Consider the following 144,179-nt stretch of genomic DNA (forward strand, 5'->3'; position numbering starts at 1 on the left):
TTGTATCATATGCCCACTAATTTCACTTGAATTACAAGGAAGTTATTCTTACCACTTACTTAATGATTTTATATACTGAAAATGTACTGGAGTATGGTGTAGTTTCCACTTATGCTCAGCAAGAAAGACCACTTTATGTTAAAGTTGTGGCCCCCTTCACATGTATACGATCAGCAATGCAACAGCCACTTCCCATATGGCTGGTGAGCATGTGCAAATTAAATCAACCATGTGTGCCAATCCAATCAGTCATTTCCACCCAATCAACATCCACTGGGAAGATGGGAAAAGCCTACATGATTGACCCCCAGTCACTCACATGGTTGCTTGATATGTATATACTGTCCATCGTGGGACACACTATGGGAAAACAGCCCCCATGCTGTTGCATATATGTATATGCATGTGTGTGTGTGCATATGTGTGATGTATAATAAACACACAGGGCCATAGGCATATGTAAGGCTAGCATACATGCACATGTATGCACACACACAAGCAGCGAGACCAAGAGCTTTGTGAGAAGGTATGCCCAGTTCATAAACATGTCAAAAACTGTACTACAGTTTAGATCTGTAATAATTATTTGCCTGGCCTCTTTCCAGATGGAAACATTCCTTGCAAAGGTTAACTTGATTTTGTGTGAGTACTGTGCAGCTTCTTTCCTTTGCTAGTGCAAAGGGAATCCCGTCCCTGTTAGATTATTGTATTGTGCCATTTGCCTCTGGAACTAGGTTCACTGTTTTGCTTTGAAAGGTACAGGAAGCAAAACTGACATTTGTCAAAGACACTCAACTGTACCAATTCCAATTACAGGCCTCAAGGAGTCCGGCATTATTGTTTGAGTCAGGGCTACACTACCTAGGGAATTGTCTGCATGCCCATGGCCTTGCTTTGCTGTGGTTGCCATTTTTCAAGGTTTCTAGAAAAGGTCTTTGGAAACAGATCCCAGACAAGTAAAATGTTACAGACATTGAAATAAACCAATTCATCGATGCCCAAACCAGGGGGTGGTCAATGAAGGCTTCTGTTTTGCACTGCCCGTATGTGTTTTGAACCTGTACTCCAGGGGTGGGCAACTTGTGGCCCTCCATCTGTTGGGGGGGCAACTACCATCAGTCCTAGCCAGCATAGCCAATGGTGAGGGATGATGGAAGTTGCAGTCCAACAACATCTGGAGGGTCACATGTTGCCCACCCCTGCGGTACTCTATTGCCCTTGTCAAGGGGAAGGAGCAGCAAGGGTGATGCAAACATCTCCCTGACAACTGCCCATGCTCTTACTCAGCAGGCCTACCAAAGGTAAAATCAGGATCAGACTAACATGGTCCTTTTGCCTAATTGAAGATTAGGAATAATAAATATGCATTCAATACAAATACACCCAGTATTATCCCAGTTGTGCTGGGCCCAATTCGGTAGTTTACCTCAGGCTACTGAGTCAATTTATGAGTGAGACAACATTTGAACCCAGGACTTCCTGGTTCACAACTCAATCTCACAGTCATCCTCTCTCTCTCTCTCTCTCTCTCTCTCTCATGTAAAACACATTCAGACTCTCTTGCGGTGTTTTCCAATTTAGCTATCAAGGGATTAAAGGCAGATGTGGAAAAAAAATCGTTCTTTTGCAGGAGCAGCAGTTACTGTCTGAACTTGTAGAGAAACTATCAGTTTGATTCAATATGTACTTCAAAAGCAAGTTCCCCGTTGTCCAAGTTGTAAACACACACACAGATTTTTCTTAGTTATAACCACTTCTCCCTTTATCATTATAAAAGAGAGAGAGAGAGAGAGAGAGAGAGACTGAGCTTACATTAGGACTCTGTACAATAGACTTCACATTCTCCATTACACTTGCCTAGTTATTCATACAAAACAGAATAGACATTTCAATTACATTTGGTTTTTTCCCTCCCCTTTAAAAAAAATGAAACTAAACATTTTGGATACAATGGAAAAACATATATCAAAACACAGGTTGGCTACACCAGGATTAGTGTATGCTGAGCTGGTACCAATAGTAGTTTGGGTATGGAAGAAAGAGAAGTTGAATTATGTCACTGGTTGCTCTTGCCTGTGAAAACCAAGTGATAAACCATATGCACCCTTTAATGGTAAAAATTAGTGCAAATCCACTGAACTTAATAAAGTTGTGCCAGTTTCCTACATCATTAAGCATCTGTATTTCCAAGCTGAAAAAACATAACAAAAACATCATCATATCCAAAACTAGACATTTCCAGAGGTATATCTTAAACCTGTTATAAACTACTCAGTACAGCTTTCTGAGGTCACATTGATAATGATAGACAGCAGTGTAAAATCTGCTGAATTCTTTCTTTAGTGTAGATGGTGCATCAAAGCCCACAAACTCTTCTGAGACCATCCAAATGACACATTTCGCTACTGATTTAGTAAGGGCGGGGGGGGGGGGACTAGTAACTTTTTGCCCTGGCTAATTAGTGCACAGTGCTATAGGAGAATAATGTAAAAATTGCATAAGGTTAAGAGAGAAAAAATACAGCACAATTAAAGACTTTGAAATTATTTTAAACAGAATGTTCTTTGTGAATCTCTAACAAAACTCTTCTCTACATTTGCTTTTAAAACAACCAATTCTTAGCATCCTAACACTTTTGCAAAGTTGTCCCTTCCACAAACCACCCCAATTCTGACCCAGTGCTATTAAGTAATGACGGCAAACAAGTTTTTCCACCAATACTTTTAAGAGAGCAAACTGTCTTACAAAAGTGTGATTCCATCCATAAGTCAGTCTTTAAAGTACAAATAATATCAAACCAGTTCAACCTTGAACCTCTGTGGTTACTCCAGAAGCCTACAGGGTTTGTTTTTAGAACACTTTGGTTAACAGCTATTCAGTCTTAATGATGTTCTTTTTAAAAAAGCAGTAAGATATATTCATTTTTACCATTGTCACTAGAGATGCATTTCCTTGGCATGTTGTAGCAATCCATGTCTTAATTGGATGAGCACTGCAGCAATTCAGGGAAGAATAGTTGAACTGTACTAAGATTTTAATAACTAGGGTAGCAACCAGACCAGGCTCACATTCGTGATTAAAAAGAAGAAAGGAAGAAACTGCCTTTTAATCCTTAGAGCTGAGCCACCTGCAGTCACTTGCAGTACACACACCATTGCTTCATGATGCCTCCTCTTTTCTTCTTTCTTGGTCAGGATTGCAGCCGAGGGTTTTTGCTGAGTGTTACACAGTCTCCACATCCAGTAGGTTGCACAGCATCACAGCATTGTAGCAAATGAAGTGCCACCGGGCCTCGTTAAAATGCAGCGATTGCTTCTGCTTGGGTCATGCAGATTTCAGGTCAGCAGCGACCTCTGAATCGCTCATGCCTGGTCGCTTTCTCCAGAGGAATGAATTCCTCACCACCCTTGGACAGGCAGAAAAAAAGCTACATCTTGTGATCTCTCCCCCACCCCACCCCTTCTCAAAGCTCTCTCTCCAACTCCAGTGAATCTGGTATGGAAACACTGGGGAAAGGGCAAGCTTCTCCAGGGGAGAAAAATAAAATAAAAAGCATAACCACTAAATAACTCTGTAGGTAATGCAGAACTATTTGACTGGTTGACCGGGGCAGGGGGGCCGGGGAGAGAAAAAGGCGCTTAGGCAAATATCCTGAACAAATCACAATCCAGGCAGTAAACTCAGTGAGTCAATAGCTTCAGCCTTGTGATCCAGCTGACAAGCAGCGAGGGTTCTGTGGAGGAGGATTTCGTTGAGGAGGTCACAGGTGGCTTTTTGGCGCCATCCTCCTGGAAAGGGATGGTCGCACTGTTGTGAAGATCCACGTTGACAAAACACCTGCTTCCCCTGATGTAGTCTGCACCCCTCACCAACTGCCTTTCCATCACAGGCCTAGAAAACTGATGCTGCAGTGGAGAGCTTTCTTCAACGATAGGTGGGATCCTCTCGTTGCTGAAGTACCGGCAGAGGACGTTTTCGCCTGTAGCAAAAGAAGAAAAAGGGAAAGATTTATAAAATGTCACATTTATAATGCCTTGCAGAAGCTGAGGTGCAGGAGGTGGGGAAGAGAGTGTCAACATTACGCTCGCCACGGGTTGTGTGGTGCAAGTCTGCGCGTAAGGTGGATGTCACCCGATTTCCTCCACCTTCACTTCTCTCTAATGCAGGGGTGCAGGCCCTCTTCCAGCCTGAGGGTTGAATTCCATTTCGGAGAAGCTGTCAGGGGACACATCCCAGGGGTGCGCAGGGCTGAAGGCAAAAGGGGGCTGGGCAAAAGTGGTGAGGCCAAAAATACCGGGATATTGTAGCTCTAAGCTCTTCCTGCCAGTAGCTAAGCTACAGGAGAGGCAGTTCAACCTTTTAGAAAGGGGGGGGGAGGGGGATCTGCACAAAAGCCAGAAAACCACCAAACGATGCCCTCTGTCAGGGGATAGGAGGCATAGCCATCTGGAAACCCTAAAGGGATGGATTGGGACCCCAAGAGAGCCAGATTTAGCCCCTGAGCCTTCTGCCCCTCTGCTCTCACAACATGTAGCCTATTCTTATCCTCCATTTTAGAGCGGTTAAGAGAGAGCACCTTCCCCCTTACCAACCTGTCTGGTCACTGAGGTCATTGGAGGGATTGTTCCTGGGGGTTCCACATGGACCAGTCCACCAGGAGGAGAGCCTTCAGTGCGGTGGCCCCCTTTCTTTGGAATTCCCTGCCCCTGGAAGTCAGGCAGGCACCAACACTGTGATGTTTCCAGCACCTCCTGAAAACAGCACTGTTCCAGGAGGCATTCCTTAACTGACCAGTTGCAGTTTTTATTGGCACTGTGTTTTTAAACAAGTGTAATTGTAATGCGGTGTTTTAATCTTTTTATGCACTTACTGTTTTATCTTTTGTGTTCACTGCTCTGAAATCTGTTCTAGATATGGAGCAGTATATAAATGATGTAAATAAATAAATAAATTTTAGTCACAGCTGGGAAGGCTAAGGATTTTTGTTCTGCTTTCTGTTTGTATTAAAATCCTATGGCTGCTTCTCCGGGGGGGGGGGGGGGGGACACATGTCTGGGAAACGGCAATTTAGAGCAGAGAAGTGGTGGGGCTTTAGGGATGTTTAATTTTTCACCTCCACTTCTGCCCTGGAATATCCACCAGCTGCTTTCTAGATGTGTTTCTCTCACAAATAAATCTCTGAAACCCCAAGGGAGACAAAGCAGTGTGTATATCTGGAGGAGTGGAGGGGCAGCAAAACAGTAGCCAACAGAGATTAAGTTTTCCCCTCCTATCATCACTTCTCCACTCAAAATCGCCCCTGCCCAAGGCTGCCTATCCCTAGACATTGAAGTCACTGGCCTTTTTAATGCATATTTTAGGGTATTAGACCAATGGGGGGAAGCGACAAGCATGAAGGGGGTGGGGAGCCGAAAGCAGCTGGCAACTGCAAGAGAAGGAGCTTTTGGGGTGAGTGTATTTGGTAGAACCTGAAGCAGCTTTTTTAAAAAAGGTGTTTACTAGCAAGGCAAGCAAGGAAATGAAGAATGAAATTGACAAGGACGTTGACAAGAGGGGGACGCTGGTATGCTGAGCTAAATAGCAGACAGGCGGTCTTGCGCTCTTGCAAAAGACACCCCCCCCCTTCCATTTGGCGATCTGATGCGGGGGGTGAGGAGTTTCCCAGCAACCCCAGCAAACCAACTGCAGAATGGGTGCTGACATAGGGAACGTGGCAATGAGGAGTTCTGCCGCAAAGGCGCTTGGGATACATGCCGAGAGCCGGCGGGAGGACTTGGCCATGACGTGTGAAGTGGGTCTTTCTCTCAAGTCACAACTTAGCTATGTGTTTAAGTTATGCAGGATTGTGCTTCAAAAGCAACTCTCTCTTTCCTTTCAGTTCATGGGTAGAGCAAACCAGGTCTCAATTGTTGCCATGGTCAGTTGACCAGTTGTTTTTAAAAACATGGTGGAATGGATCGGAAGAAATTGGGGCCAAAAGTATACGGGACTTCGGTGTTGTACTTTAGCTTCAGATGATTAATCTTTGGTCCGGGAGAGCTTGGTAGTCCCGATCAAAGGTTGAGACCCGTTATCCATCATACACTTAGGAACAATTTGGTGTCCCAACTCCCAGCACCCACCTTGGAGTTCAGTACTACACTACTGCAGGGGTAGGCAGCCTGGTGCCCTCCAGAAGCTTTGAACTACAACTCCCATCAGGCCCAGCTAGCATGGCCAATTATCAGGAATAATGGGAACTGTAGTCCAACACATTTGAAGGGCACCACTTGCCTACCCCTTCGCTCATGCCAGGGTACAAGGACACCATAACCAGAAGCATTTCATTTCATTCATTCATTATATTTCTATACCGCCCCATAGCCGAAGCTCTCTGGGCAGTTCACAAATACTTATACCAGCCCACCCCAATATGAACTGACTCAGTTGGCACTTGCTGAAATAACAACAAGCCTACAGACCCCAAGTGGACCAAAGCTGTGCATTTCAACACCCAGGATCCCCATCTCCACTTTCCAGGTACCCAGGCATGGCAAACACACAGGTGGATGTTCAGATTCAGCAAGGCTAACTGCAAAGTGGCTTGTTCACAATGAGCAGGGTTCCACATTGAGAAAAGTGCACTGCAGAAAGCGCCTTCCCTCTGATGCAGTTTCCTTACCTTTTCTCCCCATTGCCCGGGGCTTAGAGAAAGGCTCTACAGCTCCCAGCCAGTTTCCATCTGCAGGCATAGACAAGGGACGAGGCTTTCCTAAAGGGGTCCAAGAATACAAGGTTAATGTCAGGGGAGAATGCCGCGTTAACATTCAAATTAGCTGATCTCCATAATGGCAGTTACCATGAGAGGAATGTACACAAGAATAGAAGGAGGCTAATTAAGACGATGACTTACAAAAAGAAGGCTGTGTTGCTGGATCAGGCCAAAAGCTTGTCGAGTCCAGCATTTTGTTTTCAGCAGCTGCCAGAAGATGCTTCTGGGTGCTCACAAGCAGGGCATGGAGCTGATGCCCTTCCCCCGTTGTGTGCCCTTGTATTTAGAGGTAGACTGCTTTTGTACATAGTGGTTCAATTTAGCTATCACAGCTAATAGACACTGGTGTACTAGGACAGGAGCCATAGCTCAATGGCAGAGCACCTGCTTTGCATGCCGAAGGTCCCTGATTCAATCCCCAGGGCATCTCCAGGTAGCGCTTGGAAAAATCATGCCTGAAACCCCAGAGAGCTGCTGCCACTCAGCATCAACATCTATGTTCCTACGTCATTGGGTACCCCTAGACTTACAATTATGAAGGAGAGAATGGCACTAATCCTTGCTTAAACTCCACTAACAATGCAATCTTCTGCAAGCTTACTGAGAAATAAGTTCTATTAATTTCAGTGGGACTTACTCCCACGTTAGTGTGTATAGGATTGAAGTCTAAATGTTACAACTCACAGGCACACGCGCGCACGCAGCACGCACACACAGGCCTAATTTTTAAGCCGTTTATTTTTAGTGCTTTTCATTAGAGGTTTCATCACTTACAGACTTTTGGCATCTAATCTGAGCCAAAAGGGTTTTTTTTAATGTAAATCATTAAAAAGTGGTGACTCAACAGGCTTTCACTTTGGCAAATGCTAAGTGGTTTCAGACATAAATTTTCATTGAAAGCCAAGTTTCTTCATCATCCAAATTTGAATACATAGACTTTAAGAGTAAAACTTTTTTAAAAGAGAGCAGTTTAAAGCTCTGAATGACAGCAATGACTTTCTTACCATAAGACCGGGTCTTTTCCCTCATCTTTGCTGGTAGAATATTTGCCTCCATGGGACAGCCAGGCAACGGATCCGAATCGGTAAGAGTAAACCTTCGCCTCCTGCATTCCTGATCCAGGAAAGAATTAGGAGATTCTGCACCTTTGGAACCAGGGAGGGGTTGCCTAGGTTTATTGCCTCCTCCATAAACAAAGCTCCCCTTCTCATCCCTGAAAAGATATCAGATTTGGTTAGCAACATAAAAGCATGGTACTGGAATGCTGCACTCCTGAGCAATCTTTATTCGAATTTGGATGCCATGGCACTTTTCAGCTCTCAACAAGACTGGAAGAAAATGTAAAAGAAAGAGAAAGGCAGCATCAGGACTGTACATATTTTAGACCCAGCACAGAGTTCATCTTTTCTTGGTGTCAGATTATATGTGCTACAGATATTTCTTTTACAACAAAGAACACACAGTCCATAAAAAGCAAAAACCAGTTATTCCACCTCTTCTTCTTCCCACACCAGAGTCTACCCCATTTGGCAGGGTCCCCAGACCCTCTGTGTAACATTCTGGGGGTCTGGAGGGGCTGCCGGGGGGAGGAGGGGGTGGGAATGACCTGTTGCCAAGTCCTTTTGCACCTTCCTAAATCTAGAACCAGCCCCCTGAGGCCTACTGGCATGACTAGGTTGGCACTTCTATCAGATGAAGACCAATCCTGACTATCATTGGACTAGTAACTCCTACAGGCTTTAGATGAACGGATGGGTGAAAATATCAGTACTGAGGGATCTCTTTTCCCCAGGGCAAAAGAGATCCCTTGTACAGGCATTTCCACCCTTCCCGCCCTGGAATGCCCCTTTTTGGCCGCACCGCACTCCTTTTGCAAGCACAGAGGATGGCACTGTTCCATGCTGCCTCTGAGGCAACACGGAAGTGGGGGGAGGTCGGTTCTCCAGGAACCTACCTTGCAGAGCGGTCTCTGAGGTCAGTTCCCAAAAAACCAGATATCATATGGCCATCTAGCTGCTGTCTAGCAGCCATAGGATTGCACCCTAAAAGAAAAAAAAAATCTGTTCCCACTAGCAAGTACAATTAGGCCAGTTCAGATGCTTCTGTAATTTGAGCCTTGACAAGACAGCTTAACTCTGTCAGGATCAAGCCCTGACAGCAGATGCTGAGAAATACACCAGCACCAAAGCTCATCACTTTGTTTCTGACTAACGAAAGCTCTGGATTTTACCGTCATCTGAGGACAAAAAAAGGTCAAGTCAGTGTACTGGCTAGACTTGATTTTACTACACACACATGGAATTACCATTTTTCATCAGCAGCTACTTTCAAAGCAGGGTTCCTTTTTCTATCATGTGGCAAATTCTAAGCTAGTAACACCAGCAAGGAAGGGGGGAAATACATAGCACAAAGAGTTTAAAGGTTACTATTTTTGCCACGCCCTTTCCCTGTCAAAAGATATTCCTCAGTTAGTGGCTTTCTGGAGACATTATGGTATTTGTAGCACACAGCACATCCTTCCATGGTATGAGACGTTTCCCCCCGCAACAGCCAATAATATTGTTATACACTTAGTGGCTCAAACACATTAGGCTGAAAGTAAATCTGCAGTTTTGTCAAGCTAAATCACACAAAGATGGCAAGTGAACAAGCCCAGAGAAGTCCAAAATAATACAGGAAGGTTTTTTGTTTTGTTTCCTTAAAGTAATACGTAGCTATGGGCATACCGAGGGGCGTACGGAATAGCTGGTGGTGGAGGTATGTAAAGGTCTAGAATGGCAGGTTTCTCTTTCTTCAACGAAGTCTCCATAGTGCTTTCCAGTGATTGGGTTGTAGTGGGGGGTGGGCTGGCCTGCAGTGAGATACAGCAGATAATTCTGTAAGTAACTTAGAAGTGCATCGTGCAACCAGCCCTTTCCATCTGCTGTATGACAACGTTTTCACCTCTAGCCCAAACCCCTGGAAACAAACCCTGATCATTTGTTTTACATCTCTTATTTTATGATTAGTTATTTTGTCGTTTGGATTTTATTATGCATTAGCTGCCTAGTTGTTGAAAATAAGGCAACATGTAACATTTAGTATAAGCATTTGGCAGTGTCTTCCACATTTTGAGTCTGTCCCCTGACCCCCATTTGAATCTGGACTTGGCCAAAGCATTCAAACCAAGCAGAAGCACAGGAGCGTTTCTGTGAACTGCTGTTTTATGCAGCTTTTCTAAAACAAAACGTTTAGACCAGCAATGCTAGGTGGTTGAATCTCAGCCAGATGTTCACACTTGCTAGATGGAACTTGTGAACAGTTCAGGGAGGGGCTGTAGCTCAGTGGCAGAGCACATGCTTTGCATGCAGAAGGCCCAGCTTCAGTCCCCAGGAGCTCCAGGTAAGGTGAGGAAAGACTCCTGCCAGAAACCCTGGAGAGCTGCTGTCGGTGTCGATAATACAGGGCTAGATGGACCAATGGTCGGACTCAGTACAAGACAGCTTCCTATGTCCTGGCCCGCTCTTCTGCCTTTCCCTTCCTCACACACAGTGGTGTGGAAGCCAATTCCCCACAGTGCGATCCCACATCACTGGGGCATGTGCGTGAATATTCTAACCATGTGGGACAGTCCGACCGCATGGGTCTTTCCTGCACAAGTGGCTCACACCCTGCCAAGAGCTCCAAGGCATGTGTATATCTGAAGGGGGCCTCAGACTCCATCCTGCAATAGCATGGCTTAGAATTACAGAAGAAAACTGGGTACCGTATTTGAACCCATCCATGGCCCGCTGGTGTGGCTTCTATGCATAACTCCATGAAGAATTGGCCGGGCAGTGTGCTGTTACAGAGCAGCTTCAGACGTGCTGGCTCTGGATGCCTATATTGTGTGCTAGCTAGGTGGCATCATCCTAACACCTTGGCCCAAGAATCCAGGTTGGATCTGGAAGAAGCAGCATGAAAAGCTGTCAGGAACGTCAGCAAGCTCTGGGCAGCCCCAGAGAGGAGCCAGTGTGCCCGAACTTCCTCCACTGATTAGATTAAAGGGAGCTATTATAACTACAGAAATATGCAAATGCTGCCTGACTGCCACGCTGATGGACCCACAAGGCAGTGGAGGCTGGTGGCTCCAATTTCAGTGGGGCGGTGGATCTGCTCCAGGTTTCAGTCAAAACTCTAAAAGTGCTATCCAAGGTGCGGAAGCACTTTAGATAGCTCCTTTAGAGTTCTGAGTGGTTCTGACTGAAACCTGGAGTGGATTCACTGCCTCACTGACATTGGAGCCACCAGCCTCCACTGCCACAAGGGTACCTTCAAATTGGCCAATCCAGAGCCTTGGCAGGAAAACTGGCCCACTCCTGAAGTGTCCCCACTCCTAGAGAGGTCAACAGATTCAAATACCACCTCGATGGCCCTGATGATACTTTTTTTTTTTGTATACCTGTAGTTAATCATCTTCTACTGTACTGCTATGCCCCTGTATAGCCAAGCTAGATGTCCGTCATTCAAGGGGCAAGGAACCTTCCTGAACGTACCATTCAATTCCTGGAACCAAACCTATTGTTCTGGGTCCAGCCTCTGAGTCCTTTGTCCCCTTTGTTTTGAACCCTATCTCTGCCCTGGAGTTCGGGCAACACCTGTTCTTTCTTTCTGTTTGGGCATCCTTCACGCTTGTGGGTCGCAACTCTAAGAAAAAGCCGGGCTTCAGTTGGCTCCTAATGTCATTCCTCATTCCTAGCATGATTCTTCGCTCCACTCTGGCACCTGCCCCATGTTTCCAGGGCTCTCACCTTCCTGTTGTACCTCTTGTTGTCTCGTTTGCCTTACACAGTTCTGTTTGCTTTGCATCCTGGAGAGAAACCTCCATGGTAAAGTGTGCATTGAGTCCAAAGCTGAGCTCCACACACAACACAGCCAGGTACTCTGAAGCCAGGTAATTATAAGCACTTATATTTCATTTCTGTTCCTCCCCTCCTAAATCTATCAATTTCCACCCCCACCCCACAGCCCACCACTATCACCAGCACCCGAGTTCCCTTGGTCGCATGGCCTCCCAATCCCAATAGCACCACCTTCCACTCCTCATTTGGCAAATGCTAATTTACCCAGTCTTGCTCTTTTCAAGTTAGACGTGTTAGAATCAGAACATCAGCATGTGCTAGGGGATGGGGTATGCTAACCAAGCCCCTTTCCTCTTCTGTAATTTTATTTATTTACAATATTTATATACCACATCAGAAGATCTTGGAGCGGTGAACAACAAAGGTAAAAGAATAGAACACCAGGTTAAAACAGTTAAAACATTTTTTAAAAAGACAAATTCCAATAAGGGTGAATTTAATAAACGTGCGTGTTCAGAACAAAAATCTGCAAAAATAAAGTCTTTGCTTTTGGACTTTAATGAGTCTGTGTGTTCACTTCCCCCACATTGTAAGTAGCTGCTCCCATTGTGTTAGAGCATAGTGAATAAACCTACTCTGTGTGCACTACACCTCTGGTGAACATCCCCTTAGACCCATGTTCATCGTTGCACACCACACATAACAAGTTCACATGTGAGTGAGGACTTGCAGAAACAATTCTCATCACAGCCTCTACAGCTGTTGCAATTTTTTCCCCCCTATGGCACCACTCTTCATTATAAAGTCAAACATATAAGCCCGTCCAGCTATTCATTTATACACTGTGCAGAGAAATGACCTCACAAGCACCTGTTAGCATCTTTTTGCAGAGCAACAGCTGAAAACTACACAGAAAGAAGTGGTGAGAACTATACCTGTGCTTATAAGCAATTCGTTTATTAGTCAACTTCCTGCAGGAGTCAAACTACTCCCCCTCCCTTGCCATTACCTGTTTGGCCTCAGAATTGCTCTTTGAAAAGCTATTAATCCTCATTTTTCCTCTCTCTCTCTCTCTCTCTCTCTCTCTCTCTCTCTCTCCCCTTCAGGTTTCACAACATCCCCAATTCTGCTGATGCTGGCAATTGGCAAATGCGGACACCCCACCTTAAAACAAAGCCTAAAAAAACAAAAATCACGATTCAGCTAGGCTATAAACTCTGGATAACTCTGCTCTGGTTAGAAAATATAATCTCTCATTGTCAGTTTGCTAACCCAGCAAGTATTTACTGCTTACTTCCAGAATTACTGTCCAGAAAATTTTAAGTAATTCAGCCCCAAATGGCCTCACTCTAAGATATCTGTCCCGCTCAACAGTGTCCCTTAGGGATTAAAGAAAAAAACATCATTCCATCCCCAACTCCCTGTTCTTTTGGTAAATTGAAAAGGGAAGACTATTTTATGGAAAAGGAGATTTCACAAATTCTTCCTAAACATGTGTCCTTTTTATTCTTCATGGTAATGACTGCAAAACTATTTTATTAAATTCACTGTTGATGCAAAATTATGAGAATACATTACCTTTGAAATTTGAGCTTCAGTGTTTTTGCAAGAGCAATACATACATACATACAAGCACATTACACCAGAACTCCAGCACAAACACTGGCTCCCTATTCCAGACTTAATTAAAGGTCTGATATGACCTAATAAAGCCCTACATTAGATGAGCCCAAGAGACAATTTCCATTCTACATCCTATTACAATCTTTAAGATTTACCTTCTTAAGTTTGCCACCCATGCACCAAGTTTAGACTGCAAGGGCACACGAGAAGCTGCTCCACAGTTGTGGACTTCCCTTTCTTAGAGACTCACCAAAGTCAGAGCATCTTCAAAAAGGGGTTAAAACATGCAGAAAAGGCATGGTACAGTAGTCCTTCCTGGTCTAAACCAGTTCAGACTGCAAGGGTGTGTATGTATATAAGAACTCTCTATGTTAAAAAAAAATACTCCTGCCAATGAGAAAATAGCATGCAGGGACCAGGTTAGACTAAACCCCTGTTTCCTGACATGCTAGTTTACCATGTGCCGGAAAGTCTGCATCTTCGTGCTGGCTAAAGCTTCACTTGTTGGTTTCCACACATCATGAAGCTCTTGAAGGATTAATACTTGGTCCTCCTTTATAGAATTTTTGCAGCTGACAAAAGCCCACTGACATTGGCCACCAGCGTCCACCTCAATGAACTGAATTTCTTCTCTTTTTCTTTCTTTCTTTCTTTCTTTCTTTCTTTCTTTCTTTCCTTCCTTCCTTCCTTCCTTCCTTCCTTCCTTTTTCAGGGTTCCCACAGACAGGCCCTCTTCTGATTAAAAGGTCTGGTCCCCCTATGGTTCTGAGTTCTAGTCACAGTCCCCCATTTCTGTGGTGACTTCCAACTTGGGAGCACTGCTCCTGGCAGGCTGCAGCTGGCTTTTCATGTGAAGGCTGCTTCTGAGCAACAATCCCTCATCCCCTCAGTAAGTGATTTCTGCAAGGAAACGAAGGTGAAGGGGCCCACACCAGAGTAGCAATTTCAGCTCAGGAGCTCACCTCAAGTAGCAACATAACTAAAGCAACATCAGCAACAGCAGCAACTTCCGTCACCTCATCAGTCCAAGTTTATTTTTAAGTGGGAGATCATTAAAACATGCAACCCCCCCCCCCCACACACACACTTGAAGTCTGCCATGATAAAAGTCCAAGAATTACTGTACAATGTGCTTGTTTTGCATGTTTAATTGAGCCACTCATTTGAGGCGCCTTTTTTATGGCCAGGAAGAGGGCAATACGGAGTGGAGTTTGATGTTTTCTAAGTTTGGGGTGAGAGGTTTTTTTAATATATAGGTACATTTTTAACATTCTTTTAACCATCCTCAGCCACAGAGATGAGAAAGAACATATATCCGATAAATAAGTAAATGAAAAAGGTTGGGGATAAAGGCAAGAAATAGCTTTGCATTACTATGTTACCTGAACGAGTGGTGGTTTCCACCTTAGGTTTTTAAGTGGAGCAGGAGTAAAATTAAAAGATCCCATATGCCGTTTCTTCACTAATAGAGTAACTCCAGAGGCGTTCTCACGGAGCTTCTTCACAAGATTCTTCAACTGCCATCCCACCTTCAAAATAAACAAAATTAAATAAATGACAGGGTGTCTGCACTACGACAGACGCAAATCAAAGTGGATAGGATCCAATAGTGTCACAAGCACTAGCACTAATGACGTTGCGCCAGCATAAACCAAAGCTTGAGCAGCATGACTAGTGCAATGGGAAGAAGTAGCTGTTTGCTGCCAAACTTCGATGGCAAATCATCCCTTTCCCTGTCGCATTAGTTATGCTGCACGTGCTTTGGTTTACGCTAGTGCAACATCAATGGCACTAGTGGGAGTGTACCCTTGGATCCTTCTTACTATCTCCCATATATTCCCATTGCAGAAATAACCTTCCACCCCAAATTCACGAGAGCCACATCTGAGCACCTTCTAGAAGCCATACAAAACTTCTGTATTTTGGTAGGCTCTTAGTCATCAGGGATAAAAGCGAAGAGTTTACATGGATGCTGCCGTTAGCCTTTAAGAGGGGGCAGGTATGTACAAATAGGACATCACTCACACCAGGTAAATGGCCCCAATGAGCCATCTTGGAACACAAATGGCTTGTTGTAAGAGATGGCCTCGCAGGCTCTATGTATAGCTAAACCACGGTAGAATAAGCTGTCTTCTATTTCTGTACAATACTCCCACACAAGTGTGGATACAGGGAGGGGGAAGGGACTTATTTGTTATCTCTACCAATACGAGAAACCCTCTAGTCCTGCTGAAAAATATTTGGGAATCCAACTGATCGCCCACACCGTGCTTCACCTCAGGAGGCCCTTATCTAATAACTCTGTGGTACTCTTAAGCCACCTGGACTTTCCCAGAAGCAAGAACTATTACGGACAAGGGAAAAGCAATTGCTAAATGGAATTCTGCTATGTTTTTAAACACTGGTGGTATTTTTCTTTCTTTCTGCTTTTAGTAGAGACTGTTTTTATGCTTGCTACGTGCTGTATGCTGCCTTAAAAACAGTGGCTAAAAGGCAGGATGCAAATATCTAAATAAACAGACTATAGAAGAATTCCTCCTGCCCCAAAGCAAAGCCCTTGCACTAGATTGTGGGGGTGGGGGATGGCCCACACTGCCCAACTCAGCATCAGTGTTTGTGGATCAGTGGAAATCTTCAATTGGCACTGAGTCACCCATATCCCGAGCCCCTCTCGAGCCCTCTCCACCAATGTCTCTGTGCTTGGAAAGTGTAATACGCACAGGAAACAGCTGTCAGCAGTCCAGCCATCCTAGGACATCCAGTGCTGAAAAGACATGCAGGGCTGGGTGCTGGTGCTGTGTGAATGTTCAGCCCAGAATTTCCCAGGCTAGTCAGCTGGCAGAGACAACAAGGCCTGCTCCCACAGAGGCATGTGGTGGGAAGGTGGAGGGAAATGCGAAGGGAAGGAATGAGACCCTTTTCTACCAGGCAGAGGTAGAAATCCCATCGCCTGCAGCCTCATCCTTCCAACTGGAGAGGCTAGGGATTAAACCTGGTGCCACATACGGAAATTTCTAGTATGTTCAACAAACACACACATACACATGCTCTCACGCACGCACTTCTCCTTCAGTAGTAAATTCTTCACTTGGATAATCCTATAGAGGCACAAACCTCGGCACGTTGAGACAGAAAGAAGTCCTACAACTCCCAGCATTCCTCAGCACCATGGCTGGCTGGGGAACGCTGGGAGATGTAGGACTTTTTATGTCTGAACATACCTAGGATGGCTCCCTAAAATATCTAATCATCCTTAAATACTCTCAGTATTCACTATTCTCAATCTGAATAATATTTCTCTTCTTCTATATTGGTGGCTTCTCGTTTACTCATCTAGATCTGTTCACTAAGTCAAAACTGGACAACAGGTTCACACATGCTGTGTAGAAGTGTTTACGTGGCCCACTCAGGGATTTCTGGATTAACTGTTGCAAAATAAAGCACTGGTCTTTGTATTTCTCATACACTCATGAGAAATATTCTTTCTCATGTGCGTTTTTAAATGAAAAGCTTGGATGAGAATCAGCTGCTCAAACCTGCCTTTTCCTTAATCAAAACGAATGATGACCAACTTTTGACCCATATTTCAGCTGTCTTTAAAACAGGACTCCCTGTTGTGGTGATGGACACATAAATGGGTAAGCAATGCTCTGATACTAAACCCAAGCATTTAACTGACAGGGTCAATCCCCGTAAATCAAGCTAAAATCTGTTTTGTGAGCTACTTGCCCCCTGCTTGGCTAAAAATCAAGGAAAGGGCAACAAGAAACGCCCTTCACTTACCACAGTCTGACGATTCACCTGGATCACTTCATCACCAGCATGAATTTTCTGAGACCGATCAGCAGGAGACTACAGAGGACAGAAAGATAAAGGCAAGTTTGCATTACTTTGCCATTTAAAAAACTACCAAACAGCCACTTCCTTTTTTGAAACAGGATAACTTTGACAGAAAAGCGACATAAATAGGCATGCTTGTGCTGTTCCTGTGTGAGTTACAGCTGCCACCTCTATCACTAGAAAGCACAACTATTAATTAAATAATGAGCAAAACACCTGTCATTGTGAAAAGCAAAGTATGTGGGTAGGAAGGGCTTGTCTGTTACGTGGAAACCCCACTGGGGGGCAGGGGGGACACACAATTGTGGACCAGGTCACCCAGCATTTGGGATGGAGAGCAGGTTTTGCCATCAGTGCAAGAAATGTCTCCTACTGCCACTCTTTGCCATTCACTGCTATAGGGAAAAGTAGCCACTCAGTTACAAGGGCGATCGTCATTGGTACGTTGCCACTGGTGACCCCAGTCACTGAGATGAAGGCAGCTCCTATCTGCACAGCCCATATCTGGATAGCCGTACTCTGGATTCTGTTTGAAGCATTACATTACAGTGCAACTGAACTTTAGGCACTGGTATGTTTTTTATATCTATATATATAAAAGTCAAAAATTGTGTGTGGGTTTGTGTGTTTGTGGCTGGCTGCAGGGCCGTCTGTAAGACAGGGAATAATGGGGAGCTGCCCTGGGTGTAATCACTCTGTAGGGGCCCACTGAGCCTGTCATTTGGGCCCTACAGTTGCTGCCCCTTTTACTTCACATTCTCACTTGCCAGAGTGTATGACAGGAGTCGCTGGGTTACATTATTACTTCGTTTATACTTTCCCTCAGTTACAAGTACACCCCCTCAATCATGGTACAGGCCAGGTTTCTGATTTCAGCTATGAGTCATCCTATTGGCCATCTTTCACTCTATTGGTCTCTCTCCCATTCACTCTGACTTCCTTCACCTTGGATTGGCTGGCTGCCGCTTGTTCCCTCCCCTTTACTCATGGTTTCTTTTCTGACGGCGCAGAGCATTTCGTTTCTCTCCCCTGTTCCTGCAATATCCAGCGAGCAAGCAAGCTAGTGTTAAATATCTTTACCCCTTTCAATGCCAGATGTATCTGTTAGTATTAACACTAATGTGAAATGTGGTGCGGTGTGTGCTCACCTGTCTGAGTGGCTGGGATGACACAGTGGGAGTGGAGACCTAGGGCTTTACTCATAAAAGAGTGAACTGGGGGGAATTGAGAAGGCAATTGCAAAATGAAGGGTAAAATAGCAGAGTTTTATGTGTAGATGAATTGAGGATTTTTGGGTTTGTGTGTTTGTGGCTGGCTGCAGGGCCGTCTGTAAGACAGGGCATAAGGGGGAGCGGCCCTGGGCCTAATCACACTGCAGGGGCCACTGAACCCGCCATTTGGGCCCTAGAGTGGCTGCCGCTTTTAGTTCACATTCTCACTTGCCAGAGTGTATGACAGGAGTCGCTGGGTTACATTATTACTTTGTTTATACTTTCCCTCAGTAACAAGTACACCCCCTCAATCATGGTACAGGCCAGGTTTCTGATTTCAGCTACCAGTCATCCTGTGGAGAGCATTTAGTTTCTCTCCCCTGTTCCTGCAATATCCACCAAGGAAGCCTCTGTTGAACGTTTTAATAGTGGTATGAGATTCAGTGTGGATTATACTGTAGTAGTGGTTACGGATTCAATCTCTTGCATTTTTAGTAGTGTTTTTTATTCAATCTACTCATTATAATTGTTGTGCTTTTTTAATCAAGTCTGGTGGATTCAACTTTTCACCTTTCTTATGGAGCCTTTCCAAGAAGCGTAAACCTACCTTAATGTGTTTCTAACAGATAGTGCCTATGACAAAATTACATCCCGGGCAATGCCGGGTATATCAGCTAGTAAAAAAATAAAAATAACAGCAAGTCCCCAAAAGTATGATTGAGGGCTTTGGGGTTCTAGACACTCAGACTCTCCTGTGCGTATCGGCTACCACAGGGATCTCGAACCTCTTTCAGCCCAAGCACAGAATTCACGTTTGGAGAAGCTCTTGGAGGCCACATCCCAGTGGCAGGTGGGGCTGAAGGCAAAAGGGGGCTGGGCAAAAGTGGTGAGGCCAAAAATACCAGCATATTTTCGCTTAAAGTTCCTACTGCCATAACTAAGCCTTAGGAGATGCATTTCAACGTTTTAGAATAAGGGTAAAACATGCAAATGCGAAGAGAAAACTCCCTGGAAAAGACCCTGATGCTGGGAAAGACTGAAGGCAAAAGGAGAAGGGGACGGCAGAGGATGAGATGGCTAGATCATTGATGCAATGAATATGAACTTGAGCACGCTCCGGGAGAGAGCGGAGGACAGGAAGGCCTGGCGTGCTATGGTCCGTGGGGTCACGAAGAGTCGGACATGACTTAACAACAAAAAAACATGCAAAAGCTGGGAAACCGCCAAACAATTGGCAGTTGGGGGAAAGGGCGTGGTCATCTGGGGACCCCCAGACTGGGACCCAAGAATTTGGCCCACGGGCCTGAGGCGCCCCTGTGTTACCACAATCAAATGACAACCCTTGTGCCAACCTTCTTGCCTGATGTGAGGAATGAAGCAGTACTCCAGCAGGAGCAGTTTTTGTACTGCCACAAGGATGGACAATGCACCATTTACAGGACTGCTCCCCATCACACAGATATTAAAAGGGACAAGAGTCAGAGGAAAGGAACATAGGAAGCTGCCTTAGTTATACCCCTGCAGGCTACTTGTCCACCTCGCACAATACTGTCCGCTCTGACTGACAGGGCTCTCCAGGTCTTTCTCATCATACGTTGCCTGGTCCTTTTAACTGGAGCTGCCAGGGATTGAACCTAGGATTTTCTGCATGCAAAGCAGGGGCTCTGCCACTGAGCCATGGCCATGGAGTCCCTTTTTATCAAGAGCTGACAGATACACTCAGACTGCCAGAAGCTAGTGCCATTTTTGGTAGAAAGGCAGGGTACAAATCAAATCAATCAATCAATCAATCAGTCAATCAAATAAGCTTGGAATTAAGATACACACACACTGAAACTCCCCCAAATTGAACAGACCATTCCTTCTTAGGGCTTTTCTTCCAATTTGGGCTTACTTCCGAAACAAAAGGGCACAGAGGGAGGCGGAATTGGTGGAAGAAGCTATTTCAGCAGGCAAAGCATGGCCCCAGGAAGGATTCCACTCTCTTCCCCTGCCACAAACACACACACACACACACACACACACACACACACAGTGCTTTAGAGGGAATTAACAGTTACCCAATTCTGATGCGTGGTCTACTGCTGCTTTGTCTAATCTGGCCTTACAAAGCAAAACCACAATACACACCAAGCCTGCTAGGAGTGTTAGCAGGAAAAAAAACACTCTTTATGCCCTCTAGATATGTTGGACTGCACAATGGAATTAAAGGAGTTGCAGTCCAACACATTTGGAGGGCACTAGGTTGGGAAAGGCTGCTTTAAAATGATTTAGAATAGCAAATTTTAGCAAACATAATTTTAGGTACTCTCCACCTGAACACCACATTATTAGAAAATAAAACTGAGTAGAGTACACATGAGCCATTTCAGTTTGCATGTCCTTGACTGCTTACACATCTAATAAAGAGCTGCAAATCTACCTAGACATCTCTAATATAGTTCTTGAAGCCATTGGTCTGAATCCCAGGGAACACACTACCTGTTCACTTACATCTACTGAAATAGAGAGGGGTTAAAAAACCTTTACAGTAGGATATCCTAACAAGATGGATGATATGCTTAGCTACCTCTCAGCAGGCAGCAGTTTGGCACTGAAATATTCACTCTGATCTATCTGACACAGGTCACGCTATTGCAGCCATTGTTTAAAATGTCGCTGCTACCAAAAGACCCCACCATGTCCAACAGAGCTCTGACAACGGATGTCAGAAAGAGAGGACATGTGACTCATACAATTGGAACAAATGCCTCATTTCCCTTGTTCCCTCATCGAGTTCAAGGGAAGATGGGGTAATCCCCTTGGGCTACCTGTGAACTGAAAGTCCTGTTAGGAAAGACTCCCTCGCCCGTCGCCATCTAACTGATCTGACACATTCCTATTGTACAAAGTCAAAATCCAAAAACCTTCGTAAAAGGTATGGGGAAAGTGAGGAAAGATGCTGGGAAAGACAGGGAGTCTCCAGCAGCAGTGAGCCACTCCCTTTCGTCAGCATAGAAATATCTGTTCATCAAAGAATCCAGCTGATTACACCATGTCCAAAATGTGTGTTGCTCATATCAAGGAATCTCCTTCAGGATTGAGCATCTCTTTGCTAAAGCTCACTAATCTTTTATTAAAAAAAAAACATACAGCCCATCAAGCTGCCATCACGAGTGTTGGAAGATGACCGGAAATTTTGTTTGGGCCAGAGCATTCCCACAAAAAGCAGGAAATCACAAGTCGTTAAAAACAACTTGGAAATCCTGTCACCTGACTGGAATCAGACACGTCTCACTCCTCTTGAATAACTCAAGAGCTTTAATAACTGCCATGTCAGGCTTTGCTTTTCGGATGCTATTAGACAGATAGCGAATGAGAAGTGGCAACAAGGAGTCAAGGGTCTACTCCCTACAACTCAAAAACAGCAGTGCTACTAACTGCAAAGAATGGAAGATCTACTTGCAACATGTAGATCTCTCACTCGTCTGTAGAGGTAATGGACTCCCCAAGAACGGAAGCTAGGATTTTCTCAACAGAGATAAAGGAGATCCAAAGCTTTATGACTGCTAATTTATGTCAGTGGCACTGTCTTACTTTAAAGAAAAATAACCCTAAATCTGACACCAAGCCATTTTGCCTGGTTAAAAAAACCCTGAAACTTACGCCAAGCGTGGAGTCATCCTCTGAATTGTACTCAAAGGCAGTTCTCGGATATTCCAATAGATTTAAACATGTGCACGTGTAAAAGATTTGAAACTCTCATGATCAGCAGCAAATCCATATTTTCCTATCAATTCTGCCAGATACAGAAGAGAGCCACTGTCTTGCAATTCAGAAGGAAAATGACCTTCACTGAGATTATGATTCTTTTCCACACCAATCAGCATAGCCTTACGGACTTTCCTTTTTTCCTCACAAAACTCTTTGCAATTAAAAATATCTGTTCCTGTTATCTTAAAAAAAATCCCTTTCTTCCAGGAAGTATATGGAATCTTACATTCTATTACCAGTCTAAACATCCTGCTGTTGCTTTTATAAGGGACACAGCCCATTATGGAAGTACATATTTGCTCAGCCAGCATTTACTAAATCAAACACCATAAATGCTGTTGCAAAACAATAGTTCTGGTAATTCCAGTTAGTTCAAACCCCAATGGCATTTTGAAACATTCTTGTCCATTTGCATGCTGCACACTGAACGAATGGGTTGATATTAGACAGGCAGATACAGCCAGACACACACACGCTTAATTATTGCAGGCAAGCAGAAGTTAATGATAATGTTGCGAAACCCAAATAAATAAAAATGTGACAAGTTCAGATTCTGCTTTTAGTCAAGCTGGTGCCTTGAGTTCCGTCTTATCTAAAATAGCTTGTGTTAATTTTGTTTTGAAAAGTCATTAAAAATACTTACATTTTCTGTTGTTCCAGTAACAACATGCAATCCATCGTAAGTAGATTTTATGTACATTCCCTAAGTTGGATAGTTGAAAAGATAATGTAAGCGCAACAGTAATTACAGTTCACCCTCAATTATATAAAGGCTGTACAGACAATTATTTCTCAAGAGCAACTTTCCCCATAACCTTGGCACCAGCCCCAATCCAGCATTTTTTAGCAGTATAGATGAAGGACTGGAGAGAAGTTTCACTATGGAGAAGGAAAAAGCCCTTCAATCCCTAACATACTTATTAAATGCTTACTTGAGGCTGGTACAACTCAACAGAGTGGTAAAATTGACCCAACCAGACTGCAAGCAGGTTCTGGTCTAAACAATTTCTGTCCTGGGAGAATTGGGGAAAAACAGAAAATTCTTGAATGGCAAGGCTGAACAGAGGGCATGCTTTTGGAAGGGTTTTTTTTTTTTCTCCTTGTGGTCCTTTAAAAAGAGCTGTGTGTGAAGATGGGGCAGGGGAGAGAATGCATCTTTTTGTGTACTTAAATATATATACATACATACAATGGGTAGCATCCAATTGGGCTATTCCATATCTACTGATTCCACCTCCATGGGACCCAGTGCTTGCACAGCAGGGAAGCAACGCTTCTTGAAGTAAGCCCAGACACAAGCAGAAACACTCATTTCCAGAGCTGGGCTGGTCCACAGAGCTCCCTTCTGCGAGCTCCACTAATCTGCACCCTTTCGGAAACTAGTGTTTTGGCTAGTTTCTGATTGCTTTGGGAACCACTAGGTTCCCATTGCACATGTGGGAGGTCCCACTAGTGGGACAGCAGTATTGGATATTACCCAATCTCAGTCTCTCTCTCTCTCTCTCTCCCCGACCGTCAAAACCAGTCTGACCAAAGACTATGGTGGAGGACACAAAATGAACATGTGTAGCTTGTAACGTCTCCTGAAAAGCTAGACTGAACACAGCCCAAGCAACCATTCATAAGCAAGATATCATGCTGTAGAATTCAGCTCTTCATGGTGCAGAACATTTTCAATGTAGAGAACAACCCCCACCCCTGAAGCTTCCAGAGTCATGGAACCTACTGCCGCTGTAAGAGGAATTCCTTTATTTCCATCTATGTATTGCCTACTCCTGCCATTACTGAATTAAATATGATAGTTCTCTGGTCAATAGGCATCTTGATATTTCCAGGTCTTGACATTAGTGGGAATGGGCATCTATACAGAAGTGTCGATGCTGGTACTGAGCACACCACTGTAACAGCATCTCCATCCTCTTGTATGTGCAGATGGCCACTCCATGGGAGAATTCCCTATTTCCCTTTGTAGTAGAGCATGGACACTCCTGCGCACATGGAGCTATGGACTGCGTACTTTGGACTGCCAGTCCAAGCTGCTTGAACACAGAGTGCACACTCTCACACCACACATTAGCATCACAAAGACTAGGACACTTCAAATAAGCTTGAAAGGGGATGGCAGGCAGCAGTCCAGAAGAGCAACAGGAAAGTATTCTTACCAGGCCTTCCCCTGGTTTGATGTTGGTTAAATGAACCTCCTCAAGACACGCACCCTGGCTCATCAACGGATCAGTTGTTGATCGGATAGTCTTATCACAAATTCCATTCAAAACCTTGGACTAAAAGAAACCAAGAACATGAGCTACAGTATTACTTTTGTAACTGTTTTGTCTTGCACATAAACCCTGTGTCCTCTCTGAACAAAGGAGGGAAACAAGATTTAAATAATTAACTCTGGATTTACTATGTTTGTTATTTGTTGTTACCCAGATTTATAGGGTGCAGCAGCTGCCCGGAGTACCTTTTATCAACCCCATCTGGTAAGAAAGCTGTGGTTCTTTGTGTCATATTCAAATCCTGTGGCCATAATTCGGGCCTTTGAAATGTGAAGCAAGACCGCTAATTAGCTCTACAAAGGCCTACACTTGTTTACAGTTCAGAAGCTTTGGGTAGAGAAGAGCACAACAGCCTCCTCCTAAAGGGAGAGGATCATTGGGAGCACGTCACACCATAGCACTGGCTTCTTGTTCCAATTGTGTATAACCTTTAAACAGGGCTGGCCCAAGATATTTTGCTGCTATAAGGCAAAGGACAAAATGGCGTGTGCACACACACACACACACCATTCCACGTGCAGAATCTGACTGGACTGGCAGTTGAATCTTAACACTGGTGATGGGGCCACATCCTCCACTGTGCCTGAGGACTTGATTAGGGAGTGTAGGCCAGACTAACTCAGGGAGATCAGGGAGGATGGTTGGAGGCTGCTGCCTTGGCATGTGCCATCTGAAGCAGCTGCCTCACTCTGCCGAATCACAGGGCTGGCCCTGCCTAACAGCCTCAGTTCTTATGAGAGTCTCCCTCCCATGTACTCTTTCACCATCACTGGTCAAGAACTCTGTCTTGAGTTCATCACCTACTCACCAAATCCCACCCTGACCCCCAAAAGGGAGTATATTATATGTTCTTAGGGGCCGCTTCTCAACTGTTGAGTTTTCCTGCTGGAAACTCAACAAAGGCCCACATTCAGCATTTTTCATATGTATTTAAACCCTTTCTGTTTGGGATGGCTTTTGGGCCTGAGGTCTAAATTGGTCTACACCGGTGAAATTTTTATTATATAAGGACCATTATTTCATTTTTAGTTGATCACTGTTAGGGGAGCTGCCTTGAATTCAGAGTACAGATGTATGGTTGGAATAAAAAAATGAAAGTGTATTTATTATTATTTATTTATTATAATTACATTTATATTGTGCCTTTCTTTCCCTTGCAAAAAACCCAAGGTTGCTTACATAGCCCTCCTCCTCTCCATTTTATCCTCATAACAACCCTGTGAGGTAAGTAAGCCCCAAACTTATGGGATAGCACAAGCTGCAAACTGGAAAACAGAGAAAAAGACTGAAATTTTGGGGACCGCCCCCCTGAAGATTTGTATTAATGTGGTTTCGCTAAATTATGACTGCCCAATAAACAAGATTACCTTGTTTTGAATAAGAGCTGGAATGGATTATATGTTTGCTACAGGATTGTCTATCAGATGTCTGCTTTTTAAAAAAGAAGTAAGTAGCTGAGGGGGGCAGGGGGGCTAATTCGGATCAGGGATGCAGGGAGGGGAGTCTGGTTCGTTCCATGCTGCAATTTTCTTGCCAACTCCGCCTCTTCAAGGGCAAATGGCAGCTGGGGGGCAGGGGCATTTTCAGTGGCAAAATTACAGTACAGGAGAACACATTCAGAACCCCCATCCCTGCAATCTCAACTGAAGCCACTATTTGTATCTCTAAAACACAGAGACCAGTTCACACATAATGTGCCAGTTCCTGAGTTGATTAACCCAGGAATTGATAGGAAGGGCAGCGGTGCAGGAGCGAGTGAACATGCCGCTCACCACTTCCACTTTCAATCAGCTTTCAGAAACAACAAATCATAGACAATTTCTGTGTTAACTCCAGGTTCTTTACCTGTACACAACCCAGAGTTTCTGGGTTTGGATGTCATGAAAAAAACAACAACCCAGGAACAGGGTGTTCCTTGGTTGTTTTCAAAAGCTGACTGAAAGCGGAAATAGCAAGCAACACACTTGCTTGCTCCTGCACCCGCCCCCCACCAATTCCTGGGTTAAATAATCCAGGAATTGGTGTGTTACATGAGAACCAGGTCACAGACGTGCCTGGGATCACACGGCAAACATATTGCCTATTCCAGGTCTAAGACTAATCTAAATCTGAAGATTTCTCCTGCTTTTGAAACAAGATTTTTTTCTGTCTTGGCTCCAGTTCAAACAAGATGCTGCTTGGGGTAATATGTTCTTTGCATGCTCAAGGCCAGGACCAGACCTCAGTGATATTCATGCCTGGGACCAAGTACTGCATGAGCCAGGCGATCACGTGCACAGAGTTGGGTGTGATTTGCCCAATAAACATGATCCTCCTGCCCATTTGGAATCGCTCACTCTGTAAGAATCGCCTGGCTCACACAAAACGTTACTCACAAAGTGCTCAGCATGTTCTGAAGGCCCAGTCCCTGCATCGACCATATGAAGAATGTTACCACAGACCCAAATATCTGAATGGACATATTTTAGCAAGTCATACACAGGAAGCATTGTGGGAAAGGAAAACTCTGAGAGCTACATCTAAGGCTCACTGAAATCAGCAGGACTTTAACATGCTTGGAATCATGTCAAAGATTCTTAGCTCCTGAACTTTGAGGACAAAATACCCCAATGGGAGAAAGAGCTGTTGTATAGGTTAGCAGCGGAGCACACATTCTGCATGTACATGACCCCTGGCAAAATTTTTGGCACCTCTTGTTTAAAAGGATGGCAAGCAGGAGGGCTATGAAAAAGAATTTCGCCTGGCCCCAAGACCTTTGAAAGCCACTGCCACACACAAAAAGTAGGCAACGCTGGGATGGATGAGACCAGTAGCCCGGCCCAATGGCCTTGTTCAGATGATCAAATCCTGGCTTTAAACCATGGTTTAAAGTTGGCTTCTGAATCCTGGCTTATTTGGAAACCATTAACTATAGTTCCAAGTTTGGATGTAATGGAAAGCAATGGTTAGCTGCGGCTTCTTGGTTTGTTCTGGCACTGGCTCAGAGGACAGTGAAATGAATGCACAAAGCTCATGCATGGTCAGGTTTATTAGACCAGGATCTGATCATCTGAATGCAGCTCTAATATTTAGGACAGCTAACACACACACTCACATACCATTGTTGACAATGTAACAATAATAATTTTAAATAACTCAAAACATCAGCAAAAATAAAAGCATAAAAAGCAACCACAATGCATAAATAGAAGGGAGTATGGAAAAATGAAAAACCAAACCAAACCCAAGAGTACTCTTTAATTGTTCTATGTTCGATTGAGGTGTGTATATTTTTAGCTATTGTGAATTCCTAAGCATCTATCAGCAGGCGGAAGGCCTTATCAAAGAACACAGCCTGATTCATGTCAAAAGCAGGAAGCGATGATTAACTGTTACAAAATATTAAAAGCATGCCACTGCATCCCTCTTCCAGTCACAAGACGGCTGCAAAAATATTTGGAAAACTCCCCTTTCAAACCAAGTGTAATTAGAAACAGAATGTTTTTATACCACCATAAGCAGTGAAGGTCTTTTCTAAGAACAAGGTGTATTTGTTGCCAGGTTGATAGCTTTATTGTTCTTATTGTGGGAGTATATGTCTGTTAATATTTCACATGGTGCAAATTTCGCTTCCCAACTTACAGTGAGAATTCAAAGATGTGCCTACACAATAAAATGTGAGGAAGAAAGAGAAACTCCTTAGGCAAGCAAAACAAAATCCATGATGTTGATGTTATTAGTTATAAAAAGACCAATGTTTCATTTATATTGTACTGCACAGAACTGAAGCTACAGCAAAAAAAAAACACCCTTTCTTCACTTGCGCTGTGCATCACGCTACAAGTGGGACCAGATGTCTTGCCTTTCCCGTTTCCCTCAGGTCCCTAGCCCTGTGCAGGCATTCAGACTGCTCACATGAGGGCTAAAGGTGGGGAGGGGACACAGGTGTGAATGCAAGCCCACCCCCAATATAGAATCCCCTCAGTCTTCAACATTCCCACATTGAGGTCTGAAGGGGGCAGGGGGTTACCACTCGGATTTGCTTGAATGCGAATAGAAGTTCCCACTTGACTGGAAACCCCAATAAAGCAGGGTGCCCAAGCGCACAGAGGACAGTATCCAATACTGCTGTGGCACCTCTGCTAGTACTGTTGCGCCCACCGCTAGCACAACAGGAACTAGCGTTTCATAAAGAAACCCTGGAAACGAGCGAGAATGCTTGTTTCCAGAACAGGGCACATCAGCGGAGTTCCCTTTTGCGAGCTCCACTGAACTGCCCCGTTCCAGCTACTTCAGGAACCGCTAGCATGCCGCTGTGCTAGCAGTGGGTCCCACTAGCATGCAGGCAGCACTGGATACTGCCTGGAGACTTCTACTTATGTTCAAGTGGACATGAGTAGAAGCCCCCTTCAGACCTTCCCCCTCAAGATGAGAAGGTCAGGGACCGAGTGGATGGGGACACTGGGGGCGGGGCTTGCATGCATGCCCATGTCCCCCCACCCTTTTAGCCCTCACACAAGCAGGGAAAACCGAATCCAGGGTTTGGGTATCATCCAATAGGGAGCTTGTTCATCTCACAACTATAGGGGAAACGCAGAAGTTCTATCGGAGGCTATTTGAGAAGCACAGGAAACAGGGCAGCCCAAGGTTCTGGTGCCTGCCAATCCTCTTGAGCCTCGTATGATGCAAAGCTGCTTTCAATCTGTGTGTGTGTGTGTGTGTGTGTGTGTAAAAGAGCAGTTTCAAACAGAAAGGAATTCAAAGAATGAGTTTAACACCAACTTTTATACTTACCACACTGAGAACTTTATCTTCCATTTCAGCTACAGGACAATCCTTTAAAAGAAAAAGAAAGAAAAAAGAAAGCAGATGTTCTATTATTGGAAGCTCCTTCTGTAGCGGAAAATCAACACTTGTACTTTAAGTAAAATATGTGCGGAATACAGATGACATTGAGCTGCCTTTGACAATGAGCCAGAGAAGCTTGTTGCCTGTGCAGAAACAGACTTGCTCACACGGAGCGACTACTCCCCTCATGCAAGCAGATTGCACGGGAATCTTGTACAAGTTTTTTTTTAAATGTGTACATTATCACATTTATGTTCGGCCTTTTTTCCTCATGCGAAAAGGCTTACGTAGCTCTCCTCCTCTCCATTTTATTCTCACAACAACAACAACCCTGTGAGGTAGGTTAGGCTGAGAGTCAGTGACTCGCCCAGTCACCCAGTGAGTTTCATGGCCGAATGGGGACTTGAACCCATGTCTCCCAATCCCCAGTCCAACACTCTAACCACTACACCACATGTTCCAGAATTGCTTGTGCTAAGGAGAAGTACAAGTGGTATACCATCCTGGATGTGTGGCCCTCTCAATCACGGCCTTAACTCACAAGACATCAAACGGTTTGCTAAAAACACACACAAGAAGCTGCCGTATACAGAGTCAACTGTTGGTCCGTATATCATTGCTAACACTGGCTGGTGGTAGCTGTCCAGGGTTTCAGACAGGAATCTGTCCCAGCCCTACCTGGAGATGCTGGGGAGTGAGCCATGGATTAGATCAGGACCTTTGGCATGCAAAGCATGTGCTGTACCCCTGAACCACGGTCCTTCCTCTTCAAACACACACTTTTCAAATACTTGACCTAAAAAACAATAGCTTGGATCTAGAGAGCCCCTTGCATCAGCAGAAGACATTTCTGCTCACATGGGGCGGGAGGGGCGGATTTGTGGAATACAGATGACATTGATATGCCTTTAGCAATTTATGCCAGTTCTCCCATCCAACAGCAGCCCCCAACTTTGCATCGCACTCTGTTGTGGATGGTGGGCTCAGGACTCTAAAACAGGAAGCAAAGGGTGGGAAAGCCCTATTGTGCTAGAAGAACTCCACATGTAATTCTCTGGATCTCATCCCCTATTAATTCTATGTCCTTTTGCGCAAGACTAGCCACTGGTTTGATTCAGAATGAATTCAGACATTAAAGTGGGGTGGGCAACTGGTGGTCCTCCAGATCTCTGGCCTACAATTCCCATCATCCCTCGCCACTGGCTATGCTGGCTAAGGGTGATGGGAGTTACCGGCGAAAACAACCAGAGGGCCACAAGTTGCCAACCCCTGCGTTGAAGCAATTGTTTTTTAAAATACTATCTGGAGTTCTACAAATACTCTACTGAAAGAATTCAAGTCAGCAAAGTACAAAAGTAAACAAAATGCTATTTACTCAGCAAAAGACTTTGAACTAAAAGAAGCCCATTTAGAAGATTACACCTTTTACTATATTTTTCAAGAAGTGTCTAAGGAAAAATTACAAAACTGACACGCTAGCGTAAATGTACACAAGACATTAAGGGTTGTGTCCGATTGGTGTCACTCCACTGGCAGAAGGCTGTTTAATCCAGTGGAGTCTTCAGCCACCAGAATGAGGAGGAATATGATTTGTGGCTATTCCCATGCAGCCCCTCACACTATCTCCCACTCCTGGAGCAGATGTGTGGGGAGGCTGCAAGGAAAAGGGGCAATCACCAAAAATAGTCTCTCTCCTTGTTCTGCTGATGGAAGCCTCTGCTGGATCAGAGGGCTTTCTGTCAGCAAAATGACACCAATTGGATACAACCCAAAATATTTATTTTGAACCAAGTTGGGAAAGAGGATGACCATGCTATTAAATTTTGGGCAACAGAAATGTTGCAATGCCAGAAAAATGGTTACAGCTGAAAATAACTCACATATAAATTAATATGAGTAGTTACTCGTGATAAGAATTGCCTTGTTCAAGGCATCCTTCACACCATACCAGTATATAAGTGTGTGTGTGTGTGTGTGTGTGTGTGTGTGTATGAATAAAATTCAAATAAAGGAATTGTTATGAACAAAGTGCTAGGGAAGATTAACAATAATTGAATGTGGCAAATGTTTCCATAGAATCTGGCCCATTACCACGCCATGCAAGCCTACAGAGTCACTGGGTGACTGCCAGGTGTGGAGTGTTACAATTCAAAGTTGACTAATAGACTTCTAAATTAATAGACTGGCTAGCTGACCAATTCCAAAACACAACACTGAAAAATCGTAAAATAAAAACGGTATCAGCTGTGGGAGAGCAAAGCAACAAAACCTGGCAACCGCCTGCACACACCTGCTTGCTCCAATGATTTTCAAGAATCCCCAAGACTCCCATGTGTTGCTGTTACCAACCTACATATAAAAGTATATTACTGTTACTTCCATACACCCAACTGTTTGCCTTCTTTCTGGAAATGTGGAAGGAGTAAGGGGGGAAAGGGACATGCGCACACACACACAAGCTTGACTGACCTTCTGAACGGTGGTGGTGAGATCCAAGCACAGTTGAATTATTTTGTTCTTCGTCATGGAAAAGTCGGCAATCCCAGTAAAGGGAGTCCTGTGGTAAGACAAGAACACGCCTTTAAGGAAAAAAAAGAGGCCACACAATAGTAGTCACTGCCACAAGCTTAGCATACATAATCACAGGCCTACTATTTGCTCCTATGCTTGTCTTAAAAAAAAAAAAAAAACCTTTTAGTTGGGTCTTAACTCTTTTCCTAGCTGCTTACAGTGACCACACTGATGTCCTAACCAGGGATTCAAACGTTTTGACTTGGCTTACTAGACAGCCATTATAATATGGCTGCCAATAAGCCCTCCCTCTTGCCCAACTTCTCTGGCCATGGGGAAAGGCAGGGTCTGCCTCACTTGATGCCATGCTTGGCCAAACAAAGTATCATCTGCAGAAGCCCCAAGCAACTGACTCCCGGGTGGGACAGGGTCATTTCTCTTGCTGGGCAATGGAGAAGGAGAGAAAGGGCACAAGTCTCTCTTGACACTGCTCCTTCTCTGATGCTTCCACAGGCATTAGGCAAGGCAGAAACAGCCAGAGGGACCTGGACTGCTTCTTTCCTTGCCCAAACCCCTCATGGAGTCCTCCAAATACAGCAGAGGCCTCAAGAGGTGGCAAGAGCTGTTTCACTCTACACAGGCCTTCTGTAGTAGACAAGAGTCTTTCTTGTACATTTTGCCTCTGACAAAGCCAGTGCAGAGTGAGAGACAAACCCCTTTCCAGGTTCTCTACAATTCACACAGAATTGTATGGTGTGTGTGTGTGTGTGTGTGTGTGTGTGTAGGAGTGATAGTCACCACTGGCAAACTGGTGAATGGATTTGTGGAACCCTTGTCCTAGCAGCTACGAGGCATGAAAGACCATTTATATAACCAAATGCACAAAGATGGAAAAGCAAATGGAACACCTCCTGTGGTAAGCTTTTGGAAGATGTTCAGTTAATATTGATAAAACCTTAAATTAAACTACCACCAGTGTTATTTTACAGGTAGTCTTAATACTTGGAATCTACAGAAGATATTAGCACCTATGGAAGCAGAAAATAAAACCTCTTGGCATGGTTAACACAAGTTATCATATGCAGTATGTAATAGGGCAGGGGTTCCCAAACCTTCTAGACCCATGGGTACATTTGGGAATTTTAGAAACTGCTGTGGGCACCACCACAAAATGACTCCTATGGAGGATGTGGCTAGTCACATAATGGCTGCTGTGAGTGCCTGGCTAGTCAAAAGTGAGCTAAAGAGGGGTGGGAGAGAGAAACAGTGAGGCTAGAGGCTGGGAGAGGGAATAGCAAGGCAAAGGGGGGGAGGGGAAAGAAAGAACAAGGCTAGAAAGGGGGAGAAAGAAGATTGCCCCAACATTTTCCAATGTTTTCCTTAAAACAATTTTTTTGAAGGGGGCAGGCAGGGAAGAGCTCTGTGGGTACTGTTGGAGGTCCCTGTGGGCACCATGGTGCCTGTGGATGCCGTGTTGGGGACCCCTGTAATACAGTGTTTTGAGAAGCTGTGACCTTTCACGTGGGAGCAAGCCCCTGCAAATGTCCCTTGCCCCTAGGTACTGCTCAGGGGGGAAACTACTGCAGCACCCAGAAAACCTTCAATACATTTGTAACATCAGAACTTCCACATCCATCTAAGGAACATAAGAAGCTGCGTTATGTCAGCCTATTTGTCCATTTAGCCCAGTATTGTCTACTCAGATGGGCAGTGGCTTTCCAGGGTCTCAGGCTGAGGTCTTTCCCACAACCTGGTCCTTTTCGCTGGAGGTTCCAGGAACTGAACTTGGACCCTCCTGCATGCATTGCCCTGGGGTCCTTCCCCAACGTCATCTGATCTCATGCCTATCTGCATGCACCTGCAGTGTGCTCTACACTGTCACATCAAAATCAGCTCACTCTAATGAAAGAAGCACCATTCTTAATAGGACTGGAAATAAAGGAAGAACGTGGCCATCTGGAGATGACCAAGAACCATCACAGCAACTGAGTGGCAGGATAGGATTTGGAAGCGGGGCCGCTTTCTCCAGAGCCTTGGGCAAGCCAAAAATAAATGAAACAAAAAAGCGACCAAGGTGTTTTGCGTGATACAAGGAGTCCCATTTTTCTAAGCCATGTTGCCATACAAGTCCACATTGGTGGGCATCTTTCTAACAAAGGGAGATGGGCTGTAGTTCAGTGGTAGAGCAGGAGGTCCCAGGAAGGGATGGGAAAGACTCCTGTATGAGTCCCTGGAGAGACACTGCCAGTCAGCTTAGACACTACTGAACTAGATGGACCAGTGGTCAGTCTTGGTATAAGGAAACGTCCAAAGTTCCCACCTGGATGGGTTCCAGCAAAACTAAAATCGAATGGAAAAAGTGAAGTGGGCAGGGGGGTCCGGAAAGAGGCAGCAGATAGAGGCCAAGGGAAGGTGAGAGAGAGAAAACTTGGTGGAAGACAACCTTTCCCAACCTGGTACCCTTAAGATGTTTTGTCTGACAACCCCCATCATCCCTGACCAATGGGAGTTGTAGTCCAAAACATCTGGAGGAAACAGCTTGGGGAGGCTGATGTAACGAAAGGAAAAATTGGGAGAAAGCCAGCTGAGAACAGTGAAGAGAAACAGCATCAAGCATATGCCTGTCTTCTCAGCTATAGCCATCTTTATGGCCTTCTAGTGGGCACCTTGCTCGTCACGTTTAATAACTAATTCAGTATGTTCCATCAATCATGATGGATTTATGGTGTGATGCCCTCTCCTCTGCTGTAGAGGACTTGAATATAACTGCAAGCCTAGCATGGCTGCACCCTGCAGGGCAGCAGGGGACAATTCCTCTCCCTAGCAGGGCCCTTTAATGTTCTCATTCACTTTGGGAGCACAGGGGATGCCAGGAGACATTCATTTCTATGGAACAAAGTAAAGGGAAGTAGCATCTGAATCTGGCCCACATCTGATGTTGCTGGTGCCAGCATCAGGGGTAAGAAGCACATTTGTTTTCATCTCCACAGCATCACTGGCAGCAGCGCAGTTAACTCTCTCACATAAGAGCAAATGGCTTTGGCTGACTTGTGGGAGAAAGTAAACAATGATGAGCAACTTTGCTAGTCTAGAGACAAAAACAACACTTATCTCTTGGCACAGAAATAAAGGGATAAAACGTAATGTACACAAAGATCCACAGTGTTTGCTTGGCCAAAATGTCATCTCTGATGGCCATTTATAGACAGCCCACAGAGTAACAAAACCCTACATTAAATACTGAACAGTAAAGAACGGCATTAGCAAGATTTTAGTACAGTATAAAATAAGCTCTGTAACATTATTCTAGAGTAGAATTGGATTGGCCAACCTTAATGCAAAACAAAAATGTTTAGGGAACCAGTACCCCTGTATCAGACTTCGCCAAGCTGGTGCCCTCCATATGTTTTGGACTACAAGTCCCATAAACCCTGCCCACTGGCCATGCTGGTTGGGGGTTGATGGGAGTTGTAGTCCAAAACATATGGAGGGTGCCAGCTTGGGGAAGGCTGTCTTATAAAGTTGTTACTCTCATGAAGAGGCAACACAGGTACAAAGGGGCTATGGGCAGTCTGCACAGGTAGAGCAGGCATAGAGATGTGAAGGTGGGGGGGGGGAATGGAAAAATTTGGGGAAAACCCAGGTCTTTCCCTCCCCCCCGCCCCCAAGGACTGTTTTTGTTTTTTTCCGTAAAATGGGAAAAATTGAACATCTTTAGATTATGACACATTTTCTTTTAGAAATTAAGGCATGGTGTTTATACATTATTACCCAGCCTTTACCCCTCATAAAATGATTTCTAAAAACCTACGTAATAAGAACACTTTTATAGAAAGACTAGAGATATCAAATGTCTGGAAATGATGAAGCTATGGGGAAAATGTTTTTTTAATCCTCTCTGTAAGATTCCCAGCACAGTCATTCCTTATTTCCATTCCAAAACTAAGAATTGTGTATTTTCCCATTTTCCCCCAAATTCCATTTTTTACTGAAAAAAAACAGTTTTTTCCATGGCTTCAAAATTTCCAGAAATTTTGCATCTCTAAGCAGGCACCCCACTAACAACATTTGCCCTGAACCAAGGGGTGGCTGGAAAGAGGCACATAGTAACAGGTGTGGGGCTAACGGGGTGGCTCCATGGTCCCTTTGTATTCACATTGCCCCTTCATGACTGGATTGTGCCATGGTGATATAATGGTTAGAGGGTTGGACTAGGACTGTGGAGGCCCAAGTTCAACACTCACTTGGCTATGAATCTCGCTGGGTGGCTTGGGCAAGTCACCCTCTCTCAGCCTAACCTACCTCACAGGGTTGACATACAGCTACAATGGGGGGGGGGGGAATAGAACCATGCATGCCCCCTTGAGCTCATTGGAGGAAAGGTGAGAAATAAATGTAATAGATTAATAAAAACATTTAAGAATGTTTCCCAATTCCCATATGAAGTCCTCTAGTAAAAGCTAAGTGCTCTGTCATGATTTACTTTTGTCCAACATAGGGAAACCTAGTTTGCGAAAGCAAAAACAAGCTTACCTGAATGTTTAAAAAGATAATTACAGCCTTCTTTAAAAGGCAGCTGCTTTTGGTCCCTGCCTACCAATTTTAGAGGGACAGATACTTGGAAAGACACACTAGAATGAGCCACAGCATACAATGGTCTTGAAAATGAGTCACTGGTCCAACTGATTTTTAACTGCACACATAAAAATGATGGGAGGAGGAAGAAAGAAAGCAGCAAACTGCCAAGCGACAGATTCAACCACAAAGCCTGTTTCAGGGACCCAACTTTATCCTGGCGTTTCCACAATCTCTCTCTCGTCATGTCTCCAATGGAGTTCCTGTCTCACAAGCAGAGTTCGTAGAATGGCTGGCAGGATGCAAGAGGTTTTGTGTCTATCTCTGAACCTCAAACTGCAGCATTATCCACTCAGACACTTGTCATCTGACACTGCAGCTGTCACTACAGAGTAATTGACAACATCAGCCAGAAAACGAAGGCACATTTCTTGCCTCACAGTTCTTTGTTCCTCTGGCCCCCTATCCCCAATTTCCTTTTATCATACAATGGGAAAACAGGAAAATGTAGGCTGCAATCCTATATCCACTTACATGGGAGTAAGCCCCACTGACTTCAGCGGGGTGTACTTCTGACTAGAGATGTACAGGACTGCACAGTCAGTCACAAATTAACCATATTTTCATTTGTTTAAGTAATTTGGATGAATAATGGATGTACAAAGTGGCGTACCTCCATGTAATCTATCCTTTGGGTAGCATATGGGAATGCACTTTAAAGCAGGAGATATGTATTGTAAGAAAAGAGTCCCAAAGAGGTGAACACAGTGTGTGTGTGTGTGTGTGTGTGTACACACACAGATTTCCCTCTAAAGTCTGACTTGGCAAGGAGAGGGGAGAGGGGAGAAATCATACCACTAAGCCAGATACAAATCCTAAAACGTATGGATTACCTTCTTGTTGTGTTTAAACATATACAGGATATCATACCTGTCCAGCCACGTCAGCAAGGCCTTAGCAGCACCAATGAGCTCTACCACTGAGGTAAGGAATTCATTAGGAGGTTTGCGTGAGGTATTTCCATCATACTTTGAACTTTTCCTCCGGCTGCCGATGTAGTTTTGCAGATTGTTGGAAGACGCTCGTAACTTTAGAACCAAGTTCTTCATGTTGTCCGTTTCAAGGCCATAGTTCTATAGAAAAGATTTGTATTTATTTTTTCCTATTTTTAAAGTCTTTCTTCTCAAAGCAGTTCTCAAAGCACGAGACAGGCCACCATAAAGGGGTGCTGGTAGCTGTCAGGGACCACATATGTTCCTTCGTCATCCAGCATAAAAATTATATGAGCACATTCATGGGGCCAGTTGGCTGTGTGCCCATCATTGGCATTTTCACAGACTGTGCTTGAAATCCAAAGGGCAAATTCCAATATTCTGTAAGTTTTTCTGTAAAACTTTACTGTCTTAATTTTGACTTCATTACATTGAGGAAGGCTCAAAGAGTAGACCTTGGGGGAATCATTACCATAAAGTCAGACCATTCTTCATCTAAAATTATTACACAACTAAGGCAATACACCAAGGTGTCTTCAATGAACACTCAGTAAAAGTGATGCAGTAAAATCAATTCTACTCTCTGCTGGATGGCTAAAGACCCCAAGGTGTCAAACTAAACCCCAGCAAAAGTACTCAAAACAAAGTGTTTCACAAGCAGATGGTCAAGTTCACATTCATTTGATTTCATTTAAGTTCAGGGTGGATTGATAAGACACTTAAAATCAGAAATCTAAAACCAAGAAAAAAAGAGCATTTAAATAACTGTTTTAAAATCGCATTCTCATTTTGTAATATATGCCTTTTCTAAACAACAGCACATGCTTGATGGTTGCTACAAACAACCAAAACATATCAGGTTCTACTTAAATAAAGCTTGTATATTACCCACATACATTGTGCACTAAACAATGACATCTGCTTAGAGATATAAGCATGAAACTTTCCATGTGAAACATTATGTGAAGTGTGCAACTGTGAACATTTCTATGTTCGCATGCACAGCCACTTACTTGAAGACGAGGGTCACAATCCAGTTCAACTTTAGGTGTGCTAGATTGTGGCCAAGTGTCCAGGACTATTCAGAAGGAAAGGTGGTAATTACTGGGCAAAAGTGTCTGTCCATGAGATAGAAAGTGTCCCCACTGTTGGGTTGATAGTCAAACATAGGTTTTCATAAATTTGCCACAAAAATAGAATGAATCACATAATTTTTTTTATAATTCTTGCCTCACAAATTAAAATACCTTTCCCTTTAAAAAACAACAACATAGAAATTTATGTCAGGTCATGAATAGAATTTTAAGAGATGAGTACAGAATTTAACCTGTATGTTTGCACTACATTCGGATTTCATCTTAAATCAAGCTATTTTTAAAAAGTGATACTTAATATAACTGATTTTTTAAAGTTGTTTTGCTTAAGAAATCGTGTTGGTATTTGTTGTTGTTCAGTCGTTAAGTCGTGTTTGTCTCTTCGTGACCCCATGGACCATAGCATGCCAGGCCTTCCTGTCCTCCGCTCTCTCCCAGAGTGTGCTCAAGTTCATATTCATTACATCGATGATGCTATCTAGCCAACTCATCCTCTTCTGTCCCCTTCTCCTTTTGCCTTCAATCTTTCCCAGCGTCAGGGTCTTTTCCAGTTACTTTTCTCTTTGGCATTAGGTGGCCAAAATATTTGAGCTTCAGCTTCAGTATCTGTCCTTCCAATGAGCACTCAGGGTTGATTTCCTTTAGGATTGACTGATTTGACCAGGTCATAATTTAGCTGGAATTAAGGGCGTAATCCTATGCAGATAGGCGCCCACCTCTGAACTCGGAGGCGACCATCTATCCAATGCAGAGCAGGAGAAACACGGAGGGGATCATTCCCTCTGCACTTCTCCTGCCCTGAATTTTTGGCTAGACAGGCAACTGTGGCTGTCTAGCCGCAGGAGGGAAGAGCAGGGGAGGAGGCTGCCATATGACACACTGGATGTGTTGTATGGGCATTTCCACCCTCTCCGCTCCGAAACACCCCCCCCCCCGGGAATGCCCCATTTTGGCTGCTCTATGCTCCTCTTGCCCACGAAGTCGGGAAAAGTCAGTTCTCCAGGAACCAACCTTGGAGCGTGGGCTCCGAGGTCGGTTCCCAGAAAACCAGATATCCTATGGCCGTCTAGCTGCTAGACTACCGACCATAGGATTGCACCCTCCAATGCTATAATGCATATGATATATATTTACTGACAACCACAACAAACAAGTGATAGAGGATATAATGGGTGGCGTGGGGGGAGCTGTGTGCATGCCCTTTAAGTTTCTGCTCTGGATAGTCTAAGCAGAATTACATTCATTGGATATCATCTCTTATTTAGCACTAAGAAAGATTTGTCCTAAAGATTAGTGTCTCAAAGTACAACACAAGTCTCCCTGAATAACAAAACAAAGCACACAGAAGAAAAAGTTACTGAATGGAGACTTTGCTGCAAGAAGGTAGCAGCCTTGCACTTTTCTTTAAGTGTTATATTTGCATAAATGTACATATTCAAGTACAAAACATTTTTTTTAAAGCAGTGTAAACACAGCTCCAAAGGTTTGTCATGCCATCATCTCCAGAGACTTTCTGCTTTTCATTGAAAGTTTTAGGGAGTACCACTCAGTCTTAGAAATCTATTTCTATAGTTGTTGTTTTTCAATCAACATGCCCTGAATCACTTTAAATAATTTATTCTCTTTGGCATAAATGCTGTTGTGCCCAGCTCACAAATAAGAACATCTGAGATGGAGCAAAATGGGAAGTGAAACTGGATTAAGTGAGTCATGGACAGCTTCCCAGCTGAGTTCAGTGTCAACTTTGTTTGTTTGTTTGTTTGTTTATTTATTTATTTCATTTATATCCCACTTTAACCCAAGGCGGCATACATAATCCTCCTCCTCTCCATTTTATCCTCACAACAACCCTGTGAGGTAGGTTGGGCTGAGAGTCTGTTACTGGCCAAAGTCACCCAGTGAGCTTCCATGGCCAAGTGGGGACCAGAACCCAGATGTCCCAACTCCCAGTCCAATACTCTAGCCACTATACCACACTGGCTTAGAACTAGGGAGTTCCCACCACTCTCTCCAACGACTCTCTATCTGAATCCGCCTAGGTTCCCAACCTAGTGCCCTCCAGATGTGTTGGACTACGACTCCTATCATCTGGAAGGCACCAGGATGGAGAAGGCCGATTGATATTATAAGGGGAAATGAATACTCCCAACTGAATTCCCAAGCAACTATGGCAAATAATGTTAAAACAAAGATGTTTTCAGAAATGGTTGAGTGTTTTTTTTCATATTTGCATAGGCCATCGTACAAGGCATCTCAGAAGCCCCTTTTCAGCTCAACACACCCTTTTGCCACACACAGAAGAGAAACAAATGCACACATCACTGGGAACACACTAAGGTCAAACATTCCTGTCTTGTTAATCATTAATCTGAGTCACTGTAGATCAAGTTGTCTTTGAGAAGGTTTCCTAAAAGCTTATTATAGTTTACACAGACATAATGCTAAGCGAAGTAACCCAGTGCATCCCACAATGAGAGCCAGGACAGGAGAGAGGAAAGTTTGTACTGTCCCTGTGTCTTAAACTGTGGCATCAGAGTAGCAAATCTTAAAAATAAAAATAAAGAGCTACACACAACAGAATTATTATTTTTTACCACCTACGCAAGCAATACTTAGCCATTTTTCTTGCACTGATCTTTGCAGCAGTCAGTCAGTGACATATAGGACCATCAGGCAAGTTCATGGGTAAGTAGGGATTAACTAGGTACAGCTCCAATCCTCTTAGGGTCCAATCCTAGGCATGTTTAGACAGAAAAAAGTCCTACAACTCCCAACATTCCCCAGTGACCATGGCTGTCTGGGGAATGCTGGGAGTTGTAGGACTTTTTCTGCCTAAACATGCCTAGGATTGCACCCTTACATTTCCTGGAGTGATACTTTGAAGACGGAATCAGGGATGGAGGGTAATGTGGCCATAGCTTCTACACGCACACAAACACTTGGCGTGGCCTGCATGTCAGTCCTGATGCTACTCGCTCCACATCCCTCTTCTGCTCTTGGTTTGGGAATTGGGGTGGTACCCCTAAGGAAGCAGGTTTAACCTAAGTGTTTGCAACTGCTGACCCCCCCCCCCCAAACTCTAGTCACTGAACCAAATGGGATTGGCTTGCTTTATCATTTCACGCACCAACCAGACAACAACCAGAATTTACCTGCATATGACACCCCAGTTATGGAATGCTCTTCTCGGGGAGATCTGCCTGGCACTAGGCCTGTTGTCTTTTTATCCTCATGTTAAGACATTTGTATTTGCCCAGGCCTTTTAGAGCTTGGTTTCACCCTATTTTTATACAGAGGCTGTTTTTGCACAGCTGTTCTTTTCATAACTTTTGCTTGGGTGTAATTGTTACATCTTTAATCTTGACAGCTGCTCTGAAAAAGACTTTTTGACGGAAGAAAGGGGTATAAAACATTGTAACAAACACCGGGCTGGTTCAGATACAAGGCTAAACCATCATTTAAAATTACAAGAATAAGTCTATCCTCTCCGCAAACTTCCATGCACCCCTTCCTCTTCTGGCATGGCTGTGAGGAGTTCACTTCCATGTTAGATTAGCTGTAGTGTCCCATATTGTCCAAACCCAGAGAAACTGTAGTTAATCTTATCTATGGCTAGTGACAAGCAAATTTAAACCATCGTTTATGATTCAACTATTGGACTACTGTTTAGTGTTACATCTGAATGCAGCTATTGTATGCCTTCACCCTTTCTAACACTCCCCAATGGAGCAGTGAGATGATGGTGAAGGACAGAGGGCAAGGCATTCAATTTATCTCCTCCACCCTACCTCCAACAGAAGGTGGGGTGACATTTCAGCTAAACCATAGGAACTTTCTGCCTTGTGTTGAGAAAGATTTGTTTCCAAGGTCAACACTTGCATTTATGAAGAAAATTAGAAGGAAATTGAAGAAAATAGAACACAGATTTTTGTTCTGGCAGACATCCAGCTCTGTCCATTAAAAAAAAAAAAAAAAGTAGAACAGAAGATTGCCTTCAGGTGACTGCTGTATCCATTATTCCAAGCAAAAGAGTATCCAGTAATCTCACCATTTTTCCAGATGCATTCTGCTTCCACGATATTATAACCCAGCACAGAAGATTACATTCACAGTTGCTTAGTTAAAATAGGTTAACATTTGATGTTTACAACTGTATAATTCCAAAGCTTGGGGTGCATTTAGACAGTTGTTTCAAACACAAGACATTTGTTAGAGGTCATCTCAATTACTCCTTCCCTTCCCTAGTTTATCAAGCACAATTTTTCCTCCTGTTCCATCCTTCTGAAACAAGAGCACATTTTCTACCAGGAGTCAAAGGCTCTGCCCATTTTAAGAAGAATACACTCAGATACAAGAAGTGTTACATAATGAACGGAATGTAGCCAAGTAAGGGCAAAGAGTAACAGAAAATTCTTTCCCACCATTCTCACTGATGAAACTGTATATGCTTTTGGCACAGGTTCATAGAACGTGAACAAGAACATAGCCCAAGTATATCCCTATCAAAAAGTAAACGGTATCCAACACAATACCACTAATGCAAGAGGAATTAAAGAAAGGGGCACAAAGAGAGAATATCCTAGTGGATTATGAAACAACCTGCAACACCATTCTGCATACAGGAAAAAGAGGGAGCCACCTGTGTTATGAAAGGTTGGCTTTTCAGTTATGTTGCTCTGTCATAAGAGCTACATGGCTCCTAAACCTGTTAGGATTAGGGAGAGGAAAGCTGCTCTTCTGAATACTCAATTCACATTCCCACCTAAATACTCCCCAGCGAAGTACTCCAAACCTCAAAAATACACTTGCTTATTTTAAAACCAATCTACATTCCATTCCTGAAGAAACTTGACAATATAAAATTTAAGACAGTGGTGGATAATCTTTTTGACAAGGTTGAAACAAGTCAATTCTAAAATATGAGAGACAGGGCCATTCTTAACATGCAATTCCTGTAAAGTGACTCTGTATCTTGGGATGGTGCACGCTTACTCTCCTGAGACAGGGAACAGGCACTAATCTAATTCTATGCCATGCCCACTTCCACAGGTCCCTCCTGCTCCTGTCCAGGTAAGCTACCAGTTCCCACTGCCAATGCCACTATCTGGCCACCTGCAACTTAGGTCATCTTTTGGAACAGAGAGTTCTCCAATGTTGTCATGCTGAGGCCTCTTCCAGACAAGTAAGAAGGGCAGGGGAGGGGGGAGAATTCAGAATCTTCTCAACATTCTCCTCCTAGACCTCACAAGCTGCAGCCATAACTCATCTTTCATTTAAAAAAGAAATCCAGAGAGTTGCTGGTTCTGGTGACTACAACAATGGCCTTAAAAGTGTTAGGGCAATCTTGGAATGCAGAAAAGGGGCTAAGGGGATTTCTAATCACCAAGGGATACAGCTTCAGCCTTCGTGGGAGGTGCTTCTAGTCATGCAAGTCTGAGCATTCAGTTTTGGCTCTTCTCCCTTCACCATCTTAAGCCCCTCCCCCATCTCCTCTAAAAAGCTGCTCCTGAGGATTGGGGGACACCCTGGAACAGAATCTGATCTGGTGTGGAGGGCTGCACTAGGTAGGGGGGTTCACAAAAAATGGGGTGCCCCAACTTGTGTGAGCAGAAGCACTTTCCACCAAGATAAAGACACCATTACATTTCAGCCCATCGGCCCTTCTGTCATTCCTTGGTCGTCACGATGCAAAATAACCAAGGTTGTTTAGTTTTCAATGTTTAGACAGGTAATAGAATACACCTTTTCTAAGCTCAGATGTTGGGTTTCCATGCAGAAGATTCTTTTTCGAGGCAGAGTACACCCATCCCTGCTCATAAGCCTAGAACCATACAGAGCACAGAACACTGATTTGACCATTTCAACTCAATCAGCATGTGAACCATTATCAACAGTCACTCCAGTGGGTCTTCTTTTTTTTGTTTTTGGTTACTCAAATATTTCTGTGCCACATTCTGTACTATTCACACAGCACCTGAAGCAGCTTACAAAAATTAACAGAACCTATCGAACACCCTCACACACACACAAAACCCCAAACCCATGACACATCTACAATGGACCAGCAATGTAACAGGCAGATAAAACGTCACACAGTGCAACCTTTCTGAAAACACAAATCAGCTTGTAGGAAAAGATTTCTGAAAAAAAGCAGATCTTTACCAGAAAACGCATCAGCGAAGAGGCCTGACGAGGGAGAGTTACAGTATGTTGATGCCACCAGAGAAAAGGCCCAACCTCTGCCCTCACAGGTCTCACCTTTGCAAGACGGGACATGGAATGAAGGCACCCCCACAAGCCCAAGGGTAAGGGAAGGAGGCATTCCTTAAAGTATATAGGCCCTTGATAGCTTAGGGCTTAAAAGGTCATTACCAGCTCTTTGACTTGAACGTGGAAGCATACCAGCACAGATGAGCGAAGACCAGGATAGCGTACCTTGCATTCCACCCTCCACCCCCCAGCTCCGCCCCCATACAACATCGAGTTCCAGCATCCTGCACTAACTGCGGCTTTCCAATTGTCTCTTTAGGCATCTGATATAAAGTGTTTGGAAGCAGATTAAAACAGAAGGTTGCCAAAGCATAGATGGCGGAGGCTAAAACTTGTCTGGGAGGATTGGCTACAGCCAGCTACACTGATGCAAGATAGTCCTAGGCACTGCGAATGCCAGAGGAGCCAGCAGGAGACAGGATCCAAAAGCACCTTGAGCTTCCAAAACTTGCCCTTCAGGTGGGGTGGGGGGTGGAATGACCCCAGCAAGGACCAATGTCCCACCAGATACTATTTGAGCTGCATCTTCAGCCTATCACGTGGTGGTGAAGGCAGCAAAAAAGGAATATTATGCTGCCTTTATCGTGTCCACAGAGTGCTGTCCCAGCAGGCTGTTCCAAGTGGTCCGGAGCCTGGTCGGTCCTGTGGCTCCAGAACTGCTGGAGCATTCTAAGGCCTCCTGTGAGGCCTTGGCAAGGCACTTCGTGGATAAAATTGATCGGATCAGGAGTGTTATTCTGTGCGCCGTGGATACAGTTAGCGAGCGAGAGGCGGCCTGTGGCAAACCAGTTTTGTGGGATCAGTTCCAGCTTCTTCCTCCTGATGAAGTGGACAAGGTGCTTTCATTTGTAAGGTCGACCACCTGCTTACTTGATCCTTGCCCATCTTGGCTCATTATGGGCTGCAGAGAGAGATTAGGTGAGGGGATCAGGGCGGTGGTGAACGCCTCCCTTGAGGAGGGAGTGATGCCATCAGCCCTCAAGGAGGCAGTGATAAGACTGCTCTTAAAGAAGCCCTCCTTGGATCCTCAAGTTCTGAACAACTTTCACCCAGTCTCAAATCTGCCATTTTGGGGCAAGGTGATTGAGTGGGTCATGGCAAATGCAGGTGAAGGCACCCTTGGAAGAAACCAATTATCTAGATCCATTTCGGTCGGGCTTCAGGCCTGGGCATGGGACAGAAATGGCCTTGGTCGCCTTGGTGGATGATATGAGGAGGGCTCTGGATAGGGGTGAATGCTCCTTCCTTGTTCTCCTTGAACAGCTTTTGATACCGTTGACCACGGTATCCTCCTAGACCACCTGGAGGGGTTGGACATTGGAGACACTGTATTGCGATGGTTCTGGTCCTTCCTCTCCGGCAGGTACCAGCAGGTAGGAGAGGAGGTTTCGGACCCATGGCCGCTCACTTGTAGGGTGCCTCAGGGTTCCATCCTCTCCCCGATGCTATTTAACACCTATGTGAAGCCGCTGGGGGCTATCATCAGGAGGTTTGGGGTGTGGTGTCATCAATATGCAGATGACACGCAGCTCTAACTCTCGTTCAAATCTTCACCAAGGTTGGCTGTAGAATCCCTGTCCAAATGTCTGGAGATGGTGAGTGGCTGGATGGGGAGGTATAAACTGAACCCTGACAAGACCGAGGTACTTTTGGTGGGAGACAAGAGGAGGCTGGGGGATGTTGACCTGGTGTTGAATGGGGTACGGCTACCCTTGAAAGACCAGGTCCGCAGCCTGGGGGTCATTCTGAGCTCCCAGCTGTCCATGGAGGCTCAGGTGTCAGCTGTGAGCCAGACAGCGCTGTACCAACTCCATCTGATACGGCAGCTGCGCCCCTACCTTCCCGACCATCTGCTCCCATCAGTAGTACATGCCCTGGTCTCCTCTCGTTTAGGCTACTGTAATGCGCTCTACGTGGGGTTACCCTTGAAGATGGTTTGGAGGCTGCAGCTGATACAGAATGCAGTGGCTCACCTGATTAAAGGCATCCGCCGGCAAGGTCACATCACTCCAGTGCTGAAGGAGTTGCACTGGGTACTAGTTGTTTTCCGGGCCAAATTCAAGGTGTTGGTTTTGACCTTTAAAACCCTATATGGTTCCGGGCCAGCCTACCTCAAGGAGCACCTCCAGCAACACCAGACAGGCCGCTCAAGAAGATCAGCCTCGGATGGCCTTCTCTCTGTCCCATCAGCCAGGACAGCTAGGCTGGTGAGGACGAGGGAGAGGGCCTTCTGTGTGGTGGCCCCCACTCTGTGGAACTCCCTCCCTAGGGAACTCTGCCATGCCCCCTCTTTAATGAGCTTCTCCCATGCATTAAAAACATGGTTGTTCAGGCAAGCATTTGGGTTAGGGTATTTTTAGAAATATGATGTTTTTAATGTAGTATGTTATTGTTTTAAACTGTTCTTTTGTTGTACAACACCCAGAGTGGCTGGGTGACCAGCCAGATGGACGATTAATAAATAAATAAAATAGATAGATAGATAGATAGATAGATAGATAGATAGATAGATAGATAGATAATTTTCACCATTTCCATCTTGTCATGATTAAACTTCCAACTTAACCCCCATCCATCCCATAACCATGTTCAGGCGTTCACTTTGGAAGTCCATTACAAACTTAACTTGTCTGAAATGTTCCCGCTGTAACAAGAGCAGCAGCGTGGCTTTAAATTAGGGTCCCACTTGAACATTTGCCCCTGGCGTAACTGCACACTGCCTTACATATCAACTTCATTTCCCTTCTGGTTAAACAGACTTGTAACCGGGAGAATAGCCTGCATTACTATGCCACTTTGCCTAGATATAATCTGCCAACGGAGCCCAGGGACAGAGCAATTCCCTTTTGAGAAATTATTCCATTAGTCAAGGTGAGAAAGATGAGGGAGGATTTCCACTTCATGCCTATAATTCATTCTATCCACTGACCAGTGCACAGAGGAGATCCACGGCCTCTAAAACGAGTTCCTGGTGTCCAATCCGAGTGATACCCAACTCTTCAAGATCCTGGTGGGAAATCTGTAACAGCTGAGCACCATTTATCTTCTCTCGTTCAATTTTTGGGACATACTGCTGCAGGCAATCATCCAACCCTAAATAAGAAAGAAAGCCATTGTAACTGTATTTGTATTTTTTCCACTAATAAAAAAAAAACCAACAACCCAAAACATCCAGCACACCTATTCTCTGGCTTATTGTTGCTTAAATAAGAAGCTGAAAAATATATTCCCTCATCCCACACACCACTCATCCACTATTATAAACATTATAAAAATAAAAGCAAAAGAGGACAGGAAAATAATGAGAACAGGAAAGGACATGACCTTAAAAGAATCCCACTACGTATGATTTTTATACTTGACTAAGGCTGCAATCTTATACACACTTACAAGGAAGTAAGTTTCTCTGAACGTAATAGGGCTTACTTCTGAGTAAAACTGAACAGGATAGCACTATAATGTGACTTCTAGTGCATCTCATTAGGCCCATCTATGATTACACAGAGTAGCATCAATGGACCTCCACTAATAGCCCTGCGCCCCTTTCTCCATCCTCCAATTTAAATCATGCCTGTAAACTCCTCCACCACCACCAGCCTCACCTCCACCTCTCAATGCCATTCTCTGATATGACAATAGATAAGGCGTGTTGTTGTGACCTCTCTGGCTATCACTGGATTCAGTGCTATGATGTCATGGAGAGTCTGGGTAACAGGAAATAAAGGGGACTGAAAAAACACTTAACATCTGAATGCTAAAGCTCATAAAAACTAAGCTCAACTACTTCACCAACACTGCCAGAATGATATAAGCTTTCAAGATCCCTACCGTCAATACCAAAAGTTAAGGACACCCAGACTTCCTTGCCATCATAAGGTTGTCCCTCATCCTGTGATTACACTATTCCCACACATAATGCAGCCACAGATTCTATGCAGCATGGCTAAATGCAAGTCTTCGGTCCAGGTTTTAATTGCCTAAGTTAAGGAGTTGCTGGGGGGTTCTAATTCCTATGCTGCATGTAATGTATTACTAGATTTGCATGAGGTTTGTAAAAATATTTTAATGTTGTTGCAGATCACGAGTTCTTAGGATGACAAGAACTAGAACTCCAGTTAACTGAGGCACATTCCGTGAGATGTGGCCTTTCATATAGGAAAACCAATACTAAGGCAAAGCACCAGTGAAGTAAAAGGGAAGTGTACTCCGAAATGTTACCATAGAGCTGCCTTTTTCAGCCTGGTGCCCTCCAGATGTTTTACGCTTCAGTTCCCATCAATCATGGCCAATGGTCAGGAATGCTGGGAGTTGTAGCCAAAACATCCAGAGAGCACCAGGTTGGGGAAGCAACATCTTCCTTCTTCTACCAAAGCTGGGATTAGGGTTTCTTTCACCTTTTCTGCCCATCACATAGCTGTTAAGACACAGGAGTTTGGGAGTGGGGGGTGACTGGGAGTTGGCAATCCTAATTTGAAATACAACCACATGGATGTTCATCATTGAGAACTACCACTGCATTTCACTTGCCATTGCATTCCTAAAAGACCAGCTAACATTTTCAAGAAAAGGTAGGTAGGTTAGGATGCATCATTAAATTCCTACAAGATGTCACACAGACATCGTGCAAAAGCGAGGGAAGGGCTGTAAGAACAGTGGTGGAGTGCATGATTTGCATCCCTGGCAGGGTTCAATCCCTGGCATCCCCAAACAGGGCCGAGAAAGACCCAGTCTGAAACTCTGAAAAGCCACTGTCAGTCATAAATACTGAGCTAGATGGAGCAACGGCCTGACCCGGTATAAGGCAGCTTCCTATGTAACCTGTTTTGGGCAAGTAAGAGAAGTCTGCAACCAGCCCCTGAAATGGCCTAGATTCTCCTGCATTAAATAAGTCCTTTATTAACCCACAAAACAGGCTACAGGTCAGCTGGCAATGACACCCACACAAGAACATTATAATGGTTAAGTGTACTAATCAACCCTGGGAACAGACATCAGAATCTAATGATTAGATCATAGGAACAAAGGAAGCCGCCTTATACCAGGTCAGGCTATGGGCAGTGTCCAATGGTAGTTCTACCCAGACTAAGCCCATTCACTTCAGTGCACCTACTCTGTGTAGTAGTACCACTGGATACTGCCCTATGTCTCCATGTAGCCCAGGACTGTCTGCTCTGGCCAAGATTCTGTAGCACCACTGTCAGTCAAAGGCCTTTACCATCATCTGCTATCTGATCTTTTTACCAGGGCCGCATCTATATGGCACTGCTTTGACCCCCCACCCCGTCGCAACTGCGCAGCAATGCGGCTTCGAGTCACCATGCCCTGTGATACACTCGCAGTGTACTGCGTGCTTCCCTTACAGACTCGCCATGCCCCCCCCTTACTGAAATGCGCAGCTGTGCAGTCCCATGAGCATGGGGGTGCAACATTTCAGTGGCTGTTTTGTATTTGAGGGGCTCTGCTGTGTCTTTCGTTCCTTTTTAGGTAAAAAGTTAGTGTTCTGTGCTCCTTCATTTCCACACCATCAGTTTGCCAGTTCCCCAGCTGGAGACTCTCATGACGGTTCGCACTCACAAGCATGAGCACTACGTGCCTAGCCATTGCTCCAAAATGGTGGCCGGAGCAATGTTGTTCCACCCCAAGACCACCACCCCCCCCCCGGCCCTTGGGTACTGAGTCCAGAAGCAACCATTGCAAAGATACAAAGCTGCAAAAATGTGCAAAAGTGTGATGAAATAGATGAAAACGCCCCTCTGTGCCTCCGTAACTGCGCAGCTGCGAAGGGATGGGGGGAGTAAAGGGCCGCAGGGTGATGCAGGCACTACACATGCCTACAACACACCCACTGTAAAATGTGAAGTCGGTTTGGGGAAGGAACAGACAGTCCGCAACTGCAGGGGAACCCGCAGCAACCCCCCAAAAACGTAATAAAACGACTCCTTGGAACTCCTCATTTTCTGGGTGAAAACCAAAGATGGCTACGAAGTTGCGACTGTGTGATCTATCACGAGGGACCTCAACTCGCACCTGCCCCAGAGTAAAAGCCCAGTGTAGATGGGCCCCTGGAGATACTGGAGACCTTCTGCATGCAAAGCATTTTGCTCTACTGCTGAGCTATCGTCTTTCCCTTTTCATGCCAGTTTTCAGTCTCAGTAGAGCCATCACCTCCCAGTAAGACTAAGCATCAACTTTTTAAAAAAGCAGTAATATCATGCAGTACCAAGAGATAATCGAGGGGTCCTCCAGATGTGTTGGACTGCAACTCCCATCATTGCCAGCCAGCTTGGCCAGCTGTAATCCAGCAGATCTGAAGGGCACCAGTTTAGGGAAGGCTGCACCAGGGTGACGGGAGTCAAAGGAGGGCAGGGCTCCTGCACCTTTAATAGGAGGTATAGTTTGTCATGCAAGCTACACCTACTGAAATGACCTCTTCTGTACAAAAGGTGCAGGAGCCCTAGTGATATCACAGAATAGGGAATACATTGAAACACTGGAATGCTAAGGAAAATAATGCAAGTGTTATTAATCCACTAGTTCAATGTGAGGAGAAAAAAGTGTCTTTGTTTGGGTAAATTCCTCTGCAGGAGGACAATCAGGTAATCAAATTGGGACACCTGACAAAGACACTCATAAAAGATCAGCTTAGCAGAAATAAAGTATCCCACCTTAATTCAGCATTAAAATCCAAAGAGACTGTTGTGCTTCAATATTAGGGTGCACCTACTCCTTTACAGCTTCACCCAACAGATGCTTTACACTTGGGGGTGGGAGAGGGATATCCTATGTCCTGCCAAGTGCTATCCATTTCCTTGTCACTCCAATTAAAACACTGCATGCTACAGAAAGTCAGTTTTCAAATATCTAAGAATGCAGCATTCCTGACTCAGTACTGGGTCAAAGACACAACAGAATGCTAAAGTTCTCCATGAATAAGTAACGTAACCATTTCTTGGCCGCTTTAAAGAAAATTGCATCTCTCCCTCTTCCCAAAACAAAAGCAGACTTTCCCAGCCACCCACAAGATTACACCCTTGCACTCTAGATTAATTAACCAACACAGCATACTACTGTTTCCAGGCTTATACTTAGTCACTAAACCGGATTAGAACCACTACTTTCCATATAAATATACATCAAAGAAGTAGAGAGAAAAAACCATTTTTAATCACTCTTAATTACTGCTTTACATAAGCAATCAAATTAAGTTAGGGAGTAACTCAATCATGTCCCACTCATTACGTGTCCTGAGAGACACCAATGCACGCACAGAGACACTTTGCTTCCCAAAAAATCCCTCGCCTTTTATTTCAGTGCATTCCTTTGTGCACACCAATCGGATTCCTCCAACTGGATCCAAGCTGGGACTACCACACATGAAATCCACATGCACATCTGAATCTCCTGAACTCCTTTAAGGCTGCAATCCTAGACCCACTTACCTAAGAGTAAGCCCCACTGACTCCACTGGACTTACTTCACAGTAGATATGCTTAGGACTGCAATGTAAAAACTGAAACAATAAAACCAGAGCAGATTCAATGAGAAAGAAAAACAGGACCCAAGAGAAACACAGGAAGCTGCCTTTAACTGAGTCAGACCCTGGGTCCATCTAGCCCAGTATTGTCGGCACTGACCGGCAGCAGCTCTCCAGGGTTTCCAGCAGGATTCTTTCCTAGCCCTACCTGGAGATGCCAGGGATCGAACCTGGGACCTTCTACATACAAAGCAGGTGCTCTGCCACTGAGCCACAGAGGTTCCTGGCCAGCTGTAGAAAAAGGCCAACAGAAACTTAGTACAGAGCTGCTACTGCAGGTGGAAGGAGGAACAAGACAGTGCCAGCCCAAGAAATTTTGCTTCCTGAAGTGGAGCCCGCATGTCCCCTCCCTGTCATCTAGCTATGGCCAACACTTTGAAAAGTCTTGCTGCACCATTTAAACACCAATTCCTGCCTTCATCTCTCTGTCCCTCATGAGGCTGCCTCAAGCAGCTTTCAGGGCCAGCACTGGAGAAAAAAGAAGAAAAGGTGGCACATCCAAAAGGCAAAATGAAACATAGACCAGCTAGAGCAGGGATGCACAACTTTTTTGGCCCCAAGGGACCTGGTATCTGATGGGGTGCCAGAGGCCACATACGTGTGCGCACAGGCACACAGGCACATACTCTAATTCTCACTTTCACATGCTCATTCACGCACTCAGACACATGCTCATTCCCATTTCACCCACAGACCCTCTGCCACCCGCCCACCTCCACAGACACACACTCTCCCCCCCACCCCAACTCAGACAGGCCTCACCCTTGCTACCACTATCAAGGGAAATAATTCCATTAGCTCTGATCTCTCAGGGTAGAGAAGAGTTTCCCTTGCTAGCACCTTGAAAGGAAATCCCAGGGTTTTCCCAGGTAATACTAGTGAGGGAAACAGTTCTCTTATCTCCTATCTTATGAGAGACTAGAGATAAGAGAAGGGCCTCCCCTGCTAGCGGAGTGCCTTAGCATCTAAGGCACTTGCAATGGCACATTTTGGCATGGGTGGTGGTGGTGACCACCATGATCCAACTGCATCTGCAAGACCAACAGCACATTTCTGGTAGCAGCCACAATGGGGATTCCAACTCTGGAAAAATGCCTTCAATTTTGAAGGTCATATACCATTAAGGAAACAGAAAGAACATGCAGTTCCATAACAGAATTATGCTGCTGTTTCCCCAGCAGGGGACGATGGCTCAATATTTCATCCAAGCCGCCTCTCATGGATAGGTAGGTGAGATAGCACAGCAGAGGTAGGAAACGGTTGGTGGCAGCATCCTCCATCAAAAAACAGAAGCGGAGAGAGAGAGGATGCTTCCCTTCAGCTTTCATGGACCCAGCACTCTGCAAATGCCACTTCCACCTCCTAGGGCGGAATTACCATTCAACAACGCTAGGTACTTCAGGTCATGAAAATTATATTGTGAGACACACTGGGGTAAATTTCACACCTTTTCACTTAGATTGCCACCCAGATTGGGAAACAAGAAGGGAGTAGAAATGTATCCTCTGATTCACTGATTGAGAGAGGAATTAACTTTTATTATTTAATTAAATATATATATAACCCACCTTCCAGCTGAAACGATGGCTAGCTAGTTTTCACCTGCAAGCCCCAAATAAGTACGGGCTAACAGCAGTGCCAGAGCAACCTTATGCATATTTACTCAGAAGCAAGTCCCTTTGTGATCAGTGGGGCTTATTCCCTACTAAGTGTATTTAAGACTGCAACCTTAGAGTATAACTATGAACAGGAATCTATGCATCACATAAGCTTGAGGGCTTGTGGCCCATTCTCAGAAGAGGCCTTGCTATACATCAAAACCAAGAAGAAAGGAGAGGAGAGGTAGAGAGATAATGGTGACAGCACCTTACAGGAAGGTTCCCTCGAATTACCTTCAGCTGGAGTCACTACATTGGTTCCATTACTCTCTACAGAGCTGGGATCTCCAATATGGTGCTCATGAGCCCCAATGTGCCCATGTATTCCTCTCTTGGCACTGCAAGGCTCTCTGCCCCTCTTGATTTTTATTTTATTTCTTAAGATTTTTATTTCACTTTTTTATAAAACTGGGAGACTGGCACACTGCAAAGCGAAATGCTGTCTCCCAGCACCATCTTTATGTGGGTTCAAAAGTATAGATTTGTCTTTTGGAGCTCAGCCCCCATCTCTACCTTGCACTTAAGCTCTTGGGCAGGATACTTTTCTTTTAGTGTCATGAGTTTGCTCACTGTAGAGATTCTATGAATGGAATGGGCCCCATGGTGGCCATTTTGTGAGGGTGCTCACAACACTCCAACATTCCAGATGTGCCCACCAACCCATGCTAAAGCATGTCCTATTCACTTTGGCCTATGTATTAAATTGTATAATTACAAGTAATTACAAGTAAGATCATTGGGGGAAAAAATGGGAAGATATATTGGCATTTGAGTATGAGCTATGGATCTGAAGAGTATTGGCTACAACGCTACAGCCAGAACCTACATGGGCAATCTAGCAAAAGGTGAGAAAGTTTGTTTCTTTGTTCAAGGGTGAAAGATCTACACGAGAAAGCCCGGCCCTGCTGGGACTGTAACATCTATATTGAAACATGTTCCTAAGACCTCTTTTTCTTAAAAAGTGGTATATAAATACTCTAGATAAATGAATAAATGCAGAGAGCTACTATAGGCGGGTTCAAGGTTTTGCCTGTCATAACAGAACTTCTTTGGAAAAGCAGCCTCTTGTATAACAAACTGCTTTGGAAACACCCCTGAGTTTCAAACATTTGAGCTGTTGAATTTAAAGGGGAGGGAGGGGCACTATTTAAAAAGAAAAACATAAATCCAAAGTAAATCTGGCCACACAAAGCTGGTTCCACCACTGTCTGCACTGTGGCCTTCAACCAGTCATTATGTAGGATGAGAGCTGGTCATGAAATTATTCTTGATTTAAAACATTCAAAGCACCAACAATAAAATGACACTTTCCTAAATATAATCCTGCCAAGTCTGAAATGAAGCTTGACAAATTTTCAGGACATAGTTGCATATTCAAGATTTGAGTGAATGCATACTGAGCTATCTTAAAGTTCTTCACAATCAAGAATCCACAAACGAATACTCCTGTTCTCTTCTAACAGCACAGAAATCTCCCCATGCTAGCTGGGGAATGCTGGGAGTTGTAGGACTTTTTTCTGTGTAAACATGCATAGGAGTGTGCCCTAAGGCAGCCTTCTTCAACCTCATGCCCTCCAGATGAGCTGAACTGCAACTTCTATCATCCACAACAAATATGGTCATTGGCCAAGCTGTCTGGGAATGATAAGCGCTGTAGTCCAATTCACCTGAAGGGCACCAGGCAGGGGAAGGCTGATTTAAGGCATCACTTCAAACTGGCTCTTTTCTACTGTTTTTACAGAAGCAGAAGATGGTTCATAACATAGCACAGTGAGGGAGAAGAGAAATGCACCGTGGGCAAACTTATGTTCGTTTAACAACTTATGCCCTGCTTTATCGTATAAGTATCAAACTCAAAGCAGCCAACACAAATTGTTAAAATAATAAAGCACCAAGGGACACAAAAAGAGGCACAGCAAAAAGCAACCACATTAAACAGAAAACTTTTAACAACAGGAATGTAAAATAGCACCTAGCAAATCAACAGCCAACACAAACCTGACTCAATGAAGCCCAAGGCCTTTTTTTAAAAGCCAGCTTCTGAAGGTACAAAGCAGTGGTTTCCAACCTTTGGACCCCAGATGTTGCTGGACTACAAGTCCCATCATCCTTAGCCAGCGTTTTTTAAAACATTTTTTGAATTTGCAATTATAACAAAAAAGAAAAGAAAAAAGGGGGCTTGTTGTTCAGTCATTCAGTCGTGTCCAACTCTTCGTGACCTCATGGACCATAGCACGCCAGGCCTTCCTGTCCTGCGCTCTCTCCCGGAGTGTGCTCAGGTTCATATTCATTGCATCGGTGATGCTATCTAGCCATCTCATCCTCTGTCGTCCCCTTCTCCTTTTGCCTTCAGTCTTTCCCAGCATCAGGGTCTTTTCCAGAGAGTTTTCTCTTCGCATTAGGTGGCCAAAATATTTGAGCTTCAGCTTCAGTATCTGTCCTTCCAATGAGCACTCAGGGTTGATTTCCTTTAGGACTGACTGATTTGACCTCCTTGCAGTCCAGGGGACTCGTAAGAGTCTTCTCCAGCACCACAGTTCGAAAGCATCAATTCTTCGGCGCTCAGCCTTCCTTATAGTCCAGCTCTCACAGCCATACATTACTACTGGGAAAACCATAGCTTTGATTAGACGGACCTTTGTCAGCAAGGTGATGTCTCTGCTTCTTACTATGCTGTCTAGGTTTGCCATAGCTTTCCTCCCAAGGAGCAAGCGTCTTTTAATTTCATGGCTACAGTCACCGTCTGCAGTGATCTTGGAGCCCAAGAAAGTAAAATCTGTCACTGCTTCCATTTCTTCCCCCTGCCAGGAAGTGATGGGGCCAGATGCCATGATCTTAGTTTTTTTAATGTTGAGTTTCAAACCAGCTTTTGCACTCTCCTCTTTCACCCTCAACAACAGGCTCTTTAGATCCTCTTCACTTTCTGCCATTAGGGTGGTATCGTCTGCATATCGGAGGTTGGTGATAATTCTGCCGGCAATCTTAATTCCGACCTGTGAGTCATCCAACCCGGCGTTTCTCATGATGTACTCTGCATATAAGTTAAATAAGCAGGGTGACAATATGCAGCCTTGTCGTACCCCTTTCCCAATTTTGAACCACTCGGTTGTTCCATGTCTGGTTCTTACTGTTGCTTCTTGACCCTCATACAGGTTTCTCAGGAGACAGGTAAGGTGGTCTGGTACTCCCATCACTTTAAGAATTTGCCACAGTTTGTTGTGATCCACACAATCAAAGGCTTTAGCGTAGTCAATGAAGCAGAAATAGACGTTTTTCTGGAATTCTCTTGCTTTCTCCATGATCCAGCGAACGTTGGCGATTTGATCTCTAGTTCCTCTGCCTCTTCGAAACCCAGCTTGTACTTCTGGTAGTTCTCGGTTCGCATACTGCTGAAGCCTAGCTTGTAGGATTTTGAGCATAACCTTGCTGGCATGTGAAATGAGCGCAATTGTGCGGTAGTTTGAACACTCTTTGGCGTTGCCCTTCTTTGGAATTGGAATGTAAACTGACCTTTTCCAGTCTTGTGGCCACTGTTGAGTGTTCCAAATTTGTTGGCATATTGAATGCAGCACTTTAACAGCATCATCTTTTAGGATTTTAAATAGCTCAGCTGGAATACTGTCATCTCCGCTAGCTTTGTTGTTACTAATGCTTCCTAAGGCCCACTTGACTTCACTCTCGAGGATGTCCGGCTCAAGTTCAGTGACTGCACTATCATGGCTATCAGGGACATTCAGATCTTTCCTGTATAGTTCTTCTGTGTATTCTTGCCACCTCTTCTTAATCTCATCTGCTTCTGTTAGGTCCCTGCCTTCTTTGTCCTTTATCATGCCCATCTTTGCACAAAACGTTCCCTTGAGATCTCTGATTTTCTTGAAGAGATCTCTAGTCTTTCCCATTCTGTTGTTTTCCTCGATTTCTTTGCATTGTTCATTTAAGAAGGCCTTCTTGTCTCTCCTTGCTATTCTCTGGAACTCTGCATTCAGTTGGATATATCTTCCCCTTTCTCCCTTGCTTTTCGCTTCCCTTCTTTCCTCAGCTACTTGTAAAGCCTCATCAGACAGCCACTTGGCTTTCTTGCATTTCTTTTTCTTTGGGACGGATTTCGTTGCTGCCTCCTGAACAATGTTATGGACCTCCGTCCATAGTTCCTCAGGCACTCTGTCTATCAGATCTAATCCCTGAAATCTATTCCTCACCTCCACTGTATATTCATAAGGGATATGATTTAGATCATACCTGAATGGTTTAGTGGTTTTCCTTACGTTCTTCAATTTAAGCTGAAATTTTGCAACAAGAAGCTCATGATCTGAGCCACAGTCAGCTCCAGGTCTTGTTTTTACTGACTGTATAGAGCTTCTTGCGAAGAGAAAACTCCCTGGAAAAGACCCTGATGCTGGGAAAGACTGAAGGCAAAAGGAGAAGGGGACGGCAGAGGATGAGATGGCTAGATAGCATCACGGATGCAATGAATATGAACTTGAGCACGCTCCGGGAGAGAGCGCAGGACAGGAAGGCCTGGCGTGCTATGGTCCATGGGGTCACGAAGAGTCGGACACGACTGAACGACTGAACAACAACAACAATAGAGCTTCTCCATCTTTGACTGCAAAGGACATAATCAATCTGATTTCGATATTGACCATCTGGTGATGTCCATGTGCAGAGTCGCCTCTTGTGCTGTTGGAAAAGAGTGTTTGCTATGATCAGCGTGTTCTCTTGGCAAAACTCTATTAGCTTTTGTCCTGCTTCATTTTGTACACCAAGGCCATGCCTGCCTGTTATCCCGGTGATTTCTTGACTTCCTACTTTAGCATTCCAATCCCCTATGATGAAGAGGACATCTTTTTTGGGTGTTAGTTCTAGAAGGTGTTGTAGGTCTTCATAGAACCGATCAACCTCAGCTTCTTCGGCATCAGTGGTTGGGGCATAGACCTGAATCACTGTGATGTTGAATGGCCTGCCCTGGATTCATACTGAGATCATTCTATCGTTTTTAAGATTGTACCCCAGTACTGGTTTTCCCACCCTTTTGTTGACTATGAGTGCTACTCCATTTCTTCTAAGGGATTCTTGCCCACAGTAGTAGATACAATGGTCACCTGAAGTAAATTCGCCCATGCCTGTCCATTTTAGTTGGCTGATTCCCAAGATGTCGATGTTCAATCTTGCCATCTCATGTTTGACCACCTCTAGCTTCATTGATCTGACATTCCAGGTTCCTAAGCAATATTGTTCTTTACAGCATCGGATTTTCTTTTCACCACCAGACACATCCACAGCTGAGTGTCCTTTCGGCTTTGGCCCAGCCGCTTCACTCTTTCTGGCGCTACTTGGAAATTCCCTCTGCTCTTCCCCAGTAGTATATTGGACACCTTCCGACCCGAGGGGCTCATGTTCCAGTGTCATATCTTTTAGCCTTGTGATACGTTCCATGGGGTTTTCTTGGCAAGAATACTGGAGTGGGTTGCCATTTCCTTCTCCAGTGGATCACATTTTGTCAGAACTCTCTGCCATGACCTGTCCGTCTTGGGTGGCCCTGCACGGCATAGCTTATGGCTTCACTGAGTTACGCAAGCCCCTTCGCCACAACAAGGCAGTGATCCACAACAGAAAAAAAAAAATGATGAAAAAATACCCGATTACAATAATCATTCACAACATTGTTAATAAAAAGAAGAAAGGAGAAGAAAGGAGAGGAATAAAAGGATTTTAAGTACATACGTTAATATCATACATTATACTAATACATGATATTACTTTCCAGCCAGCATGGGCAATGGTTAGGGATGATGGGAGTTGTAGTTCAGCAATATCTGGTTGGAAACTGCTGGTACACAGTGTTGAGGCTTGGTGGAAGGGTATTCTAGAAAGTTCAAGCCACCACTGAGAAGGCCCTGCTCCTAATAGAACTCTGTCATATTTGTTTTGCAGGACCTCTGATGTTGAATGGAGCATACAAAGAGGCACACACAGTAGCAGCTGGTCCTTAAGAAAAGAGGTCTACATGATTCCTCTCTCTTCCGCAGCATCATAGTACTCAATTCAAGTCCCCTTTGTTATAAACTCAGTGATATCATCTTTATAAACCAAGAGCAGAAAAATATAACTGTAAACACACACACACACACACACACACACACACAGAAATAAAGAGTGTAATTCATTCCATAATTAAGAGCTTATGTCCTATTGATTTCAATGGAGCTAAGGAATTCTGAACTGTGTCTTGGGTTGTACTCAAATACTACAATTTAAAGTTCACTTCCACCAGGATTGCCCACTGAATTCCATCACTGTTTTTTATCAGTATAGGAACGGTAGGTCTAATTTTCAACACATATTTGACCACGGTCCAGAGAGTTCTCACGTCTGCACAGAATCTGCACAAGCACATTTTGCCCCAACAGGATTACAAATGATCGATACTATGATCAGCACAGTCCCTGGAAGATTACTGGATGCTGACCATCTGTCTGTGTGCGCTTCACGCTTCCAGAAAGAGAGTTTCAGATAGAGGTGTATGAAAGCTACTCACCAGTCTGCTGAGGGGGTTCGCGGGGGGGGAGGGAGGCGATCCGTCCCTCCCCCCCGAATCCTCCTTGGCCAGCTCCACTCCGCGGCGAGTCCACAGAGCCGCTGGCCAGGCCCATCCGCAGCCGGACTTCCAGCTGCTGCCACGCAAATGGCATCTGGCGTAGCGGACACCATCTGTGCCCCTGCCTTTTGCCGCGATAGGCTACAGGATTCGCAAGGGGGGGCAATCTGTCCCTCCCCCCAGAATCCTCCTTGGCCGGCTCCGCTCCGCGGCGAGTCCACAGAGCCACCGGCCAGGCCCATCCACAGCCGGACTTCCGGCCGCTGCCACGCAAATGGCGTCTGGGGTAGTGGACGCCATCTGCGTCCCTGTCTTTTGCTGTGATAGGCTATGTAAATCTTTACGTAGCCTATCATGGCAAAGAGATGGGATGTAAATGGCATCCACTATGCTGGATGCCATTTGCTTCCACAGGACGGCAGTGGACAGACTGGACCCAGCTGGTGGCAGGTAGGATCCATTCCGGGGAAACTTTGCGGGGTGGCAGAGGTGTGTGGTCTGTTCCGCCATGGACTCCGAGGGGCCGGATGCTAAAGAATCCGGCCTCACTGGAGTCCATGGCAGAATTCTCTAACATCCCAAGTTTCAGAAGGACTGTGCCCATCCAAACGCTCTGGTCACTTTTCATTTCACTTCTTCCCAACTGCTCAGGAAACAGTGATACTCATATATACACAAGAGGTTTGTGGGACTGTGAAGTAGCTGCATTTGTAGCTTCAGCTGAAAATGAAATTAGCAAAGCACATCCTCGCTGACCCGTATGCTTAGAATTGCATCACCACCACCACCACCACCACCACCACCGGGAACACCTGTGTGATAACACCTCTTACTTCTTCTACATTCCTCTTCTAAACCCACACATTCTGCAAAGCCTTCGACGCAACCCCCTAGTTTCCATCCCCAACTGTTGTCCTCCAGATGTTTTGGGCTTTAACTCCCATCAGCCACATTCAGCAAGGCCAATAGTCAGGAATGCTGGGAATTGTCATCCAAAACATCTGGAGGGCAAATTTGCTTGTCAGCCCGTCAGAATGAAAGCCCCTGTAGAGCCCCGGGCCTGGATCTGGGTTCATATACCCAACTCTCCAGTGGTATCACTGGGTGGTGTCAGAGAAGCCACTGTTTCAGCCTTCGTTCTCTATCTGTACCAGTCGATTACTATAAAGGGATGTGAGGAGGAGGAGAGACATATAAGCACTTTATACAAAGAAGGGGAAACAGAGAACTCATAATTACTATACCCCTATTCAGGTGTTCTGTATAGACTAAACGCTTGAGGAGAGGGAGTGCTCTAGCCCTGCCCCCTCCTCATGCATTTCTATCATCCTCTACTCAAGGATGATGACTTTCTGAAGAGGAGAGCCTCCCATATCCGTGGAGGATCTCCACACAATTGACAACGTTCTCAATCACATGGAGAGCTTCCACGGATGCAAGAGGCTCTCCTGTTCAAAAAGTCTCCCTCCTAGAGAATAGGGTGATGGAAATGCACATGGAGGGATGGCGCTAGAGCGCTCCTCCCTCCTCACACATTTGCTGTACACAAAAACAGAATGCCTGAATAGGGCTTATGTTGTTGGTACCATTTCAAACTCAATACTAGTTCAACAACCTGCAAAATGGGAGCATGGTGGGAAAGAAAAGGTGGGGACAGAGGACAGTTTGCCGGCACGCTAACAATGAATACCTCCACATCTGACTTCATATGATGAGCTTTAGGAGTTCAATAGGCAACACAAATTTTAGGAGCATTTCACTAACCCCGCCACATTTGTCTGAAATGTACTCTTTCAACACATTAGCCGATGCTATCAACCAGACTTGAACAAACAAACTGGAAACAAAAGTGTGTTCACAGATTTGCTGCAGACAGCTGGCATTTCAAGTTTCAACAAAACCAGTTACAAAGACTGGCTTCTTTCAACAACTGGAGGTGGTATCAGTTGAACTAAAGAAACACCTGACCCAGAGAGGCAAGCCTAGGCAGTTCTAGTGCCACCACCTTGAGAGGTATTACTGAGGGACGCGATCTATTTAAAGCTGAATGCTGGGTGATTATAACAACCCAGTCTGGTAGCCTGCATGTTTTTATGCTTCTTTTAAATACTTCAGATCTGTGATTCTGTGTTGTTGAGTGAGAATCAAGGGTTTAATTTTGGCTCTTGTAATTTTGTTTTAAAGATTTTCATTGTAATTTATTTTTGCAAGAAGAGCAGAAGAGGTCACAGGCAGCACCTTCTAATACTGGCAACCTATACCCTTTCGCCATTTAAAATTTACATTTTGTGTAAATATGCTACAAAAAAATCCTCATTCAGCACTTCTGGGAGACTTACTCCTTATCCCCAGATGTGCTGACCAAGTTTACCCAGAGAATGCACTCTGCACATGCTCAAGATAGGTACTCTCTGAATATTAATTTCAGCACACACAAGCACTGGTCAGGGACACCAAGGCTGCAATCCTATACACATTTATCTGGGAGTGAGCACCACTGGACTTACTTCTGAGTAGACATGTATAGGACTGTGCTGCAAAAACAAACCAGTGGGCCTTCCTGATGACATCAGACCACACTTCCCATCATCTCACTGGTCATGCTGGCTGAGGCTGATGGGAGTTGGAGTCCAACCACTTCTGAAAGGCCACAAGTTCCCCACCCCTGCTATAAAGTAAGTCAGAATTATCATCCCATGTATTGCAGGTGGGAGGGCCCGAGTCAAGACAGAGTGGCTTTCCTAAAGCCACCTCATGAGTTCATGGCAGAAGCGAAATTCAAACCAGGGACTGCCTGACTCCTACTCAGTCCCTTAGCCACTTCAGTGCCAATCTCAGGCCAGATGTGTCATATCGTTACGATCCCATCATGGTAACGCTATATCCCCCTTGCTCATTTATACCTCGCAGGACACACAATGGCTTTTGTTGCGGCATTTTGGATAATGTGGAATAAAAAGCAGGAAATAACACTACAAAAGCGGTATATCAAATCTATAATGTGCCCCAACAGTTATCAGTGCACTTCAATGCTGCTATAAAGCAGTAGTGTCCTGCCACCATCTGTACCATCCACATTATAAAAATATTTACGTTTTTGCAGACGGGGCCAAGAGCGGGAATAAATTCCATTCCAGCATTTATAAATGGGCACTAGACCCATAAGAAGACAATTATATGAAAAAGCAGAGTTCAGTTAATAGAGTCCAATGGATTTTCAAATGCATTTTATTTACTTATACGTTTATTACCTGCTTTTCAGCCCATATAGGGACTTACAAATTCATATGTATGGATGTTCAGGTGGAAAAAATAATAGACCAATATAGCTGAGGATTGTTCATATGTGCTTGAGACGGTTTCCTTGAATAAACAAACAGTTTGAGGTAAGTTGAGCTATTACTACCATGAAGTGACCAATGAGGAAATTAATGTTTATTTTAAGCCTTTTAAATACAGTTGTTTCCTCCTCTCTTTTTTGTGTTACCTCCTCTTAAAGGCTATCCTCATCATTTGTTTGGTTTTGTATGTTGCCTTGCTTAAGGCTTTCTTTGCCCCACACTTCTGAATTCAGATTTTCCTAATACAGATGGCGTTATCTCGTTATATGGCCTTCTACTCCTCCATATTCCACCTGCCCTTTGGGCTGGTTCACAGAGAGAACTGAGCCTGTTTGGATGGCCAGACAGCATGTACCACGTGCGTACAACTGTATTTGTCATGCTCTCTTTCGGTTAAACCCAAATATAGCAATTTAGAAGTCAACTAGTCCACAAAACTGTATGCCATTAAAAAAATGCTAATCTTTAAGGTAACACAAGGGTCTGTTGTTTTTGCCGTAACTGAGCTACCTTTCTGGAAGTTATGACAATATATGGCACTTTGCAAATTCTTTCAAAATCTGGATTTTTTTGGTGTGGAATACAATAATTAAGAGAAAAATTAAAGCAGAATATGCAAGCAATTTTCAAAGCATTTTTAGAACACAGTTAACACAGTACAAAACTGGAAAATTTACATGTAAAAAGCAGAAGGCCAGTAACTCCCTTTGAACTTTTGTTTAATTTCCTTAGTTGCCTACTAATAAGTTTCACTTGTACCACCTAGTGAAACCAAGTTAACACCTTTCCAGGAAGAGTCCTATTTATACATTTTTGAGCAAGTGAAAATATTTATTTTGGAGGTCAACAAATGCCCCAAGTTTAAGTTGGTCAAGTTTATTTAAGTTTTAGAAGCAACAGTATACACTGCAAGCCCTGTTTATACTTCTCATGCAGGAGGGCCTGTGTGCCAGGATAACGTGTTCTGCTTAACCCTGTATGGTCACACCCGGTATTCCAAGACCTTCGTGTGCAGTCTGCAACTGAGAGTGTGCGTTGTTTCAACCTTTATGGATTTTTGTGTGGTTACAGGACTTGTTTGTGAGTCACAAGGGCTCCTTTGGTTGAACTCTAATAATTAATACTTGGAGGCTTATTCCCACAGTGAAAACAGGAAGCCATGTTGCAACCTTGGCTCTCAGCTCCTAGGAAAACATGGACCAACACCTGGGTTGGGCTGGAATACCTCCCACTGCCATGTGGCATTGTTTTGGAAGATTGCAATAAAAGTCATTGCTCACATCATCATCACCTTCCCCTATTTAGATGCGCTCCCAGATTAATAATGCACATAATAATGCACATATATGCAAGGACCCATAGTGCCTGCTGTTACGCCCATAGGCTAGTCAGAAGACAGTGTGTGGTAAGAGCACATTTTCATGCCATTGATGAGCTTCAAGGTAGCTAGCTACAGCCTGCCATGAAGTAGTCATTCCTTGACCTGCAATCTAGCTGCCATGATCTAGCTTGTGAACATCCTACCTGAGAAAAAGACACCATCCCTAGCACTTGCACACAATGGCTTGGCTTTTTGGCAAGAGAATTTCAACTAGACAAAGCCAGCTAGAAACCCTTCTTAGGATATATCCCCCATTAGACACAATACACTGAAGATTTGCAGTCTGCAGTGTCCTGATTGAGATCACATCTAAGCTGCAGACCCCATGGCCACAATCTCTGGCCTAATCTTCGTACTCTTGTGTTTCCCTACCGCCACCACAGATTTTTTTGTACCACCTAACCTGAAGAAGAGTTCTGGAAAACCTGAATGCTTGCAACACTCTTTTCTGGCATTCTGGTGAGTCCTAATGAAGGTATTGCCCAAGGGCAGATTATGGATTTACATTCAAGAATATACGTTTTCTTCATCATCCCTTACAGAACAAATGGGCAGATGCTTGCAACTGTGGGAGAATCCATAAAAAGTAGGCTTGGTTGGGCACCTGCTGAGGGCCCACACCACAACAGGGGCCCACTGACAAGAGCCCCCTGGAGTTGCACCTCCTCTTTATTACTGCAACCGACTTCTTCACCGGCCTCTCGGTCTGGACCCGTCAGAGGTGGTGGTAGTGATGGTGGTGAGGAGGATGAGGAGCAGCAGATGCCACCACCTGCTTGCTCCCTGGCTCTCTGCCTGCCAAGCAACCAAGTGGTAGCATTGATGAGGATGAAGAGCAAGAGCAGCTGGCGATAATGGTGGTGAGAAGGTAGATTCACTGAGAGATGGGGGGGCACTGAGGGTGTCTTGCCCAAGGGCCTTCAAAAACCTGGAGCCGGCACTGCCAGTTAGGATTGCCTCCCAATCCGTCAGACCTCAAGCCACCACTGACCATTTCTGGACAGTGGTGACCCTCCTGGGATTCTGGCCCCACCCCACCATGGCTGCCAGCTAAAGCAAGGATCACCATTGCCTTGCTTTTGCTCCCCCTTATGGCACATTAGCATGCCCCAGTTTGAGGAATCGATGTTCTAACCTATTTTGCAGCAGCAATCCAAGGTCTCAGCCAGAGGTCTTTACTAGCCCCATTACTCAAGCACCTTTTAAACTGGGCGTGGCCACTTCCAACAATATAGCAACAGCTACACGAATTGGTATATAGATTTCCCTGTACTTTCTCTCTTGTACTTTCACCAGTAAATAGCATTTAATGGTGCCTGCTTCGCTGGTTAGTATTGTCACCCAATAAAGTAAATATTCATTAAACCATTTAAATGTGCATATGAATAAGAGAATTCTAAGGGGGATTCTCTTTGTTGTTATATTGCAAGCACATGTTGCAGCAGACACAATCCTAGAAAAAGTGTTTTCTGCACGTGAGGAAGAAACAGGAATGCCTCTTTGAATACGGTGCATGTCCACTGCATTCTGTAAAATATTTGCATTCAAAACCACTGGGCAGCATCCAACTGTGTAATTCTGCAAATAATGCTAGCAGAGCTCCACCAAATCTTTCTTTTGCACAAACAGTTGAACGAACAGTTGCGCAACCGCTTGCACAAATGCTTGCACAACCAGTTGTGCAACCTCTTGCACAAATGTAACTTTAGTTGGATTCTCCTCTTGCGCATAGTTCAGAACCTAGTTTCCGCTAGCAGAATGACACAGTGGGATTCTGCCCAATAACCCCTGGTGGTGTTGGGTATTATTTTGTTTTTAACATCTGCTCTTTGATCAATTGAGGGGCACATCTTTTTAAAATTAATGTCACAGAAGTTAAATCAACTAAATGTTGCAGCCCTATCACATGGCTTTGCTTAGAAGAACGTTAAAAGTACCAGATCACGTCAGGCGGAAGGGAGGTCTCAAAGGAACATACTCCAGGTCCATACGTTGTAAGGTACTGAGGGCGGTCTTAAAACAGGGCCTCCTGCTGCCAGTCTTCAGCGACTTACTTCTGCATCACCAGTGCTCTGGTCCTTCAACAAGCCAGGCCAATTAAACTCTGTGGATTAAGAGCACTTTCGAGGTACAGCTGTAGCCTGAATATAGTCAGCTGACCCCCACAGGCCGAACACTGTAAGCTCACAGGCCAATGGGGACACACCAGGCTGTACAAGTCAGGTGCTCGGTCTGAACAACACATCTCATTCAGTGAGCTGCATCAGCTCACCACCAGCCTGCGTCTGACCACGTCCCCTGCCTCTGGCTCCCTGATCCTCTTTTGCATGCATCAGGAACGGATCCCGCAGCTGCAGTTAATCTCAGAGTTTGACCAAGGCCTGAAACACATTCAGAGGAAACTCAGCTGCCAGAGTACGGAAGAGACGGGCACACAACTGCAAAGGTTGCAGTGGTGTCCAAGCGCCAGAATGGCAGAGGGTCACGAATACTCCCAACAAAAGCGTAACCACAACCCAACACCTGAAATACACTGTCCTGCTTCATGGTAGGGGATGAGAAAGGAAGTTATTTTGTTGCCCAGAAGAAAGGATTTTGACTCAAGTTAGGAGCCCATCTCTGAAACACAAAGACCAACCTGGCAGTCTAGACCAGACTTCCACAGTCTGGTGTCCACCACATGTTTTGGACTTCAACTTCCACCAGTCTCAGCTAGCATAGCCAATCATCAGGAATGCTGGGAGTTGTCAGCCAAAATAACCGGGGGGCACCAGGTTGGGAAAGGCTGGTCTAGACATTACTTGAGCAGACATCTAGCATTTTATTTAAAGCTGAACACAATCTAATTTGCCCAGCCTAGTATAAGTATATAATATGACCCACCGTTTTAATCATTTTAAAAATATGCTATTCTTTACAACCAGATAGCCAGCTGGTGGAGTTATACCTTGTATTCAAGAACATGGCCAGTTCAATTTCTCACTGTAACTTTCCTGCAGTAGCACAAGCTCCATTAATGTTAAGTGTATATAAATCATTAGGTTCTCAGGAAAGTTCAGGACCTGGGAAGTGAATACTTCTGTGAACAAGTGCTGAATAAAAGGCTCTGGCATGCCTGGCATGTGACCTGTCTACAGGGAGTTAAAATTCTTCTCCAATTATACTTGTGTTTTGTGCAAATACAATTCCTACGAAGCTAAAACCTTCAGACAAATAAAGCTAACATACTACAATGCTCCCACTGTGACCGCTTAGATACCAAGTTGATAAGCAGCTTAGCAATACAAGATTTGCATCACTTTCGAAATGGATTTTTTTTAAAAAAAATAGCAAGCTAGCACTGTAACTTCGACGAATTTAGGGTGGGTGAGGAGGAGGCAAGGTGCTACACCAGCCTTCCCCAGCCTGCCCTCTTGATGCATTGGACTACAACTCCCATGGCCAAGGCTGCACTGCACCCATCATGCATTTCACCCACTTCAGGTGGCAGGAGGGACAGGAAGGGACCAGATTGCCACGTCATAGTTGGCTCACTTATCACAATCCTTTAGTAGGTATGGCAGGGAAGTTAGATTTACAAAACAAACATTCAGAAAGTAAAACTAATCCAGTATGCTCAAGAATTCAGCCACAACGGACTTCTCACAGTATTTCTGTGCGATATGTCACCGTTGAAGACTTCCAGCTGCCGTTTTCCTGAATTCTTATCACATCAGCTGAGCAACAGCAATGCATTTTATTACAGTAGTTAATTGTGCTTAGGTCAAGGGGACATTCTTACGCTTAGGAGCCATTCTTCAAAATAAAACATGGACAACTGATCTTGGGACAACTGAACTCACCTATATGGTCTCCTTCCAAAAGAAAATACAGAGCCTTTGGCATCCAGGGAAGCCGATCATCTTATGTTCCATTACAGACCTTCATGTATAAGCGTCAACGTTTTTCAAGCGCTCCTTAAGGCCTATTCGTGATGTCTTCATTGAGAGATCTGAATTAGATTTCCAAGTAGCAGAGCGGATCCCATACTCAAGAAAGTGATGCCAAGATCTTACATTTTGCACCACAGAGGGAATGGTTATCACACACAAGATACAAGATGGGACGCACTAGACTAGATATCTTTGTACCAATACGAGTCCCCCATGCTTTTGTTTTTTATTGTTTTGCTTTGATTAAGCCCAAACAAACACATCATACCCTCCGTGCTCCACAGGGGATATTGATCATCCATCCCATTATCCTAATCCCATTCCATACCTACCCCAGCTTTGCCTTTATTCCCTACAGTATCATAGAAGCATAGGACTGCAGGGATTGGAGAAGTGATGCAACTCCGTGGTCTGCAATTCACTCAAAAACTATTCATAATGGGGTAGGGGAAAAGGAAAAAGACTTTTATTTGTCAACCTATTATCTCAACCCCTTCACTTCAAAACCTGCTTTTGCAGTGAAGTCTTTGATGAAGAAACCCAGCCTTACCTTACTTGGCCTCTGTTAGCATTCCACTCACCCCAAGCCCACTCCCTGACTAGTCACTTGTTCCCATTCTGTCTATCTAGCATAGACTGTTAAGCCCTCTCAGGAAAAATTGCATCACTGCTGTGTTCTGTTTGTATTAAAAGCCTAGCACACTGCAGGAACTCAGTTAAGGCTCAATAACAACAGCAGACATCCATGTGCAAAGCAGCAAGCCTTCCAATCTACGCTGCCAAGTACCATTAGAAGAATTTCAACTTTCTTTTATTGTCTAGCAAGCATCCGGCATTCATTCATTTATTCATTCATTCATGTAAAGGAGTCTGTGAACGCATCAGCAACAAGAACTAAGGGCTCCAGATGAGGGGAAAGAAATCAATTTAGTATTTTTATAAGAATTATACAGCAACCAACATGTTACTTAAACCTTTCCCAACATTCTATTATTGCTCGGTGAGGGGGGAACGTAGCAGGTCATACAGAGCAGGACAAGAACAATTTTATTATTCGAAGGAAGTATTCCATTTCCTTTAAATAATTCTGATAAAGCTGACCCCATATAAAAAAACGGGTGTTTTCCCTTAATATGTTGCTCTCTCTCACCAATTGACTGCCACTGGGTGACAAAAGATTTTTTCCCCCCAATCCACATTCTTTAGGCATGCCTTAACTAGTTCCTCTGAGCAACCCTCTTCTGGCAAAGAAGTTACCAAAGGTCTATAAATGGCTCCCCATGTATGACGCAAACACACTATATGTGTGCACACACATATAGCAGTTACCTTTTCATCATGGCACTGCATTGAAATCTGTATGGATTCTATGCCCCCTCAAGATCCATTGCTGCTTGTCAACCAATTTATTAAACTATTCATCTTATTGAACCTAACAAAGCATGGGATAACAATATGGTAAGTAAAGTTTATATTATGGTACAATTATTGCTTCAGAATCTACATACTTACACACAGAGAGTAATGGAGGTTGACTTCACTGGCTGATAAACCTCTGCTTTGCCTGTGATCAATACACTGACAGCCAGGGTCGAATGTTTCCATGCTTAATTAGAAGTCTCCCTTAGGCAGTTGGGAAGTTGTGCGGGGAAAGGAGGCTTCCAATTAAGCACAAAATCCATCTAGCCATTGCTAGCAACTGGACAATAATTTGGAAGACTGCCCATGACACAGATGATCCTCCGAAGTGTATGTACCTATGCCAGCAGGAGTCAGTTGCCAGCATTTGTCCCACTGTGCTGCTACTGGGGATCAGGTGTTCTGAACTGCAGAGGAACAAACCTCTAGCTTGGAAAGCAGCACAATGTGACAACAGTAGCCTGCCATCAATTTCTAGTCTGCACCGATGGCCTGATAAACCAGGAATCTGTGCTCCGCATTTGTGCATCTTGCTCCTTAGTATCAATAAATACAAAAAACCAACAACAGAACCCAAAGCAAATACAGACAATGGTTTAGTTAGCACTAGCAGATGAATCACACTCTATAACTTCAAAACATGCATTATTAACACTTGTCACTATGGTCCTATGGATATGACACAGGAGAGGACACAATGTGGCATGTGCTAGCATAAGCACAGCAGCATCCTAAGCCAGATCTATGCCACAGGGCAGCAAGCACTGCACCTGTTCAGTAGCCTCCATCAAGCACACACACCGTGGTTCTTTTGTGGCTCAGAAGCCTTTAGGATGGCACACAAGTCACTCCCAGCTTCGCCTGCACTATGCACCAACTGCTTTGCACAACACCATTTGGCTGTATCTCTGAAGGATGGTCGTTCTCCATGCGGCAATGTTGACCCACACTGCTGCCCCACTGCAGCAGCCTGGCCAGACACCAATACCCTACACATCGTATTCTGAACTTGCACTGTAGTTAAAGACTTCCAGCTTAAAAAAAAAAACAACTGCTTGCACAAGAGCTCATAGGGTTATGGCATAAAGTTACAATCTATGGACAGAGTTACTCAACAGGAACAGGAAGACATATACATAAACACACACACATACCAGGGGGCCCAGGGTAAAAGGGGCAGAGAGAGCTGAACCAGCCATTTTGAGTTGAGTACTACCCAAAAAGAACATTCTACACAGCAGGTTGATAGCAAAAATATGTGCCATTTTATCCCCTTCCCAACTTCTATGACTCTGTTAAGGGTCTCTCAGCTTTCAGCAGAACATCAAGTGAGCTTATTCCAGAATAATGAATTTGTCGGCTGCAGACAGTAGACGGGACTCAATTTCAATAGTACAAAGGGAAAATTCATTGTTTAGAATGCCAGTAGAAAACATAAAGGCATTTTATCCCAGGCATTTTAGCTTTCTAAATTTTTATCTTTGCTGTTTTAAATCTGTATTTTAAACTCCTGTAGTGCTGCTAGGTTTTATTGTGGTTGTATTGTTATATTGTGGTTTTAATGTTCTATATATTTTAAATTGTTTTATTGTGTGTTGTTTGGTTTTAATTTTTGTGAACCGCCCAGAGAGCTTCGGCTATTGGGCGGTATAGAAATGAAATAAATAAAATAAATAAATAAAGCAGCCAACAGCAAATCTAGTAACAGAACACAGTCCAGAGCAATTGGGGGGCAGGGGCAGCGAGAAGAACGACTGGTACTATAGCCAGGCTCTGACACAGCAGCATTTATTTGGCAGCAGCTACAGAGGTAGTTATCACATACATAATGCAGCTGTCTGTACATTAACTACATACAGCCCATAAAATACATGTAAAGTGATCTGTCCTTGGAAGTATTAACACAGCAGTCCTACCTAAAGCCAATTCATTCGCTAACTGGAAGCAGATTTAAAAAGTAGACTGAGCAACTCTGGCCTCTTCTTTCATGCCTTCCGCTGTCCTATGGCAACTGAAGTGTGCAGCTCAAACCCACAGCAAGATCCCTGAGCTCCAGGAGTGATTTGAAGTGCCCAGCCCATGTTGCAGGTGAGAGATGACCAAAAATGGTCTGGGTTCTACAGCTGCAGCTAAGCAGGTTTAGTCCTCAGCCTAAGCTATCTGGATGGGAGCTGCCTGAGAACCATATATAAGCCACTCTGAGATTTTCAGAAGAAAAATGGGGTATAAATGTGCTAAATACATACGTACGGGACGGCCAGTTTTCCACTACAGTAGAAGCAGGAACCAGAACTGTCAATGCCTAGCCTGCTATTAATGCTGTAATTGTAATATTTAATCTGGAACAAGTTATACTAAAAGAGTTAGGTCTAATGGTGGGCAGTGCTGTACCCGCCCATCTCCTTTCCCATGGACTCCCCCACTTGAGAGCCAATAAGGAACAGACTGTTCAGTCAGCCTGGCCACCATAATTTCAGAGAGCCCAAAGCAATACAGAAGAGATTGGTATCCATTCTTTCTGAGCAGCACCAGCAACGAAGCAAACATACCAACATGTAAACAAGATGACCAGAATGTACACGTCCACATGGCAGGGCCCATGATGCAGGATAATATACTTCATTCTAGAAAAAATGGCTAGCAGGGCCAGCCCTACTATTGGGCAGAGTGAAGCAGCCAATTCAGAAGGCAGAAGCTGGGAGGTGGCAGCAAGGGACTGGAGGACAGACCTGTGTCCCATGCAACCTGCTCTGCACCCTCTAAGTTAGCCTGCTGCCTTCAGGTGCAGCATAGGATGCTGTCCCATCAGCAGTGTTGAAGACAGATTCAACTGCCCATCCAGTCAGCTTTTTTTACATGGAATGGGAAGGGCACCATCTTCTCAGGGAGCAAAACGTTTTGGGCCAGCCCTGATGGCCAAAACATCCACAGAGCTATTATAGGTGTTCCTAAGGGGCCATCAATATTAATGTCATCTTTTTTTTAAAAAAAAGGGAGGAAAAAGGGAAAAAGAGCAGATCTCAATGCTGTATAACAAATGGCTTTTCAAACCCCCAAGTTTCAAAGACACTTTGCCATGTGCTGTTTGAGAAGGAGAGGCCTGAAAGTTTTGATGGAAGCAAAGATAATAACAACTGCTCGCAGAGCTGGCCCTGGGTAAAATGAGGCAGGTCATCCCAGGTGGCAGATTTTAGACATATCATTGAAATGCAGCAAATTGTCAGTTTTTTGGTGCATTGCTCCGGGAGAGAGCGGAGGAAAGGAAGGCCTGGCATGCTATGGTCCATGGGGTCACGAAGAGTCGGACACAACTTAACGACTGAACAACAAATATTTTATCAAGATAGAGATGCAATCTTAATATTTTCTGCCTCAGGCAATAATGTTTCTTGGGCCATCTGTTTACTTGTTTTCCTGGAGTGTGATCAACATGAAGAGGGTTTTAGGGGATGTAAACCCGTTTACAAAGAATTGCAAAGCAGAGGGGGAGAGTTTTTTTGTAAGTCAATTAAAATCTGTTCCAAGTCCCACAGTACAACCTGTTCTAAAACCACAGCCAATCAGTTACTGCAATGTGGGAGACAGAGGGCTCTTGCCACACCCTCTGTACAGGTACATTCCTCTGGTTTGACTACATGAGGTGGAGGGGGGAGGCGCTAGGAAAAACTGGGCATAGCAGGAAAAATGCTATATCCAAACAGTTGTTGCAGATGAGCTCTCTCTTGGAGACCACTGCCACTGCTTTCGAATGCGTGAATAAGGCTTGAGGACATCCCCAATATAAACAGACTGGCCACATTTGAATGATCGTATCCCAACTTGTTAAGCTGAAATATGCTTTGCGACATGTAGCAATCAAGCCAGGAAGTCCACTGAACTATTGTTTCCAGTTTCATCCAAACCAGGAAAATTTGGTTACCAGCTTCAGAACCAGCTAGGATCTTAATTTAACTTCAAACCATAATTTAATATGTAAACAGACTGGCCGCATTCAGATGACCATATCCCGACTTCTTAAGCTGAGATACTCTTTGCAGCATGTAGCAATCAATCCAGGAAGTCTCTAATGAACTAGAGTTTCCCATTTCATCCAAACCAGGGAAATACGGTTACTAGCTTCAGAACCAACTAAACTCACTTCAGACCTTGATTAAAGATCCTGGCTTTTCCCAAAGCTGGTAAAATATGTGTGATTTTAAATCACACATGGGTGTACACTCTCTCAGATCAGACCATGTGTAATTATTTGAAAACCACCCTACTTATTCCTTTGTACAATTCTCCTTCTGCCTCCAACAAACAAATATTACAATTTAGCACAACTGGATGGAAGTAAAACTAAGTGTCTGAAGGGACTAACCAACAAACAGAACAGACTACGTTCACTTTCACAATAGGGGACAAAACTAGGACTCTTTAATCTCGGAAAACTACAGTGAAAAGCTAAACATGAACTAAAGCAGCCTTCCCCACCTTGTGCCCTCCTGATGTGTTGGACTTACAACGCCATCATACCCAGCCTGCAGGGCATGGTGGGTGGGGGTGATAGGAGTTGTAGTCCCACACAGTTGGAGGGCATCAGGTTGGGGAAGGCTGGTCTAATGGTTACATATGAACAGCCATTCCTCTTCTATGACTGAACTACTTCCTCTCAATAATCGATAGCATCTACTGAAATTGAAGCTCATATAAACTGAACGTGCAACTTTTGTTCAACACTGTTTTATTTTAATTGTTAAAACTATCAGTCTGATATCCTGGTGTTCACTGGTTGGCCCTATTGAGAATTGCAACAGATCGCTGGAAAGAGTAACCCTTCAAAAGGCATTTCCTGGCCTATTATGCAAAATCTCTTTCAATATATTTTTAACCTCTAGGAAACAAAGGAAATTCTTCTGCAGCAGAATTAAACAGGCCTCACTTTCAGTCTTAAGGACAGAAACAAAGCACTTGGGAAGTAGGAATGTAAGGACACCCATGCAATTGAACTTGGGTGACTTAGTACCTAGCAACACAAATTAAGTGCTCTCAAGGGACCATTAAGAACAGCGCAAGCTTGAAGACGATCCAGTGTCCCACGCGGCACATCTCCCTATTTCTGTACCCCATATATGTTTTGCAGCTCTACAACGTAAACAGCTGTGATGCAGTTGTTTCATGGGAGGCACTTAATGATAACTGGCCATAACAAGAAAGGCCTTTGACGGTTACTGCGAAAAACAGTCAGTTTAAAAAAAACAAGGATTTTTTTCCTTGGGAAACAAGTTTTAGGAGCCACTGTAGTACACCGGTTCTTTTAACAGCGAAAGTGAGGTTAAAGTGCCAGACTGGGGAGACTTGACTTCAAATCAACTCTAAAACTCACTGGTCACTATCTCTCCATCTGACCTCCTCTGCAGGGTTGTTGTGCAAATAAAAATGGGTAAGGGAGAGCAGTACCTCACATGTCACCTGAATTTCTTGGAGGGGTTATAAATGCAAAGTTCATACCTGCGTACATGCAGACATAGTAGCATATGGAAGGCAGAAGATAACGGAATACCTTGCATCCAAGTTGTGACCTGAGAGGCATCACTGAGACAACACAAACTCACTAAAATCGTATACCAGTACAGCATGTAGTGCTTATCTTGGCTTCTGATAGCCTTTCAACAGTGTTCTCACATCACATCTGCAAAAGTTAATCAAGACAGAGAAAAATCAAGGAAGAATCTGCCTCTCTTCAGCATGTGTTTGGCCAAATCTGCTCGACATATGTTGAATGTACTTTGGGCGCAGCTCTGTTTTGCTTCCTGTCAGGGAAAAGAGAGATCGAACTTGTGCTCATTCAGTGAATGCCAAACCTGAGCTAAGCGTAGGACATCTCTTTCCAAACTTTACACCAAAGATGGGAAACCACCAGCCCACAGGCCAGAAGTGGCCCCGGGGGTTCTCCATCTGGCCTGCCAGCTTCTTCTGCTGTAATCTCTAATCTCTGATCAGAGATAAGAGGCTATTTAAAGGCTGCTAGACTTTAAATACCCTGAATAGAACTGAGCTGTTCCGTTGAAGGCATGAAAGCTGTTGTACCAGGGCGAATTCCTGATTTGACGTGCATAGAATTGAGCCATGTTTGTATGCTTGTTGGGAAAATTCCCAAACTGAGAAGAATCAGAACTGTCCTTGACGTTGCCCCACGCCCTTAGACCCACCCACTGCAGGAATGTGGAAACCCTTCCCAAATTGGAATTCAGCCTCAGGGCCAAAAAAAGGTTCACCATCTTTGCTTTAAACCATGAGAATGGCTTGAGGCACTCTGTGGACCCCATCTCATATTGCCTTCACATTATGGAAGAGGCTGCACTATGATAGTTCCCCATGCTATGTAGGCAACTTCAGAAGGCCTGTGTCATATTGGAGAAGGAACCCATTCTATGGCTCATCCCCAGATCACTGCTGCATCTCTCAGGAACTGCAGCCAAAGCAAGCATCATCGGTCAGCATCATTGACAAGGTGAAGCCAACGCCCCAGCATTGCTGACGCCCAGAACACACCGGCTGTACTTCTTCTCTTCCTCCTTGCTGTTGTGGCCTGTTCACTGCTCTCCCAAATGTGCCTGCAGCAAGCAGAGCAAGGAGAAGAATTAACAGTCTCTCTGTGCCTTGCCTGCTCTTTCTGGGCAGTAGTGTAGAATGGTCCCAGAGGGAGGACAAATGGGTTATCGTGATAAGGGCAAAGAGGAGGGGCCCACTGAGCACATGTCATCCAAAACCCGTCCCTTTGGCCAACACTGACTGGGGGCAACACCAGAATGCTGGCAACTTGGGCTCCTCCCATGTGGCTTGGGCTTTCTGAAGTTACCAGAGAGTTATGGGAAGAAGCCACTGCAGAAGCTCCTAGTCTCTTACATGAGCCCACATTGTTCCATCGTGGAAGCTAAACTGCTCTAGGCCTGGCCTGCATACTAGATTGAAAACCTCTGCTCATTGGAAGAAGACTTAGGGCACAAATTTAGAAGAGGAGTCTAACAGAGCAACTGGTTGTTTCTTTCCTAATTCAGCCATGGGTTGTTGGTTTTAATCCCATTGTGTCTCGTATTGGTAAGAAGGATTTTACCAGTTGCATTCATGCTGTGTTGTGACAAACATAATGCTGAAGTACTGCCATATCTTCTATATATATAAAAGTCAAAAATTGTGTGTGGGTTTGTGTGTTTGTGGCTGGCTGCAGGGCCGTCTGTAATGCGGGGAATAAGGGGGAGCTGCCCTGGGTGTAATCACACTGTAGGGGCCCACTGAGCCTGCCATTTGGGCCCTACAGTTCCTGCCCCTTTTACTTCACATTCTCACTTGCCAGAGTGTATGACAGGAGTCGCTGGGTTACATTATTACTTCATTTATACTTTCCCTCAGTTACAAGTACACCCCCTCAATCATGGTACAGGCCAGGTTTCTGATTTCAGCTATGAGTCATCCTATTGGCCATCTTTCACTCTATTGGTCTCTCTCCCATTCACTCTGACTTCCTTCACCTTGGATTGGCTGGCTGCCGTTTGTTCCCTCCCCTTTACTCATGGTTTCTTTTCTGACTGCGCAGAGCATTTAGTTTCTCTCCCTTGTTCCTGCAATATCCAGTGAGCAAGCAAGCTAGTGTTAAATATCTTTACCCCTTTCAATGCCAGATGTATCTGTTAGTAGTGGTGATTAACACTAATGTGAAATGTGGTGCGGTGTGTGCTCGCCTGTCTGAGGGGCTGGGATGACACAATGGAGTGGAGACTTCGGGCTTTACTCTCTATGTTTCTCCCATGGGCAGTTATATCTTGCGTGTTCTAGAGTGGGTTCCCTGAATCAGTTGTATATCTTTGCTCCAACTGGAAAAACAACAAATGTTGTTTATAAACAAGCATTACAATGAACTTCTACTTTCCTAATATTTAACTTAGGTCCATAGTTGTTGGCGCCGTCACCATCATGTCGCCCATCATGCTGCTCGGGAATCTCCGTGTTCTTCCCACACACAGTTATACCTTCCAGAATTAGTTTGTAACAATAAGCAAAAATTATGTTGTGTCCTCTTTATAAGAATTTTTAAAAAATAATGTAGAAACCAAAAATCTCCTCAATTTTCCTTTTCACCTTTCTTATGGAGCCTTTCCGAGAAGTGTAAACCTACCTTAATGTTTTTCTAATAAATAGTGCCTATGACAATTTTACATCCCGGGCATTGCCGGGTCTATCAGCTACTTATTTTATAAAACAGTTTAAGAACTTTAAATGTAAATGCATACTAGTGTGGACTGATTAAAATCCAAGGGGAAAAGGCCAATTCACATCACTGATTTAAATCAAATTTCCATCTTTCTTATTCAAACTTGCATGCTAATGCGCTGCTATAATCCAAAACTTCTGGTCCCTGCTATAATCTGCTATAATCCAAAGCCTCTGCTCATGCGGAATGCGTGCCTTTTGCAACACAGGGATACCTATTTAGGAACAGGTGAGCAGTTATGAAACCAAGGATTTCTGTTTGTTACCATACTTTGGAAAGAATACTAAGCAAGATCACTTACTTGAAGACTAGAGTTGTAAACCAATGTACACTTACCTGAAAGTAATCCCCACTGAATGCAATGGGACTTACTTCCAAGTAAACATGCATAGGGTTGCATTGCAAGTATCCAGAACTTTTCAGAAGCGAGGGCTAGTAGTTACAGGTCCAAACGGTGTTTTCTGTATAAGCCACTTCAGATGACCATTCCTCAGCTTAATAAGTCAAGATATGAATGAACCTTTTGCCTGTGCACACAGCCCCTTTATGGTGCAAGCAAACCAGAAAGTGTCTAATTAACCATGGCTTTATGTCTTGTCTGAACTAGGAAACTATGGTTCCGAACTTCAGAACAACCCAGGATATTAAACTACAGTTTAAAGTTGGTTTAATATCCTAGCTTGTTCCAAACCTGGGAACCACAGTTTCCCGGCTATGTGGTTGTCTGAACATGGCCTATGAGATAGAAAGGAAATGTCCACGTACTTTGGTTGTCAGTCCAAAGAAATATATGCCTAGTGTGTCATATATAATTATATAATGCTTGATCACAAAAGTCAGATATATTTCTGCCAGTTCATTCTTTTGTCAAAAAATAGCAGCTTTTAATTAAAAAGAGAGCCCTGGATTCAGTTTTAGGAGATCATTAGTGTGCGGATCTTAACATGTTTGCTTGTATTGAATTTCAATTTTATTTTAAACCATATTTTGAGAAACGTTTAATATAACTGGAATATAAAAATCATAAAAACGTGTTCACTTTTTTAAAGCCTGATTTAAATAAAAATATAACAAAAATTGATTTTATCTAACCTACTGGGTACATCAGCATTTAGGAATACAGGGGTTGTATGCAGGACCTTATAATTGCACCAAATGTGTTTCAAGAGACCACCCCTAAATGGACATTTAGTTCATGTGCAAAAATTTCTTCTGCCAATAATCAGGTCTCATTCATTCCCATGGACTTAAGACGCCAGCCAGCCAATTGTTATTGTTGTTGTTTTTAATGTGAAGAAAGCACACAGATTAATGTCTTCACCCAGAAAAACAGCCAGGTCCATAGGATGCAGATCAGAGAGCTGGGTTTGCGAACATTTTAAAAACGCTGACACTCGAGCAACACATGCTGCAGATTAACAACTGTAAGTAGGGAACCCGATTGTGATAGTTTATTAGAGCATAATTATGCTAGGGTGTGATCTTCAGTATTCACCTTGAGAGTAGATAGTGAATGCACAATAAATGCAATTTATAGTCTATAAACATTCAGGCTTACTTTTAAGATGACCCATTGGATATTTTTCCAGAGCAAAATCTCAGGGAAAAAGCCAATATAAACCTATGCAATAATTAAAATTTCCAAGAGGAGATATGTTTGCTTAGACAGTAAACCGTATCTTTTTCAAATTAATGATTCAGCTAGAGGGTACGCTTGTTTGAATACTTTTGAAAAGAACAGGTTTCAAAGGGCAGTGTATTTTGGAACAACTTTAAAAAAAAGTTAAAAGCAGATGAACTTTAGCAGGATCTCCTTTAGTTTTTCCACAAAACAGTAAGAAGATGGATATAGTCCCTCCCAACCATTTCCTCCAGTCTCTACATTCCTCAAGCATTTTGATCTTGTGCAATATTAATGTAACAGCATCTGCATACCACAATTCCCAAGAGAATCCTGAGTGTGAAATGAGCTTCTCTGAAGATGTTCATAAACTACAATGCCCCCTGCATTCCTGCCAGTGTGCAGTCTAACTGCCTCCTCCTTTCTCTGCTTTAGGGTAATACAGATGGATATGGGTCCTCCTTAATTTATCAATGGTTCTGAGAGCCAATGCACAAACCTCTGAATTATCATAGACATCCCCAGCCAGCATGGCCAGTTGTAGCTTTGGATGAACAGCAGTTGTAGTCCAACACCTCTAGGGAGCACCAGGTTGGGAAAGGCTGATTTAGGATTGCTGGGTGTCACTGGGGGCCTAAAAGGCCTTTCTCTTTCAAATCTGACTGCATGTGGCCTTGGAGCGAGACCATCTGCCACTATCTGCCACTTGCTTTTGATTTGTGTTTGGTTTTTGCTATTCTTAGAGCAGGAGTAGGCAACCTGTTGCCCTCCAGATGTTTTGGACTACAACTCCCATAATCCCTGACCATTGGCCATGGTGGCTGGGGCTAATGGGACTTGTAGTCTAAAACCGCAGAGGGCAGCGTGGGGGGTCCCAGGTTTCCTATCCCTGTCTTAGTGGCATGACAAGCAACCTTCTTAACTCAAGAAACGTTATTACAAAGATGTTTGAGAACTCTAATAAGGAATGGTAGTGTCCTTGCAGCCATTTATACTTTCTTCAACAGAAGATACTTCAGTTATCTATAAAGGAGGTAAAATACACAGTTCCTCTCCATCCCCAAAGTGGTTTCTCTTCAGCTCTTAATACTTTTCAAGTTATTGCCAATCATATAAAGTCCAGCTCCTATGGACATTAGGAGCAATAATGCCTACAATGCTAGTCTTTGTAAAGCTATTTTTGAAATATATATATCCTTTCTTTCGGTCCCCCAAGAGTGCAGATATAACATGATTAGAATGTTAAAAATTGGTTGGAAAGAACAGCCGAAGAGAGCACTGCCAAAAAAGACAATTTTTCTTGGCTATGGATTAAAAATGAAACTTAATACAATGCGATTATCTAGCTACTTACATGCTTTTAAATGACACTTGTGATGTCCAAAAGCAATGAAAGAGATTAAGATGTGCCCATTAAGAGTTCACTTTTTTCCAGCCCATTGCCTTATTACAAACTCATCAGACACAGTGTCGTATTAGGAAACCTTCTGATGTTCAGCTAAGAGGTCAATTCACACTGAGAGCATGAAAAAAACATATTCTACCAGATATAAATCCCTCCTGTTCAAAGCACACACATCCAACAGAAAGTGAACACTGCCAACCATGGCTAGGCCCAAGCCTGGATTAATTAGGAGAGGCTCAGCTGGAATAAACAGCAGAAGAAAACAAACCAAGTCTACCTGAGCAAACATTATAATAATGTGACTACTTCTAAACGATTAGGGTGGGTGTACTTCAATTAGGAGAAGAAGTAAACTTCTGAACACGTGATAAAGAGTGAAATTAGTATAAAAGACTCGAGAATCTACAAAGGAAATAGTCCATTTGCCAAAGCCACACATATACATGAAAACCCTCAGATGATTTCAACTAACAAGGCTTACATCTACAGTAGATTTACATGAGGGAACGCTTAGTCACATTTTGGCTGCAATCCAATGCATTTTTCATGGATGTATGTGCAGAATTACACAAGGCTGGGTCCAGAGACCCTTCTGTCAGCCAAAAGCACTTTCAGACACACACACACAGGTTGCTCCATTCTGACTGCAATCCTTTGTGTTGCATCAAATTTCACACTAGGGTAGGGAGCCAGATGTGTTGGACTACAACTCCCATCAGCACCTGCCAGCATGGCAATGGTCAAGGGTTGTGAGTGTGCTCTAGAGGGTCCCTTCATCTTCAAGAACAACTTTGGGGCAGGATGGTAGTGCCTAGGGAGATGTTCAAAGCCTCAGGAGATATGCAGAATGCCATGAGAGGCCTTTACATATTCGGTAAATGTTTTGCAAGAGAAATGTAGAAATGTAGAGGTGAAACTGGAGAAATATAGAGATGAAACTAGAAGATCCGGATCCTTGTAGCCTGGAAATAAGAGTTTCTCACAGCTGCTGGGAGTCTTTAATAAATACGAAGCTCCAGCACTGAACTCATGATTAGTCAAAAACATAGCCTTAGATCTTGAGGTATGTTAATTTCACATTTACAGAAGGAAAGTTAATTGAAGTATTTCTATACTACCTTTTAGTCAAAGATTCTCAAGGCAGTGTACAATTCAAATCACTTCAACCCACCCAACTTAAAAGCTTAAAAGCAGAGCAGCACAATTAGGAACAAAAGCAGTAATCAGTCAGGGAAAGCGAAGCCAAATAAAAACATCTTCACTGCTCCTAGAAAGGCAAGCAGGGAAGGAGCCAATCTAATCCCCCTGGGAAGGGAGTTCCAGATGGGATGCCACCACAGAAAAGGCCCTGTGCTGTGTTCCCACCAACCTAACCTCATTTGGTAGTGGCACTCAAAGCAAGGCCTCAGATGATGGGCACTTCACCAGCATAATGTTGTCAGGATTACTCACAGAAATGTAAGGTAGATTGGTACTATTCCCAAACTGCGGAAAGGAGAGCTGATAGAGGCACTGAGGCTGAAAGAATAGCCCAAGGCCACCTAAAATGTGACATTTGAACTAGCAATGGTGACATTTGAACTAGGAACTTCCAGGCTAGAATATGCTAGCTTTCAGGCAGTATTTCATGAGTCCATTCTACTACTGGACTATTTTGTATCCAGGACAGCATATATCTTCTCTAGCTTGGGCAGCACTGTTAACTAAGTCACTTCTTCAGCCACTACTTGAATGCAGTTCTTGTATAACAGATCACAGTCTGACTGGATCAGTAACATATGAATAATTTATACTTACAGCAAGCTTACATGCATCTTTGGCCGAGTTCCAGAACTCTGGATTCCGACTTGCAATGGGCTAGAAAACTTTACAGCCATGACTCAGTCTTCGAAACAGCAGTACTCCCTATGGCAATATCAAACCTGACCAACACTTCCATGCGGCGTATGACATGAATAAGAATGCCGCTACTTCAAATTGCCAAGTGCGGACTAACGGCATACCATTCAATTACTATCAGGATACTGAAAATGCAAAAGCAGCTGATCCTGCAAGTAAAGCACTCTTCCAGTCAATGAGAAATTGCCTGAATGGAGGGAATCAGTTATTATAAACAAACCTAATGGTAGTTTTAAAATAAAGTATGAATTATCTCACTTAAGCGCATTCATTTAGCAAGTTCACATGTGCACACACACTATCCTATAGCAGTGCTAATTGATTTTGAGGTTCTTGCCCATTTTTAACCTACCTTTCTCTCTTGACTTTTCTGCAGTGGACAAAAGTGGTCAACTTGGGCACACACCACATGCTTGCTACACTGCGGGCCCTAGCAAACACCTGGCGTAACTAGGATTTTATTATCCCTGGTTCTGTGCAGTCAGACAGAAACCCATGAAGCCTGTTAACTGTATAGGTGGCTGGTGCACAAGTTACCATCAGGCTATGCAGTATCTCAGGAATGCCATCTTGCTGCCCCTTCCCCTAATGAAAGATCCCACAATTAGGAACCTCTCGTTTGTTTTGCTTAGAAGAGGTTTTTTTTAAAAAGACAGGCATGTGCAGCGCAAGGCCACTCTAAGGAGACCTTCCCCGTCTGAGCCAACTGATGGAGCCTCAAAATGAGCTAAAACATTTTCCTGGATAAAGTACCAATTTAAGTGCAAGACTGTTATCACTACATCATCACCATCTGCCATACCTCCTTAGTTCACTCATCTAGAACAGATTCCAAATATTTGCTTACAAAATGAATTTTGAAAACTTTTCAGCAACATCATTATCCATTCACAGGGAAATAACTGGGCCAAATTACATGTATTATTCATTGCTTTGAAAGACAACTTAAACTGAAGCAGCTTATTTAGGAGCTCATGAGTTACCCTTCTTTACTAGGTTATGCAAAAAAAGGAAACATGTCTACTAGCAAGAGGGACAAAACGGGATAAAGTTCAGTTCAACACACATATGAGATAACAAGCTAACCTGGTCAAAAACATCCTTCCCTGAAAGATGTTTCAACTACACTGATTTTCACATGCTTGAGCCAAAGCAGGATAGTAAAACCATACGAAATTGACAGAAAGAACAGCCGTGAATGGCCTCTTCAACTAGCACATACACCCCTAAGTTTGTTCGTATGCAGTCTTCAAATCACTCAAGTTAGAGTGAAGTGATAATAATAATAATAAAAAAAAACACCACCCTACAATGCCATGTTAGCTCAGAATAATCAGTCAGGGGTAACTTTTAGGGTACATATTTGCAGTTACCACACTTTTAAAATCCACACTTTTATACTGTCTGCGGATACAGAATGCAAATTCCAGTGTGCTGGAGTACCTGATTTGCAATTTTTAAAGTATTGCAGAGTTCTAAAAAAAAGAAGAAGCTGGGGGTCATCTATTTTATCGATTTTGAATGACCAACTCCACATACCTCCACACCAACTAATTTATAGACACTGAATCAAAACCCCAGAGAAGCCAAGTTGGCCAAGGAAAACTATTTTGAGGAAGCAAGAGTCCTAAAAAGCACTTTTGGTATGATACATTTGGCTTCCTCCTGCCCTCAACTCGTAGCATACTATCATCTAAAACAGCAGATCACAGACTGCACATTATTCAAAAGGATCATCTGTTAGGAATGTTTGGGCATAGAGAAACTGCCAGCTATATAATGCAGCCTTAAGATGTGCTCCCTTGTGTCTTGTGAGAAAATAAGCGGAATCTAAAGTGGAAGTGCTATATAGGACAAGATGTTTGTTCACAAGGGTCTTCGCCGAGTCCAGACTGACCTTCTCCCACGCAAGTGTGTGCAAAGAGTCTAAAACAGTCTTAATGCTAAGCGATAATCATTTACTGCTAACAGAACATCTGTTCAAAAGGAAATCTATGGAGTCTCGGACATTTTTAGGCTAGAGCTACACACATTACTCTGAGCTGAAGACCTTGGTGCCCTTTAACTCCGCTTCAGTTCAATCAGTAAAGGGAGGTAAAACAAGACTGATGAATTTAGGTAGTAACCATGGTAAAGGGTGTCTTGAAAGAGCAAGATGATACGGCTAGATGCCTCCTTGCTCCCTCCTGAACTGCAAAGGACATACTTTTAACTTTTGTACACTTGTATTTATATTTATATTTCTATTTATAGGTTTTAACTGTATAACTTTTAACGTTGTAAAGCTGCCTTGAGTCCCAGTATTGGGGAAAAGGAGAGATATAAATATAATAATAATAATAATAATTGGCTCTTCAATAAACCTTACCCCAAGAATACTTAGGGGGCAAACCTTTGCATGTTTAGATGGGGAAAAAAGTCCTACAACTCCCAGCATTCCCCATGCTGGCTGGGGAATGCTGGGAGTTGTAGGACTTTTTTCCCCATCTAAACATGCAAAGGATTGCGACCTTAGTGAAGTTCGCTTTTGTTTATGTGAACGCAACACCCTGCACAAGTTCTAGAGGAGGAAAGTACCAACACCATGAACACCAACAGCCCAGGATTTCACGCCAAGCTGCAGTAAGATGCTCAGAGTCGCTCCTGGCTTGTTCGTTTGTTTACACACGAGTGACTGGATTTTCTAGAAAAAGACGTGCGCGCGCGCGCGCGTTGCTGATAGGGAACCAGATCTTTCAAAGCACTTTTCGGATTAAAAGCGATGGCTAACTGCAGGTATGATCCCTCCCGATGAGGCAACCGAACATGCTACAGGAGTGGGCAGGAACCGAAGGCGGGAGAACGGGCAATCGGGGGGGGGGGGGGTTGAAGAACAGAGACGAACTAACTCCCTCCCGCACACCCAAGTCAACGAGGAAAGTTTGGGAGAAGGAAAGAGAGGGCTAGAAGCCGTCACAAGCGGACACTGCGCAGGAAACAGAGAAGTCTCTCCCAGATCCAGGCTCGAAGAGCAAAGAGCAGCAGCAGCAGCCGGAGTCCCATTTCTTACCCTTGGTCCACTCCACTACTTGCTTAGGGCTCCACTTGGTGACCGGCTCCATGGCCCTCGATCCGGAGCTCGGAAGCCCCTGGGAGAAGAGCCCTGCCTTCCCCCTCCCCGGAGATCCCGAATCCAGACTGGGAAAGAGCCCCGCTACCGCTCGCCCTGCCCCCGGCCGCGGATTCCCCCCTTTCGGGCTCCCATCAGAGCAGGCAGCCGCCGAGGCTCCCGCCCTCCCAGGCAGCCCCGCCCCGCCCCTCGGGCCTGGACCAGCCTCTCCCGCTCGCCCCGGCCCCGCCTCCACGTGCTCGCAGCTCCCGCTGGGCGACCCGCCCGGGCCCCTCTCCCTCTGGCTGCCGCTGCCGCTGTGCCCCCTGCAGGGGAGAGAGACGTGCCGGGGCCTCGGCGCGGGCCACCGGGGGAGTTTTGTTGGGCGCGGGCTGCTTGCTTTATTTTGTTTATGTCTTAATTATTCATTTCGTTTCTATACCGCCCAATAGCCGGAGCTCGTTTCCCCCGCAGCGCTTCCCAGCGGGAGCCGCTCCGCGTGGGGGCTGGAGCGAAACTCCCGAGAGGCGCAGCGCCCGGCCCAGGACGGCCCGGCCTCGCCCACGCAGGCTCCGTGCCGCGCCTTTCGGGCGGGCCGGGTCGGCGGTGGTCGCGGTGGGGCTGCTGGGAGCGGCTGCCGAGCGAGCGCCCCCGCCGGCCGCGAAAGGGGAGGAGCCGAACAACGCTTTGCTTCGAGATCAGCGGGTCTTCGGGCTCCCGCTCGGTCCCCCGTTCGCAAGAGGGACGTCTGAAAGGGTTTGGGGCAGCCTTCCTCGACCTGGCGCCTTTCAGATGTGTTGGACTACAGCTCCCAGCATCTGGCGGGCTATCGGGGGGAATGGCAGCCTTCCGACCCCCCCTCCGCAAAAAAGTCGACCATAACATCCCCAAAATAGGTGTTGGCCCCGAACCGAAGCAACTCACCCAGAAACATTCTCATATTCTATCTCGGGGTGCTGGGAGTTGTAGTCTACCAACCGGGGGGGGGGGGATCAGATTGGGGAAGGCTGTTCTGTCGCGATCAGGCCACATTTAGAATTGGCTGCTGCCTTTAAAAAGGAAACTGGTCCCTAGCCTGGCAGTGTGTCCCCTCGCCCACAGTGCTAGCAGAAACCTCGGAGCAAAACTGTTTTTGCAGGGCTTAATTGTAAAAGTCTGTAGGATAAACAAAAGCCATTCTAGCGGCTAGTTCCCACTGAGGTAGTGAGCTTGCATCTGGGCTGTAGCGTTTCAGACTATGAATGGAACTGACTTGAATACATTTTCTCAGCACTTGCATGTAAAAGACTGGCATCTCACGAAGAAAGCTATGTTGGAACCCTTCTCCCTGACAGCTGGTTTGCTCTGCAGGGTACTTTCTGTAGGAAGGAGCATTCAACACGATGAACCCCCTTCTTGCAATCTGGAGTGGTACATCCCGGGAGGGGGGGTTGGAGAGGCGGGTGTTTCTGCCTCAGTGAGAGCTATTTTATTTCTTAATTATATCTCCCTTCCTTTACAAATAACCTCAAAGTGGATAACTCACTAAAACAATAAAACAATGCAATAAATAAATCAAGAAAAACAGCAAACCAACAAAATACACAGCTGGCACCAGAAGGCATAGTGTTGGAGCTGGGTAGACCTCCCTGAGAACAACATAAGAGCCATGCTGGATCGGATCAAAGGTCCCTCTAGTCCAGGACTGTGTTCACAGCGGCTAACCAGCTGCCCACAGGAAACCCACAAGCAGGACTTGAATGCAACAGCACCTTCCTGCTGATGTTCCCCAGCAACTGGTGTATGTAGGCTCACTGCCTCTGATACTGGAGGTAGCACACAGCCATCAGGACTAGTAGCCATTGAGAGCTGTATTCTCCAGGAAGTTGTCTAACCCGTTTTAGAGCCATCCAGACTGGTGGCCATCCCTACAGCTTGTGGCAGTGAATGCCATTATTCACTGTGTGAAGTTCCTTTTATCTGTCCTGAATCTCCCACCAATCAGCTTCATGGGATGACCCCCGGGTTCTACTATCATGAGAGAGGGAGAAAAATGTCTCCCTGTCCATGTTCTCCACAACTCTTACCATGTCTCCCCTTACTCGCCTTTTCTCCAAACTAAATAATCCCAGCTGTTGTAACCTTCCCTCATAGGGGAGATGCTCCAGCCCCTCGATCATTTTAGTTGCCCTTTTCTGTACTTTTTCCAGCTCTACAATTTCTTTTTTTTTAGGTGTGGTGACCAGAACTGTGCACAATATTCCAAGTGTCGTCGCACCATAGATTTGTATAAGGGCAGTATGATATTGGCAGTTTTGTTCTTAATACCTTTCCTAATTATGCCTAACATGGAATTTGCCTTTTTCACAGCAGCTGCACACTGGGTTGACATTTTCATCAAGCTGTCCACCGCAACCCCAAGATCTCGTTCTTGGTTGGTCACTGCTAGCTCAGATCCCATCAGCTTATACTTGGAAGTTGGGATTTTTCGCCCCAACATGCATCACTTTATCCTTGCTTACACTGAACCACATTTGCCATTTTGATGCCCATTCTCCCAGTTTGGAGAGATTCTTTTGGTGTTCCTTGCAATCCCTTTTTGTTTTAACCATGCTAAATAATTTGGTGTCAGCAAACACCAAGTTTCAGCAAACCTGGCCACTTCACTGCTCACTCCTAATTCCAGATAATTTATGAATAGGTTGAAAAGCATGGGTTCCAATACCGATCCAGTGGGACCCACTATTTACATCTCTCCATTGAGCAGAGGGAATTTCCAAGTAGCGCCAGAAAGAGTGAAGCGGCTGGGCCAAAGCCGAAAGGACACTCAGCTGTGGATGTGTCTGGTGGTGAAAAGAAAATCCGATGCTGTAAAGAACAATATTGTTTAGGAACCTGGAATGTCAGATCAATGAATCAAGGTAAAAGACCCTGATGCTGGGAAAGACTGAGGGCAAAAGGAGAAGGGGATGGCAGAGGATGAGATGGCTAGATAGCGTCACTGATGCAATGAATATGGACTTGAGCACGCTCCGGGAGAGAGTGCAGGACAGGAAGGCCTGGCGTGCTATGGTCCATGGGGTCACGAAGAGTCTGACACGACTGAACAACAACAACATTGGTAGAATTTACCATTTATTCCTACTCTATGCTTTCTGTTCTTTCGCCAATTACTGATCCATAAGAGGACTTGTCCTCTTATTCCATGACTGTTAAGTTTGCTCAAGAGTCTTTGGTGAGGGACTTTGGAAAGCCTTCTAGAAGTAAACAATGTCTACCAGATCACTCCTTGGACAGGACGTTTCATAAGTTGGTGCTAGCACTGAAAAGGCCCTGATCCTGGTAGACACCCAATGAACTAAAGTCAGAAAGCACAGAGAGCAGGCTGTAAAATATTGATCAGAGTCCATGGGGAAGTATATACTTGAAGGTGGTCCATTAAGTACCCGAATCTTAAACCACTGAGGTCTTTAAAGGTAAGATCCACACCTTAAGTTGTGCCTGGTTTAGGTTGCAACCTGAGTGGAACTGAACTGAGCAGTGCAAAATTCAGTTGCTGAGGATGGCTCCACACTTTACACAGCAAATACAACGGCTGGAAAACATACCCACGTTTTTAAAACCACACCATAATCACAGCTGTCCCTAGCAGGAAGATGAAATAGCATGGAGAGAGGCTAGAAGTGCTGTAAGAGCCAGGAGAGTGAGGGACATGGAAAGAAAATGGAAGATCCAGGTGGATGTATCCAGTTAGGTGAGGTGGGCGTGAGGGACAATCTAGTCAAGTAAGAAGAAGACTTTAATTTTCAAAAGTTTGAGAAACACTGCCGGTAGAGTTGGCGCCAGTCGTACCTCTTGCAGAAGGGCGTTCCGGGGTCAGGTCGCCCCCACAGAGAAGGCCTTATCTCATGTCACCAGCCAATGTACTTCCCCTAGTGGTAGGACAGTGAGATAGGCCTTTCCCCAGATATTAGGGTGCAGTCTAAGAGTTGTGTCTGCCTTGTCTTAGTAACTTCTCCAACAAGGGCTTAGAAATTGCCTCTCTCTTCTGTCCATATATGAACCTCCAAAACGGTTTCTTTGAGCCCCATGATGAGGGAAGTGGGTGGGACACATGTCCCAGTGGCTTGGAGCAGCCAACAAGCAACAAATGCCATTAATAAGGATCTTAAGGTCTGTCACCAAGTGCCAGAATACCCCCAAACCTAAGGAGAACAATTTTATATAACCAAAGATACCTTCACAACAGTACACTGTGCAATATACATGCCCACGGAGGTTGCCAACATTTTTACCAGCCCTTGTTATTATGCTTTTGAGACCAACTTGATTTGCTGGCATTTGCAATGTGCGTCCCACTTTTCCTCCAGGAGCTCAAGACAGCATGCATAGCTGCTCAGGTACTGTCAAAACCTAGGCCTGTGTAGCCATTGCTATTTACCTTTGGTGATCAATCCCCAGTATAATTTATATGCTAGTAATTTTGCGTGTCCTGTTGACCTGTTTTGTTTTGTTTTCCCACTGATATGAAGGAGTAGCAAACCATTAAAGAAGGCAGGTCATTCTCAAGTTATCATCTTTATTATAATATTTACTTCAGTGGATTGATGGAATTAAAAAAAAGGCTGCGTTGTATATATTATTGTCTTCTAGGTTGGAATCTCTCATGTACTCTAAGGAGAGCAAATTCCAATGAGACCACATAATGTCCAGCTTCACCTGTGCTATTTACTTCCTGGACTTTTTGTTCATAGCATCCTCAGAATTCTGATTCTGATGTAATGAAGAGGCCAGGTAACATGGCTCATTGCATGTAATTTGTCCCTCTCAATTTCAGGCAGGTGCTGATTTGTTTGTTTGGGGTTTGTTTGTCTTTCCTGGTTTGTATAGTACGTTATCATCTATTTAACTGTAATGATATCTGTTTTCTTTAACTGCTTTGATCTATTTGCTAGCTATGAAACAATGATCTTTAGAAAACTGCAGACACCCATTTCTGTGTCAACAGACTTATTTCAATGTGGATCCGCAAGTGGTGGGTGAGCTTTTGCCAGGATCTCCCCACCCACTTCCCATAAATGGCCTCTGCTACAGCTACATAAGGGATAGGAGGATGCTGTTGCACTCATGCCCTGCCTGTGGGTTCCTGGTCGACAGCTGGTTGGCCACTGTGTGAACAGAATGCTGGACTAGATGGACCCATGGTCTGATCCAGCATGGCTCTTATTATGTTCTTAGGAGTTCTGTTCTCTCGTGCCTCTGGTCGTCATCCTGCATCATAGAATCATAGAATAGTAGAGTTGGAAGGGGCCTACAAGGCCATCGAGTCCAACCCCCTGCTCAATGCAGGAATCCAAGTCAGAGCTTCCCTGACAGATGGCTGTCCAGCCTCGTCTTGAATGCCTCCAGTGTGGGAGAGCCCACCACCTCCCTAGGTAATTGGTTCCATTGTCGTATTGCTCTAACAGTCAGGAAGTTTTTCCTGATGTTCAGCCGGAATCTGGCTTCCTGTAACTTGAGCCCATTATTCCATGTCCTGCACTCTGGGATGATCGAGAAGAGATCCTGGCCTTCCTCTCTGTGACAGCCTTTCAAGTACTTGAAGAGCGCTATCATCTCTCCCCTCGGTCTTCTCTTCTCAAGGCTAAACATGCCCAGTTCTTTCAGTCTCTCTTCATAGGGCTTTGTTTCCAGTCCCCTGATCATCTTTGTTGCCCTCCTCTGAACCCTCTCCAGCTTGTCTGCATCCTTCTTAAAGTGTGGTGCCCAGAACTGGACACAGTACTCCAGGTGAGGCCTAACCAGTGCTGAGTAGAGAGGAACTAGTACTTCCCGGGATTTGGAAGCTATGCTTCTATTAATGCAGCCCCAAATAGCATTGGCCTTTTTTGCAGCCACATCACATTGTTGGCTCATATTCAGCTTGTGACCAACAATAATTCCAAGATCCTTCTCACTTGTAGTGTTGTTGAGCCACGTATCCCCCATCTTGTAACTGTGCATTTGGTTTCTTTTTCCTGGGTGCAGAACTTGGCATTTATCCCTATTAAATGTCATTCTGTTGTTTTCTGCCCAGCGCTCCAGTCTATCCAGATCACTTTTAATTTTGTTTCTGTCTTCCAAAGTATTAGCTATCCCACCCAGTTTGTGTCATCTGCAAATTTGATCAGCATTCCCTGCACCTCCTCCTCCAAGTCATTAATAAAAATGTTGAAGAGCACTGGGCCCAGGACTGAGCCCTGCGGTACCCCACTCGTTACCTCTCCCCAGTTTGAGAAGGTCCCATTGATAAGCACTCTTTGAGTCCGATTCTGTAGCCAACTGTGGATCCACCGGATCATTGTTTCATCTAGCCCACTTTGAGCTAGTTTGCTCATCAGGATATCATGGGGCACTTTGTCGAAAGCTTTGCTGAAGTCGAGGTATATTATGTCCACAGCATTTCCATGGTTCACAAGGGAGGTTACTTGATCAAAAAATGAGATCAGATTTGTCTGGCAGGACTTGTTTTTGACAAATCCATGTTGGCTTCGAGTAATCACTGCATTGTTTTCAAGGTGCTTACAGATGGATTGCTTTATCATCTGCTCCAGAATTTTCCCAGGGATTGATGTCAGACTGACTGGTCTGTAATTCCCAGGTTCCTCCTTTTTGCCCTTTTTGAAGATAGGGACAACATTAGCCCTCCTCCAGTCATCTGGCCCTTCCCCCGTCCTCCATGATTTCTCAAAGAGAATAGACAGCGGTTCTGAGAGTTCTTCTGTCAGCTCCTTTATTACTCTAGGATGCAGTTCATCTGGCCCTGGAGATTTGAACTCATTCAAAGTAATTAGGTGTTCCTTGACCATATGCCTATCGATCTCAAGCTGCAATCCTGCCCCTTCAGCCTGTACTTTGCCTTTGCCGGGGGGGTCATAGACCCTCTGTTGGGAGAAGACGGAGCCAAAGTAGGAACTGAGCTCCTCTGCCTTTTCTTTGTCATCTGTTGTCGTTTTGCCATCCTTATTTAATAGCTGAACAACCATTTCTTTTCTCTGCCTTTTACTATGCACGTAGCTGAAGAAAGCCTTTTTGTTGTTTTTAGCATCCCTCGATAACCTCAGCTCATTCTCAGCTTTAGCCTTCCTGACACCATCCCTGCAATTCTGTGCTACCTGCCTTTACTCTTCCTATGTTACTTGACCTTCTTTCCACTTCCTATATGCGTCCTTTTTTGTTTTCAGGTCATCCCTAAACTTTTTGTGAAGCCACATTAGCTTCTTCTGTTGTCTTCCACCTTCTCTTCTTGTTGGAATTGTTTGTGCCTTGAGAATTTCCTTTTTTAAAAGCTCCCACCCATCTTGGACTCCTTTTCTCGTTAGCATCGCTTGCCATGGGACCTTACTGATCATTGTTCTGAGTTTGTTAAAATCAGACTTCCTAAAATCCAGGGTACGCGTTTGACTACACTCGGCTTTTGCTGCCCTTAGAACTAAGAACTCAAGTACAACATGGTCGCTTTCCCCCAGAGTTCCTGTAACTGCTACTTTATCCACTAAGTCATCTCTGTTGGTTAGGATCAAGTCAAGGATAGCCCTCTAGTTCCTTCCTCTACTTTCTGTAGGAGGAAGTTATCCACCACACAAGTCAGGAATTTCCTGGAGGGGCCGTGTTTTGCAGAATTTGTCTCCCAACAAATATTGGGGAAATTGAAGTCCCCCATTACTACTACATCATGCTTCCTTAAAACATTGGCTGTTTGCTTTTCTAAAGTTTCATCTTCGTCTTCTCCTTGATTGGGTGGCCGGTAGTAGACTCCGACCACCAGGTTCCTTTTATTCTTTGCTGCATTTATTTTGATCCAGATGCTCTCGATAGGGCTACCAAGCTCATCCTCCTGTATTTCCGTGCAGAAATATGTATTTTTCATATGCAGTGCACCCCCTCCCTTTCTGTTCCTCCTGTTCTTTTTGAACAAGTTATATCCTTCAATTGCTGTATTCTAGTCATGAGAGTCATCCCACCAAGTCTCAGTTATACCTATCAAGTCATAATTTCCCTCTTGTATTAAGAGTTCAAGTTCGTTCTGTTTGTTTCCCATACTCTGGGCATTAGTATATAGACATCGAAGACCATGTGCTTCATAGTCTGGCTTTCTTCCTACACATGTCTGAAGACTATTATTGGGCGCTATCAGAGCTGTTCTCTCCATTGCAGTGCATGCGCCTACGTCCATTGTTACCCCCAACATTACATCTCCCTTCCCTGTAGGATTCAGTTTAAAGCCCTCCTGATGAAGTTCCTCATGCTGTGGCCAAACACATTCTTCCCAGCCTTTGTGAGGTGCAACCCGTCCCTTGCCAACAGCCCATCTTCCAGGAAGTATAGGCCTGGGTCCCAGAATCCAAATCTCTCTTGTTGGCACCACCTTCGTAGCCAGTCATTCACCCGGAGTATTTTTCGTTCCCTTTCTATCCCTCTTCTAGCTGCTGGAAGGATGGATGTGAAAACTATTTGGGCCCCAAAGTCCTTGAGTTTCCTTCCCAAAGCTTCAAAGTCTGACGTGATCTCTTCGTAGCTCCGCTTGGCGGTATCATTTGTTCCCACATGGATGAGAAGAAAGGGATACCTGTCAGTGGGCTTTATGAGTGCAGGCAACCTTTCAGTCATGTCTCTAATCTATCCTCCCGGGAGACAACATACCTGGCGAGTCCACGGGTCTTCGCGACATACTTGGGTCTCGATCCCACGCAGCAAGGAGTCTCCCACTACTACCACTCTTCTCTTCTTGTTGTTTCATCGCCTCTGTTTGACTGACCTTCAGCCTCTTGCTCACTCTCATGTAGGTTCCCCTGTGATTCTTCCTCTGCAGGCTGTCCTCCAGTCTCATCTGCAAGTACCTGGAATCAGTTCCACAGCTCCACTGCTTCCACTGGTGCAGAGTGGCGTCTAGTTCTTCTTCTCCTAACTGTCACCCTTTTCCACAGAGTATCCTCTACTCCATTTTTCTTCACCTCAGCATTTCCCACTTCTGCCTCATCTTGCTGTTGCTCTTCAAGCTTCTGGTCTTCCCTTTGCTGCTGTAGTTCCCCCATTCTGTCCAAGAACGCTTCGTGTTCTCTTATTCCCCGGAGGGTTGACAGTCGCCGCTCCAGTCCACTTACTTTTTCTTCCAGCAGCATGATCAACTTGCACTTGTTGCAGGTGTAGGCCATGTTGTTCTCAGGCAAGAAAACAAACATTGCACACACCTTGCAGGTCACCACTACTGGAGAGTCCTGTCCTTCCATTGCCTCTTTTCCCTTTTTGTGTCTAGCTTTGTGATTGTTCTAGACTAGCCTGTGCCTGTTCTTCTACTCAGTAGAGATTAAAAGCAGAGCCCCACTGGTGTGGAAGTGTGTGTTAAATATATTGCCTGTGGTGGCCATAATGTTAAATAAAGTCTGAAAAAGCTTTTCATTGAAAAAGAACAAATCTGAAGGTCAAGTGTGTTCCAGAAACAAAACTTCACTCAGATCTGTGAAATATTACTCAAATCATCTGCTACTTTGGGCAGACCACTAAAAAAAAGAGTAATTAAAAATTCATAAGAAATCAGCAGCCAGTAACTCAATGGCCTAATTCACATGTAACAATAAGCCAAAATTTGGGCAAAATTATGAACAAGGCAGCGGGCATGCTGACTGATCACTCTCACTGCAAACAGGAGTGGCTGAACAAACCACAGACCTTCTGTCTATGGTTTGTTTACTGTGACATGTGAACCAGGAACTCTGGCTTGGAACTCCCCTGAGAAGCCAGAGTCGTAAGCCGTGGTGTGTTATTGGTTTATGATTCTGGCTTGTTGCAGGACAGACAAGCTAGAGTTCCCAGTTCAGCCATCAGGCTAACTAAGCCGGGGGTGAAAGAAACTAAGCCATGGCTTCTGTAACTACTCCTGCTTGTAAATGACAAGCCAGGGACCCCCTGGAACCCTGTGTTCTCAGTACAAGCAAACAAGTACTCCTTGTATTCATCAGGGCATTGAAGTGTTAATTTATATGTTTGAAGGGAACTGGCTGCCAATATCACATCTTTCTATAAACTTAAAAGAAAAGATTTCTACAATGGGAGCTACCATGGATAGCCACTATCCATCCTTGAAAAAGATTTGGGAGCTGGAGCTAAAGTGGCTGCTGTGGTCCATCTCTTGACAGAAGTGCATTGCCACAAACTTATGAGCCTACTCTGAAGTATCTGTACCATGCTCAATTGCTAACTGTAACCTTTAAAGCCACAAATAACCTACGCCCTATATAATTTAGGGTGTACTTATACAAATCTTTCTTAATTATCTCTATTATGGAGACTGTATTGTAGAATTCCTTCCCCAGGAATGCCTGCAACAATTTGACACACAATCTGACATGTCTAGAGGCTTTTATTCCACAAATGATGGATACTGGTCCTGATTTTAATGCCTATTTTAAATGTTAATGGCATTATCATTTGTAGTTGGTTTCCATTTTTGTGAGCCATTTTAATTTCATTTCAATTTTGTATATAACTTTTTTTTAAAAATGGGTAACCTGATTGACTTTAGAACAACAGAATTGTTCAATTGAGGGATTTGGTTTTTATTATTATTTGATATTATTAGTTTTAAAAATTAATTTTCCAAAAGAAAGAAGATCAACAACCACATACTAAGCATTCAAATTATACCAACATTTCTTCTTCCTTTGTTGTTGTTTATTCGTTCAGTCGCTTCCGACTCTTCATGACTTCATGGGCAAGCCCATGCCAGAGCTTCCTGTCGGCCATCACCACCCCCAGCTCCCCCAAGGTCGAGTCCGTCACCTCCAGAATATCATCCATCCATCTTGCCCTTGGTCGGCCCCTCTTCCTTTTGCCTTCCACTTTCCCTAGCATCAACATCTTCTCCAGGGTATCCTGTCTTCTCATGATGTGGCCAAAGTACTTCAGTTTTGCCTTTAATATCATGCCCTCAAGTGAGCAGTCTGGCTTTATTTCCTGGAGTATGGACTGGTTTGATCTTCTTGCAGTCCAAGGCACTCTCAGAATTTTCCTCCAACACCACAGTTCAAAAGCATCTATCTTAGTTCGCTCAGCCTTCCTTATAGTCCAGCTCTCGCAGCCATAGGTTACTACTTACATCAATAAAAATGGGTTGCCTGTCGTTATAACTTGTTGACTGTTCCAAAACTGTTTAAACCACTTCCATTGTTGCTCATACTTAGCACAAGACCTCGCACAAAACTTGAAGGTCATACAACCACTGTGAAAGGGGGAGGGGTCCCCAAACATATTCGCTTTCCTCCCCCACCCTCCACCATAAGCTCGAGATGACTGCTGAAGTAGTGAGACTGTTTTTGAAGTGTTTGCTAAGGCTTACAACACTGAAAACTTCACAGGCAAAAATGTCACTGTCTCTACAGTGGCAACAAAACCAGGTACAACTACAAAATGTAATCAACCCTTCCCCACTCCAAGAGGCTGGTATAAATCCACTATAACATGGCAGAATATAGGCTGCAAGGAGAGGTTCCAGAAACTGAGTTTCTATAGATCAGACAGAAGTTCTCCATTCAGGTGGTTCATAGAAAGCTTGTGAAGCAGTCAAGCTGCCCCTTTTCAGCATGCAACTCCTTTGCTGAGGGAACTGCACTGGCTGCCTATTCGCTACCAGGCTGGGTTTAAGGTATTAGTACTAGTTTACAAAGCCCTAAACAACTTGGGACCAGGACTCCTTCTTTTCCAACGTGCCTGGTCACTGAGGTCATCAGAGGGCATGTTCCTGGTGGTTCCACATGGATCTATGGCCTGGTTGGAGTCCATCAGCAAAACAGCCTTCAGTGTAGTGGCCCCCTTCCTGTGGAATTCCCTGCCTTTAGAGGTCAGGCAGGTGCCAACATTGTGCTCCTTCCGGCGCCTCCTGAAGACGTTATTTCTAGAGGCCTTCCTTGCATGACTAGCCACGGTTTATTGAATTCCACCTTATTGGGATTTTTCTTTTTAAAAAATGTTTTAACTCTTTTAACTTGGTGTTTTATTCTTTTACCTTGTTGTTCACCGCTCCAGAATCTCCTGATGTGAAGCGGTATATACATACTGTAAATAAATAGATCCCCTTCATGGATCACTGCCTTGTTGTGGCGAAGGGGCTTGCGTAACTCAGTGAAGCCATAAGCTATGCCGTGCAGGGCCACTCAAGACGGACAGGTCATGGCAGAGAGTTCTGACAAAATGTGGTCCACTGGAGAAGGAAATGGCAACCCACTCCAGTATGCTTGCCAAGAAAACCCCATGGAACGTATCACAAGGCTAAAAGATACGACGCTGGAAGATGAGCCCCTCAGGTCGGAAGGTGTCCAATATGCTACTGGGGAAGAGCAGAGGGAATTTCCAAGTAGTGCCAGAAAGAGTGAAGCGGCTGGGCCAAAGCCGAAAAGACACTCAGCTGTGGATGTGTCTGGTGGTGAAAAGAAAATCCGATGCTGTAAAGAACAATATTGTTTAGGAACCTGGAATGTCAGATCAATGAATCAAGGTAAGCTGGAGGTGGTCAAACATGAGATGGCAAGATTGAACATCGACATCTTGGGAATCAGCGAACTAAAATGGACAAGCATGGGCGAATTTAATTCAGGTGACCATTCTATCTACTACTGTGGGCAAGAATCCCTTAGAAGAAATGGAGTAGCACTCATAGTCAATAAAAGGGTGGGAAAAGCAGTACTGGGGTACAATCTCAAAAACAACAGAATGATCTCAGTACGAACCCAAGGCAAACCATTCAACATCACAGTAATTCAAGTCTATGCCCCAACCACTGAGGCTGAAGAAGCTGAGGTTGATTGGTTCTATGAAGACCTACAACACCTTCTAGAACTAACACCGAAAAAAGATGTCCTCTTCATCATAGGGGATTGGAATGCTAAAGTAGGAAAACAAGAAATCACCGGGATAACAGGCAAGCATGGCCTTGGTGTACAAAATGAAGCAGGACAAAGGCTAATCAAGTTTTGCCAAGAGAACACGCACAAGAGGCGACTCTACACATGGACATCACCAGATGGTCATTATCGAAATCAGATTGATTATGTACTTTGCAGCCAAAGATGGAGTTCTATACAAGACCTGGAGCTGACTGTGGCTCAGATCATGAGCTGCTTCTTGCAAAATTTCAGCTTAAATTGAAGAACATAGGGAAAACCACTAAACCATTCAGGTATGACCTAAATCATATCCCTGATGAATATACAGTGGAGGTGAGGAATGGATTTCAGGGATTAGACCTGATAGACAGAGTGCCTGAGGAACTATGGACGGAGGTCTGTAACATTGTTCAGGAGGCAGCAACTAAATCCATTCCAAAGAAAAACAAATGCAAGAAAGCAAAGTGGCTATCTAATGAGACTTTACAAGTAGCTGAGGAAAGAAGGGAAGCAAAAAGCAAGGGAGAAAGGGGAAGATATATCCAACTGAATGCAGAGTTCCAGAGAATAGCAAGGAGAGAGAAGAAAGCCTTCTTAAATGAACAATGCAAAGAAATCGAGGAAAACAATAGAATGGGAAAGACTAGAGATCTATTCAAGAAAATCAGAGATCTCAAGGGAACGTTTTGTGCAAAGACGGGCATGATAAAGGACAAAGAAGGCAGGGACCTAACAGAAGCAGATGAGATTAAGAAGAGGTGGAAAGAATACACAGAAGAACTATACAGGAAAGATCTTAATGTCCCTGATAGCCATGATAGTGCGGTCACTGAACTTGAGCCGGACATCCTAGACAGTGAAGTTAAGTGGGCCTTAGGAAGCAAATTCTAAAAGAAACTGTGGCAAATTCTAAAAGAGATGGGAGTACCAGACCACCTTACCTGTCTCCTGAGAAACCTGTACGAGGGTCAAGAAGCAACAGTAAGAACTGGACATGGAACAACCGATTGGTTCAAAATTGGGAAAGGAGTACGAGAAGGCTGCATATTGTCGCCCTGCTTATTTAACTTATATGCAGAGTACATCATGAGAAACGCCGGGTTGGATGAATCACAGGTCGGAATTAAGATTGCCGGGAGAATTATCAACAACCTCAGATACGGAGACGATACCACCCTAATGGCAAAAAGCAAAGAGGATCGAAAGAGCCTCTTTTTGAGGGTGAAAGAGGAGAGTGCAAAAGCTGGTTTGAAGCTCAACATTAAAAAAACAAAGATCATGGCATCTGGCCCCATCACTTCCTGGCATATAGAAGGGGAAGAAATGGAAGCAGCGACAGATTTTACTTTCTTGGGCTCCAAGATCACCGCAGATGGTGACTGTGGCCATGAAATTAAAAGACGCTTGCTCCTTGGGAGGAAAGCTATGGCAAACCTAGACAGCATAGTAGGAAGCAGAGACATCACCTTACCGACAAAGGTCCGTCTAATCAAAGCTATGGTTTTCCCAGTAGTAATGTATGGCTGTGAGAGCTGGACTATAAGGAAGGCTGAGCGCCGAAGGATTGATGCTTTCGAACTGTGGTGCTGGAGAAGACTCTTACGAGTCCCCTGGACTGCAAGGAGGTCAAATCAGTCAATCCTAAAGGAAATCAACCCTGAGTGCTCATTGGAAGGACATACTGAAGCTGAAGCTCAAATATTTTGGCCACCTAATACAAAGAGAAAACTCACTGGAAAAGACCCTGATGCTGGGAAAGATTGAAGGCAAAAGGAGAAGGGGACGGCAGAGGATGAGATGGCTAGATAGCATCACCGATGCAATGAATATGAACTTGAGCACACTCCGGGTAGGGATGTACGAATCCCTTACCTGACTCCACGCAGGGGCATCCGCGGTGGGGGGGAGGTGCTCCATCCCTCCTCCCGGAATCCTGCCTGGCCGGCTCCGCTCCGCAGCCAAGCCGCGGAGCCACTGGCCGGCTCCGGCCTCCCGCAGCCGGACATCCAGCTGCTGGGCAGCCCTGCAGGGACGCAAATGGCAGCTGTCATAGCCGCCGCCATTTGCGTCCCTGTATTGAGCCGTGATAGGCTACGTAAATATTTACGTAGCCTATCACGGCAGGGGGAAAAACCCCAGCATACACAAATGGCGGTAGCCACCGCCATTTGCGTACGCTGGGGTTCCCCCCCCCCACCAAGATAGGCTACGTAAATACTTATGTAGCCTATCACGGCGGGGGGGGGGGGGAAACCAGTGTACGCAAATGGTGGTAGCCGCCATTTGTGTATGCTGGGTTTTTTTTCCCCCTGCCGTGATAGGCTGCGTAAATGCTTACGAAGCCTATCACGGCGGGGGGGGGGGGGAACCCAGTGTATGCAAATGGCGGTAGCTGCCATTTGCGTACGCTGGTTTTTTTCCCCCCCTGCCGTGATAGGCTGCGTAAATGCTTATGTAGCCTATCATGGCAGGGGGAAAAGAACCCCAGCATACGCAAATGGCCGTAGCCACCGCCATTTGCGTACGCTGGGGTTTCTTCCCCCCCTGCCATGATAGGCTACGTAAATACTTACGTAGCCTATCACGGCCTCCGCAGGGATGCAAATGTCATCCCTGCGTTAGCTGTGATAGGCTACGTAAGTATTTACATAGCCTATCACAGCTAGGAAGAGGAGGAAGCGAATGGCGGCCAGGACGGCCGCCATTCGCAAAGCAGCGCAGATGGGAGCAGGTAAGTGCTCCGTTTCGCATGCCTTCCGTGGGGTGGGGGTGGCGGGGACTTCGTCCCACGCGCCTTTCATGGGTTGGGGGGGCGGGGGCTTCGTTCCACGATGGATTTCAGGGGGCAGAATGCGCTGGCATTCGGCCTCATCAAGATCCATCACGGAATTCTCTGACATCCCTAACTCCAGGAGAGAGCGCAGGACGGGAAGGCCTGGAGTGCTATGGTCCATGGGGTCACGAAGAGTCGGACACGACTTAACGACTGAACAACAACAACAAATAGATAGATAGATAGATAGATAGATAGATAGATAGATAGATAGATAGATAGAATATCTGTGCACAGCCCTGAATTTGATTTATTTTTTTCCATTTATTTTTACCAGGGCTAGATTATCAAACAGCTAACAAGACCATGGCCTAGGGTCCGTGATATCCATAAATATAGCCTACTAATGTAGTAGTAAATGTAGTCTGCTGATGCAGTCTACTAATTTTTACTCTAAAAATTTGCACAGGCCCTTCTCAACAACTTGGCCTAGAGCCTCTGATATTTAATAATACAGCACTGGTGACGAAGATGAAGCAAACGTGTTTTTGAAATATTCCTTATGTACGTGCTTTGATTTGTCGAACCCAAAAAAGTTTATTAAGGGTGCAATCCTATTGGGATAGGCAGCCGCGTCCGAACTCGGAGGTGACTGCCTAGCCAATGCAGGGCAGGAGAAGCGCCGAGGGGATCATCCCCTCTGTGCTTCAGCCACCCTGCATTCGCAGCTAGACAGCCGCTTTCGGCTGTCTAGCCGCAGAAAGTTGGAGCAGGGGGGGTGGACGCCGACTGAAGCATAGGAAGGGTTGGAATAGCACTTCTGCCCTCTCTGCCCCGGCATGCCCCCAGGAATGCCCTGTTTTCACCGCTCCGCGCTCGTCTTCTGAGCACGGAGAGCGGGGCTCTTTCACACTGCCTATGAGGCAGCGTGGGAGGGGGTGGAGGTGAGTTCTCAAGGAACCGACCTCAGAGCACAGGCTCCAAGGTCAGTTCCCGAGAACCAACCTATCCTATGGCCATCTAGCCACAAACTAGCGACCGTAGGATTGCACCCTAAATGGTCTACCAAACCACACAGCAGTTTTCAGGGGGTCTGCAAAGATTGGGGCGCAGGGCGGGGTGGGGAAGGGCGGGCATTTGAGAACCACTGTTATAAAGGGAAGGAAGAACAGAGGCCTATTTCTGAAGTGTTGAGGAAGGTTTTAACAGCACAATCCCTTACATGCCTACTGAGAAGTAAATCCCACTGAGTTCAGTGGAGTTCCACAGAGTGGGGGCCACCACAGAAAAGGCCCTCTCCCTCGTCCCCACCAGTCTAGCTGTCTTGGCTGATGGGACAGAGAGAAGGCCATCCGAGGCTGATCTTGTTGAGCGGCCTGTCTGATGTTGCTGGAGGCGCTACCTAAGATAGGCTGGGCCGGAACCATATAGGGTTTTAAAGGTCAAAACCAACACCTTGAATTTGGCCCGGAAAACAACTGGTAACCAGTGCAACTCCTTCAGCACTGGAGTGATGTGATCTCGCCGGTGGCTGCCTTTAATCAGGCGAGTCGCCGTGTACTGTACCAGCTGCAGCTTCCGAACCATCTTCAAGGGTAACCCCACGTAGAGTGCATTACAGTAGTCTAAACAAGAGGAGACCAGGGCATGTACTACTGATGGGAGCAGATGGTCGGGAAGGTAGGGGCGCAGCCACTGTATCAGATGGAGTTGATACAGGGCTGTCCAGCTCACAGCTGACACCTGAGCCTCCATGGACAGCTGGGAGTCCAAAATGACCCCCAGGCTGCGGACCTGGTCTTTCAAGGGTAGCCGTACCCCATTCAACACCAGGTCAACATCCCCCAGCCTCCTCTTGTCTCCCACCAAAAGTACCTCAGTCTTGTCAGGGTTCAGCTTCAGCTTATTCCTCCCCATCCAGCCACTCACCATCTCCAGACATTTGGACAGGGATTCTACGGCCAACCTTGGTGAAGATTTGAACGAGAGGTAGAGGTGTGTATCTTCCGCATATTGATGACACCGCACCCCAAACCTCCTGATGATAGCCCCCAGCAGCTTCACGTAGATGTTAAATAGCATTGGGGAGAGTATGGAACCCTGTGGCACCCCACAAGTGAGTGGCCACGGGTCCGAAACCTCGTCTCCCAGTGCTATCCTCTGGTACCTGCCGGAGAGGAAGGACCGGAACCACCGCAATACGGTGTCTCCAATGCCCAACCCCTCCAGGCGGTCCAGGAGGATACCGTGGTCAACGGTATCAAAAGCCGCTGAGAGGTCAAGGAGAACAAGGAAGGAGCATTCACCCCTATCCAGAGCCCTCCTCATATCATCCACCAAGGCGACCAAGGCCGTTTCTGTCCCATGCCCAAGCCTGAAGCCCAACTGAAATGGGTCTAGATAATCAGTTTCTTCCTAGTGTGCCTTCAACTGCATCGCCACCACCTGCTCAATCACCTTGCCCCAAAATGGCAGATTTGAGACTGGGTAAAAGTTGTTCAGAACTTGGGGATACAAGGAGGGCTTCTTTAAGAGCGATCTTATCACTGCCTCCTTGAGGGCTGATGGCATCACTCCCTCCTCCAGGGAGGCATTCACTGCTGCCCTGATCCCCTCACCCTGATCCCCTCACCCCTGATCCCCTCACCCATAGGACTACAGGTTACGTTTTGAGAAGTTTCTACTGCCGTTTCACCATGGCAGTCTTTTCCCTGAAAGGAGGTGTGCAGTACAATCCTATGCACATTCACTCAGAAGTAAGTCCCATTGTCAGTTAATGAAATTTCCACCCATGTAAGTGGCTGAGTGCCGAAGAATTGATGCTTTTGAACTGTGGTGCTGGAGAAGACTCTTAGGAGTCCCCTGGACTGCAAGGAGGTCAAATCAGTCCATCCTAAAGGAAATCAACCCTGACTGCTCATTGGAAGGACAGATACTGAAGCTGAAGCTCAAATATTTTGGCCACCTAATGTGAAGAGAAAACTCCCTGGAAATGACCCTGATGCTGGGAAAGATTGTAGGCAGAAGGAGAAGGGGACGGCAGAGGATGAGATGGCTAGATAGCATCACCGATGCAATGAATATGAACTTGAGCACACTCTGGGAGAGAGCGAAGGACAGGAAGGCCTGGCGTGCTATGGTCCATGGGGTCACGAAGAGTCGGACACGACTTAACAACTGAACAACAACAACAAAGTGTATATTGCAGCCTTCAAGACTGTTAAATGTTCCTGTTTGCTTAGGCATATTGCACTTTTATATCACACATACTTGTTTGGGCATGTTTCTTTTAAAATACTTGTGGATGTAAGTTTGGAAAAGCCTCTCTCTTCTGCTTTAATCAACAAAAAGTATGTCAATCAAAGCTTTATCCAAATTTAAAACCGAAACCTGGCATAACCTTCAAATACCTCAGGCCTCATTTCTTGTTGCTATATTTTACTACCGACATGTCGACTAACATGACTGTTTCGTTAGCAAACATGGTAGAACACTTTCCCCCACCCACTCTCTTCCCTTGTATTTGCTACATTCTAGGAATTGTTTATTAAGGTCTTCTTGTCCTCATTCACAAAATATTTATGTGAAAAAAGACCTGTATTTCTAGGGCATTTTTTACAAACTGGGCCCTAAGCTAACTAAAGGTGGAAGTCTACTTCTTAGAAGTCAAGGGGCAGTTAAATGGTAATAGTGCATGCCATTTAAACTAATTTACTCCACACTCCCGAATTCTTTGTTCAGTTTGGAATGCCACTTTTGAAAATATACTGGTGTCAATAATTCCCCAATGGTGTGCCAGACGGGCCTGGTTTGCACATAATGCTAAGCTATGGTATGGTTTATTGAAATCTGGCTTGCTGTTCGCATGTCACGGCAGCATTTGGTGGCAAATTGTGGGTTAATTTTACCCACAATTTGTGGAAATACGCACCATGTACGAGCTGCTTCAGGTTTTCAGAAAACCTACAAACACCCCGTTTTTAGGTTGTTAATGTGATGTCTGAATTCAGACATTTTGGTTTGTTCAAGGGTTAAGAAACCCAAAGTTAACCTAAAAACAAATCGTAGGTTAACTTTGGGTTGTTTAGTCCACCAGCAACCCAAAGTGTCCAGATTCAGACATCATGCTAACAACCCACGAACTTAGATTGTTTCTGCAAAACAGAAGTGGCTTGTACGTGGAGTGCATCCCCAGAAATCATGGGTTAATTAACCCATGTTTTGCCACTGAATGCTTCCATGATGAGAAATCAGGTCATTGTGTCAGAACCCATCAGTTCCAGCCAGTACAGCCAATGGTCAGGGTTGATGGGAGTTGGAGTCTGACAACATTTGGAAACTCTTAAGAGGAGTTAAAATCTTACTCAACTTCAAAGAACTCACACCGCGCAGAAGCCATATGAATGCATGGAATGTGGAAAGAGCTTCAGTGATAGTGGAAGTCTTACTAAACTTTTTTACTTCTCAATCATCCCAGAATGCAGGACATGGAATAATGGGCTCAAGTTACAGGAAGCCAGATTCCAGCTGAACATCAGAAAAAACTTCCTGACTGTTAGAGCAATATGACAATGGAACCAATTACCGAGGAAGGTGGTGGGCTATCCTACACTGGAGGCATGCAAGACGAGGCTGGACAGCCATCTCTCAGGGATGCTCTGACTTGGATTCTTGCATCGAGCAGGGGGTTGCTCGATGGTCCCTTCTAAGGCCCCTTCTAAGCCTACTATTCTATGATTCTATAAAATCTGTTTTTAACCAAAATTGTGTTGGCCCCAGGGTCCCTAATAACAGCCTGGCCTCTGTTCGGTCTTCCTATCATCACTGCAAGCACCAGATTGCCAAAGCCATTCTTTCTGCTATTTCTTGATCATTTGGTACTTAATAGCGCCATAAGTGGTTTGAGGCTATTACCCCATTTTTGTAATTTGGAACAAAGCTGAGAAACCTGAGGGTAGTCTGTGCCCACAGTGTTTTTCTAATTTTGACATCCAGCCAGGAAGTGAAGTCAGGTAACGATAGCTGCTCCTGCTCTATTTATTTTCCTTTCCATTTCCACCACTACCCCAGCCCACCATTTTCACCAGCACCCAAACCTCTTTGGTCTAGAGTGGCACCTTCCCCTCCTTATTTGGTAAACACAAATATTCTAATCTTTTTCTATCCCTTTTAGGGTTGGACCTATTAGAACTAGTATACTGCTATGGGGTGGGTATATGAATCAAACCAATTTCTCCTCTGTAATGAATGTGCATGCAATTTTTAACAAAAAGTTTGTAAAAAGTCAAGTTCATGTTTTTGGACTTTGAGAATGCAATCCTATGCACATTTAGACAGAAAAAAGTCCCACAACTCCCAATGCTGGGAGTTTTAAGACTTTTTTCTGTCTAAACGTGCATAGGATTGCACCCTGAGTGAGTGTTTGAGCTAATTTTCCTATCTGCATAGTAGGTATTCTCCTTTTTAGTAAGAGTGTAGTGCATATGTCCACTGTGTGAGCACCACATCTCTGGTTAAAGGCCTCCTTAGACCCATGTTAGTTGCTACATGTATATATATGGGAATTACATGTCCATGTGAATGAGGATGTTCACCAACAGATTTAAGGTGAATTCAAAGCCTGCATTAAGAGATGCATATCTGTCTTGTTCTGTTCTCTCACCAAGTTTATTTCAGGCACATGCCATGCCACTATGAGTCTCACTTCATCCTTTGAGATGGTTTAACAGCTCACATATTTAACTTGGTTTGGAGTAGCCACAAATGCTAGCAGACTGACCTAAAAATATTCTGCTTATATAAGCTTTATTCTTATGTAAGAATAATCAACATCTTTGGATGAGAATCAGCTAGTTTTTGTGTGATTGCTAATGCTAAGTGTTCTATAGGACCACAGCAGTTCATGAGAAAGAAAGAAAAATTATCTGAATGCCTCTTTCTGGGTAGCAGGCCACATTTGCAAAGGAGAAACTTTTTGTTCACATTGGAGTTATACAGGCCTTGTGGAACCAAGTCCTACTTGCCTTTTCCACTCAGACTGTTCCAAGTGAAGTCAGTGAGATCAGAAGTACATTAAGTACAAATACGGTTTATCCCTAATTAGCTCTTTTTCATTCACTGCTCCTCTGTGAAATAGGGTAAGTGCTACAAGCTTTATTTTGAGGAGGATGTGACAAGTGAATTAGGTGACTCATAGTGAGTCAGAAGCAAAACTAGATTTAGACCTTAGGTGGTCCTCAGGTTCTGGCTTCTGTGGTCAGGTTATACCGTCTACTCATACAATGAGTCACATTAATCTCCTAGGCAATGCACCAAGCCACCCTGTACTCACAACAATGCCAGAACCAGAGATATTGCATCAGTGAAACAGCCTCCCTATCCTAAGCCCGGAAAGGGAGGGGAGAAACACATCTCCAGAAAATACAAAAATAGAGGGGAAATGATAGGCAAGTCAACATGGGAATACTTCCATAGTTCACCAATCAGGGACTGTGCTGGTGACAAGGCCCACATGCCCCACACACACAGAAGGCACCAAAGAACTCATGGTGACAGGGACATTCCCCCCGCCCCTGCTCAGCACCCCCCCCCACACATTGCCACACGCACAACATGCTGCAGCACCTTGGTCAGCTTCTTTAGAATTTTGACTGGTTCTGACTGAAACCCAGAGCAGGTCCGCAGCCCCACTGACATTGGAGTCAACAGCCTCCATTGTTCAGTGTGTCCGCCTGAGGGCAGAGGCTGTGCCTTAACAGGGCCTGCAAGCAGCACCATCTATTGATATAATTTAATGAAGGGCAGTATTTAAAAAGAAACACTTCTTACACAAAGAAGCATTGTATGTTAACTGCTGTGAGCTGCTTTGGGAGAGATTTTGTGTCTAAAAAGCTGGATTAAAATATAATTAAATAAATGCATAACAAATATTTTTATTACGATCTCTTGTGATAAATGGGTCACAAGTTTAGGGGGCCCATGTGCTCTACCTCCAGCAGCCACCAAGAGAAGTAGGCTGCAGTGGGTAACAGACAGATTAGTGTCTGTCCTGGTACAGAAGCACGCAGAAAGTACCATTTTTTAAAAGTGTTTAAAAAACATAGTTGCAGCAGGAACAGTAGTGCCATCTGCCACCCCAGCCTTCTCCTTGTTGTTTGAGGACTCACACATAAATTACAGTTCCTTATTAAACCTCAGAAAAATCCTTTGGGGAGTCCAGGAGATTGTACTGAAAATTTAAGTGTAAATTTCATACATTTAAATGTGAAAAGTGCAAATTCCAAGTCTAATGTGCCTTAAGGCCAGCATCACATTGGTCACATAATTTGAATTCAAATGTAATGTCTCGTGTTTGAGAGTGGTCAGACATTTTATATTCCTCATTCAGCATGCGTAGATAATGGATTTCACAAGATGCCATTTGTAATGTGCATATGATCCATTCCTAATCCAATTATTTTGCCATTTGAGTGAATATATACATTTGACGAGTATTTGAAACCCCAGCCCTCCTCACTTTACTGAAATAATGCACAGTAGATGTATACATTGTAAGTTACATACTTTGAATTCAAGTAAGGAATGATTTCACAAATTGGGAATTGCATACAAAAGCTACAGTCCAAATGAACAATCATTCTTCATTAGGGTACATCTAATCAATCTAATCATCTAATCAGCCGGGTTGGATGTATCACAGGTCGGAATTAAGATTGCCACAAGAATTATCAACAACCTCAGATATGCAGACGATACCACCCTAATGGCAGAAAGCGAAGAGGATCTAAAGAGCCTCTTGTTGAGGGTGAAAGTGGAGAGTGCAAAAGCTGGTTTGAAACTCAACATTAAAAAAACTCAGATCATGGCATCTGGCCCCATCACTTCCTGGCATATAGAAGGGGAAGAAATGGAAGCAGTGACAGATTTTACTTTCTTGGGGTCCAAGATCACCGCAGACGGTGACTGTGGCCATGAAATTAAAAGATGCTTGCTCCTTGGGAGGAAAGCTATGGCAAACCTAGACAGCATAGTAAGAAGCAGAGACATCACCTTGCCGACAAAGGCGTATAATCAAAGCTATGGTTTTCCCAGTAGCAACGTATGGCTGTGAGAGCTGGACTATAAGGAAGGCTGAACGCCAAAGAATTGATGCTTTCGAACTGTGGTGCTGGAGAAGACTCTTACGAGTCCCCTGGACTGCAAGGAGGTCACATCAGTCAATCCTAAAGGAAATCAACCCTGACTGCTCATTGGAAGGACATATACTGAAGCTGAAGCTCAAATATTTTGGTCACCTAATGCGAAGAGAAAACTCCCTGGAAAAGACCCTGATGCTGGGAAAGATTGAAGGCAAAAGGAGAAAGGGACGGCAGAGGATGAGATGGCTAGATAGCATCACCGATGCAATGAATATGAACTTGAGCACACTCTGGGAGACAGCGGAGGACAGGAAGGCCTGGCATGCTATGGTCCATGGGGTCACGAAGAGCCGGACACTACTTAACGACTGAACAACAACAAATATAAGAAAACCCACAAGCTTGCAGTGCTATTCACTCCCAAGGAAAATGATGTGAGTTGTCCTGAAACATTCCTCTGCTTGAGAAGTTAGTTCAATCAGCATTAATATGGAGTTTTATAATGGATTCCTTGTTTAATTAATTGTTGTACATTGCGTGTTGCTATTGTAATGTTTCTTGTAAATGAAAATAATTTTCATTATTTATTGGTCACACTATTGTTCTGCCTTCCTTAATATATTTCTGTGACTTTTGAATAATAATTATGATTATCATCATCATAAACCTCTTGCTGAATCTGACACTCAAGCCAGCAATCATGGAAGGGGGAATTCACAGACGGATTAAGTTACCTTTTTTTCTGGTTGCTTGAACCAGCACTTTTACACAGCTGTCTGGATTTTTGCAAAGGAGGACATCCATTGTCAACAAATGCCCTAAGGTCAACTAAAGCCACAAGAAGTATATTTTTTAATGAGGACTTGTAAAACATATGAAAAGGGTAAAGCAATTATCTGATGTAATCCTTTTCAAAATCTGCCTGATCTTCTGAAAATAGATTTAGTGCTCCCCAGTAGGACAGTAATTTTCTTAGCAGAAGTCTGGCAACCTCCTCGCCCCAAAGAACTTGAAACTACCTACACATGAACTCACAATTCCCTGATGTGTTCAATAAGAAGATGATGATATTTCCTTTCCTCTTAAGAGGTACAGTTTCAGGTTTCATAATACAGTTTAAAAAGTTAGCCATCATCAAGGACTCCCTCAGACTTGGCAAAAATTAGAAACTTCTGCAAGAACCAAGTGCATGCCAGGAGCCTGGCTCTCCCCTCATGCAGAAACTACTTTGGTGACCTCTTCCTCAGTGAACAGTGTACTTGAAATACACAAATATTGCTTCATAATATGACAACCAATAGCAGGAATTAGAGCAACAACATCAAATGTACTTTGTTTTCTCTGGAAGCCACAAAGGAGATGACACTGTTGGAAGTCATTGGCTTTTTGCGAGGCAATCCACCCCTAGTGTGTATTATGATGCCACAGACCAGACAATACACTTTTATTCTCTCTTTCAGACCAGTGACAGGCAGAGTTGTTTTAATAGTTAGTACTTCCTTAAGGGTAGTGTCCCTCAGGGGGTTTAAGAATGCAGTGACAACACCAGGGCAAAGGGCAAAGTTTGTGTTCAGTCCTCAGCAGCCTTCTTCAAAGGTGAGTCTTCCCTGACACCGAAAGTAAAAGGAAAGCCATGGCTGACAAGTGGTTCTTTGTATGCCCTGGAGCTCCCAGAAGTTTGAATCCTGGTAAAAGAATCCAAATAACACAAAAGAGACTCAGCTCCAGAAGCAGACACAGAGGGCCTCCATGGGCCAGCGTTGCATCTTCCTTCTAGAACTTCCACAAGGCTTCTGTACTCATCCATTTTGTCCCTTCGCCCTACAACATTGGCTCAAGCACAGAGGCCACAAGGTTAGGAACATAAGAAGCTACTTTATACCGAGTCAGACTATTGTTCCATCTAGTCCAGTACTGCCAACACTGACTGGCAGCAGCTCTCCTGGGTTTCAGGCAGCAGAGTCTGGGGATAGCAAACATTTGGCTGTTCAAAAAAGTTCCAGAACCTTACCATGGAGTCCAACCTGGAGAGTCTGCGGATTGAAGCTGGGACCTTTTGCATGCAAAGCACACGCTCTACCACTGAGCTATGGCTCCTTCTCTAGGTTCCAAAATTCCATGGTAGGGAGCTGGAAGTTTTTTGAACAGCCAGAGGGTACCAGATGTTTGCTACAACATGAAGTGCTCAAAATCCCCTTCCAATTAGGGTTGCTTCAATTTTTTTCTGGCTAGGCGGCTTTGCTTTCAACATAGAATCACAGAATAGTAGAGTTGGAAGGGGCCTATAAGACCATCAAGTCCAACCCCCTGCTCAGTGCAGAAATCCAAGTCAAAGCATCCCTGACAGATGGCTGTCCAGCTTCATCTTGAAGGCCTCCAGTGAGGGAGAGCCCACCACCTCCCTAGGGAATTGGTTCCATTGCTGTATTGCTCTAACAGTCAGGACGTTTCTCCTGATGTTCAGCAGGAATCTGGCTTCCTGCAATTTGAGCCCATTATTCCATGTCCTGCACTCTGGGATGATCGAGAAGAGATGCTGACCTTCCCTTCTGTGACAACCTTTCAAGTACTTGAAGAGCACTATCATCTCTCCCCTCAGTCTTCTCTTCTCAAGGCTAAACATGCTCAGTTCTTTCAGTCCCTTTTCATAGGGCTTTGCTTCCAGTCCCATGATCATCTTTGTTGCCCTCCTCTGAACCCTCTCCAGTTTGTCTGCATCCTTCTTAAAATGTGGTGCCCAGAACTGGACACAGTACTCCAGATGAGGCCTAACCAGTGCTGAGTAGAGAGGAACTAGTACTTCCCGGGATTTGGAAGCTATGCTTCTATTAATGCAGCCCCAAATAGCATTTGCCTTATTCAGTTTGTGATCTATAACAATTCCAAGATCCTTCTCGCTTGTAGTATGGTTGAGTAAAGTATCCCCCATCTTGTAACTGTGCATTTGGTTTCTTTTTCCTAGGTGCAGAACTTGGCATTTATCCCTATTAAATTGCATTCTGTTGTTTTCAGCTCAGCACTGCAGCCTATCAAGATCCCTTTGAATTTTGTTTCTGTCTTTCAGGGTATTAGCTATCTATCCCACCCAATTTTGTGTCATCTGCAAATTTGATCAGCATTCCCTGCACCTCCTCATCCAAGTCATTAATAAAAATGTTGAAGAGCACTGGGCCCAGGACTGAGCCCTCTAGTACCCTGCTCGTTACCTCTCCCTGGTTTGGGAAGATCCCATTGATAAGCACTCTTTGAGTCCAATTCTGTAGCCAACTGTGGACCCACCTGATCGTTGTCTCATGTAGCCCACTTTGAGCTAGTTTGCTCATCAGGATATCATAGGGCATGTTGTCGAAAGCTTTGCTGAAGTAGGGATGTTAGAGAATTCTGCCACGGATCCCAGAGAGGTCGAATTCCAGTGAATTCGGCCCTGCCGGAATCCGTGGCGGAACGGAGCAACCCGCCCCACCACCCCATGAAACGGAGCCTACCTGGCTGTGGCGGCGGTGGCTCCGGCGGCAGCTCTGGCAGCTCCAGCCGCTGCTGGGCTGCAGCCGCAAATGGCAGCCGCTACACCGGCCACCATTTCCGTCCCTGGCAAGCTGTGATAGGCTACGTAAGTATCTACGTAGCCTATCATGGCTCAGAGCAGGGATGCAAATGGCGTAGCAGCTGCTATTTGCGTCCCCACTTTTGCCGTGATAGGCTACGTAAATATTTACATAGCCTATCACGGCTCAGCGAAGGGACGCAAATGGCGGCCGCTACGCCTGCCGCCATTTGTGTCCGCAGACCTGCTCTACGAATGCACCCAGCCAGCAGCTCTGCCGAGTCACCGCGGAGTGGAGCTGGCCAAGGTAGGATTTCGGGGGGAGGTACAGAGCGCCTCCCCCCTCACTGCGAATGTCACCCTTCGAAAAGGTAAGTGACTTTCATACATCCCTAAGCTGAAGTCAAGGTATATGGTGTCCACAGCATTCCCACAGTCCACAAGGGAAGTTACCTGATCAAAAAATGAGATCAGATTAGTCTGATTTGTTCTTGACAAATCCATGTTGGCTTCGAGTACTGACTGCATTGTTTTCAAGGTGCTTACAGATTGATTGCTTTATAATCTGCTCCAGAATTTTCCCAGGGATTGATGTCAGACTGACTGGTCTGTAGTTCCCAGGTTCCTCCTTTTTGCCCTTTTTGAAGATAGGGACAACATTAGCACTCCTCCAATCATCTGGCATTTCACCTGTCCTCCATGATTTCTCAAAGATAATAGACAGTGGTTCTGAGAGTACTTCTGCCAGTCCTTTATTACCCTAGGATGCAGTTCATCTGGCCCTGGAGATTTGAACTCATTCATACTAATTAGGTGTTCCTTGACCATATGCCTATCGATCTCAAGCTGCAATTCTGCCCCTTCAGCCTGTACTGAAGTGATGTGGAAGTAATGTATTGCAGAAGTGATCTAGTGTTCAGTGCTCTTTGCTTTTCTCTCTCTCAAACCTTTAAAAGAGGTTTGGTGGAGTCTATGGGACCTATACTCTATGCAAGAGTGTAGCATCGGGTGCTAGTTTGGAAAATGCTGGGTATTCAAGTATTTCTGCCACTGTATGCTCCACACCCATCATCCACCCCTGTCCTATTGCACTTTCTGTGACTTTGACACCAATCTTTATGAACCGCCCAGAGAGCTTTAGCTATGGGGTAACATAGAAATAATAAAAAAAAAACATGAAATTGATCAGAAAACAAAACAAAATCTAAACTGCTTTTCGTTCATCATTACTCCCTTGCCCCTGCTCCTGTCCTTTTGAAATTTTGCAGGTTTCTTGCCTGGGTCATTTGTCCTTTCCATAGAAATTTCCCCTTCCCAACCCCTATGGTGGTGTTAAGGGGAAGTGAATCATTTCTCTCCACCACTGCCCTCCCAAAATTGAACATCCTCCTTCCACAAAACTCACTACATCCATCCTTCTGAAATTTTGCAGGTTTCTTAACTAGGTTGCCTCTTTGCTGTATGTCATTTTCATAACAATAACTCCCCCCCAAAATTCCTTTTTTGGAAATTCCTAAACTGTAAGGTCTGTTCTTGTACAAAAATCCCTGCACCTATTCATCTGAAGTTTGGCAGGCTCGATCCCTTCAGAAAGGACAATCGTTCCTGAAAATGTAATCCAATCCTGGCAAGAAATGTTTTAAAAGTTACTGGCACGGCAGTTCCCTTTTTTAAGAAACAAAAGTCTAAATCTAAAGGTGCCTAGCACAAAACCCCTTGCATCTATTTGTCTGAAATTAAGCAGGCATAATTCCCTCCTAAGGTGCTACTATGCCTGCAAACTTCATCCTGTTCCAAGAAACAGAAGAAGTTACAGGTATTTATTAACTTCTAATGATATCAATGGGAGGAATGAAAATTTGGATTTTCAAACTGAAATTAGAATTTGGACCAGAATCAAATCAGAGGGCCTCTGGTTTGGTCCAGCCTGAATTGGGCTGTTTCCCAGATCACTGAATTGGGATCTGAACTGAACTAATGGCAATCCTACTCCCAGCCATTTCTGAAGGCGGTTGTCACGATTCCCTTGAGCCCCTCTTTCCTTAAGCACTCACAAACACACAAAAGGAGAGGCTTCAGTCTCACGCCTTTAATTCACTGTTCACTAGAGATGTTAGAGAAATACGCCACGGATTCAAATGAGGCCGGATTCTTTGGAATCCAGCCTCAGGAATCCTCAGCGGATCGGCCCCACTTACCTCCTCTCCTGGAGGATTCCGCACAGGACGGCACGGCTGCTAGTTGCACCGGGAGCCCTTCACCTCCGTGCCGATCGCCATTTTAAAAAAAATGACGATTGGCAGGATGTCCCCATATACTTATACACAAAATAGAGCCGTGAATCTTGCGTATAAGCCTATGGACACATAGACTTATATGCAAGATTCACGGCTCTATTTTGCATATATGGGGACATCCTGCCAATTGCTTTTTTTTTTAAGGTGATTGGTGCGGAGGCGAAGGGCTCCGGTTGATTCAGGTAAGCGGCGGCCCTTGGCTCTGCGGTATCCTCACGGAGCGGAGCCACTCTCTGGGGATTCCAGGGGGGAGGAACGGATCGCCTCCCCCTCCCGCAGATTCCCCACCGGAACGGATGGTGGGGAATCTGTACATCCCTACTCTTCACAGGTTCATTACAGATGCAAATCCTCAAGGACTCTCTGGCTACAAAGGAATGCCTCCAGGGGATGCAAATGGGATCACTAAAAGTTGCCCACAGTTTGAAAAGGCAGCTCTCTGGCTAGGCTAATTTAAGGAGGGAGATCCCGCCCCTCACGTGCTCCTTCCCTGCATAGCCTCTCACACATCGCTAACCAGTTCGACTGTCTAAGCTCCGCCCCTTTGCTTCCCTTTTAGCTCTGCATAGCCATCTCGTGTCTCTTAGGTCACAGTCCTCAAGCCCCTCCTCCTCCTGCTCACTGCTTCTCACAGAGCGGGGTGAGGGGGAAGCTTCATGCCTGGCCATCTGGGAATTGGTAACCTGAAAAGCACACCTACCCATATCTGAACTGGCTTGTGAAAATGCCTCCCCCAGTTCTGGTGGCTCCTCTTCTGAATCTGAGCTGCTAACTATCTCCTTGCACCCAGAGTCAATCCTGACAGCGGTCAAATAGAAGAGGGAGGAGATTTATTCTATGTTGCTCCAGAGGGCAGGCCTTGGGTAGAAATGGCAGGAAAGCAAAGTTTGGCTAAATATTAGGAGAAGCTTTCTAACATAGGGATGTACGAAAGTCACTTACCTTTTTGAAGGGGTGATTCGCGGTGGGGGGGAGGCGCTCCGCACCTCCCCCCAAAATCCTGATCCTGCTGGCTCCACTCCACGGAGATTCCGTGGAGCCGCCGGCCAGGGCCGCCCGCAGCCGGACATCCGGCCACTGAGCAGCCTTCCGGAAAAAAAAAACCACGTACACAAATGGTGGCAGCTATGGCAGCTGCCATTTGCATTCCGTTTTTTTCGCTGTTTTAGCCTACATAAATATTTACATAAGCTATTATGGCGGGGGGGGGGAAGGAATGCATATAGCGCCCACCACGCTATTTGCATTCCCCTTTTTTTTGCCGTAATAGCTTACGTAAATATTTACATAGGCTAAAACAGCGAAAAAAATGGAACGCAAATGGCGGCCGCTGTAGCTGCCGCCATTTGCGTACGCGGTTTTTGTTGTTATTGTTGCCGTGATAGGCTACGTAAGTATTTACGTAGCCTTTCACGGCAAAGGCAGCTACGCAAATGGTGTGGTGGTCACCATTTGCGTGGCTGCCTTTGCTGTGATAGGCTACGTAAATACTTACGTAGCCTATCATGGCAGCCTGGCTGGATGAAAATGGCGGCCGCTATGGCGGCCGCCATTTGAGTCCGCAGCAGCTGGCCAAGAGGCCAGCTGCTGCTGCTGCCGCCGGAGCCACCACTGGAGCCACCGCTGCCAGAACATCCGCCTCAGGTAAGCTTTGTCCTGGGGGGGATTCCACGGGGGAGCGGGGGGGGGGAGGCCATTCCGCCACGGGTTTCAGGGGGCCGAATGCCAGTGCATTCGGCCTCACTGAAATCCGTGGCAGAATTCTCTGCCATCCCTATTCTAACAGTAAGCTGTACAACAGTGGAACGGACAGTCTCAGGAGGTGGTGGGCTCCGGAGGTATTTAAGCAGTGGCTGGACAACCCTCTATCAGGGATGCTGTAATTGCATCTCACGTTGCAGATCCCACATTGAACAGGGAGTTGGACTAGATTCCCTCCAAGGTCTTTTCCGACTCTAAAATTCTATGGTTCTGTGATTCTCTGATCTGCAATGTGAGTGTGTGTGTGTGCGGGGGGGGGGGTAATTGTAAGGATTACAACTAGATAATGCACATAAAGCACTTTGAATATTTGAAAGTGCTATACACATGCTAAGCATTACTATTATTGACTTTAGATCAGGCCCTCACTGTGTTCCTGACCTCAGTGTTGGCTTTTTAAAAAAAATTACTTCAGCACAAATCTCTTATGAACTGAGGGATTGATCAGATACGTTGTGATTGCTATAGATCTAAATGTTTTTAGCCTCTTAAAAGTAGGGGAATCTCAAGGCCCTACTGTAAATGCTATGTTTGATTTTTAAGAGAAGAAAAGCCCCAAAGAAATCTATATCCCAAAGGCTTCACAGCTGCCTCTTTCTTTCAAGGCCATTGTACTGGAAAATCTTTCAATACAATCTTTTCAGAAAATTCAAGATTTATTCAGGGGTTGGACTCGATGGTCTTGTAGGCCCCTTCCAACCTACTATTCTATGATTCTATGATTATGCTCAGTATGGCTGCTTCTCCATCTTGTTTACTGACATATGTTTGGGGAACATTATATATATTGAGAGGAAAGGGTTACTTTCTTGTGATGTGTTACTTTCTTGGTGAGACATGAGATGGCCTGGCATCATTAAATATTTCCATATCTAGAACAATAACTGATTGGTAACTATGATCACCCAGTGATGCCTTGCTTTGGAATTATCACTAGGCTCACCTCTTAACTAGCCCTGGGTGTTTTTTTTTTTTTTAAATTCTCTTTAACTTTCCTATGTGGATCACATTGCTGTCACACCTTTGGAGATGCCTGAGGGAGGGATAGGGGAGAAATTAGTTCAGTTGGCATTTTAATTTTAATGCAAACTTACCTAATTTCTCACTTTGGAACTAATATGCGAACCAAAACACAGTAATCCTTCAAAATTTGTACTTCCCAAATTTTGCAGTGGAGTCCTCCAATCCAAAAATGTGTACAAGCATGTATATTATAAGAGCCAGTGTAGTGTAGTGGTGAGTGTGACAGACTGGGAGCCGGGAGATCTGGGTTCTAGTCCCCACTCAGCCATGGAAGCTCACTGGGTGACTTTGGGCCAGTCACGGACTCTCAGCCCAACCCACCTCACAGGTTTGTTGTTGTGAGGATACAGTGGAGAGGAAGAGGATAATGTAAGCCACCTTGGGTTCCTTGCAAGAGGAAAAAAGGCAGGATATAAATGCAATAATAATAAATAAATAAATATATTAGGGGAAAATGCACAAAAATGTGTATATTAGTAAAAACAACATTCTAAATTGCATTACATCAGGAAAATTGCTTGCAAAAATGTGTATATTATATTAGGCAAAACTGGGTACAAAGGTTCATGCATTAGGAGATATGCACACAAAAATGCATACAAATGTTCATGCAAACTTGTTTTTTTTTTTTAAATTATCAAAGTTCGGGATGAACCAAATTTAAGATTGGAAAAGTGAGAAACTGGGAGAAACTTGACAGATTCATCCATCTCTAACTTGAGGCACCCGATAGTGCTTCTGCCATCCCTAAATCATAGATGTAAGAACATATGAAGCACTAGACCAGACCAGACCAAGGGTCCATCTAGTCGAGCATTCTGTTCGCACAGTGGCCAACCAGCTGCCCACAGGAAACCCACAATGAGGACACAAGTGCGACAGCACCCCCCTGCCCATGTTCCCCAGCAACTAGTGTACGTAGGCTTACTGCCTCTGATACTGGTGATGTTAAATGTGTGCATACATTTCATTTGTACACCATCCAGAGACCTTAGGTTATTGGATGGTTTAGAAATGTAATAAATAAACATCAGTCTGTCTAGGGTCCCCCCATTTAAATAATAGACCTGGGGGTATCAGAACCAATTAATCCTTTCCCTGTACAATGACTGCCCCCCCACCCTGCTTCTATTAGTCTCTAGAGGAAAGCTTCCATCAGACCAATAGAAGTGTCCCACTCCAGACTAATAGCAGCATTGGGTATGTGAAAAAAAATCATCCAGGCTGCAGTAGGAGAAAAGATTAAAACCCATCCACAAGCACCAGCGTCCCAATTCTGATTGCACGCATGTAAACACACGCTGCCAAATGCAATTAATGTCGTGTCTAGTTTGGCTGCTAATGCTAGTGTATCCAAAGTACTGCATAACCATGGTTAGCTCAACTGACCAAAAAGTGCGTGGCCTATGGCATTACGCTACAGTAGAAAGATGGCCAAGAGTTCCTAATATACAACAACACACGCACGTCTTTCCTTGCCAGCTGGGTTTCAGTGGGCGTGATACTGTGCTTAATCATTACACAAATAAGAGCTTCACCAGCAATTCAGCTGAAGGCAGCTTTACCAGATGGTGTTTAATTATGCTGTTTTCAATTGCAGGCTCCGCCTGCACTTGTCTTCTTGTCTGCTCCCTTAATGTGAAGCAGGGTAAATTACTTAACCATTCAGTAAAAAATGGGCAACTGCATAAAGAGTTACTATTATTTTTTGCCTTTAAAATGAATACAGTCTTTAAAAAAATGTTTTAATGTTAGCATCGTATACACAAACAAGTAGAATTTTAATTTATTTACATCTGAATTGTAAATATACAAGTACTGCTAATCTAAATCCAATGAACTGGCATGCCTGCTAGGGATCAGGGTGAAGTGTTTCTGTCTATAAACCTGTTTCTATTCAGTGTGTCTTCCAAACATTCATTTCCAGCACTATCCTATACATGTCTACTCAGAACTATGCCGCACTGAGTATGCCAGCTATCATCATACCTAAATAGTGGGAGCCTGGCTTCAATGATCCATATCCTGGCAATGTCCAGATTGGATTACTGCAATGCACTGTATGTGGGGATGCCCTTGAAGACAGTCCAGAAACTTCAGTTAGTACAAAATATGGCAACTTGGGTAGTGACCAGAACTGGGTGTTATGACCATATCATGCCAGTACTGTACCATCTTCATTGGCTCCCAGTTCATTTCCAGGCCCAATTCAAGGTGCTGCTGTTAACCTACAAAGTTTTGCATAGCTCAGGGCCACAGTATCTAAAGGACCACCACTTCACATATCTTCCTGCCCATGCCCTAAGATCATCATCTAAGGCCCTGCTCCAAGAGCCCACATACACTGAGAATTGGCTGATGGCTGCTCATGAGCAGGCCTTTTGTGTGGTGGCCCCCAGATTGTGGAATGCCCTCCCTAGAAAGGTCTGCCAAGAAACCACCAAACTGTAAGTCACTGGAGGAAAATGCATGGGGTCAAGGCAAGGGGACGAAGCTATATGGGAGACCTCAGAGTACTGGATTGGGACCCCAGGAAGACCCAATTTGACTACCAGGTCTGAGGTTCCCCACCCCTGACTTAAAGACTAACAAGTTTATTATTGTATAATCTTTCATGGACTGCTGTTCACTTCATCAGATATATATCCTGAATTACAGGTGTATATACACTTGGCTGGGGTGAGGGAGACTTGTAAACAGTGAGGCCAGAAAGAAATGAAATGCAAAAAGTACAGATGGTGATATTTACCCTTTGAACACTAGCCATTCACAGAACAGTGGCTGGCAATAATATAGACATCTTGGCACTGCGATCCATGAAAGCTTTTGCCATAACGTCCGGCTTTACTGCTTGCATGTAAGCCGCTCTGGGAGCCTTTTTGGCCAACGAGCAGAACAGCATAAAATGGTTAGTCTTCAGGTTGCCACACACCTCTTTGTTGGCTTTTGCTGCAGCTGACAAACCTCACTTGCCCTCTGGAAGTTGTCTATACGATTCGGTCACGTTGAAAAACTGCCAGAGGTTTTCAAAAGCGTTGTTTAGTCCATATTTGATCGATTGCTCTTGGCTATTTCAATAGAGGAGGAAGGCTTAGGCCTTTGAATCCATCGCGTGTCATGCTCACTGTAAAGTGCCCTGGGACACTGAAAAGCATTCAGACCTATTCTGTTTCCAAAGAGCTTTCATCCTGGGATAATGGTAGAAATACAATTAAACACAAATCGCAAGCTTTACCTAGCTGGGGAGTTGAGAGAAACTCTTGCTTATAGCAACCCCAAATATTTCAGCAGGAAGAGGCCTTGCAGCCTTGCAGACTAGGTATGAGGGTGTGTTGATATAGACTATTTACTCTGGATCAGTGGTTTTGCACTGCAACAAATTGTTACAGGTCCCACTTCTATGACATAAGAGAATCCTGTTTTGTCATCATGCTGGTCCTAGTAAAATCTGAGCCTGCTATCCTGATCAGTAGCTTGTAGTGCAGTGTGGGCATTGAAGCTCAAATGCTCCTCAAATGTGCATCCATATCCAGAGAGCAGTGGAAGCTGGTGGCTCTGATGTCAGTGGGGCAGTGAATCCGCCCCGGGAGCACCTTGGAGAGCTCCTTTAGAGTTCTGACTGGTTCTGATTGACACCTGGAGAAGATTCACCTGAGGAAACAAATTGTGGCAAGTTCTTGGTGGTATGGAGATGCCAAGTCATCTTGTCTGCCTCCTGAGGAATCTGTATAACGACCAAGTAGCAACGGTAAGAACAGACCATGGAACAACAGACTGGTTTAAGATTGGGAAAGGAGTACGGCAGGGTTGTATACTCTCACCCTACCTATTCAACCTGTATGCAGAACACATCATGCGACGTGCTGGGCTTGATGAAGCCAAGGCTGGAGTTAAAATCGCTGGAAGAAACATTAACAATCTCAGATATGCAGATGACACCACTTTGATGGCTGAAAGCGAGGAGGAGCTGAGGAACCTCATGACGAAGGTGAAAGAAGAAAGTGCAAAAGCTGGCTTGCAGTTAAACCTCAAAAAAACCAAGATTATGGCAACCAGCTTGATTGATAACTGGCAAATAGAGGGAGAAAACGTGGAGGCAGTGACAGACTTTGTCTTTCTAGGCGCAAAGATTACTGCAGACGCTGACTGCAGCCAGGAAATCAGAAGACGTTTACTTCTTGAGAGGACAGCAATGACAAATCTTGATAAAATAGTGAAGAGCAGAGACATCACACTGACAGCAAAGGTCCACATAGTTAAAGCAATGGTATTCCCCGTAGTAACCTATGGCTGCGAGAGCTGGACCATAAGGAAGGCTGAGCGAAGGAAGATAGATGCTTTTGAGCTGTGGTGCTGGAGGAAAATTCTGAGAGTGCCTTGGACTGCAAGAAGATCAAACCAGTCCATACTCCAGGAAATAAAGCCAGACTGTTCACTTGAGGGAATGATATTAAAGGCAAAACTGAAGTACTTTGGCCACATAATGAGAAGATAGGATACCCTGGAGAAGATGCTGATGCTAGGGAAAGTGGAAGGCAAAAGGAAGAGGGGCCGACCAAGGGCAAGGTGGATGGATGATATTCTGGAGGTGATGGGCTCGACCTTGGGGGAGCTGGGGGTGGCGATGGCTGACAGGAAGCTCTGGCGTGGGCTGGTCCATGAAGTTACGAAGAGTCGGAAGCGACTGACTGAATAAACAACAGCAAACCACCTAATAGCCAAAGCTCTCTGGGCAGTTTACAAGGATTAAAAACATTAAAAAACACAGTATACAGAGATTAAAAGTAATTTACATAAAACACACATGAACCGACAACATACACACGATAACATATATCCAAAACAAGTTCAAACAAGGAATTTCAAGCAAACAACCACAACCATAAGACTATACAGGACTGATTAAAACTTATCGTATTCTGCCAAATGCCTGGGAGAAGAGAAAGGTCTTCACCTGGTGCTGAAAAGATAACAATGTTGGCACCAGACAAGCCCCATCGGGGAGATCATTCCACAACTGGGGGGGCCACCACCGAGAAGGCCCTCTCCTTTGTTTCTGTCTTCCGAGCTTCCCTTGGAGTAGGCAGCTGGAGGAGGACCTTAGATGTTGAGCGTAGTGTACAGGTAGGTTCATGTTAGGAGAGGCGGTCCATCAGGTATTGTGGTCCCAAGCCATGTAAGGCTTTATAAGTTAAAACCACTGTAGGGATGGCCGAGAATTTCTCCCTGAAACTTCGGGGGGCCGAGTGCCAACGCATTCGGCCCCCCGAAATTGGTGGGGAAATTCTCTGCCAGCCCCCTGCCCCCCCCCCCCCAGGATGGGACTTACCGTGGCCGAATGTCCCTCTCGGCGGCGGGTCCCGGCGGCGGTTCAGTGGCAGTTCGGCAGGGGCGGGGGCGGCAGCCGGTCTCCCGACCGGCTGCCGCCGCTGCCATTGCAAAAAAAAAAAAGTAAAGTAAAAAAAAAAAAAAACCCATGATAGGCTACGTAACAATTTACGTAGCCTATCACAGCTAGATTTCCAAAGTCAGCCGTGATAGGCTACGTAAATCATCACGTAGCCTATCACAGGTGACTTTGAAGAAAAAAAAAGCGCATACGCAAGTGGCGGTGGCCCATGGGCGCCGCCATTTGCGTTCCTTATTTTGGCACGTCTAGTCTACGTAAAGATTTACATAAACTACGGTGAAAATAAGGGAACGCTATTTGCGTTGCCCTTATTTTCGCCGTAGTCTACGTAAATCTTTATGTAGACTAGACGTGCCAAAATAAGGAATGCAAATGGCGACGCCCATGGGCCGCCGCCATTTGCGTACACGCTTTTTTTTTTTTTTTTTTTCAAAATCAGCCGTGATAGGCTACGTGATGATTTACATAGCCTATCACGGCTGACTTTGGAAATCTAGCCGTGATAGGCTACGTAAATCATTACGTAGCCTATCACAGGGGTGTGTGTGTGTGTGTTTTTACTTTTTTTTCGCGGCCGGGTAGACGGGGCGCTTCTACCCGGCCTGACTTTCGCCGGCGAGGGACGGGGCGCCTCTCCCCGGCCTGAATTTCAGCCGGACGAGGCGGGGCGCCTCCCCCCCCCTCGCCTGAACTTCGGGGGGAGAAGCGAAGCGCCTCCCCCCCACCGCGAAGCAAGCTTCGAGGACAGGTAAGGGACTTTCGCCCATCCCTAAAAACCAGCACCTTGAATCAGGCTCAGAAACATACAGGCAGCCAGTGCAAGCATGCCAGAGTTGGTCTTATGTGTGCAGACCTTCTGATCCCTGTTATCAATCTGGCCACCATATTTTGCATGAGCTGCAGCTTCTGAACTGTCTTCAAAGGCAGCCCCATGTAGAGCGCACTGCAGTAATCGAGCTTGGAGATTACCAGAGCTGCAGGAGAAGCCAGCACCACCACCACCGGGGAAGAGGCGTGCTTGCTGGGCCTGCTGCTGCCACCACCACCAGGCCTTCCCTGTGGACTTCTGCCTGGCAGACTGCCAGTCCCTGCAGGACCAGGCCCCCAGGTACCGAGCCAGCTGTGCTGCTCCACCTGCCCCTCCCTGGAGGGGCAACATGAGCTGGCTGGCTGAGGTGGCCTGGGAGAGCCAGGGCCTGCAGGAGAAGCCACCACCACTACCACCACTGGGGAAGAGGCGTGCTTGCTGCTGCTGGGCCTGCTGCTGCCGCCGCCACCGCCACCAGGCCTTCCCTGTGGACTCCTGCCTGGCATTTTTAAGGGGATTTTAATTGTTTTGTTTGTTTGTTTTATTTTGTTGGGGGGGATTTTGTTGTGTTTTTAGGGGTGGGTAGCCTGCCTGATAGGCGGGAGCGAGGGGGCATGTGTTCACCTGATGGAGGCAGTGGGGGGAGTGTTGGGGGCCAGAACATACCGAGGCTGGGCGGCAGGCGCTGGCGGAGCGCTAGGGGCAGGCCATGCCAGGTAAGGGGAACAAGGGAGAGATGTGTAGTATCTGTCCCCTGCTCCGGGCCTGTCCAGAGCCAAAGGATGGCTGGGGGAGGCGTGACCCCATCTTCTGGCCTTCGTTTGCTGCTCTGCAGTGCCAGGTCTGTTACCCAGAAAACCTCCCTCATCCATGACATGATCCTGGATGAGGGTGCAGACCTGGCATGTATTACGGAGACCTGGCTGGCCGAGGCTGCTGCTCCAACCCTTGCAGCCATGTGTCCAGCTGGATTTTCGTATTCACAGCAGCTGAGGGCTGGGGATCGGGGAGGGGGAGTGGCTGTTATCTACCGAGAGTCCTTGGTCTTCACCAGACCCCCTCTCCGGGAGACCAAGGTTGCTGAGTGCATGTACTGGAGGTTGGGCCCGAAGGGCAGTCTGGGGATTCTGCTCGTGTACCGTCCACCCCGCTGCACGACTGACTCCCTGGCCGAGGTGCTTGAGGTGGTCTCTGATGTGCGTGTACAGTCCCCTAACTTACTGGTGTTGGGGGACTTCAACGTACATTCGGAGGCCATCCTCACAGGAGCACCTCAGGACTTCATGGAGACCATGGCCTCCTGGGAGCTGCACCATATTCTAACTGGGCCCACCCATGTAGCCGGTCATGCACTAGACCTTGTGTTTGTTTCTGGAGAAGCGGGGAGTGATCTGGAAGTCGGGGGTATATCCACCACCCCCTTGTCACGGTCAGATCACTATCTGGTGATGTTGGACTTCTCGGTTCCACAACCCCTCCGCAGGGGTGGAGGACCCATTAAAATGGTCCGCCCCAGGCGTCTTATGGATCCAAATGGATTCCTGAACGCGCTTGGGGATTCTCTGGGGCATGCCAACGGCCACTCGGTCGAGACCCTGGTGGGTGGCTGGAATGCCGCAATCACTGGGGCATTAGATCGGGTGGCTCCGAAACGCCCTCTCCCCCTGAACAGGGCTCGGACTGCACCATGGTTCAATCCGCGGTTACGAGCTCTGAAACAGGAGGTGAGATGGCTAGAGCGCCGGTGGCGGAAGTCTTGCTCCAAAGACCATCAGACACGGGCTAGAGCTGTATCTTCAGCCTATCACGTGGCGGTGAAGGCAGCAAAAAAGGAATATTATGCTGCCTCCATCGCGTCTGCAGAGTGCTGCCCCAGGAGGCTGTTCCAAGTGGTCCGGAGCCTGGTCGGTCCTGTGGCTCCGGAACCACTGGAGCATTCTAAGGCCTCCTGTGAGGCTTTGGCAAGGCACTTTGCAGATAAAATTGATCAGATTAGGTGTGTTACTCTGCACACTGTGGATACAGTTAGTGAGCAAGAGGCGGCCTGTGGCAAACCGGTTTTGTGGGATCGGTTCCAGCTTCTTCCTCCTGATGAAGTGGACAAGGTGCTTTCATCTGTAAGGCTGACCACCTGCTTACTTGATCCTTGCCCATCTTGGCTCATTATGGGCTGCAGAGAGAGGCTGGGCGAGGGGATCAAGGTGGTGGTGAATGCCTCCCTTGAGGAGGGAGTGATGCCATCAGCCCTCAAGGAGGCAGTGATAAGACCGCTCTTAAAGAAGCCCTCCTTGGATCCTCAAGTTCTGAACAACTTTCGCCCAGTCTCAAATCTGCCATTTTTGCGCAAGGTGATTGAGCGGGTGGTGGCGGTGCAGTTGAAGGCACACTTGGAAGAAACTGATTATCTAGACCCATTTCAGTCGGGCTTCAGGCCTGGGCATGGGACAGAAACGGCCTTGGTCGCCTTGGTGGATGATATGAGGAGGGCTCTGGATAGGGGTGAATGCTCCTTCCTTGTTCTCCTCGACCTCTCAGCGGCTTTTGATATCGTTGACCACAGTATCCTCCTGGATCACCTGGAGGGGTTGGGCATTGGAGACACTGTATTGCGGTGGTTCCGGTCCTCCCTCTCCGGCAGGTACCAGAGGGTAGCACTGGGAGAGGAGGTTTCGGACCCGTGGCCACTTACTTGTGGGGTGCCACAGGGTTCCATCCTCTCCCCGATGCTATTTAACATCTATGTGAAGCCGCTGGGGGCTATCATCAGGAGGTTTGGGGTGCGGTGTCATCAATATGCGGATGACACGCAGCTCTACCTCTCATTCAAATCTTCACCAAGGTTGGCCGTAGAATCCCTGTCCAAATGTCTGGAGACGGTGAGTGGCTGGATGGGGAGGAATAAGCTGAAGCTGAACCCTGACAAGACCGAGGTACTTTTGGTGGGAGACAAGAGGAGGCTGGGGGATGTTGACCTGGTGTTGAATGCGGTACGGCTACCCTTGAAAGACCAGGTCCGCAGCCTGGGGGTCATTTTGGACTCCCAGCTGTCCATGGAGGCTCAGGTGTCAGCTGTGAGCTGGACAGCGCTGTATCAACTCCATCTGATACGGCGGCTGCGCCCCTTCCTTCCCGACCATCTGCTCCCATCGGTAGTACATGCCCTGGTCTCCTCTCGTTTAGACTACTGTAATGCGCTCTATGTGGGGTTACCCTTGAAGACGGTTCGGAAGCTGCAGCTGGTACAGAACGCGGCAGCTCACCTGATTAAAGGCAGCCGCCGGCGAGATCACATCACTCCAGTGCTGAAGGAGTTGCACTGGTTACCAGTTGTTTTCCGGGCCAAATTCAAGGTGTTGGTTTTGACCTTTAAAACCCTATATGGTTCCGGCCCAGCCTATCTTAAGTAGCACCTCCAGCAACATCAGACAGGCCGCTTAACAAGATCAGCCTCAGATGGCCTTCTCTCTGTCCCATCAGCCAGGACAGCTAGACTGGTGGGGACGAGGGAGAGGGCCTTCTCTGTGGTAGCCCCCACTCTGTGGAACTCCCTCCCTAGGGAACTCCATCATGCCCCCTCTTTAATGAGCTTCCGTCGTGCATTAAAAACGTGGTTGTTCAGGCAGGCATTTGGGGTGGGTTAGGGTATTTTAAAAAAAAAAAAATTATGGTAAAATTTTATTGTTTTAAATTGTTTTATGGTGGGTTGTACATCGCCCAGAGTGGCTGGGTGACCAGTCAGATGGGCGATTAATAAATTTAATAAATAAATAAATAAATAGGCAACTGAAGCGAGGTTATCCCTGTCCAGATAGGGGCATAGCTGGGCCACCAACCAAAGTCGGTAGAAGACACTCTGTGCCACTGAGGCCACCTGAGCCTGAGTCAAGTGACAAAGATGGCTCCAGGAGAACTCCCAAGCTATGAACCTGCTCCTTCAGGGGGAGTGCAACCCCATCCAGAACAGGTTGAGCACCCTCCATCCGGTCAGAAGAACCACCCACCAACAACATCTCAGTCTTGTCTGGATTGAGTTTCAGTCTATTAGCCCTCATCCAGTCCATTGTCACAGCCAGGCACCGATTCAGCACATCCGCAGCCTCACCTGAAGAAGATGAAAAGGAGAAACAGAGCTGTGTGTCATCAGCATACTGATGAAAATGCACTCCAAAAGTCTGGATGACCACGCTCAACCGTTTCATGTAGATGTTAAATAGCATGGGGGACAAATTCAACCCCTGTGGAACCCCATTTTGGAGAATCCATGGGGCCGCGCAACATTCCCCAAACATCACTTTCTGGAGCTGACCATCCAAATAGGAGCGAAACCACTGCAATGCAGTGCCTCCCATTCCCAGCTCAGACAATCGTCCCAGAAGGATACCATGGTCGATGGTATCGAAAGCCTTCTAGAGATCAAGGAGAATCAATAGGGTCACACTCCCCTTGTCTCTCTCCTGACATAGGTCATCATACGGGGGGGGGGGGAGGTTGTTTCCATGCTACTTTTACAGATGCCAGATCTAGGGGCAGGTAAATAAGGAAAAGAAGAAGGAATGTGGAAATGTTAGTGTGAATAGCATGGCGCAAGAAAATGAATGTTGTAGAAATACTTCCACCAACACACCGCAAGAGGTTTCTCTACTACAGTATGGATGGGTTAGGCTGCAATCCTATATCCACTTACCTGGGAATAAGTCCCATTGAACTCAGTGGCTCTTATTTGTGAGTAGACATGCACTCTAGGATTGTACTGTTAAAGTGATGTAACAATAATTTCGCATCCCCTCAGACCCACCTGCACACTGTAGTTATCGGAGGCTAGGAAGGGATGGCAAACAATTCTCAGCAGCTTTACCAAATTAAAATTCCCAGGAATTCTGGGGGAAACCATAACCGTAAAGCTAGTCTGAAACAGAGATAAATGTATAATGCATATACCCAACTCTCCCCTGGAATAACTTCTTCCTGCCCCCACCCCACCCCTGCCATTTCAATTTAGCAGTACAGCATTAAATTGGCCCTAGGGAAGCCACTGTCTGGACACCACAGCCTCTCTCTTCCCCCTTCCCAGTGTCCTCCATGTTCTTTTTGTCTGCCACCTGGCCAGTCAAGTGTTCCAGGGTTTTCCTCCAGGATTACAGCTGAAAAGGAGATTTTATGTGCACTGTGTATTATTAATTATCATTCCAAATGTTCTAACGGGGCTCCAGTTACAATTCAAGAGATAAAAATCTCAGGCTCAAGTCTGGAGCCTTTTACACTAATGGAAGTTGAGCAGCTAAAGCCTCCCCGCCCCCCTGCCCCCCGCCACCACACACACATACACATTCTGCCTAGCTCGCCATGAAACACATATTTTGTCAGGCACATGTATAGGAAATGGGTCCGCTTACATTTGTAAGCCTCTTTTTTAAAACACACACACACACACACACACAAATTGACTCAGGCCCTATAAAATGGGTTGGATCCAGATTTGCCCTTCTGTGAATGTAAGTGGAGGGGCTCCTTCCATTTGCAGAAAAGGCTGAGATCCATCTGGGTCTGTCACGGAAGGAAGTGATTTTAGCTAATTCCCTCCTTCTACCTGCAACCACCAGCATTACCTCCCACAGTGTTCTAGAAGGTCCCCCAAGCCTCAGAAGCAGCTTTTCAGGGGCATAGAGGGCTGCAGGAAAGAGGAGCAATTATCAAAAATGGCCTTCCTTCTCCACCTCCACCAGGAGTGTCTCATGAGCAGAGATTCATTCATGGAAATTCTGGATCCAATCCAGAGAGCCAGTGTGGTGTAGTGGTCAGAGTGTTGGACTGGGACTTGAGAGATCTTGGTTCCAGTCCCCACTGGGGCATGAAGCTCCCTGGGTGACTTTGGGCCATTCACTGGCTCTCAGCCTAACCTTCGTCACAGGGTTGTTGTGAGGATAAAAATGGAGAGGAGGAGGATCATGTAAGCCACCTTGGGTTCCTTAGAGGAAAAAAGGCAGGATATAAATGTAATAAGAAATAAATAAAAACCTATTAGTAATAAAACTTTCAGAAAGCCAAAATGTGTTTGTGTTATGATACAATGTAGCACTAGCTGTTTTATTATATCTTTATCACTTAAAACAAATTTTGCAAGTGGACTAAGAATTCTTCAACAGATGACTGTACCATCAAGCGATGAGTGTCATGGATATGTTGTCTGAACACCACATGTCTGCAGGGTAGGTTATTATGGTGTCTAAACGCAGCCAGGATGGCTTGTTAAGCATCCAGTGTGCCTTGTTAACCACTGGGAACAACCCAACAACAAACCATGGGTTCTCAAGGTGGCTTGTTTGAGAAAAAAAGCCTCACTGTGTGGTTAATAAGCCACCCTGGCTGTGTTCAGACAACACGCTAACCCACAGCTCAACAGACAATCCACAGTTCAAAACAACCATTGAGTGTGGGTTACTGTGTTGTGTGAACAGCCCCATTGAATGAGTGAACATGAGCTGACTAATTTCAAGGGGTTGGATCCAGACTTAATTATAGTAAGTTAAGTCCCTTTGATTTCAATGGGTTTACTGTAAGAATGACCAAGTCTGGATCCAACCCAAAATATATCTGTTGTGGCATCCCAGTACTTCAAGGTATTTATGTTGGGGTTGTTTCAATGGTTTGTTGCTTTATTGTTTCTAGGTACTACTGCCATTTTTCTTTTGTTCTTTGATTCTGTGTTTTCTATGTGTACATTCACATAGTCTGTACAGTACTGTCTGTTGGGAATTCTGTATTTCAATTTGAAAACTAATGAAATATTTTAAACACCACTCCACTATAGTACCTGCTTAGGGACTGATACATTAAAACAAGAAGCCAGAAGTGGACACATCATTTTAACTCAGGGCCTAACTACACATGATGGTAGCATGCGTCACATCTTAGAATGCAGGTTGCGCCAAATCTCTGAACACCATGTCAAATTTCAATAAAGTAGGGCAGGGGTGGGCAACATGCTGTACTCCAGACGTTTGTGTGAGTTACTGCAAAGATGCTCATAAGAAATGCTGCTGAACTCGTGTAATTTCTACCCTATTTCTAGATCTGAAAAGCGAAGGAAAGGAAGATCAGTCAACACACATCACAGCTGACTTCACGCTAGTTTGTTCCACAACTTTACAGAAAAGGACTGTTAATCCAATCCTACAGGCAGATCAGAATTTTTTAAAGAAAAAGAAAAAAGCACCATGGATTTGAATAGTTAGGTTTCTACGCATGATACATCATTTAAAAATGAAGAGTCGGAAGCGACTGACCGAATAAACAACAACAAAAAATTCCTTCATTAAGCACATCACATGCAGTTCCAACATGATTTCACAAAACCATGTGGCATGCACAAGCACAAACACATCAAAGACAGAGAGGGTTGGCAAAGGGTGAAAATCTATCAGTCTGTCACATGAAATTAGGAGGGGGAACAGCTCTGTGCATAGCGGTTTTTGAAACAAGAGAGCTAAGCTGAGATGGTAGTTTAATGGATTAAAGCATTAGACCATTCCACCTCGGTGCCATAGGTCAGGACAGCCCCCATTTCTACTGTCAAGTCAAATCATATCGGTGTGAGTCTTGTTTCTGGGAAAGAAGAAAAATTGTTCTCATTTAGGGTGAAATCCTATACACACTTGCCTGAACTACATGGGACTTACTTCCCAGTAGACATGCATAGAATTGCACTGTTAGTCGCCTTTGTCTCAAAATGCTCCAAAAAAGATAAAGGAATCTTTTTTCCTTTATGCACAAAAATTATGCACAAAAATGCATAATTGACTTACTGATCAGGTTTAGAAGCAGGAATGCCAGACAACAGGATGAAACTGATTGCATTACACACAAGTCATTATCTTCACAAGATTCATCTCTTAAAGCCTGAGTGTGATATGAAAACGCAGAAGCACTGCTAAGTTAGGGTAATAACATGACCGTTTATCCAATGTGCATCTGGATGTCATGGTCTGGGAATCTCAATTGGTTTCTGAAACAGCTGGAAATATTATAAGGGTGTATTTGCAGCATTAGGTGTGTGTTCTGATCGCCTGCCAAATTACTCAAAAGATAGACAGGACAGCTGAGATTTCAGAACTTCATTCAGTCTTTGCTGAGAAAGCCACAGTAAATGTCCCAGCTGTGATTCCAGTTCAACCCCTTTTGCAAATACGTAAATTTGCACAGTTTGGAAACAGAATGTAATTTCTACTCATCCACCAGATGAAAATAAAGGACTCCAAATGGAAATTGTCACTGCAGAGCAGGAACCAGTAAAGATCAAGATGGGTTCTAATGGTATTTCTACCTGGATGCTAGGCCCATCTTTATGGGGATTTTGCCCCCTTTCTCAACAGCAACAACAGCAACGTAATCAAGTGCCTTAAAAGTTAGGCATTGTAGAAATATGTAGGTCCATTAGAAATAAAATGAACACCTCCAGGTGATTTCATATTCACCCATAATGAAATGGCCATGATTTGAAGCTACTATTAGAATAAATTGGATTCAGACTGGGATTATAGAACATTATTATTGTTATTGTTATTAATTCCTTTTTTGCTAAAGGCCATCAAGCTGGTGCACAGCCAATTTAAAATAAAACACTTCAAAATGTACCACTACACTGGTTCTGGCCATCATCCTCTGTGAAATTACAAGGGCTCATGGGATACAGGCCTCAAGTTATGCACTGCTTCATTGGTGACTGCTAAGACACTGCTGCTTCCTTGTATAGTCAGGCCTGCCTCAGACAGAACAATGTGAGCATGTGATGGAAACAGAATGGAAAGGAGGCAGGTGTGGCAGGAGGGATTAACTTTTTTTTGGTATGCCGAGGACCTTCTCCCAGAAATCCTTGGCATTCTTTGCAACAGCTGGATTTCTCCACAGTGACTCAACATAGTTGAGCTTTTGTGTTGGGAAGGAGGAATTTCTCTTCATAACGCTCTAGAGTCGACGAATCTCTAATGAGGATTTTCACTGGGGTTGGCTGGCAGCTGTTGCAGTGATAATGGATTGTCTCCTCTCTTTTGTGGGAAAGGATGGGTTGACAATTTAACTTCTCACATAATCATTTTGATCTGAGCTGATATTAGGGAAGAAGTGAGAACCTGGCAACCACTATCAGTATATCTACATTAAAACAGGTCCTTTGATGCACAAATGAGTGCTGACCACTATTTTAAAAACCAGCATTTCAAGCTAGCAAATAGATCAAAGCAGTTAAAGAAAACAGATGCCATGCTTTATAAATGAATGATAATAAAATATACAATCCAGAATTGGGTGAAGGGAGACCAAGCAAACAAACCAGCACCTGTCTAGATTTGAGAAGACCAGAGAAATTAGACCCAATGAAGCATGTTACCTGGGCTCTTGATTACATCAGAATTCTTTGGATTTGGTGAACAATAACTCATTACCAGTAAGTGACTGGCAGGACCATATCTGGTCACAGTGGCATTTGCTGTCATTAAAGTAGGAAACTGGAAATGCCACTGGAAATTGGGAAAGAAACAGAAAACAATCATTTCCAGAGGGGTAGCTGTGTTAGTCTGTTGCAACAAAAACAACAAAGTCTTGTGGCACCTCAAAGATGAACACATTTATTCTGGAATAAGCTTTCCCAGACACTGTCCACTTCATCAGATGCATCTGATGAAGTGGACTGTGTTGACAAAAGCTTATGCCCAAATAAACATGTTACACTTTAAGGTGCCATGAGACTCTTTGTTGCAGAAAACAATAGGACACAGTTCCTTTTCTGTTTATATGGGGAGGAGATCAGGTCTTGGCATGGCAATGAGTAGTAGGAATGGGGTTGAGGAAAGTGGCAGTGCAGGGCAAGGCAGTTAGGGTAGCTGAGGAAGGCTTTGCCAAAGAAGTCAATCTTGAGCAGGAACTTGGAGAGAAAAGTGGTCCCAGGAACAGAGACCAAAGCTCAGGGGTAAAGAACATGCTTTCCATGCAAAATGTCCCAGGTTCAATCCCAAGCATGTCCAGATGGGGACTGGGAAAGACTCCTGTCTGGAACAGCAGACAGCTACTGTCCGTCAGCATAGACAACTCTCAGCTAGATGGACGAAGGGTCTGACTTGTTATAACCTCATATAGCTCAGATTTTGAGGTGTGTGTATAAAGCCGCAAGAACAAATTGTATTGTGTTGTATTGTGTTTAGGGATGAATGAATCTATCAGTTACAGTTTGTCTCATTTTTCCAATCTTAAGTTCAGTTCATCTCAAACATTGAGAACTTCACTGGTCTTAAATGTGATTTGTCCCAAACTTGAGCTTCTAAAAAAATGTTTTGTGCACATTTCTTCTAATATGTGCATTTGTATTTAATATGCACATTTTTGTAAGCAATTTCCCTAATTGAATGCATTTTTAAACATTGTTTCCCCTAATGTATGCATTTTAAAAAAAAATGGGTGTACTGCATTGCAAAATTCAGAGACGTGTGAATTTCGAACCACTTTGCATAGTGGTTTCAAAGTGTGAAATTAGGTAAATTTGCATTGAAGTGCAAAGTGAACAAATTCCTCCCCCATCTCTAGATATAAGGCAGCTTCCTATGCTCCTAACAGATTCAAGGAGTGGGGGGGGGGAGGCAAAGATGAGAGTGGCAAGATAAAACAGAGGATATCCCAACAGGTGCAGCCTGTGCTGTCAGGGATGGGGAAAGAACTTGTGCAGAAAGGAAGGCATGAGGAAACATGTCGGAGAGCCAGTGTGGTGTAGTGGTTAGAGTATTGGACTGGGACGTGGAGGATCCGGGTTGTAGTTTCCACTCAGCCTGAAGCTCACTGGATGACCCTGGGCCAGTCACTGTCTCTCAGCCTAACCTGCCTCACAGGATTATTGTGAGGATAAAATGGAGAGGATCATGTAAACTTCCTTGGGTTCCTTGGTAGGATATAAATGTATGAATGTATGAAAAAGGTAGGATATAAATGTATGAATGAATGAATGAATGAATGAAAACAAAAGAGAGAATTTAAGGGCAGGTCCATGGAGAGCTTTAAAGCAGGGAACAAGGTAGCCATGATTCCCATTACTCTCTTCCTCTGTGGTTCTGTCTTCTGCTCACCCACCCCCTTTTACCTGCTGTGCTAGCCTGGAATTTGATGTATCACTGCAGCTGATGGGAGGACCATGAGGGGGATGGGCAGGAAGAGACGTGGCCGACCCATCTCTTGCATCGGTGGGGGATTAAAAGGGCTTTGTCCAGGCTGCGGATACACTGGCTCCCTGCCTGCTTTGCATCCTTTTCAAGCCTTGTTGAAAATAATGCAAAACGGATGAGGGAACCAGTGTAAGAATGTTCAGGAGATTGCCCGAGTCAGGAATGTCATCATCGCACAACACTCTTGGCAAAGGGGTTATTGTTAATTCACATCTGATTTTAAAATCCACCTGATAAATGAAATAATGAATTGTACATGTTAGTTGACCACACAAAGAGATCTGTAAGCATTAGAGGGTGGATGCATCCTTTACCAAACTGAGCCCTGAAATCCCCAGGTTCACCTGAAGCAGTGGAGGCTGGGGGCGAAGAGCTCCAAACAGATCTCTCTAAACTAGGGGAATTGGCTTTTCAGTGGCTAATGCGGTTCAGTGTAAGCAAGTGTAAAGTGATGCACACCAGGGCAACAAACAAGCAAACAAAAACTAGCTTCACATATACACCCAATGCGGAGATCAGGTTGCTCAGGCCTAGTGAAGTCACAAGCATTGTCCAGACATTAGAAAATCAACCAAGTTTATTGCAGAGTTCCTGGCGGGGGCGGGGGTGGGGGGAGATTGCAGTCAGTATCATGGAATTCCATAAACCATCATCAATAATGTGAACCACATCATGGCCCAGCCTAGGTCTTAGTTAGTATATTACTCATTCCCTATTTAATGTGATGCTGGGTGTGCAAGAAAAACTTACCTGTGCAACATTCCACAGGCCCAAGGTCTCATTTAAACTGGGCTGCCTCACCTGTGAGCACACCAGGGGTGTTATTTAGGGTTTTTTTCTTTTACTAGTTAAAATGCTGGTAACTCACCTTTCCAGTCCATCCATCAGGATCCATGGGGCAGCTTAGCAACAAAATAAAACAAGCAGCTAAAACATCCACATACTGTAAATAATAAACCCCACAGCAGAAGCAGCAATAAAATAATAGTACTAAATGGAAGGGGATCAATGATTAGCTATCACAAATTTCCATCTTAGTTTTCCATCTAAAATCAAGCAATGAAGGGCCAGGTGAACCTCCCTTGGGATTAGAGATAGGTGAGCTCTAGGAAGCTTTCCTTCCATTAACTCAGAAAGTACTCAAATTCTTCTGGTTTGGGGGTGGGGGGACTCCGTTAATTTTTCTGAGCCAATCTGAAAAGTCTTATGTGGGAGCTGGACTCCCGCAGATTTTGACCCTGCAGCCTCTTTCTATATGCCTCTATAGCCTTCCCAACCCTAGTGCCCGCCAGATGTTTTGGACTACAGCTCCCAGCAGTCCCGACCACTGGTCATGCTGGCGGGCGATTCAGTCCAAAACATTTGGTGGGCACCAGGTTGGGAAAGGCTGCCCTGTACAATCTAACTGAACAGCTTCACTCTGTTAGATGGAATAAGGGCAGCAGTACTGGGAAGAACTATGTCTCCCATAGTGCACCACACCAGTGGCGGCTGGTGGCTCTGATGTCAGTGGGGAGTGGATCTGCTCCGGGTTTCCGTCAGAACCAGTCAGAACCCTAAAGGAGCTCTCCATGGTGCCTCACAGGATTCTTGGAGCGGATTCACTGCCCCACTGACATCAGAGCCACCAGCTTCCACTGCACCATACCTCAGCATTGAGGTGACAGAGACCGACGGAAGGGGGAGAAATCCTTCTTGGATTTCTACTGCTGCTCCCACCGCTGCCAAACCTTCATGGGAAGATATGGGAAAGGGGAGAGTTTTGTTGGGACCAGGACTGACAGAGGGTGTCTCTACATTAAAGAAAAAACTCGCAGTCCTGCCGTTGGGAGCCTTTGTGCGTTTACCATGGGCTCCCAGATGGTGACCACATCATTGCTGAGAGGGGAAGTTTTTAATTTTCAGTGTTCCATATATCTCAATGAAACAGCACCATCTAGTGGCTGTGTAATAGCGCAATAACGAATGGACACAGTAGGGAAAATCTGGGATATTTAAATACCTAATTATCTCTGGATCTTTTTAACATAGAATAACCAGAAAATACCACTGGATGTGCCCTGGATGCTGACGACGTCATGACAAGGACCCACAAACTTCCATGAGTGACCCACCATGCATGCATGATAAAAGCCTCATGTGATGGCTCCCAGAGATAGCTTTTGGGAAAGCGTAGAGCTGGCAGAGATGGAAGCAGAGGACGCCAGTACTATCTCTCTGGCTCAGCTTTTAATCTGAGGCATGAATGACATGTCACCAGATCTGGACTACAACTCCCATCATCCCCAACCAGCATGCTGGTGCGAGGGATGTCCTAAAAGTTGGAGGCAGATGCTCTAGAACCCCAGATAGCTGCTGCTGCTGTTGTTATTATTGCCATCGTTGTAACAAGCCAGGTTGACCCTAAACTGTATTTGGTACAGTTAATGAAAAATAAATCCTTATCCATCAACTGAACTCTAAATTGAGCCAAACCTAAATTGCTACCAGGAATATATGTCAAAGAGAAGCCAATTCCCCTCCCACCCCACACAAATGACACTGGAAGCATAAATGAATAAATAGTTCTTGTTATAACTAAACAGTTACAGATGTTTCATAATCTTGAAGATTTGGTGGCAATAAGAGGAGATACATTTGAACTAATCAGAAAATAGAAATGTATCTGGACAGGATTCAGATGATACTTAAGACTGATATTGCACAAGCAAGCAAATTTGTTGAGCCACTTGAGGAACCTGGCATTAATTTGATCCACATATAGTTACATTCTTAATATGCCCCATCGGGCCAGTTTTCTTTTCTTAAACTAGATTTCACAATAACAAAATTAAGGGCACAATCCTATCAATTGCACTCTCAGTGATTGGAAGCCCCTGAACTCCAGTGTGTCCGATCATCCAACACAGTCCAGGAAGAGTGGTGGAGGCAATCTTCTCCTCCCCGACCTCCCCACCCCCACCCCTGCAGATTTCACTAGATGGGCTTTTTAGCCCATCTAGCAAGGGCACGTTGGAGGAGGAGGGAAGGAGGCTGGAAGAGGCTCAGGATAAGTCATATCTTGGCCTCTCCAGTCTCCTCCACCCCCCACTCACCAGAACACCCCCATCTTCCTCCTACAAGGTCACTTTTCTGACCTCAGAGGGCAGCCAGTGCGATTCCATTCTGGCTGTGAGGAGGTGGGGAAGGAGGGTCGGATCTCCAACTCCACTTTCCCATGTTGGAGTGCTGTCTCTGACTTCGGAAGGGGGAATCCAAACAATCCTATGGTCCCTGGCGTGCTCACCCTGTGAATATATTGAAATTAAAAGAGAACAAGTGTGGGCTCAATACTGTATGGGGGTGGGAGGGAAAGGGGCTCAGCCACCCTTCTACCTAACATGATCATTTGGAAGAGCCAATGAATGGAGCCCCCAGCCTAAATGGTAAGCTAGTACCACACCCGAACCAGAGTGGTATTCATTGTATTTTATTCATTTCTATCCCACCTTTCTTCCATCAAGGACCTCAAGGCAGCTTACATAGGTTTCCATGTGGTCTCCCATCCAAGCACTGACCAGACCCAAACCTACTGAGCTTCAGCAAGGTGGTTGCTTCATGTGGTCTGAGAGCACATGAAGATATCATATCGTAGGGGGAGGTGTAAGTTTCAGAGTTGGCTACACAGCCAGCTGCTCAGCCAGTTCCCAACCTGAGTGGTGCAACATCGGAAGGAGTTTAACTGCCCTTCCCATACATGGATGCCAATCCACCCTTGAGTGGAACAAGCTGTATCCCAAGCCGCAGCCTCAGCAAGAAGGTGCATGGTTTTCATGGGATGGCTGCTGTTTTGAATGGTTGGTTTTAAGTCATCAGCTGCTCTGGAAGCCCTCTTCAGGCTGAAGAGTGAGGCATAAAGACCTGTAAATGAAGAAATATATTGGGGTGACCTCCTCGCAATACCATCTGGGACAGTTCCTTGATTCCTTGCTTGAAGTGGGCCAATTTCCTCCCACATTCTTGCTTTCATCACTGTCAGGCTTTTTGCTATTTATATCATCCCGTTCCTTTAAAAAAAAAACTTTTTATTTATGGTGTCTTTATAAATGAAATAAACAATACCAACAACCTGATCAATAACTACAGTTTCCCAACAATGCAATATTCTCATGAGGACACAACAGTAACAAAAAGAAAGGGAAAGGGGGAAAAGGGGGGGGGGAAGGAAAAGAAAAAAGCAATCTTCCTCTTCCCTCTCCCCTCTTCCCTCTCCTCTTTCAAAGGGTTAAATTTAAACTCCAATAACCATGGGCTTCAGATGCCATTCTATTTTAAAAACTATATATCACTAGCAATATTACAATTTAATAATCAACCTTACATTTCAATATCATATCATCAATCTTATATCAAGAAAGCAGGCCTACAATTCATTCCCAGTAACCATATATTGCCCTTAAGTTAAAATATAATAGTAATAATGAAGCTTCACAATTCAACCAACCAAAAATCTTACTGAGTAATCTTATAGTGATGATGATAATAATGATGATGATTTAAAAAAGAAAAGATGAAATTATAATATTATATGATAATAAAGTTTGAAAGCAACCTTACAACAATCACTGATATATTTTATACTGGATATATAAATGAGTGTGTTCAACACACCCTCAAACAATATATTTAAATACAGCATATCATATCTATTTTGGAAAAAGAGAATTTAAAGAAAAATAAAAAAGAGGGGGGGAAATGAAAGAAAGTAAACGAATATATGTATAATCAGCTATCTCCTGGCCTAGCCTGAATCATGTAGACTAAACAATAACAGTTAACAAAGCTTATTTAAAAATTCCAGTTCATGGGGCTGGAACAGAAATCTCACACATTTTTATGTTCAGCCATGCCTCCGCCATTTCATGGTTTAGGAACTTCTTCGTCTGACCTTCAGAAACAATGCAAAATGTAGCAGGATATTTTAAATAATATTGTATGTTCATTTGTTTTGCCATATTCTTCACCTTGATGAATTGCTTTCTTTTATTCGCCACCTCTTTAATGTAATCTCTAAACAACATAACTTTATCTTGTTTCCAAAAAAGACTTCCACCCTCTCTTGCTAAACGCAGGATAGAATTCTTTGTGGAGACTCTTGCAAATTGAACCATAATTGTATGGTCAGCCCCTTTAGCATTTGGCACACGAAATGCCTGCTCAATATCAAGTAAATAATCAGATGGCACAGGGAGTATCTCATGCAAAAGCTTGTCCACAAAGGTAGGCAAATTTACATCAGTAGGCAGATTTCTAATCCCAATAATATGTACATTGGATCTGCGCGTGAAGGCCTCCAGTTGAGAAATTTTGGCAGAGATATTTTTGAAAACAGCTTGTGTCATTATGTCATAATTTCATTCGTTGTGAGCCTATCTTGTAGCTCGTTAACTTTGGTCTCCATTTTTTGCCAGGAAGCATTAATTAAATCCACAGCTCCTTGCAGGGTGGTGATGGAATTTTGGATTAAATCCAACCTCTTGGCTTGCTCCGCAAATTGCAAAGATAAAGTTTTCATCAAAGTAAATAATTCCCCTATATCTTCTGTTCTTGGAGCTTTTGACAAAGGTGGTATGGGAGGAGTGGCCGGCAATGCAACCCCCTTTCTTCTCCTCGGTGTTGCCATGTTTCTCTTCAAACAAATCTTGCAGGTCCTCAAATATTCTCAAATATTGTTGATATTCTTAAACCATCCCTCAGGTGTTGTTGATATTTCTTAATCCATATATTACAATTGAACAAGTCAGCCCTGTTTTCTCCTATTAAATAGGAGTTTCAGCACAGCTTTTTGCGGTGGTTAAGCTCTGGGAAGATAATCCTGGAATCCAGCCCCCCCCCCCCGCCTCGTGGGGAGTATTTTTCTCCAAGATGTTACCCAGAATGCTGCCTTGCCCCTCCGCCTTTTAATTCCAGGGGGGAGATGAAAAGGTTTTTCAACCTTTTCAAAAGCTGTCTGAGAAAGCTTCCCGCAGAGACTCCGCGGGATGCTGCGAGGGCGACATTGGTTCCAACCTGTTCCATTGGTTCCAACCTGAAGGGCAATTTGGTTCATTTCTCTCCTTTCTCTTTCTCCTTTTCTTTTTGCAAAGTGTTTTTCTTTAACATGCCCAAGGGGTCCTACCTTATCTGTGACCATTTTGCTGCCATTTCAGCATGGAGGGGAAGCTATAGGTTTGCTATAAGAGAAAATTGTACGTCACATTTCCACTGAAAATAATGAAGGTGGGGGCTTATTTACTGTTTCCACTGTGTTTGGCAAAAGAAAGGTGGAATGTATTGGTACAATAAGAAGAGGTGCCACCTCTTCTTTAATTTCTGGACTCATCTCCAGGGCTGACGTCAAGGGTAGGCATGGTCAGGCACCTGCCGAGGGCCCACACCCCGGCAGGGGCCCACCAACAAGAGCCCCTGGAGTTGCTCCTCCTCTTCGCTATTGCAACCTGCTTCTTCACCTGCCTCTCGTTCTGGCCCAGACAACAGTGGAGGTGAGAAGGAGGAGCAGTAGATGCCAGTGACTGCTAGCTCCCTGGCTCCCTGCCTGGCAAAAAAACAAGTGGTAGCAAAGATGACAAAGAGGAGCTGGTGACAACAGTAATAAGAAGGTAGACTCAATGAAGGAGAGGAGGCCCATTGAGGATGTCTTGCTCAAGGGCCTTCAAAACCTGGAGCCAGCACTGATCTAGAGGGCACTTCCATCTCAACTCTACGCCACAGACTGAAACTAATGTAACATCCGTTCCCTCTCCCCAGGTACCCCGGAGCTGGCGTTCTAGGACAGGGCGAGGGATGTCCTAAAGAGAATTCTTGCAGCCCAGCCTTCCCCAACCTGGTGCTCTCCAGATGTGTTGAACTACAGCTCCCAGCATCCCCAGCCAGTAGGGCCAATTTTCAAGGGGGGCTGCAGCTGGGAGGGGAATGGTTAACTCTACACACACACACACACACACACACACACACACTTCCCTGCATGACAATTAAGCTTAAAAAGAAACTTTTATTATTTATTTATTTATTTATTTATTTATTACATTTATATCCCACCTTTTTTCCTCCAAGGAACTCAAGGTGGTGTACAAATCCTCCTCATCCTCCTCATCCATTTTATCCTCACAACAACAACCCTGTGAGGTGGGTTGGGCTGAGAGTCTATGACTGGCCAAAGTCACCCAGTGAGCTTCCATGGCCGAGTGGGGACTAGAACCCGGATCTCCCGACTCCCAGTCCAGCACTACACCACACTGGTTCTCACTGGATCTTAGATTTTCCTAAATGAAACTTTTCCATTCATTTAGGAAAATCTGGGGCAGGGTGCAGTTTAATTGAAGTTTTGGGTTTTTTTTTTACTTTCACAGACAATTTACAATTGCATGCCAAATGCATGACAGTTTCAGGAGGCATACACACAGCAAGAACATGAGGAGCTGTGCTGGATCTAGCCCAGCATTCTGTTCACATAGTGGCCAACCAGATCCCCACAGGAAACTCACAAGCAGGATGTGAATGCAACAGCACCCTCCTGCCCATGTTCCCCAGCGACTGGTGTACATAGGCATACTGCCTCTATTGACTGGACACTGTGCTTTTGGCCAGCCTCGGCCCAACATATCTTGCCTCCTAAG

The 144,179-nt window shown here is 44.9% G+C and overlaps 1 protein-coding gene across 2 annotated transcripts; it reads right to left on the reverse strand.

The window, feature by feature from the left end:
• Positions 1 to 1,741: 1,741 nt before the first annotated feature.
• Positions 1,742 to 86,867, reverse strand: CNKSR3 (CNKSR family member 3). Of its 2 annotated transcripts, XM_084827865.1 has the most exons (13): positions 86,635 to 86,867; positions 47,476 to 47,639; positions 37,121 to 37,323; positions 31,574 to 31,661; positions 29,051 to 29,092; positions 24,161 to 24,280; positions 22,642 to 22,701; positions 16,978 to 17,046; positions 14,577 to 14,723; positions 9,478 to 9,602; positions 7,756 to 7,964; positions 6,662 to 6,751; positions 1,742 to 3,979 (listed from the first exon to the last, which is right to left on the reverse strand). In XM_084827865.1, the coding sequence occupies exons 1-13, from the start codon at positions 86,684 to 86,686 to the stop codon at positions 3,681 to 3,683; spliced, it is 1,668 nt and encodes a 555-aa protein (XP_084683991.1). In that variant the 5' UTR covers positions 86,687 to 86,867; the 3' UTR covers positions 1,742 to 3,680. The 2 variants fall into 2 exon arrangements, with proteins under 2 accessions (XP_084683991.1, XP_084683992.1); XM_084827866.1 differs by lacking the exon at positions 47,476 to 47,639.
• Positions 86,868 to 144,179: the final 57,312 nt, after the last annotated feature.

The sequence above is a fragment of the Heloderma suspectum genome, chromosome 1 (assembly GCF_057233095.1).
Source record: "Heloderma suspectum isolate Gila_16-S chromosome 1, 16-S_ref, whole genome shotgun sequence".
Classification (NCBI taxonomy): Eukaryota; Metazoa; Chordata; class Lepidosauria; order Squamata; family Helodermatidae; genus Heloderma; species Heloderma suspectum.

Bases quoted from the DNA above. Each gene is read 5' to 3' on its own strand.
- CNKSR3 (XM_084827865.1), bottom strand. From the start codon at position 86,686: ATGGAGCCGGTCACCAAGTGGAGCCCTAAGCAAGTAGTGGAGTGGACC. The intron at 47,640-86,634 runs GTAAGAAATGGG...TTTCTTATTTAG, and splicing joins AGTAGTGGAGTGGACCAAGG to GGTTGGATGATTGCCTGCAG. The intron at 37,324-47,475 runs GTCAGTGGATAG...TCTTTTCTATAG, and splicing joins TGGATCTCCTCTGTGCACTG to AACTATGGCCTTGAAACGGA.